We start from the raw sequence: 130,384 nt of genomic DNA, 5'->3' as shown, positions 1-130,384 counted from the left end.
GGATTGGGGGCAAAATGGGGGGGTTGGGGCAAAATGGGGGGCAGAGTAGGGGTCAAAAGGGGGGATCGGGGGCAAAATGGGGGGGTTGGGGGCAAAATGGGGGCAGAGCAGGGGTCAAAAGGGGGGATCAGGGGCAAAATGGGGGGCAGAGTAAGGGTCAAAAGGGGGGATTGGGGGCAAAATGGGGGGGGTTGGGGCAAAATGGGGGGCAGAGTAAGGGTCAAAGTGGGGATTGGGGGCAAAATGGGGGGGTTGGGGGCAAAATGGGGGGGTTGGGGGCAAAATAGGGGGCAGAGTAGGGTCAAAAGGGGGGATCGGGGGCAAAATGGGGGGGTTGGGGGCAAAACATAAGGGGGCAGAAGCAGAACAGGGGGCAAAATGGCACTGGACACTGTCAGCCCCCCCCAAATCCCCCACCACCCCCCCCACCCCACTGGACACTGTCAGGACTCCCCCAAACCCCCCCCTTCCCAAAATAATCCCCACTAAACCCCCCCCACTATCAGCTCCCTCACTATCAGCCCCCCCCTCCATCACCCCCCCCTCACAGGACCCTGTCAGCCCCCCCCAAATCCCCCTCTCCTTCCCCAAAGCACCCCCACTACCCCCCCACCCAGGACCCTATCAGCCCCCCCCAAAATCCCCCTCCCCTTCCCAAAACACCCCCCACTAACCCCCCCACCTCACTATCAGCCCCCCCCCATCACCTCCCCCTCACAGGACCCTGTCAGCCCCCTCTCAAACCCCCCTCCCCTTCCCAAATCACCCCCCCCCACTACCAACCCCCCCCATCACCCCCCCCTCACAGGACCCTGTCAGCCCCCTCAAACCCCCCTCCCCTTCCAAAATCACCCCCCACTACCCCCCCACCCCTCAGTATCAGCCCCCCCCATCACCCCCCCATCACAGGACCCTGTCAGCCCCCCTCGAACCCCCCTCCCCTTCCCAAAATCACCCCCCCTCACAGGACCCTGTCAGCCCCCTCAAACCCCCCTCCCCTTCCCAAAATCACCCCCCACTACCCCCCCACCCCTCAGTATCAGCCCCCCCCATCACCCCCCCCTCACAGGACCCTGTCAGCCCCCCACAAACCCCCCTCCCCTTCCCAGAATCACCCTCCACTACCCCCCCACCCCTCACTATCAGCCCCTCCCATCACCCCCCCCTCACAGGACCCTGTCAGCCCCCCTCAAACCCCCCTCCCCCCTTCCCAAAATCACCCCCCCCACCCCCCCCCTCACTATCAGGCCCCCCCCATCACCCCCCTCTCACAGGACCCTGTCAGCCCCCTCAAACCCCCCTCCCCTTCCAAAATCACCCCCCCCAACCACACCCCCCTCACTATCAGGCCCCCCCCATCACAGGACCCTGTCAGCCCTCCTCAAACCCCCCTCCCCTTCCCAAAATCAACCCCCCCCTCACTATCAGCCCCCCCCCCATCACCCCCCCTCACAGGACCCTGTCAGCACCCCCAAACTCCCTTCCCCTTCCCAAAATCACCCCACCCCCCCTCACTATCAGCCCCCCCCATCACCCCCCCATCACAGGACCCTGTCAGCCCCCCCCAAACCCCCCTCCCCTTCCCCAAATCACCCCTCACTACCCCCTCCTCCCTCAAGGCCCCCCCAGTACCCCCCCCCCTCCCCCTTAAGGCCCCCCCCTCACCATGGCGGCGCTCTCCCTCCCCTCTCGACGCTCCCGACCAGCAACCCACCCCCCACCACCACTCCCCCTCCCGCCACCGCGGGGCACGCCGGGACTCGTAGTTCCACCCCCCCACACACACAACCCCCACAACCCCACCCCCGGACTACATTTCCCAGCGTGCTTTGCGCCCGGGACGCGCAGCGATTGGCTCCCCCGCGCCTTGCGCATGCGCGCTTCGGCCCCCCCACCCTCCCTCCTTCGCGCCCTTCCCGCCCTCCGCGCATGCGCAGCGCGGGCTCCGCGCGCAGGGGCGGGGGAGGAGGAGGAGGAGGAGGAGGAGGAGTGGGGGGGGGAGGAGGAGGAGGAGGAGGAGGAAGGCGCCGCCGCCGCCGCCATTACAGGCCCTGCCCGCCCCGGCGGCCCCCGCCGACCCCTCCCCGCCGATCTCCTCCCCCCGAGCCGGCCATGACCCCTCCGCCCGCCCGCCCCCCCCAGCCAGGGCCGCCATCACGGTAAGGGGAACGCGCCTCGACCTCCCCCCCCAACCCCCCCCACCAGAGACAATGGGGCCGCCCCGCCCCCCCCCCCCCCCCTTCTTTCCCTGAGGGGGACTGAGGGGGAAGAGAGGACCCCCCCCCAAATATAATGGCTGGCGAGAGAGAAGGACACCCCCCCCAACATATAAGGGGGGGGGGTGTGGGGAGACTCCCCCCTCAGGTATAATGGGGCGAGGAAGGGGGGAATGAGGAGGGGTCGCCCCCCCCCGCCCCCAAAACCTCAAAGTTGGGGGGGAGACACCCCCTCTTTTAAGGAAGGGGTCTTGGTGTGGTAGAAGCCCCCCCCCCCTCTTTAAAATGGGGCCCAATAGGGGAGAATCCCCCCCACCCCCAACTTTAAGGGAGGGGAGGACACCCCCCCCCAAGGAAGGGGGGACCCACCCACCTTAGGAGGGGGGTGCCAGCGAGGGGACCCCCCCTCCAGCCTTAAAGAGGGGGGGGTCCAAGAAGGGAGGTTTGGATCCCTTCTTTTTAAGGGGAGGGGTCCTACGAGGGGAAACACCCTCCCTCTTAAGGGGAGGGGTCCAATATGGGGGCTCTTCCCCCCCCACCCCAAACTTAAAGGGGGGTTCCAGAGAGAGGAGACACCCCCCCCTCCCCAAACTCAAGGCGGGGGGGGTGGGCTTGTGAGGGGTCCCCTATCTCCCTGTTTGGCGGGGGGGGGGGGGGTCAGACCCCCCCCAGCCTCCCTATTTTGAAGTGGGGGGGCGACCCCCTTGTCCCCGTTCTTCTTGGGGGGGTGGGGGGGCGCAGTCATTGCTCCCCCCTTTTCCCCTCCCTGCGCAGGAGCCGAGCTCCACGTTCAGTGAGGGGTTCAGGGAGGGTTTTGGGGTGTCCCCCCTGCGGATTTGATGCGGGGGGGTTCTCCTTTTTGCCTCCACCTCCTCCCCAATGATTTTTCTGGCTGGTTTTGAGCTCTCCCCTCTCTGGCTTCGCCGTCGGTGAGGAAAAAGCTCCTTTTTCCTTCCCTCCTTGGCACCGGGCTCGCTGCGGGAACCCTCGTGGTTGCCATTTAACGGAAGCCGGAGCTCCGATTTCCCGGTGGCCACTTGGCTGGTTCCGTTTTCTTTCCTCCAGGAGCTGCTGGAATCCGGCGCTGGAATTCGGTGCTGGGTTCCGTGGGGCCGGAATCGCTCACCACGGCCGCGAGTCCTCGATTATTTTTTTTTATCCATATAGGAAACCCGCTTTTCAATCCAGCCCCAAAAAGGCGACGATTCCGGCGACGATTCCGGCTCCGGCGCTGGGAATCTCGCTCCTTCCCGCTTTGTTGGGAAGCCGGTGCCGACGCCGCTGAGGAAAACCCGTTCCCATTTCTAATCGCTTGCTCGGCGAGCTCCGCTTTTGCCGCTTGGCGATTCCGAGCCGCCCGGCGCGTGCGGTTTTGGGTTCCTCTCGCTCCGGAGACGCATCCCAAGAGGTCGATTCCCTCCTAGCTGCGGCTCCGGGTGGGTTTTCCCCTCTGTCCTCGCGGTGCCAGTGAGTTTCGGAGAGGTTTGGTGCTTCTCGGTGCTCCGGGTGCCGGTTGGGATGCTCATCCGCGCCGGGGCGGCGCGTTCCGAGCGGAAATGCTTCCCACCGAGCTTCACCTGGAGAATCCGGTGCCGTCTCCGAGAGCGCGGCGGCTTTTCCCGGTGCTGGGGGGAGAGGAGCCGCTCCCCTGGGAGCCAACACCCCTGTTCCTTGCATCTCCCAGTCTCCAAACTCCAGGGAAACTGGGAATTCTGGGGTAGGTGTCCGTGACCTCCTCGTTTGGGGCGACGGCTTTGATTGGGGCGGCTCGTTTCCCCTCCAAGGAAAGCGGATTGGTGGGAATTCCGATGGTTTTGGCGACTCGTGGAAGGCGGTTTGCGTTCGAGGCCTAATTCGTCGTTATCTCCGGGGCTGATTTAATTGGGGAGGCAGCGGCCTGGCCTTGCTCCGTTGCCGAGGGATCCGATCGGCTCCATCCTTTGGCCCCGGCCGCGTTGACTCATTTGGACGTTGCCCCGGTTTGTTTTCCTCGGGAACGCGGTTGGAGTTCAGGTGGTTGAGCCAGAGGGCAGGATAGGAGGCCCTGGCTCTGCTCCGGGGACAATTCCCGGTGGATCCGGTGCCTCTGGGGCTGGTGGGACACCAGGAACTCTCGGCTCTGCTCCGGGGACAATTCCTGGTGGATCCGGTGCCTCTGGGGCTGGTGGGACACCGGGAACGGCTCTGGCTGCTCCATAAATCATAGAACTCTGGGGTTGGGGTTGGAAGGGACCTCCAAGTCCATCCAGTTGCACCCCCTCCCACTGGATCAGGAGCTCCAAGCCCCATCCAGCCTGGCTCGAACATCTCCAGGGATGGGTCAACCACGGCTTCTCTTGGCTGTAGATGTTCTCCAGCTTCATCAAGCTTGAGAACCGTGGTTTGGGTTGGAAGGGACCTCCAAGTCCATCCAGTTCCACCCCCTCCCACTGGATCAGGAGCTCCAAGCCCCATCCAGCCTGGCTTGAACATCTCCAGGGATGAGTCAACCACGGCTTCTCTTGGCTGTAGATGTTCTCCAGCTTCATCAAGCTTGAGAACCGTGGTTTGGGTTGGAAGGGACCTCAAAATCCAACCAGTTGCACCCCCTCCCGCTGGATCAGGGGTTCCAAGCCCCATCCAACGTGGCCTTGAGCCCCTCCAGGGATGGAGCAGCCACAGCTTCCCTGGACAACCTCGACCAGGGCCTCCCCACCCTCAGGGTGAAGAATTTCATCCCAATGTCCACTCTAAATCTTCCCCCTCCCAATCTGGAGCCGTTCCCCCTCGTCCTGTCTCTCCAGGCCCTCGGAAAAAGTACCTCCTCGGCTTTCCTGGAGCCCCTTCAGGTTCTGGAAGCTGCTCTAAGGTCTCCTTGGAGCCTTCTCCAGGCCGGATGGATGGAGAGCAGCTCTGTGGAGAAGGACTTGGGGGTGGATGGAGGGATGGATGGATGGATGGATTCATGGATTCATGGATGGAGAGCAGCTCTGTGGAGAAGGACTTGGGGAAGGAGGGATGGATGGACAGACGGATGGACAAATGGATGGATGGAGAGCAGCTCTGTGGAGAAGGACTTGGGGAGGGAGGGAGGGAGGGATGGATGGACAAACAGACGGATGGAGAGCAGCTCTGTGGAGAAGGACTTGGGATGGACAGGAGGACAGATGGATAGAGGGAAGGAGAACAGCTCTGTGGAGAAGGACTTGGGGATGGATGGATGGATGGACAAACAGACGGATGGATGGAGAGCAGCTCTGTGGAGAAGGACTTGGGGATGGATGGATGGATGGATGGACAAACAGACGGATGGATGGAGAGCAGCTCTGTGGAGAAGGACTTGGGGGTGGATGGAGGGATGGATGGATTCATGGATTCATGGATGGATGGAGAGCAGCTCTGTGGAGAAGGATTTGGGGGTGGATGGAGGGATGGATGGATTCATGGATGGATGGAGAGCAGCTCTGTGGAGAAGGACTTGAGGAGGGAAGGATGGATGGTTGGAGGGATGGATGGACAAACAGACAGATGGATGGATGGATGGAGAGCAGCTCTGTGGAGAAGGACTTGGGGATGGGTGGATGGATGAACAGACGGACGGACGAACAGACAAATGGATGGATGGAGAGCAGCTCTGTGGAGAAGGACTTGAGGATGGATGGACAGATGGGTAGAGGGAGGGAGGGCAGCCCCTTGGGGAAGGACTCGCGGACAGACAGAGGGACAGACAAAGAGGGCACCACCTCGCGGAGAATGACTTGGGGATGGGAGGAGGGAAGGATGGATGGACAGACTGATGGACAAAGGGCGAGCCGCCCTGCGGAGAAGGACGTGGGGATGGACGCGGGATGGAGAGCCAGCACCTCAACGCAAAGCTACGTTCAAAGCTGGTTCCCTCCCTTCTCCAGCCGGGAACGCCGGTGGTGGAGCTGCCCTCGGCCAGGGAAGACGGTTCGTTAGGAGAAGCTCAGAGCTTTGCAGAGATGTTCTTCATTCCAAGGGCATCTTGGCTTGGAGCAGCCGCCAGGGAGGTTCTTCTCCCTCGGCCTCTGGGGAGACCCAACCTCGAATCCTGGGGGCAGCTCTGGGCCCCGAGGAGAACCTGGAGGGCCTGGAGCCTCCGGAGAAGAGCCCGGAGCTGGGGAAGGGGCTGGAGAAGAAGAGGAGCGGCTGAGGGAGCTGGAGAAGAGGAGGCCGAGGGGAGAGCTCGTTGCTCTCTCCAACTCCCTGCGAGGAGGTTGTGGAGAGGAGGGAGCTGGGCTCTTCTCCCAAGGGGACAGGACGAGGGGGAACGGCCTCCAGCTCCACCCGGGGAGCCTCAGATGGGACATCAAGAGAACATTCTTCATGGAAAGGGTCATTGATCACTGGAAGAGGGAGGGGGTTGAGTCCCCATCCCTGGAGGGTTTAAGGGGCGGGTGGATGAGGTGCTGAGGGACACGGGTCAGTGATTGATGGGGACGGTTGGACTCGATGATCCGTTGGGTCTCTTCCAACCTGGTGCTTCTCTGATTCATTAGGAGAAGCTCAGAGCGTTGGAGGCTCCAAGCCTGGCTGCTCTTCAAGGCTCCCTTCCACCCAAACCCTTCCCTGACGGCCCACAGGGAAACGTTCTTCGTTAGGAGAAGCTCAGAGCTTTGGAGGCTCCAAGCCTCTCCTCGTACGGGAGCTGCTCCAGCCCCTGGGTCATCCTTGTGGCGTCCTCTGGACCCCAACAGCTCCATCTTCTTCTTCCGGTGAGGATTCCAGAGCTGGAATCCACATCACAGGCCTCCAGGTGAGGTCCCACCAGCGAGGAGCCGAGGGGCAGGTGAGGTTCTCCTCAACCACCACCCCGAGTCCTTCTCCTCGGGGCTTCTTCCCAGCCTGGATTGAACCCGAGGGTTGCCCCGACCCAGGGGCAGGACCTCGGCCTCGTTGAACCTCCTGAGGTTCTCCCAGCTTCTCCCAGGGTCCCATCGCTAACGAGGTTTGGGAAGGGGCTGGATCGATCATCATGAGGTTCTCGTGACCCACATGTTCTCTGCGAGGAACGCCGCGATTAGAGCCGGGATGGCGTTTCCATCGTCGCCGGGGCCACCTTCGTGCTCGGATTTCGGGTTCTTGAGGTGGAAAATCCATTTTTTTCCCCTTCCCCGTGGCTCCTCCGATGGTTTCCGAAGAGGAGACGAGGGGTGGGTTCCTCCTGCTTTAGTGGGAACCAGCAGAGCGCGGCCTCTCTTCTTCCTGCTCCTCCCGGGTGGACTTTGTGCCCTCAGCGAGTCCCTCCTGACTCAGGGATTTAGGAGAGAAAGCGAAAGCGAGAGGGAACGGCTCCCGGGAATCACCGACGGTGCGCAGGGCTTGTTGGAATTCGGGAATTCTCATGATTTTTGGGGTGGAAACGCCACGTGTGCCGAGATGCCGTGGCCTCGGTTTGAGGCTGCGGTTCGTGTTCAGTTGGAGGATGTGGTTGACTCTCGATCGGAGGCCGCAGTCGACTCGACTCTCGGTTTGAGGCCGCGGTTCGTGTTCGGTTGGAGGATGTGGTTGACTCTCAATCAGAGGCCGTAGTCGACTCTCGGTTTGAGGCCGCGGTTCGTGTTCGGTTGGAGGATGTGGTTGACTCTTGATCGGAGGCCACGGTCGACTCTCGGTTTGAGGCCGCGGTTCATGTTTGGTTGGAGGATGTGGTTGACTCTCGATCAGAGGCCGTAGTCAACTCGACTCTCAATTTGAGGCTGCGGTTTGTGTTCGGTTGGAGGATGTGGTTGACTCTTGATCGGAGGCCACGGTCGACTCTTGGTTTGAGGCTGCGGTTCGTGTTCGGTTGGAGGATGTGGTTGACTCTGGGTCGGAGGCCACGGTCGACTCTTGGTTTGAGGCTGCGGTTCGTGTTCGGTTGGAGGATGTGGTTGACTCTAGATCAGAGGCCGCGGTTGACTCTCGGTTTGAGGCTGCGGTTCGTGTTTGGTTGGAGGATGTGGTTGACTCTCGATCGGAGGCCGTGGTCAACTCAACTCTCGATTTGAGGCTGCGGTTCGTGTTCGTTTGGAGGATGTGGTTGACTCTCGATCGGAGGCCGTAGTCAACTCGACTCTCGGTTTGAGGCCGCGGTTCGTGTTCGGTTGGAGGATGTGGTTGACTCTTGATCGGAGGCTGCAGTTGACTCAACTCTCGGATTGAGGCCGCGGTTTGTGTTCGGTTGGAGGATGTGGTTGACTCTGGGTCAGAGGCCACGGTCGACTCTCGGTTTGAGGCTGCGGTTCGTGTTCGGTTGGAGGATGTGGTTGACTCTGGGTCAGAGGCCACGGTCGACTCTCGGTTTGAGGCCGCGGTTCGTGTTCGGTTGGAGGATGTGGTTGACTCTTGATCGGAGGCCACAATCGACTTGACTCTTGGTTTGAGGCTGCGGTTTGTGTTCGGTTGGAGGATGTGGTTGACTCTCGATCGGAGGCCGTGGTCAACTCGACTCTCGATTTGAGGCCGCGGTTCGTGTTCGGTTGGAGGATGTGGTTGACTCTTGATCAGAGGCCGTGGTCAACTCAACTCTCGATTTGAGGCTGCGGTTCGTGTTCGTTTGGGGGATGTGGTTGACTCTCGATCGGAGGCCGTGGTCAACTCAACTCTCGGTTTGAGGCTGCAGTTCGTGTTCGGTTGGAGGATGTGGTTGACTCTCAATCAGAGGCCGTAGTCGACTCTCGGTTTGAGGCCGCGGTTCGTGTTTGGTTGGAGGATGTGGTTGACTCAGGGTCGGAGGACGCGGTCGCTGCTCGATCAGACGCCGTGATCGGCTCCATCTTTGCCGTCGTCTCGTTGTGGAGTTGGCGCCGCAGGTGGAGCGGGAGGCGTGTGAAACCAGCCGGGTGGGACTCGTGCCGGCTGGGCCTCCACTCGGGAACACGGATGGTTGTTTCAGCAACCCCGGGCAGCCCCCGGCGAGGAGGAGAGCGGCTGGAAAGGGCCCTGGAGGAGAAGGACCTGGGGGGGTCGGTGGGACACGAGCCAGCAGGGGCCCAGGGGGCCAAGAAGGCCAAGGGCATCTTGGCTTGGAGCAGCCCCCAGGGAGGTTCTTCTCCCTCGGCCTCTGGGGAGACCCGACCTCGAATCCTGGGGGCAGCTCTGGGCCCCGAGGAGAACCTGGAGGGCCTGGAGCCTCCGGAGAAGAGCCCGGAGCTGGGGAAGGGGCTGGAGAAGAAGAGGAGCGGCTGAGGGAGCTGGAGAAGAGGAGGCCGAGGGGAGAGCTCGTTGCTCTCTGCAACTCCCTGCGAGGAGGTTGTGGAGAGGAGGGAGCTGGGCTCTTCTCCCGAGGGGACAGGACGAGGGGGAACGGCCTCCAGCTCCACCCGGGGAGCCTCAGATGGGACATCAAGAGAAGGTTCTTCATGGAAAGGGGCCCTGGGCCCTGGAACAGGGAGGGGGTTGAGTCCCCAACCCTGGAGGGTTTGAGGGGCGGGTGGACGAGGCGCTGAGGGCCACGGGTCGGTGGTCGCTGGGGACGGTTGGACTCGATGGTCCTGGGGGTCTCTTCCAACGTGGTGATTGTGTGATTCTTGTCGCAGGGGGAAGCGTTGGCCGCCCGGTGGCGGCGCCCGGCGAGCTCTGAAGCCGCCCTTCGCGCAGGATGGGCCCGGCCGGCGTGTCCCCCCCGGCGCCCCGCTGGGCGTGAGCCGCCTCCTCCCGCCTGGGGATCGTCTCGGAAGCGCTTGGTTGGGGACAGGATGTGCGGACGATGATGATGGCGAGGAAGCAAGATGTTCGCGTTCCCACCTACAACGTCAGCGTGGTGGGTTTATCCGGCACGGAGAAGGAGAAGGGGCAGTGCGGCGTCGGCAAATCCTGCCTCTGCAACCGCTTCGTGCGGCCCAGCGCCGATGAGTTCCACTTGGATCACACGTCGGTCCTCAGCACCAGTGACTTTGGAGGGCGGGTGGTCAACAACGACCACTTCCTCTACTGGGGAGAGGTTCTCCGCTCCCTGGAGGACTGCGTGGAGTGCAAGCTGCATGTGGTGGAGCAGACGGAGTTCATCGACGACCAGACCTTCCAGCCGCACCGCAGCACGGCCCTGCAGCCCTACATCAAGAGGGCGGCCGCCACCAAGCTGGCCTCGGCCGAGAAGCTCATGTATTTTTGCACCGACCAGCTGGGGCTGGAGCAGGACTTTGAGCAGAAGCAGATGCCGGACGGGAAGCTGCTGGTGGACGGGTTCCTCCTGTGCGTCGACGTCAGCCGGGGGATGAACAGGAACTTCGACGAGCAGCTCAAGTTCGTTTCCAACCTTTACAATCAATTAGCGAAGACCAAGAAGCCCGCGGTGGTGGTGCTGACCAAGTGCGACGAGGGCGTGGAGCGCTACATCCGCGACGCCCACGCCTTCGCCTTGAGCAAGAAGAACCTGCAGGTGGTGGAGACGTCGGCTCGCTCCAACGTCAACGTCGACTTGGCCTTCGGCACCTTGGTGCAGCTGCTGGATAAAAGCCGGGGCAAGACCAAGATCATCCCCTACTTCGAGGCCTTGAAGCAGCAGAGCCAGCAGATCGCCGCCGCCAAGGACAAGTACGAGTGGCTGGTGGGCCGCATCGTCAAGAACCACAACGAGACGTGGGCCAACGTGAGCCGCAAGATGCAGTCCTCGCCCGAGTACCAGGATTACGTCTACCTGGAAGGCACCCAGAAAGCCAAAAAGCTCTTCCTGCAGCACGTCCACCGCCTCAAGCAGGAGCACATCGAGCGGCGGCGGAAGGTGTATCTCGCCATGCTCCCTCAGGCCTTGGAGGCCCTCATCCCGGACCTGGATGAGATCGACCACCTGAGCTACGGCAGGATGGAGAAGCTCTTGGAGACCAAGGCGGATTTTCTGAAATGGTTCGTGGTCCTGGAGGAGACGCCCTGGGACGCCACGAGCCACATCGACAACGTGGAGAACGAGCGCATTCCCTTCGACCTGCTGGAGACGCAGCCCGCCGAGCAGCTCTACGAAGCCCACCTGGAGAAGCTGAGGAACGAGAGGAAAAGGGCGGAGATGAGAAGAGCCTTCAAGGAAAACCTGGAGACTTCGCCCTTCATCACGCCCGGGAAGCCCTGGGAGGAGGCGCGCAGCTTCATCATGAACGAGGAGTTCTACGTGTGGTTGGAGGAGTCCGTTTACATGGACATCTACGGCAAGCACCAAAAACAGATCATCGAGAAGGCCAAGGAGGAGTTCCAGGAGCTGCTCTTGGAGTACTCGGAGCTGTTTTACGAGCTGGAGCTCGACGCCAAGCCCAGCAAGGAGAAGATGGGCGTCATCCAGGACGTCCTGGGCGAAGAGCAGAGGTTCAAAGCTCTCCAGAAGCTGCAGGCCGAGCGCGACGCCCTCATTTTGAAGCACATCCACTTCGTCTACCACCCGACGAAGGAGACGTGTCCCAGCTGCCCGAGCTGCGCGGACTCCAAGATCGAGCAGCTGCTCGCCTCGCGCTTCATCAGGCCCTCCGAGCGCAACCAGAAGAACTCGCTGGCGGACCCCAACGTCGACAGGATCAACCTGGTCATCCTGGGCAAGGACGGCTTGGCGCGCGAGCTGGCCAACGAGATCCGCGCCCTCTGCACGAACGACGATAAGTACGTCATCGAAGGCAAGATGTACGAGCTCTCGCTGCGGCCCATCGAGGGCAACGTCCGGCTCCCCGTCAACTCCTTCCAGACTCCCACCTTCCAGCCCCACGGCTGCCTCTGCCTCTACAACTCCAAGGAGTCGCTGTCCTACGTGGTGGAGAGCATCGAGAAGAGCCGCGAGTCGAGCGTCGGCCGCAGGGAGAACCACCTGCTCCACCTCCCGTTGACCCTGGTCCTCGTCAACAAGCGCGGCGACGCCGGCGGGGAGACGCTGCAGAGCTTGATCCAGCAGGGCCAGCAGATCGCCAGCAAGCTGCAGTGCGTCTTCCTCGACCCGGCCTCGGCCGGCATCGCCTACGGCCGCAACATCAACGAGAAGCAGATCGGCCAGGTCCTCAAGGGGCTGCTGGACTCGAAACGCAACCTCAACCTCGTCAGCTCCACCTCCGCCCTCAAAGACCTGGCGGACGTCGACCTGCGCGTCGTCATGTGCTTGATGTGCGGAGATCCCTTCGAGGCCGACGACGTCCTCCTCCCCATCCTGCAGTCGCAGAGCTGCAAACCTTCACCGGGAGGAGGAGGAGGTGGTGGCGGCGCCGTCCTCCTCGAGTTGGCCGTGGGGCCCCACAAGAGGCGCGTGGAGCTCTCCCTCCTTTCCTACCACTCGGCCTTCAGCGTGAGGAAGAGCTGCCTGGTCCACGGCTACGTCGTCTTCTACTCGGCCAAGCGCAAGGCCTCGCTGGCCATGCTGCGGGCCTTCCTCTGCGAGGTGCAGGACATCGTCCCCATCCAGGTGGTGGCGTTGACCGACGGCTCCGCCGCCATCCTCGACAACGACCTGAGCCGCGAGCAGCTGAGCGAGGGCGAGGAGATCGCCCAGGAGATCGACGGCAAGTTCGCCGCCGTCCCTTGCGGCCGCGCCCAGCCCAAGCTGGACGTCTTCCACTCCTTCTTCAAGGAGGTGGTGGAGAAGAAAACCATCATCGAAGCCGCCCACATGTACGACAACGCCGCCGAGGCCTGCAGCACCGCCGAGGAGGTGTTCAACTCGCCGCGGGCCGGCTCCCCGCTCTGCAACTCCAACCTGCAGGACTCGGAGGAGGACGTCGAGCCTCCCACCTACAGCCCCTTCCGAGAAGATCCCTGCCTGCCCGCCCTGCCCAAGGACCACTCGAAGCTTTCCATGGAGCTGGAGGGCAACGACGCCTTGTCCTTCATCTCCGTCATGAGCACTTTCGAAAACAAGCTCAACAACAAAGTGCCTCCTCCGGTCAAGCCCAAGCCCCCCGTGCATTTCGACCTGGCCAAGAGCGACCTGGCCTACCTGGAGCAAGGTCACCGCGAGGGCCAGAGGAAATCGGTGTCTTCGAGCGGCTGGTTACCCCCCGACTGCTTCGACCCTTCCGACTACGCCGAGCCCATGGACGCCGTGGTGAAGCCTCGCCACGAGGAGGAGAACATCTACTCGGTGCCCCACGACAGCACCCAGGGCAAGATCATCACCATCCGCAACATCAACAAGGCTCAAGCCAACGGCGGCGGCAACGGCTCCGACAGCGAGATGGACACCAGCTCCCTGGAGCGAGGCCGCAAGGTGTCGGCCCTCGGCAAGCCCGGCCTCTACCGCGCCCGCTGCGCCCGCCTGGGGAGGTTCGCCAGCTACCGCACCAGCTTCGGCGTGGGCAGCGACGATGAGTTGGGGCCCGTCCGCAAGAAGGAAGAAGACCAGACGGCGCAGGGCTACAAGGGCGACGGCGCCGTCATCCCCTACGAGTCGGCCGACGGCGAGGACCCCAGGAGGAGGAACATCCTGCGCAGCCTGAGGAGGACGACCAAGGTAGGTTCGGTGCTTCCGGGCCTTCGGGAAGCCCGGAAGGGGGGAGGCAGGAGCTGCTGCCCTCGTGGTTTCCACGTCTTTGTCTCGGGGTTGGCCTGCACCGATTCGCCTCCCTTGTTGCCATCGTTCGGCTTCATCCTCCATCCTCCTGCGGAAGCTCCTTCCGTGTTGGGTCTCAAGGTAGGAGCGACCGAAGGGTTGGGATGGACTGTGGGCTCCATCCACCTTGGAAGCTCCTTCCGTGTTGGGTCTCAAGGTAGGATCGACCGAAGGGTTGGGATGGATTGTGGGCTCCATCCACCTTGGAAGCTCCTTCCGTGGTGGGTCTCAAGGTAGGATCGACCGAAGGGTTGGGATGGATTGTGGGCTCCATCCACCTTGGAAGCTCCTTCCGTGGTGGGTCTCAAGGTAGGATCGACCGAAGGGTCCACCTGGTCCAAGGAGGCCTTTTTGGGGTCAGAGGTGGCTTTTTTGGGGTCAGAGGTGCCCTTTTTGGGTTTAGAGCCACCTTGGTTTGGTTCAGGATCATCCTTTTTGGCTTTAGAACCAGCTTTTTGGGGTCAGAGGTGGCCTTTTTGGCTGTAGAACTGGCCTTTTGGGGTTTAGAGCCACCGTGGTTTGGTTCAGAATCATCCTTTTTGGCTTTAGAACCAGGTTTTTGGGGTCAGAGGTGGCCTTTTTGGGGTCAGAGGTGGCCTTTTTGGCTGTAGAACTGGCCTTTTGGGGTTTAGAGCCACCGTGGTTTGGTTCAGAATCATCCTTTTTGGCTTTAGAACCAGCTTTTTGGGGTCAGAGGTGCCCTTTTTGGGGTCAGAGGTGGCCTTTTTGGGTTCAAAGCCACCCTGGTTTGGTTCAGAATTATCCTTTTTGGCTTTAGAACCAGCTTTTTGGGGTCAGAGGTGCCCTTTTTGGGGTCAGAGGTGCCCTGTTTGGGGTTTAGAGCCACCGTGGTTTGGTTCAGAATCATCCTTTTTGGCTTTAGAACCAGCTTTTTGGGGTCAGAGGTGGCCTTTTTGGGGTCAGAGGTGGCCTTTTTGGGGTCAGATGGATCTGCTTGGGCCGGTCCTGCGAGAATCTTGGATTTCGGCTGCCGAGACCCTTTGCCGGGTGAAGGTTTTGAGAGCCACCTCCACCTCCTCGCCGGTGGGGTTGGGGTGACAGGCGGCTTTGAGCTTCTCCTCCCGGAATCATCGGGACGGTTCCTCCTTCTCCTCTTCCTCTGGCAGAAACCAAAGCCCAAGCCTCGGCCGTCCCTCACCAAGACGACGTGGGAGAGCAACTATTTTGGGGTGCCTCTGGCCAGCGTGGTGACTCTGGAGAGACCCATCCCCATCTTCATCGAGCGATGCATCGAGTACATCGAAGCCACAGGTGAGCGAGGGAGAGTCGCTTCCGAGATCACCTCCAGGTTTTCGTGGAGTCCTGGGATGGTTTTTCTTGGAAAGGACCTCAAAACACATCCAGTCCCACCACGGGTGGAGGCACCTTCTCCTGGAGCAGGGGCTCCAGGGCCTCCCCACCCTCAGCGTGAAGAACTTCTTCCCGATGTCCAATATAAACCTTCCCCTTCCAATTTCAAGCCGGTTCCTCCTCGTCCCGTCACTCCAGGCCCCTCTCCAGCTTTCCTGGAGCCCCTTCAGGTTCTGGAAGCTGCTCTAAGGTCTTCTTGGAGCCTTCTCCAGGCTGAACAACCCCAACTCTCTCAGCCTGTCCTTGCACAGGAGCTTCTCCAGCCCTCGGGTCATCCTCGTGGCCTCCTCTGGACCTTTTCCAAGAGCTCCATCTCCTTCTCATATTGGAGATTCCAGAAGGGGACACGGGGCTCCAAGTAAAATCTCAGGAGGGTGGAGCAGGGACCTTGGCCTGGTTGAACCTCGCGAGGTTCCCTCTTGAGATCCGGGCTGAGAAATTCCAGGCGGGTTGGTTTGAGCGTTAGTTGTTGGAACTCATGGAATTGACCTCTTGGTGGCTCGCTGGGCTCCAAGGTGACCACGGGGCGAGCGTCTCCGCTTCGGGAGGAGCGGCTTTTCTTGAAGGCCTTGGATTTTGGAGGATCTCAAGCCTTCCCCCGTTGAATCCTGCTCTTTTTCCTCCCCAGGCCTGAGCACGGAGGGCATCTACCGCGTGAGCGGCAACAAGTCCGAGATGGAGAGCCTGCAGCGCCAGTTCGACCAGGGTAACCTCCCACCCCCAAATTCCTCCTTTCCCACCCCAAAACCACGACGGACGCCCGTGCCCAGCGCCCGAGGTGCCACCACCGCTGCCTCTGGACCCGTTTTCAGCTCGTCAACGCGGTTGGATGCGCGGAAACCTGCTTGGTTTTAGAACCTGGAGGAGGTTCCGCGCTCCCCGCGCTTTTTAGGGTCTTTGATCCATTTTGGAGCCCTCCTCGGGTGTTGGGGTTTGGAGGTCCAGGTCCTCTCCTGGGGGTTGGTTTCTCCTGGGGGCAACACGGAGCCGCTTCGGGGTGTAACCTTGAGGTTCTGGGCCCCCCGCAGATCACGCGTTGGACCTGGCCGAGAAGGATTTCACCGTCAACACCGTGGCCGGCGCCATGAAGAGCTTCTTCTCCGAGCTGCCCGAGCCCCTGGTTCCCTACTCCATGCAGGTGGAGCTGGTGGAAGCTCACAGTGAGTAGGACCGAGGGCCCGGCCTCCTCCGGCCCCAGCCCCCAGCAGCTCCTACCTCCTCGTTTGCACACGGTCTCGTTAACTCATCCCTTAAAATCCCTTCTTGGGGCTCCTTTCCTCATTAATTCACACCCTCCCTCCTCGTTTGCACACAGTCTCGTTAATTCATCCCCTAAAATCCCTTTTTGGGGCTCCTTTCCTCATTAATTCACACCCTACCTCCTTGTTTGCACACAGTCTCGTTAACTCATCCCTTAAAACCCCATTTATGGGCTCCTCTCCCCATTAATTCACACCCTACCTCCTCGTTTGCACACAGTCTCGTTAACTCATCTCCTAAAATCCCTTCTTGGGGCTCCTTTCCTTATTAATTCACACCCTACCTCCTCGTTTGCACACAGTCTCGTTAATTCATCCCCTAAAATCCCTTTTTGGGGCTTCTTTCCTCATTAATTCACACCCTAACAGCTTGTTTGCACACAGTCTCGTTAACTCATCCCTTAAAACCCCATTTATGGGCTCCTCTCCCTATTAATTCACACCCTACCTCCTCGTTTGCACACGGTCTCGTTAACTCATCCCCTAAAATCGCATTTTTGGGCTCCTCTCCCTATTAATTCACACCCTAACACCTCGTTTGCGCCCTGACTCGTTAACTCATCCCATAAAAACCCGTTTATGGGCTCCTCTCCTTAAGAATTCACACCCTAAAAGCTCATTTGTGTGCTGTCTAATTAACTCATCCCCTAAAATCCCTTTTTTGGGCTCCTCTCCCTATTAATTCACACCCTACCTCCTCGTTTGCGCCCTGTCTCGTTATCTCATCCCTTAAAACCCCATTTATGGGCTCCTCTCCCTATTAATTCACACCCTACCTCCTCGTTTGCGCCCTGTCTCGTTATCTCATCCCTTAAAATCCCATTTATGGGCTCCTCTCCTTATGAATTCACACCCTAAAAGCTCATTTCCGTGCTGTCTAATTAACTCATCCCCTAAAATCCCTTTTTGGGCTCCTCTTCTTATTAATTCACACCCTAACGGGCCGTTTGCACCCTGTCTCGTTAACTCATCCCCTAAAATCCCTTCTTGGGGCTCCTTTCCTCATTAATTCACACCCTACCTCCTCCTTTGCACACAGTCTCGTTAACTCATCCCTTAAAACCCCATTTATGGGCTCCTCTCCCTATTAATTCACACCCTACCTCCTCATTTGCGCCCTGTCTCGTTAACTCATCCCCTAAAATCGCATTTGTGGGCTCCTTTCCTCATTAATTCACACCCTAACTCCTCGTTTGCACACGGTCTCGTTAACTCATCCCTTAAAACCCCATTTATGGGCTCCTCTCCCTATTAATTCACACCCTCCCTCCTCGTTTGCACACGGTCTCGTTAACTCATCTCCTAAAATCCCTTTTTGGGGCTCCTTTCCTTATTAATTCACACCCTACCTCCTCGTTTGTGCCCTGACTCGTTAACTCATCCCATAAAATCCCTTTTTTGGGCTCCTCTTCTTATTAATTCACATCCTAAAAGCTCATTTGCGTGCTGTCTAATTAACTCATCCCCTAAAATCCCTTTTTTGGGCTCCTCTCCCTATTAATTCACACCCTACCTCCTCGTTTGCGCCCTGACTCGTTAACTCATCCCCTGAAATCCCATTTATGGGCTCCTCTCCTTATGAATTCACGCCCTAAAAGCTCATTTGCGTGCTGTCTAATTAACTCAGCCCCTAAAATCCCTTTTTTGGGCTCCTCTTCTTATTAATTCACACTCTGGCAGCTCGTTTGCACCCTGTCTCGTTATCTCATCCCATTAAAACCCTTTTCTGGGCTCCTCTTCTTATTAATTCACACCCTTGCAGCTCGTTTATGCACTGCCTCGTTAACTCATCCCCTAAAATCCCTTTTTGGGGCTCCTCTTCTTATTAATTCACACCCTTGCAGCTCGTTTATGTGCTGCCTCGTTATCTCATCCCATAAAATCCCTTTTTTGGGCTCCTTTCCTCATTAATTCACACCCTACCTCTTCGTTTGCACCCTGTCTCATTAACTCATCCTTTAAAAGCCTGTTTATGGGCTTCTCTCCTTATGAATTCACGCCCTAAAAGCTCATTTCCATGCTGTCTAATTAACTCATCCCCTAAAATCCCTTTTTGGGGCTCCTCTTCTTATTAATTCACACCCTAATGGGCCGTTTGCACCCTGTCTCGTTAACTCGTCCCCTAAAATCCCTTCTTGGGGCTCCTTTCCTCATTAATTCACACCCTACCTCCTCGTTTGCACACGGTCTCGTTAACTCATCCCCTAAAATCCCTTTTTTGGGCTCCTCTCCCTGTTAATTCACACCCTACCTCCTCGTTTGCACACGGTCTCGTTAACTCATCCCTTAAAATCCCATTTATGGGCTCCTCTCCTTATGAATTCACACCCTAAAAGCTCATTTCCGTGCTGTCTAATTAACTCATCCCCTAAAATCCCTTTTTGGGGCTCCTCTTCTTATTAATTCACACCCTAACGGGCCGTTTGCACCCAGTCTCGTTAACTCATCCCCTAAAATCCCTTTTTTGGGCTCCTTTCCTCATTAATTCACACCCTACCTCCTCGTTTGCACACGGTCTCGTTAACTCATCCCTTAAAACCCCATTTATGGGCTCCTCTCCTTATGAATTCACCCCCTAAAAGCTCATTTGTGTGCTGTCTAATTAACTCATCCCCTAAAATCCCATTTATGGGCTCCTCTCCTTAAGAATTCACACCCTAAAAGCTCATTTGCGTGCTGTCTAATTAACTCATCCCCTAAAATCCCATTTTTGGGCTCCTCTCCCTATTAATTCACACCCTAACTCCTCGTTTGCGCCCTGACTCGTTATCTCATCCCATAAAAACCCGTTTATGGGCTCCTCTCCTTAAGAATTCACACCCTAAAAGCTCATTTGCGTGCTGTCTAATTAACTCATCCCCTAAAATCCCTTTTTGGGGCTCCTCTTCTTATTAATTCACACCCTAACGGGCCGTTTGCACCCTGTCTCGTTAACTCGTCCCCTAAAATCCCTTCTTGGGGCTCCTTTCCTCATTAATTCACACCCTACCTCCTCGTTTGCACACGATCTCGTTAACTCATCGCATAAAACCCCGTTTATGGGCTCCTCTCCCTATTAATTCACACCCTACCTCCTCGTTTGCACACAGTCTCGTTAACTCATCCCCTAAAGTCCCTTTTTGGGGCTCCTTTCCTTATTAATTCACACCCTAACAGCTCGTTTGCACACAGTCTCGTTAACTCATCCCTTAAAACCCCATTTATGGGCTCCTCTCCCTATTAATTCACACCCTACCTCCTCGTTTGCACACGGTCTCGTTAACTCATCTCCTAAAATCCCTTTTTGGGGCTCCTTTCCTTATTAATTCACACCCTACCTCCTCGTTTGCGCCCTGACTCGTTAACTCATCCCATAAAAACCCGTTTATGGGCTCCTCTCCTTAAGAATTCACACCCTAAAAGCTCATTTGCGTGCTCTCTAATTAACTCATCCTCTAAAATCCCTTTTTTGGGCTCCTCTTCTTATTAATTCACACCCTTGCAGCTCGTTTATGCGCTGCCTCGTTATCTCATCCCATAAAAACCCATTTTTGGGCTCCTTTCCCTATTCATTCCCACCCTCCCAGCTCGTTTGCCTGCGATCTCGTTATCTCATCCCCTAAGACCTCGGAAACGACGTCCGATGACCCTTCCCGATTCCTCTTTCCTTCCCGCCAGAGATCAACGACCGGGACCAGAAGCTCCACGCGCTCAAGGACGTTCTGCGCAAGTTCCCCAAGGAGAACTACGAGGTCTTCAAATACGTCATCGGCCACTTGAACAAGTAGGTCTTGGGGCTTCCTGGGATCTCGGGGGGCTTCGGAGACCCCCCAGAACCCACCTTTTGGACCAGCTCCTCCAGTCCATCAACCCAACCCTTGCATGGGGACCAAATCCTCTTCCCAAAATCCACGGCTGAACGTTGGTTGAAGGCCTCCAGGGATGGAGGCTCCACCCCAGCCCTGGGCAGCTTCTGCCTGGCCTTCACCCTCTTCCCATGATGGAATTTTTCCGATTTGAACCTCTCCTGGTGCAACTCGAGGATTTCTCACCTACTGGGAGAAGATCCCTGCGCCCACCTCCCCGCAAGCTCCTTTCGAGGAGCTGCAGAGCACGATGAGGGTTCTCCTCAGTCAGGTCCTTCAGCTCCTCTCAGAACCCAGGTTCTCCAGACCCTTCCCCACCTTCATTCCCTTCTCCAGAAGCACCTCAGGACCTTGAGGGCTTTCAAGGGGCCTGAAACTGAACCGAGATTTGAGACCAAGGCCGAACGCCGGGTCCTGCCCTCGGGTACAACAACCCCGGGCAGCTCCTGCGAGGAGGAGAGCGTCTGGAAAGGGCCCTGGAGGAGAAGGACCTGGGGGGGTCGGTGGGACACAAGCCAGCAGGGGCCCAGGGGGCCAAGAAGGCCAAGGGCATCTTGGCTTGGAGCAGCCCCCAGGGAGGTTCTTCTCCCTCGGCCTCTGGGGAGACCCGACCTCGAATCCTGGGGGCAGCTCTGGGCCCCGAGGAGAACCTGGAGGGCCTGGAGCCTCCGGAGAAGAGCCCGGAGCTGGGGAAGGGGCTGGAGAAGAAGAGGAGCGGCTGAGGGAGCTGGAGAAGAGGAGGCCGAGGGGAGAGCTCGTTGCTCTCTCCAACTCCCTGCGAGGAGGTTGTGGAGAGGAGGGAGCTGGGCTCTTCTCCCGAGGGGACAGGACGAGGGGGAACGGCCTCCAGCTCCACCCGGGGAGCCTCAGATGGGACATCAAGAGAAGATTCTTCATGGAAAGGGTCATCGGGCCCTGGAACAGGGAGGGGGTTGAGTCCCCAACCCTGGAGGGTTTAAGGGGCGGGTGGACGAGGTGCTGAGGGACACGGGTCAGTGATTGATGGGGACGGTTGGACTCGATGACCCGTTGGGTCTCTTCCAACCTGGTGCTTCTCTGATTCTAAGGCTGCTGGTGGCCTTCTTGGCCTACGGCTCATCCTCTCCTCCGTCCTCTCCCGCAGGGTGAGCCACAACCACCGGGTGAACCTGATGACCAGCGAGAACCTCTCCATCTGCTTCTGGCCCACCTTGATGCGCCCCGACTTCAGCACGATGGACGCCCTGACGGCCACGCGCACCTACCAGACAATCATCGAACTCTTCATCCAGCAGTGCCCCTTCTTTTTCTACAACCGCCCCATCCTCGAGCCGCCCAACGCCGCTCCGGCCTCGCCCTCGGCCGCTCTTCCCGCCGCCCCCTTCCTTCCCGCCGCCGTGCCGCCTCCGCCGCCGCCACCGCCGCCGCCGTCTCCTCCTCGGACCCCTCCGCCCTCCTCGCCGCACTCGCCCGTCCAGCCGCTCGTCCCGGCGCCGCTCCCCGCCGAGCAGCACCCGCTGTGAGCCGCCGGCCGCGGCCCAACCGGAAGCAGATCTCGGGCTCGCCGGCTCCCATGCCGACGCCGACGCCGCCGGACACGGGGGGCTCCTCCGCGAGGACCTTTTTGGGCTTGGAGAGAAGGAGCGGAGCCGGTGGGGCCCTGGGAGGCCGGACGCCTCTCCGGCCGCCCCCCAAGACTTCACGGCTTGGCCTCGGTGCCGCCGAAACCCCCTTCCTCTTCGCATCCCACGGGCCGCGGCGGCGGCTGAAGTTCAGCTGAGGGGGCTCGAGGTTGGGGTGGGCCACCGGGGCCTGGTCCTCGTGCCAAGAGGGGTGTGAGGGGCCACCCAAGGCTCATCCAGGGGCCTGAGGTTCATCCCGTGTGGTCAAGCGTGGCTTGAGGTTCGTCCAGCGTGGCCTCAGGTTCATCCCCCACCCCCTGGAGCGTCCCAGGACTCAGCCGAGATGACCCGAGGAAGAAGAGGAGGCCGAGGGGAGAGCTCGTTGCTCTCTCCAACTCCCTGCGAGGAGGTTGTGGAGAGGAGGGAGCTGGGCTCTTCTCCCAAGGGGACAGGACGAGGGGGAACGGCCTCCAGCTCCACCCGGGGAGCCTCAGATGGGACATCAAGAGAAGATTCTTCACGGAAAGGGTCATCGGGCACTGGAACAGGGAGGGGGTTGAGTCACGTTCCCTGGAGGGTTGAAGGGACGGGTGGACGAGGTGCTGAGGGACGCGGGTCAGTGATTGATGGGGACGGTTGGACTCGATTTGGTGGGTCTCTTCCAACCTGGTGATTCTATGATTCATCCACCACCATCTGGAGCACCTCAAGCCTCATCTGAGATGGTCCGAGGCTCATCCAGCACCACCTGGAGCACCTCAAGCTTCATCCGAGATGGTCCGAGGCTCCTCCAGCACCACCTGGAGCACCTCAAGCTTCATCTGAGATGGTCCGAGGCTCCTCCAGCACCACCTGGAGCACCTCAAGACTCATCTGAGATGGTCTGAGGCTCATCCAGCACCACCTGGAGCTCCTCAAGCTTCATCCGAGATGGTCTGAGGCTCCTCCAGCACCACCTGGAGCACCTCAAGCTTCATCTGAGATGGTCCAAGGCTCCTCCAGCACCACCTGGAGCACCTCAAGACTCATCTGAGATGGTCTGAGGCTCATCCAGCACCACCTGGAGCTCCTCAAGCTTCATCCGAGATGGTCTGAGGCTCCTCCAGCACCACCTGGAGCACCTCAAGACTCATCTGAGATGGTCTGAGGCTCATCCGAGATGGTCCAAGGCTCCTCCAGCACCACCTGGAGCACCTCAAGCTTCATCCGAGATGGTCCGAGGCTCATCCAGCACCACCTGGAGCACCTCAAGCTTCATCTGAGATGGTCCGAGGCTCCTCCAGCACCACCTGGAGCACCTCAAGCCTCCTCCCCGCTGCCTCCTGGCCGGACTCGGTGGCTCCAGCCCTCTCCGCAGCTCCTGGCGTGAAGCACTTGGGGGCTTTGGATCTTCTGCCCCCTCCCCGCTTTGGCCTTTCTCTCCGGCAAAGCCGGCGCTGATTTTTGGGGTAAGAAAACCAGAATTTGGCTGCAGCGAGGACGCCTGGAGCCCCCGGGAAAGGGGGTTTTGGGGGGGGGGGGGGGGTGCTCAGCCCTGGGTTCCCCCCCCCAGTGCTCCCAGTAGCCGGGTGGCTTGGAACTGGTTTCTCACGGTACCAACTGGGAGGCTCCTCCCAGGTCTCTTCGCACTTTAAGACGCCCCAAAACTAGGGCCCTGGTATCAAAAAGAGCTCAAAGCCCCCCAAAAAATCACCTCCCCCCCCCCAAAAAACCATCCGAAAGGGCTCGTTTCACCCCAATTCCTCCAGGTTTGGGTTTTAGAAGGGAACGGGGGGGGCTGGGTTTGAAGAAAAATGGGTTAAAAAAAAAATTCAAAAAGAAGAAAAAAGGAAAAAAAATGGGAAAGAAAAAAAAATCAAAAAGAAGAAAATGGGAAAGAAAAAAAATTAAAAGGAAGAAAATGGAAAAGGAAAAAAATTCAAGAAGAAAATGGAAAAGAAGAAAAAAATTTAAAAAAAGAAGAAAAGTCCAAAAGAAGGAAGAAAAATAGAAGGGGAAGAACAGGAAAGGAGGAAAAAAAAGAAAGAGGAGGAAGAAATGCGGAAAAGGAGGGGAAAAAAATCAAAAGGAGCAAGAAAAACAGAAGAGGAGGAGAGAAACTGAGAAAAGGAGGGGGAAAAAATGAAAAAGGAGGAAAAAAATGTGGTAAAGGAGGAAAAAAAAGGATAAAAAGCAGAAAAGGAGGGGAAAAAAGCAGAAAATGAAGAAAAAAAACAGAAAAAGAAGGAAAAAAACAGAAAAGGAAGAAAAAAAAACAGAAAAGGAGGAAAAAACCCAGAAAAGGAAGGAAAAAAAACAGAAAAGGAGGAAAAAACCCAGAAAAGGAAGAAAAAAACCCAGAAAAGGAAGAAAAAAGCCCAGAGAAAGAGCAAATAAACCCAGAAAAGGAGGAAAAAAACCCAAGAAAGGAAGAAAAATCCTGTTCTCCCCCCCCGATTGTTGCTGCGGAAGGTTTTTTGCCGTGAAAAACAGGGATTTTGGAGCTTTTTGGTGCGGCCGGAGGAGCCTGGGCTGGGGGGAAGGTTGTTTCTTCAGTGCTGGCCGAGGCTTTGGGGCCAAAAAAAGCAGAATTGGGTGGGAATCGAGCCCCAAAGGGGGCGAAAAGCCCCGTTTCCCACCCCCCCCCCGGCGATTTTGGGTCCAAACGGCCGGTTTTGGGGATTTTCTTGCCCCGGGGGTTTGGGATTTTTCGCCGTTGGGTGGCGCGGGGCGAGGGCAGGACCTAAGTTATTGTTTCGAGAGGAAAAAAATGTGACTTTTTTGGCCCCCCCCGACCCCTCCCTGTACATTAAACCCTCAACCGACCACAAGAAACTCAACTGAGCGCGGTGAGTGGGGAAAAGGGAACTGGGATTCGTCCCTGGGACAAGCGAGACCCGGGGAGGGGGGTTAGTGGGTGGTTTGACCCCCTTAGGTGGCAAAATGGGATGGAAAGGTCGCAAAATGGGGTGAAAAGGTCACAAAATGGGATGGAAAGGTCACAAAATGGGATGAAAAGGTCACAAAATGGGAGGAAAAGGTCACAAAATGGGATGAAAAGGTCGCAAAATGGGATGAAAAGGTCGCAAAATGGGATGAAAAGGTCACAAAATAGGAGGAAAAGGTCACAAAATGGGAGGAAAAGGTCGAAAATGGGATGAAAAGGTCACAAAATGGGATGAAATGGTCACAAAATGGGGTGAAAAGGTCCAAAATGGGATGAAAAGGTACAAAATGGGATGAAATGGTCACAAAATGGGGTGAAATGGTCACAAAATGGGGTGAAAAGGTCACAAAATGGGGTGAAATGGTCACAAAATGGGGTGAAAAGGTCACAAAATGGGGTGAAATGGTCACAAAATGGGGTGAAATGGTCACAAAATGGGGTGAAAAGGTCCAAAATGGGATGGAAAGGTCACAAAAAGGGATGGAAATGTCACAAAATGGGGTGAAATGGCCCCAAAATGGGATGAAACGGTCCAAAACGGGATGAAAAGGTCAGAAAATAGCATGAAAAGGTCCAAAATGGGACCCCTACTAGACCACCCAGGGAACCCTTTATGGCCTTCTAGGACCCCAGGGAACCCTCTAGAGCCCCCAGGGACCCGTTTAGGACCTTCTAGGACCCCCAAGAACCCTCTAGACCCCCTTAAACCTCTTTAGGGCCTTCTAGGACCCTTCTAGGACCCCCAAGAACCCTCTAGACCCCCTTAAACCTCTTTAGGGCCTTCTAGGACCCCCAAGAACCCTCTAGACCCCTGCTAAAGCCCCTTTAGGGCCTTCTAGGACCCTTCTCAAAGCCCCAGGAACCCTCTAGACGCCCCTTAAACCCCTTTAGGGCCTTCTAGGACCCTTCTTGGACCCCCAAGGACCCTCTAGACCCCCCTGGATCCCCTTTAGGGCCTTCTAGGACCCTTCTAGGACCCCCAGGAACCCTCTAGACCCCCCTTAAACCCCTTTAGGGCCTTCTAGGACCCTTCTCGGACCCCCAAGAACCCTCTAGAGCCCCCCTTAAACCTCTTTAGGGCCTTCTAGGACCCTTCTCTGACCCTCACGAACCCTCTAGACCCCCCCTTAAACCCCTTTAGGGCCTTCTAGGACCCCCAAGAACCCTCTAGACCCCCCCCTTAAACCCCTTTAGGGCCTTCTAGGACCCCCAAGAACCCTCTAGACCCCCTTAAACCTCTTTAGGGCCTTCTAGGAACCTTCTAGGACCCCCAAGAACCTTCTAGACCCCCCTTAAACCCCTTTAGGGCCTTCTAGGAACCTTCCCGGACCCCCAAGAACCCTCTAGACCCCCCCTTAAACCTCTTTAGGGCCTTCTAGGACCCCCAAGAACCCTCTAGACCCCCCTTAAACCTCTTTAGGGCCTTCTAGGAACCTTCTAGAACCCCCAGGAACCATCTAGACCCCCCCTTAAACCCCTTTAGGGCCTTCTAGGACCCCCAAGAACCTTCTAGACCCCCCTGGAACCCCTTTAGGGCCTTCTAGGAACCTTCTAGGACCCCCACAAACCCTCTAGACCCCCCTTAAACCTCTTTAGGGCCTTCTAGGACCCTTCTCGGACCCCCAAGAACCTTCTAGACCCCCCTTAAACCTCTTTAGGGCCCTTCTAGGACCCCCACGAACCATCCAGACCCCCCTTAAACCTCTTTAGGGCCTTCTAGGACCCTTCTAGGACCCCCAAGAACACTCTAGACCCCCCTGGAACCCCTTTAGGGCCTTCTAGGAACCTTCCCGGACCCCCAAGAACCCTCTAGACCCCCCCTTAAACCTCTTTAGGGCCTTCTAGGACCCCCAAGAACCCTCTAGACCCCCCTTAAACCCCTTTAGGGCCTTCTAGGACCCTTCCCAGACCCCCAAGAACCCTCTAGACCCCCCCTTAAACCTCTTTAGGGCCTTCTAGGACCCCCAAGAACCTTCTAGACCCCCCTTAAACCTCTTTAGGGCCTTCTAGGACCCTTCTAGGACCCCCACAAACCCTCTAGACCGCCCCTTAAACCTCTTTAGGGCCTTCTAGGAACCTTCTAGGACCCCCAAGAACCTTCTAGACCCCCCTTAAACCCCTTTAGGGCCTTCTAGGACCCCCAAGAACCCTCTAGAGCCCCCCTTAAACCTCTTTAGGGTCTTCTAGGACCCCCAAGAACCTTCTAGACACCCCTTAAACCTCTTTAGGGCCTTCTAGGACCCTTCTAGGACCCCCAGGAACCCTCTAGACCCCCCTTAAACCTCTTTAGGGCCTTCTAGGAACCTTCTAGGACCCCCAAGAACCTTCTAGACCCCCCTTAAACTCCTTTAGGGCCTTCTAGGACCCTTCTAGGACCCCCAAGAACCCTCTAGAGCCCCCCTTAAACCTCTTTAGGGCCTTCTAGGACCCTTCTAGGACCCCCAAGAACCCTCTAGAGCCCCCCTTAAACCCCTTTAGGGTCTTCTAGGACCCCCAAGAACCTTCTAGACACCCCTTAAACCTCTTTAGGGCCTTCTAGGACCCTTCTCGGACCCCCAGGAACCCTCTAGACCCCCTGGAACCCCTTTAGGGCCTTCTAGGACCCTTCTCGGACCCCCAAGAACCCTCTAGAGCCCCCCTCAAACCCCTTTAGGGCCTTCTAGGACCCCCAAAAACCCTCTAGACCCCCCTGGAACCCCTTTAGGGCCTTCTAGGAACCTTCTAGGACCCCCAAGAACCTTCTAGACCCCCCTTAAACCCCTTTAGGGCCTTCTCGGACCCCCCAGTGAGGGGGATGGGATTGGGGGGGGGCGATAGGATTAGGGGGTCAGCGCCCTCCAAGCTTCAAAAAAACCCCCAAACCACCTCTTTTTGTCCCCAAAATGGCACTTTATGGGGGGGGGGGGGTGTCACCAACAGCAAATTGAGGCTCTGCTCACCCTCAGTTCCCCCCCCCCAGCAAGGTGTGTGACCCCCCCCCTCCCCCCCAGGTGTGTCCCCCCCCTCCAGGTGTGTCCCCCACCTCCAGGTGTGTGTCCCCCCCCCCTCAGAGCTCGTCCTCCAGGCCGTCCCCCCCCTCCTCGTCGTCGTCCCCCCCCCCCCTCGAGCTCCCAGTCCCCCCGCAGGACGCAGTGGGGGCGCACGAAGACGCCGTAGCCGGGGGGGCACTCGAAGTAGCGGCGGCCGCCGACGCTGCGGGGGGGGGGGAAACAATAAAAAAAAAATAATTAGAGGGGGCTCAAAGGAGAACGGGCCCCCCAAAACTGAGAAAGAGCCCCCCCAAATGAGGGAAAGAGCCCCCACAAAACAGAGAAAGAGGCCCCCCCAAAAGAGGGAATGAGCCCCCCCCCAAAACATGGAAAGAGCCCCCCCCAAGAGGAAAGAGCCCCCCCAAAGAGGGAAAGAGCCCCCCCCCAAAAAGAGGGAAAGGGCCCCCCGCAAAGAGAGGGAAAGAGCCCCCCCCAAAAAGAGGGAAAGCCCCCCCCAAACAAGGAAAGAGCCCCCCCAAAGAGAGAAAGAGCCCCCCCTCAAACGAGGGAAAGAGCCCCCCCCCAAAAAGAGGGAATGAGCCCCCCCCAAAACATGGAAAGAGCCCCCCCCCAAAGAGGGAAAGGGCCCCCCCCAAAACATGGAAAGAGCCCCCCCCCCCCAAAAAGAGGGAAAGAGCCCCCCCCAAGGAGGAAAGGGCCCCCCCCCAAGGAGGAAAGGGCCCCCCCCCCAAAAAAAGAGGGAATGAGCCCCCCCAAAACATGGAAAGAGCCCCCCCCAAGGAGGAAAGGGCCCCCCCCCCCAGGAGGAAAGGGGCCCCCCCAAAGAGGGAAAGAGCCCCCCCCAAAGAGGGAAAGGCCCCCCCCCCAAAAAGAGGGAATGAGCCCCCCCCAAAACATGGAAAGAGCCCCCCCAAAGAGGGAAAGAGCCCCCCCCCCAAGGAGGAAAGGCCCCCCCCCCCCCGAGGAGGAAAGGGCCCCCCCCAAAGAGGGAAAGAGCCCCCCCCAAAGAGGAAAGGGCCCCCCCCCCCCAAGAGGGAAAGGCCCCCCCCCCCCCCAAGAGGGAAAGGGCCCCCCCCAAAGAGGGAAAGGGCCCCCCCCAAAGAGGAAAGAGCCCCCCCCAAAAAGAGGGAATGAGCCTCCCCCAAAGAGGGAAAGGGGCCCCCCCAAAAAGAGGGAATGAGCCTCCCCCCCCAAAACATGGAAAGAGCCCCCCCCCAAGGAGGAAAGGGGCCCCCCCAAAGAGGAAAGAGCCCCCCCCAAAAAGAGGGAATGAGCCTCCCCCAAAGAGGGAAAGGGGCCCCCCCAAAAAGAGGGAATGAGCCTCCCCCCCCAAAACATGGAAAGAGCCCCCCCCCAAGGAGGAAAGGGGCCCCCCCAAAGAGGAAAGAGCCCCCCCCAAAAAGAGGGAATGAGCCTCCCCCAAAGAGGGAAAGGGGCCCCCCCAAAAAGAGGGAATGAGCCTCCCCCCCCAAAACATGGAAAGAGCCCCCCCCCAAGGAGGAAAGGGGCCCCCCCAAAGAGGAAAGGGGCCCCCCCAAAGAGGGAAAGAGCCCCCCCCCCAAGGAGGAAAGGGGCCCCCCCAAAGAGGGAAAGGGGCCCCCCCCCAAAGAGGGAAAGGGCCCCCCCCAAAGAGGAAAGGGGCCCCCCCACCTTCCATCGTGTCGCCCCACGGGGTCGTCGCAGCGCAGGCCGACCCAGAGCCCCGGCTTGAAGGACGTTTCACCTGGGGGGGGACAGTTGGGGACACGGGGGGACAAAGGGGGGGGTTGGGGACCCTTGGGGACACCGGGGGGTGAGGGGCAGGGGGTGACAGGGGACAAAGGGGGGGTTGGGGACACTTGGGGACACTGGGGGGTGAGGGGCAGGGGGTGAGAGGGGACAAAGGGGGGGTTGGGGACACTGGGGGCCAAGGGGTCGGGGACAAAGGGGGGGTTGGGGACACTGGGGCCAAGGGGTTGGGGACAAAGAGGGGGTTGGGACACTTGGGGACACTGGGGGCTGAGGGGTCGGGGACAAAGGGGGTGTTGGGGACACTCGGGGACACTGGGGGCCGAGGGGCAGGGGGTGAGAGGGGACAAAGGGGGGTTGGGGACACTTGGGGACACTGGGGGCCGAGGGGCAGGGGGTGAGAGGGGACAAAGGGGGGGTTGGGGACACTGGGGGCCAAGGGGCAGGGGGCGAGGGGGGACAAAGGGGGGGTTGGGGACAAAGGGGGGGTTGGGGACACTTGGGGACACTGGGGGCCGAGGGGCAGGGTGTGAGAGGGGACAAAGGGGGGTCTGGGGCCACTGGGGGCTGAGGGGTTGGGGACAAAGGGGGGGTTGGGGACACTTGGGGCTGAGGGGCAGGGGGTGAGGGGGGACAAAGAGGGGGGTTGGGGACCCTTGGGGACACTGGGGGGTGAGGGCTTGGGGACAAAGCGGGGGTTGGGGCCACTGGGGGCCGAGAGGTCGAGGCCAAGGGGGCACCAAGCGGGGCTGGGGGACCCTCGAGGGCCACTCACCCACGTAGGCGACGGTGGCGCGGTGACAAGGCCGTCCCTCGAGCCGGACCCAGCAGCGGCCGCCGGGCACGATGGCGGCTGCTCGGGCCTCGTCCTGCGCCCGGAGCTGCTGCTGCTGCTCCCGCTGCTGCGGCCGCCGCGACACGTCGAAGCGGCCCAGGCGGCGCTGGCGCAGGAAGGAGCGAAGGGACTCTGGGGACAAGGGACCGCGCGGTGGCACCTGCGTGGAGGCATCGAGGCTGCTGGCACCTCCGCGGAACCCAGGGGGAGGGAGCTGGGGGGGGCGCTGAGGGGACAGGAGGCACCGTGGTGGCACCTAGGGGGGTCTGAGGAGACAGGAGGCACCGTGGTGGCTCCTAGGTGGGGTCTGAGGGGACAGGAGGCACCGTGGTGGCACCTAGGGGGGGTCTGAGGGGACAGGAGGCACCGTGGTGGCTCCTAGGTGGGGTCTGAGGGGACAGGAGGCACCGTGGTGGCACCTAGGGGGGGTCTGAGGGGACAGGAGGCACCGTGGTGGCACCTAGGGGGGGTCTGAGGGGACAACAGGCACCGTGGTGGCAACTGGGGGGGGTCTGAGGGGACAACAGGCACCGTGGTGGCACCTAGAGGGGGTCTGAGGGGACAGGAGGCACCGTGGTGGCTCCTAGGGGGGTGTCTGAGGGGACAGGAGGCACCGTGGTGGCTCCTAGGAGGGGTCTGAGGGGACAACAGGCACCGTGGTGGCACCTAGAGGGGGTCCGAGGGGTCAGGACGCACCGTGGTGGCACCTAGGGGGGGTCTGAGGGGACAACAGGCACCGTGGTGGCACCGTGGTGGCACCTAGGGGGGGTCTGAGGGGACAACAGGCACCGTGGTGGCACCTAGAGGGGGTCTGAGGGGACAGGAGGCACCGTGGTGGCACCTAGAGGGGGTCTGAGGGGACAGGAGGCACCGTGGTGGCACCTAGCGGGGGTCTAAGGGGACAGGAGGCACCGTGGTGGCACCTGGGGGGGGTCTGAGGGGACAGAAGGCACCGTGGTGGCACCTAGAGGGGGTCTGAGGGGACAGGAGGCACCGTGGTGGCACCGTGGTGGCACCTAGGGGGGGTCTGAGGGGACAGGAGGCACCGTGGTGGCACCTAGGGGGGGTCTGAGGGGACAGGAGGCACCGTGGTGGCACCTAGAGGGGGTCTGAGGGGACAGGAGGCACCGTGGTGGCACCTAGGGGGGGTCTGAGGGGACAGGAGGCACCGTGGTGGCACCTAGGGGGGCGTCTGAGAGGACAGGAGGCACCGTGGTGGCACCGTGGTGGCACCTAGGGGGGGTCTGAGGGGACAGGAGGCACCGTGGTGGCACCTAGGGGGGGTCTGAGGGGACAGGAGGCACCGTGGTGGCACCTAGGTGGGGTCTGAGGGGACAGGAGGCACCGTGGTGGCACCTAGCAGGGGGCTGAGGGGACAGGTGGCACCGTGGTGGCACCTAGAGGGGGTCTGAGGGGACAGGAGGCACCGTGGTGGCACCGTGGTGGCACCTAGGGGGGGTCTGAGGGGACAGGAGGCACCGTGGTGGCACCTAGGGGGGCTCTGAGGGGACAGGAGGCACCGTGGTGGCACCTAGGGGGGCTCTGAGGGGACAACAGGCACCGTGGTGGCACCTAGAGGGGGTCTGAGGGGACAGGAGGCACCGTGGTGGCACCTAGAGGGGGTCTGAGGGGACAGGAGGCACCGTGGTGGCACCTAGGGGGGGTCTGAGGGGACAGGAGGCACCGTGGTGGCACCTGGGGGGGGTCTGAGGGGACAGGAGGCACCGTGGTGGCACCTAGGGGGGATCTGAGGGGACAGGAGGCACCGTGGTGGCACCTAGGGGGGATCTGAGGGGACAGGAGGCACCGTGGTGGCTCCTAGGGGGGTGTCTGAGGGGACAGGAGGCACCGTGGTGGCACCTAGGGGGGGTCTGAGGGGACAGGAGGCACCGTCATGGCTCCTAGGAGGGGTCTGAGGGGACAACAGGCACCGTGGTGGCACCTAGAGGGGGTCCGAGGGGACAGGACGCACCGTGGTGGCACCTAGGGGGGGTCTGAGGGGACAACAGGCACCGTGGTGGCACCGTGGTGGCACCTAGGGGGGGTCTGATGGGACAGGAGGCACCGTGGTGGCACCTAGAGGGGGGCTGAGGGGACAGGAGGCACCATGGTGGCACCTAGGGGGGGTCTGAGGGGACAGGAGGCACCGTGGTGGCACCTAGAGCGGGTCTGAGGGGACAGGAGGCACCGTGGTGGCACCTAGGGGGGGTCTGAGGGGACAGGAGGCACCGTGGTGGCACCGAGGGGGGGTCTGAGGGGACAGGAGGCACCGTGGTGGCACCTGGGGGGGGTCTGAGGGGACAGGAGGCACCGTGGTGGCAGCTAGGGGGTGGCTGAGGGGACAGGAGGCACCGTGGTGGCACCTAGGGGGTGGCTGAGGGGACAGGAGGCACCGTGGTGGCACCTAGGGGGTGGCTGAGGGGACAGGAGGCACCGTGGTGGCACCTAGGGGGTGGCTGAGGGGACAGGAGGCACCGTGGTGGCACCTAGAGCGGGTCTGAGGGGACAGGAGGCACCATGGTGGCACCTAGGGGGGGTCTGAGGGGACAGGAGGCACCGTGGTGGCACCTAGGGGGGGTCTGAGGGGACAACAGGCACCGTGGTGGCACCTGGGGGGGGTCTGAGGGGACAGGAGGCACCGTGGTGGCAGCTAGGGGGTGGCTGAGGGGACAGGAGGCACCGTGGTGGCACCTAGGGGGTGGCTGAGGGGACAGGAGGCACCGTGGTGGCACCTAGGGGGTGGCTGAGGGGACAGGAGGCACCGTGGTGGCACCTAGGGGGTGGCTGAGGGGACAGGAGGCACCGTGGTGGCACCTAGAGCGGGTCTGAGGGGACAGGAGGCACCATGGTGGCACCTAGGGGGGGTCTGAGGGGACAGGAGGCACCGTGGTGGCACCTAGGGGGGGTCTGAGGGGACAGGAGGCACCGTGGTGGCACCTAGGGGGGGTCTGAGGGGACAGGAGGCACCGTGGTGGCACCTAGGGGGTGTCTGAGGGGACAGGAGGCACCGTGGTGGCACCTGGGGGGGGTCTGAGGGGACAGGAGGAACCGTGGTGGTTCCTAGGGGGGGTCCGAGGGGACAGGAGGCACCGTGGTGGCACCTGGGGGGGGTCTGAGGGGACAGGAGGCACCGTGGTGGCACCTGGGGGGGCCTGAGGGGACAGGGAGGGGACGGTGGCCTCACCGGAGCGCTGGTCGTAGTCGCTGTCGGGCATCTCGTATTTTTCCACCTTCGAGAGGTCCTCGAAGAGCCCGGCGGGTGCCCCGCTCCGGTCGATCACCTGGGGGTGAGGGGGGGGAAACGGGGGTCACCGGGGCCCCCCAGATCGATTTTGGGGTGAAAACCAGGGAAAACGGGACAAGGAGGGGGGGGAAAGAGCGAGTTCTGGGGGGAAAAGAAGGGAATTTGGGGTCTGGAGGGGTCCAGGGTCTGATCTGGGGGGGCAAGGAGGGGGACTCACAAGTTTTGGGGTGAGAAACAGGGAATTAGGGTGTCTGAAGGGGTCCAGGGTCTGATTTTGGGGGGCAAGGAGGGGGACTCATGAGTTTTGGGGTGAGAAACAGGGAATTGGGGTGTCTGGAGGGCTCCAGAGTCTCATTTTGGGGTGCAGGGAGGGGGATCCCTAAGTTTTGGGGTGAGAAACAGGGAACTGGGGGGTCTGGAAGGGTCCGGAGTCTGATTTTGGGGTGCAGGGAGGGGGATTCATGAGTTTTGGAGTGAGAAACAGGGAACTGGGGGTCTGGAGGGGTCCAGGGTCTGATTTTGGGGGGCAAGGAAGGGGGATCCCTAAGTTTTGGGGTGAGAAAGAGCGAAGTGGGGTGCAGCAGGGTCCGATTTTGGAGCGGAGGCCGGGGTGGGGGGATCCCGAGCCCCATTTTGGGGTGCACGGGGGGTTTTGGGGGGCAGGGGGGGAGACCCACGTGCAGGCGGCAGCCGTCGGTGACGGGGTAGGAGGCGAGCGAGGCGGCGTCGCTGTCGAGGCGGGCGAGGAGCTGCTCCTCGGGGCTGTAGAGCTCCAGGTCCATCGCGGCCGCCGGGCTGCCCACCACCAGCTCCAGCTTGCCCTGCGCCACGGGGAGCCGGCCTTGGGATCCGGGGATCCAGCCCGGGGATCCAGCCCGCGGATCCAGGGATCCGGGACGCGGGGAGCCAGCCCTGGGAGCCAGCCCCGAGCACTGGGATCCAGTCCTGAGAGCCAGCCCTGAGCTCCAGATCCAGCCCTAGGATCCAGCCCTGAGCTCCAGGGATCTGGTACTGGGGGATCCAGCCCCGAGCACCAGGATCCAGCACTAGGATCCAGCCCTGAGCCCCAGGGATCCGGGACGGGGGGATCCAGCCCTGGGAGCCAGCCCCGAGCACCAGGATCCAGCACCAGGATCCAGCCCTGAGCTCCAGATCCAGCCCTAGGAGCCAGCCCTGAGCTCCAGGGATCCACGACTGGGGGATCCAGCCCTGGGATCCAGCCCCAAGCACCAGGATCCAGCCCTGAGCTCCAGGGATCTGGTACTGGGGGATCCAGCCCTGGGAGCCAGCCCTGAGCCCCAGGGATCCGGGACGGGGGGATCCAGCCCTGGGAGCCAGCCCCGAGCACCAGGATCCAGCCCTGAGCACCAGGATCCAGCCCCGAGCACCAGGATCCAGCACTAGGATCCAGCCCTGAGCCCCAGGGATCCGGGACGGGGGGATCCAGCCCTGGGAGCCAGCCCCGAGCACCAGGAGCCAGCCCTGAGCACCAGGATCCAGCCCCGAGCACCAGGATCCAGCCCTAGGATCCAGCCCTGAGCTCCAGGGATCTGGTACTGGGGGATCCAGCCCTGGGATCCAGCCCCGAGCACCAGGATCCAGCACTAGGATCCAGCCCTGAGCCCCAGGGATCCGGGATGGGGGGATCCAGCCCTGGGAGCCAGCCCCGAGCACCAGGATCCAGCCCTGGGAGCCAGCCCTGAGCTCCAGGGATCCAGGACTGGGGGATCCAGCCCTGGGATCCAGCCCCGAGCACCAGGATCCAGCACCAGGATCCAGCCCTGAGCTCCAGATCCAGCCCTAGGAGCCAGCCCTGAGCTCCAGGGATCCGGCCCTGGGATTCAGCCCCGGGATCCAGCCCTGAGCACCAGACCCAGCCCTGGGATCCTGCCCTGAGCTCCAGGGATCCAGGACTGGGGGATCCAGCTCTGAGCTCCAGGATCCAGCACCGGGATCCAGCCCTGAGCTCCAGGGATCTGGCACTGGGGGATCCAGCCCAGGGGACAAGGGAAGCTTTGAAGAGGCTAGGGATGGGGAAGCTCCGAAGAGCCTAGGGTCACCTCTGTGCCTGGGAAGATCCTGGAACAGATCCTCCTGGAAGCTCGGGTCCTCCTAGAAGCTCCCTAGAAGCTCGGGTCCTCCTAGAGGCTCCCTAGAAGCTCGGGTCCTCCTAGAGGCTCCCTAGAAGCTCGGGTCCTCCTAGAGGCTCCCTAGAAGCTCGGGTCCTCCTAGAAGCTGCCTAGAAGCTCGGGTCCTCCTAGAAGCTGCCTAGAAGCTCGGGTCCTCCTAGAAGCTCCCTAGAAGCTCAGATGCTCCTAGAAGCTCGGGTCCTCCTAGAGGCTCGGGTCCTCCTAGAGGCTCGGGTCCTCCTAGAGGCTCGGGTCCTCCTAGAGGCTCCCTAGAAGCTCAGGTCCTCCTAGCAGCTCGGGTCCTCCTAGAAGCTCAGATGCTCCTAGAAGCTCGGGTCCTCCTAGCGGCTCGGGTCCTCCTAGAGGCTCCCTAGAAGCTCGGGTCCTCCTAGAAGCTCAGACGCTCCTAGAAGCTCCCTAGAAGCTCGGGTCCTCCTAGAGGCTCGGGTCCTCCTAGAGGCTCCCTGGAAGCTCGGGTCCTCCTAGAGGCTCCCTAGAAGCTTGGGTCCTCCTAGCAGCTCCCTAGAAGCTCGGGTCCTCCTAGCAGCTCGGGTCCTCCTAGCAGCTCCCTAGAAGCTCAGATGCTCCTAGAAGCTCGGGTCCTCCTAGCGGCTTGGGTCCTCCTAGAGGCTCCCTAGAAGCTCGGGTCCTCCTAGAAGCTCCCTAGAAGCTCGGGTCCTCCTAGAAGCTCAGATGCTCCTAGAAGCTCGGGTCCTCCTAGAGGCTCAGGTCCTCCTAGAGGCTCCCTAGAAGCTCGGGTCCTCCTAGAGGCTCCCTAGAAGCTCGGGTCCTCCTAGAAGCTCAGATGCTCCTAGAAGCTGCCTAGAAGCTCAGATGCTCCTAGAAGCTCGGGTCCTCCTAGAGGCTCGGGTCCTCCTAGAGGCTCCCTAGAAGCTCGGGTCCTCCTAGAAGCTCCCTAGAAGCTCGGGTCCTCCTAGAAGCTCCCTAGAAGCTCGGGTCCTCCTAGAAGCTCCCTAGAAGCTCGGGTCCTCCTAGAAGCTCCCTAGAAGCTCGGGTCCTCCTAGAACCTCCCTAGAAGCTCGGGTCCTCCTAGAACCTCCCTAGAAGCTCGGGTCCTCCTAGAAGCTCGGGTCCTCCTAGCAGCTCTGCTAAACCCCGTGGAGGTGAAGCCACCACGGGGGCAAGTCCTGTAGGACCAACCTCCTGACTTTCTCGGACGGGGTAACCGCAGCGGTGGACACGGGAAAACCAAGAGGTGGAATCAATGTGGAATTCTGCGAAGCCCTGGACGTGGTTCCTCCACAATATCCTTCTCTCTAGAGCGAGGAGAGATGGGTTGGAACTGTTCAGTGGATAAGAAATCCAGCTAGATGGTCGCATTCCAAGAGGAGACCTCAGAGAAGCTTCCAGAGCCTGAAGGGGCTCCAGGAAAGCTGGGGAGGGGCTGTTCCTCAAGGCTTGAAGAGCCAGGACAGGGGAACAGGGACAAAGCGGAGAGGAGAAGGCTCTGAGGAGACCTCAGAGAAGCTTCCAGAGCCTGAAGGGGCTCCAGGAAAGCCGGAGAGGGGCTGTTCCTCAAGGCTTGAAGAGCCAGGACAGGGGAACGGGGACGAACTGGAGAGGAGAAAGCTCTGAGGAGACATCAGAGAAGCTTCCAGAGCCTGAAGCGGCTCCAGGAAAGCCGGAGAGGGGCCGTTCCTCAAGGCTTGAAGCGCCAGGACAGGGGAACGGGGACGAACTAGAGAGGAGAAGGCTCTGAGGAGACCTCAGAGAAGCTTCCAGAGCCTGAAAGGGCTCCAGGAAAGCTGGAGCCTGGAAACAAGGAGGGATTTCTACCCCCCGGCCCCAGAGGGGCTCGAGGCCGCCTCGGAGGCGCCTTGCAGGCCCCGCTCCAGCGGGAGGCGCCCTGGAAGGTCCCCCCCGGGTCCCGACCCCGCTGCTACCTTGAGCTCGGCGATGCTGAGGTCGCAGTTGAAGCGTCGGAGGGCGCGGAGGCTGCTCAGGGAGCTGGTGACGGAGAGAGACACGGAGCCGGAGCCCGCGCCCAGCACCGCGCCCGCCGCCATGGCGGCCGCCGCTCCCGCCCTCAGGCGCGGGGCTCCGCCCATCACGTGACCAGCGGGGCGGGGCCTCCGCCCCAGCAGCCAATGAGAACGCGGCTCCTCCTACATAGCAACCAATGGGGAGGCGGCTCCTCCTACATCGCAACCAATGGGGAAGCGGCTCCTCCTACATAGCAACCAATGGGGAGGCGGCTCCTCCTACATAGCAACCAATAGGGAGGCGGCTCCTCCTACATAGCAACCAATAGAAAGGCGGCTCCTCCTACATAGCAACCAATAGGGAAGCGGCTCCTCCTCCGTATCAACCAATGGGGCGTGGCCTCCTCCCTAGCAACCGATGGGGCGGGGCCTCCTCCCTAGCAACCAATAGAGAAGAGGCTCCACCTCCCTAGCAACCAAGGGGGCGGGGTCTCCCCCCTAGCAACCAAGGGGGCGGGGCCTCCTCCCTAGCAACCAATAGAGAAGAGGCTCCACCTCCCTAGCAACCAAGGGGGCGGGGCCTCCTCCCTAGCAACCAATAGAGAAGAGGCTCCACCTCCCTAGCAACCAAGGGGGCGGGGTCTCCCCCCTAGCAACCAAGGGGGCGGGGCCTCCTCCCTAGCAACCAATAGAGAAGAGGCTCCACCTCCCTAGCAACCAAGGGGGCGTGGCCTCCTCCCTAGCAACCAAGGGGGCGGGGCCTCCTCCCTAGCAACCAATGGGGAGGCGGCTCCTCCTGTCCCCCAGTTCTCCTCCTTTCCCTCCCAGTTCTCCCAGTTGACCCCCCCAAAGCCCTATCCCAGTGCCCTCAACTGCCTCCCAGTTTGCATTCCCAGTGTTCCCAGTTGCCCCACAGGGTGGCTCTGGTGCCCCCAGTTGCCCTTTCACATCCCCATTTGCCCTGATCCTCCTCCTCCCCCATCCCAGTTCTCTCAGTTGACCCTTCTAGGACCCTTCTAGGACCCCCAAGAATCCTCTAGAGCCCCCTGGGACCTTTCTAGCACCTTCTAGGACCCCAAAGAACCCTCTAGATCCCCCTGAGACCCCCTTAAGACCTTCTAGGACGCCCAGGAACCCTCTAGAACCCCCCTGGGACCCCTCTAGGACCTTCTCGGACCCTTCTCAGACCCCCAGGAACCCTCTAGACGCCCCCTGAGACCCCTTTAGGGTCTTCTAGGACCCCCAGGAACCTTCTAGAGCCCTCAGAGAACCCTTTAGGACCTTCTAGGACCCTTCTCGGACCCCCAGGAACCCTCGAGAGCCCCCTGGGACCCCTTTAGGACCTTATGTCCCCTTCATCCCCGATGTCCCCTTCATCCCCAATGTCCCCCACGTCCCTTCATCCCCGATGTCCCCCACGTCCCTTCATCCCCAATGTCCCCCATATCCCCTTCATCCCCGATGTCCCCCATGTCCCTTCATCCCCGATGTCCCCAGGTCCCTTCATCCCCCATGTCCCCTTCATCCCCTTCATCCCCAATGTCCCCTTCATCCCCAATGTCCCCCACGTCCCTTCATCCCCGATGTCCCCCACGTCCCCTTCATCCCCAATGTCCCCCACGTCCCTTCATCCCCGATGTCCCCCACGTCCCCTTCATCCCCGATGTCCCCCACGTCCCCTTCATCCCCGATGTCCCCTTCATCCCCAATGTCCCCCACGTCCCTTCATCCCCCATGTCCCCTTCATCCCTGATGTCCCCCACGTCCCTTCATCCCTGATGTCCCCAATGTCCCTTCATCCCTGATGTCCCCAATGTCCCCTTCATCCCTGATGTCCCCCATGTCCCTTCATCCCCGATGTCCCCCATGTCCCCTTCATCCCCAATGTCCCCTTCATCCCCAATGTCCCCTTCATCCCCAATGTCCCCCACGTCCCCTTCACCCCAATGTCCCCCACGTCCCCTTCATCCCCAATGTCCCCCACGTCCCTTCATCCCCAATGTCCCCCACGTCCCCTTCATCCCCAATGTCCCCTTCATCCCCAATGTCCCCCACGTCCCCTTCATCCCCCATGTCCCCTTCATCCCCAATGTCCCCCACGTCCCTTCATCCCCAATGTCCCCTTCATCCCCAATGTCCCCCACGTCCCTTCATCCCCGATGTCCCCCACGTCCCCTCATCCCCAATGTCCCCCACGTCCCTTCATCCCCAATGTCCCCTTCATCCCCGATGTCCCCCATGTCCCCTTCATCCCCAATGTCCCCCACGTCCCTTCATCCCCAATGTCCCCTTCATCCCCAATGTCCCCCATGTCCCTTCATCCCCGATGTCCCCCACGTCCCCTTCATCCCCAATGTCCCCACATCCCCTTCATCCCCAATGTCCCCCACGTCCCCTTCATCCCCAATGTCCCCCACGTCCCTTCATCCCCAATGTCCCCCACGTCCCCTTCATCCCCAATGTCCCCCACGTCCCTTCATCCCCAATGTCCCCTTCATCCCCGATGTCCCCCATGTCCCCTTCATCCCCAATGTCCCCCACGTCCCTTCATCCCCAATGTCCCCTTCATCCCCAATGTCCCCCATGTCCCTTCATCCCCGATGTCCCCCACGTCCCCTTCATCCCCAATGTCCCCACATCCCCTTCATCCCCAATGTCCCCCACGTCCCCTTCATCCCCAATGTCCCCCACGTCCCTTCATCCCCAATGTCCCCCACGTCCCCTTCATCCCCAATGTCCCCCACGTCCCTTCATCCCCAATGTCCCCTTCATCCCCGATGTCCCCCATGTCCCTTCATCCCCGATGTCCCCCACGTCCCCTTCATCCCCAATGTCCCCACATCCCCTTCATCCCCAATGTCCCCCACGTCCCCTTCATCCCCGATGTCCCCCACGTCCCCTTCATCCCCAATGTCCCCACATCCCCTTCATCCCCAATGTCCCCCACGTCCCCTTCATCCCCAATGTCCCCCACGTCCCCTTCATCCCCAATGTCCCCCACGTCCCTTCATCCCCAATGTCCCCTTCATCCCCAATGTCCCCCACGTCCCCTTCATCCCCAATGTCCCCTTCATCCCCAATGTCCCCCGTGTCCCCTTCATCCCCAATGTCCCCTTCATCCCCAATGTCCCCCACGTCCCCTTCATCCCCAATGTCCCCTTCATCCCCGATGTCCCCCACGTCCCCTTCATCCCCAATGTCCCCTTCATCCCCAATGTCCCCCACGTCCCCTTCATCCCCCATGTCCCCTTCATCCCCGAAGTCCCCCTTGTCCCCTTCATCCCCGATGTCCCCTTCATCCCCGATGTCCCCCACGTCCCCTGGGCTCCCCCGTGTCCCCACATCCCCTTCATCCCCAATGTCCCCAATGCCCCCTTCATCCCCAATGTCCCCTTCATCCCCGATGTCCCCCGTGTCCCCGGTGTCCCCCGTCCCCTGCCCTCGCTGCCTCCTCCGCGGGCCCTGGACGCGAGGAGCGTTTCTGGGCCCTGACTCAGTGGAAGGTCCCTCCGGCGCAGCCGGATTTTCTGCCTCCTCGGCACTAATTGTTTCCTCCCCGCTGGGGCCGCGGGCTGGGCCGGATCCTGCTCCCCCATAAATGCGGCTGCGGACCCGCAGCCCGAGCCGTGGGGCCAAGGCGGCCGCGATGGAGCCCGCGGCAGCGCCCGCGGTAGGACACGGCGGGGCCCTGGGGGGGACGGGGAGGGGGGGATGGAGGGGACCCCTGGCACCAGTGTCCCCAGTACAGGCTGGGACAGGGGCACCAGTGTCCCCAGTACAGGCTGGGACACGGTCACCAGTGTCCCCTCTATTGGTTGGCCCATGGTCACCAGTGTCCCCAGTCCAGGCTGGGGGAGGGTCACTGGTGTCCCCAGTCCAGGCTGGGCGAGGGTCACTGGTGTCCCCAGTCCAGGCTGGGCGAGGGTCACTGGGGTCCCCAGTCCAGGCTGGGCGAGGGGCACTGGGGTCCCCAGTCCAGCTGGGGGGGGGTCACTGGTGTCCCCAGTCCAGGCTGGTCAAGGGTCACTGGTGTCCCCAGTCCAGGCTGGTCAAGGGTCAATGGGGTCCCCAGTCCAGGCTGGCCGAGGGTCACTGGTGTCCCCAGTCCAGCTGGGTGAGGGTCACTGGTGTCCCCAGTCCATGCTGGGACAGGGTCACTGGGGTCCCCAGTACAGGCTGGGTGAGGGTCACTGAGGTCCCCAGTCCAGGCTGGGCGAGGGGCACTGGGGTCCCCTCTACTGGCTGTCCTCTCATCACCAGTATCCCCAGTCCAGGCTGGGCGAGGGTCACTGGGGTCCCCAGTCCAGGCTGGGTGAGGGTCACTGGGGTCCCCAGTCCAGGCTGGGCGAGGGGCACTGGGGTCCCCAGTCCAGGCTGGGCGAGGGGCACTGGGGTCCCCAGTCCAGGCTGGGCGAGGGTCACTGGGGTCCCCAGTCCAGGCTGGGCGAGGGTCACTGGGGTCCCCAGTCCAGGCTGGGTGACGGTCACTGGGGCCCCCAGTCCAGGCTGGGCGAGGGTCACTGGGGTCCCCAGTCCAGGCTGGGTGAGGGTCACTGGTGTCCCCAGTCCAGGCTGGGGGAGGGTCACTGGGGTCCCCAGTCCAGCTGGGGGAGGGTCACTGGGGTCCCCAGTACAGGCTGGGCGAGGGTCACTGGGGTCCCCAGTCCAGGCTGGGGGAGGGTCACTGGGGTCCCCAGTACAGGCTGGGCGAGGGTCACTGGTGTCCCCAGTCCAGGCTGGGGGAGGGTCACTGGTGTCCCCAGTCCAGCTGGGGGAGGGTCACTGGGGTCCCCAGTACAGGCTGGGCGAGGGTCACTGGGGTCCCCAGTCCAGCTGGGGGAGGGTCACTGGGGTCCCCAGTCCAGCTGGGCGAGGGTCACTGGTGTCCCCAGTCCAGGCTGGGCGAGGGTCACTGGTGTCCCCAGTCCAGCTGGGGGAGGGTCACTGGTGTCCCCAGTCCAGGCTGGGTGAGGGTCACTGGGGTCCCCAGTCCAGGCTGGGGGAGGGTCACTGGGGTCCCCAGTCCAGCTGGGCGAGGGTCACTGGGGTCCCCAGTCCTGGCTGGGCGAGGGGCATTGGGGTCCCCAGTCCAGGCTGGGGCAGGGTCACTGGTGTCCCCAGTCCAGGCTGGGCGAGGGGCACTGGGGTCCCCAGTCCAGCTGGGCGAGGGGCATTGGGGTCCCCAGTCCAGCTGTCCTCTCAGCCCCGGTGTCCCCGCAGGGTCCCTGCTCTCCGGCGCGGGGGACGTCCCCAGCGAGTCCCTGCGGCTGCTGCGAGGAGACTCTGGCCTGCCTGGGCCCCCCCTGCGCCCCTCAGCACGGAGCCTCCGCCCAGGGGGAGCACCGGGAGCACCGAGGTACGGCCGGGAAGTCCCACCCCATCCCACCCCATCCCATCCCATCCCATCAATCCCATCCCATCCCATCCCATCCCCATGTCCATCCCAATCTCCATCCCCATCTCCATGTCCATCTCCATCCCCATCCTCATCTCCATCCCCATCCCCATCTCCACCTCCATCCCCATCTCCATCTCCATCCCCATCTCCATCTCCATCCCCATCTCCATCTCCATCTCCATCCCCATCCCCATCTCCATCTCCATCCCCATCTCCATCTCCATCTCCATCTCCATCTCCATCTCCACCTCCACCTCCACCGCCACCACCACCTCCTGCTGCATTTCCACCTCCATCTCCACCTCCATCATCCCCATCTCCATCTCCATCCCCATCCCCATCCTCATCCCCATCCCCATCCCCATCTCCATCCCCATCTCCACCTCCATCCCCATCATTTCCACCTCCACCTCCATCTCCATCATCTCCACCTCCATCCCCATCTCATCCCATCCCATCCCGTCCTTCTCCAGAAGCCCTGACGGAGGACGACATCTACTGCCGCTGCCTCTCCAAGACTCTGTGCCACACGGCCACCCCCGTCACCGTTGGCTTCTACGCGCCCTGCGGCCACCGCCTCTTCGCCCTGCTGGACAAGGTCACCGGTGGGTGCAGGGGTCCCCCCAGGTTGTCCCCACCAGCTGGGTGCTGGGGTCCCTACGGCACCGCCATCCACCCAGGGTCCATCCCTGGCTTTGGAGTCCTGGGGGGTTGTCCCACCAGGCTGGTTTCTTCTGATGGTTTGGAGTTCCCCATTGCACCATCCCATCCCCTCCCCATCCCATCTCCATTATCTCCATCCCATCCCATCTCCATTATCTCCATCTCCATCCCATCCCATCTCATCCATCCCCATCTCCATCCCCATCTCCATCTCCTTCTCCATCTCCACCCCATCTCCACCCCATCCCATCTCCATAATCTCCATCATCTCCATCTCCATCCCCATCTCCATTATCTCCATCTCCATCCCGTCTCCATCTTCTCCATTTCCATCTCCATCCCCATCTCATCTCCATCATGTCCATCTCCACCCCACCCCATCCCATCCCATCCCATCCCATCCCATCCCATCCCATCCCATCCCATCCCATCCCATCCCATCCCATCTCCACTACCTCCATCTCCATCTCCATCTCCATCTCCATCTCCATCTCCATCCCATCCCATCTCCATCATCTCCATCCCATCCCATCCCCATCCCCATCCCCATCCCCATCTCCATCTCCATCTCCATCTCCATCTCCATCTCCATCTCCATCTCCATCCCATCCCCATCCCCATCTCCATCTCCATCCCATCCCATCTCCATCATCTCCATCCCATCCCATCTCCATCCCCATCCCATCTCCATCATCTCCATCCCATCCCATCCCCATCCCCATCCCCATCCCCATCCCCATCTCCATCTCCATCCCCATCTCCATCCCCATCTCCATCCCCATCCCCATCCCCATCCCCATCTCCATCTCCATCTCCATCTCCATCCCATCTCCATCCCATCCCATCTCCACTATCTCCATCTCCATTATCTCCATCCCATCCCATCCCATCTCCACTATCTCCCTTATCTCCGTTATCTCCCTCATCTCCCTTATCTCCACCCCCCCTCCAGCTTTCATGCGGGAGGAGATGGAGCGCCGGGAGGCCCTGGAGCTCCGCCGCGGCCACCCGAAGCCGCGCAGCGCCGAGGGCTGGGGGCTGCTGCCGCTCCTCTGGTACCTGGCCTTCTACAAACCCCTCATCACCGAGAGCCACCTCAGGAGGAAGAACATCAAGTTCCTCTTCATCCGCTTCAGCGCCTGGCAGTACGCCGGCTGCGACAAGCTCTGGGCCGGCTTGGTCACCACCCTCTGCGACAGCGTCCGCCACCACTTCGGGGCCCTCCCCCTCAGCGTCTACCACGTCATGGGCACCCGGCCCCGCTTCGCCTCGGGCTTCAGCCACCGCGAGTGGCTCCTCAAGAGGGGCACCTGCCTCAAGCTCTGGGGGCTCCTCTTCGTCCTGGCCGCGGGCCTCACCATCCTGCTGGTGGCCCTGCTGGTGCCCGGCGTCAAGGACCACCGCGTCCTCAAGGTGGTGGGCAGCGCCGTCACCTCGCTCTCGGGCTCCGGTTTGGTGCTGGGAGCGTTCTCCATCCTCAAGAACCTGCTGATCAGCGAGAAGCAGAAGATCGAGCGCTTGACCGACAGCGAGAAGTTCACCACCCAGTTGGGTTTCATGAGCAAAGTGCGCCGCGAGGTGGAGGTGCTGGTCGACTTCTTGACCTTCATGGAGATCTTCGAGCGCCGGCGGCTCCGCGTGGTGCTGGAAATCACCAGCCTGGACATCTGCTACCCGGAGAAGGTGGCCGGCGTCCTCAACGCCATGAACACCTTGCTCTCCGACGCCAACGTCCCCTTCATCTTCATCCTGGCCGTGGACCCCAGCGTCATCGTCCCCTGCCTGGAGCAGACGGGCTGCATGAAGGGCTTGGCCGACAACGGCTACCTCTACCTCAACCGCACGGTCACCTTGCCCTTCTCCATCCCCGAGATGGGCTCCAGGTCCCGCTTGAGATGCCTGGAAGCCGCCATCCAGACGCGGGAGGACCTCATGTACCGCATCCTCGCGGGCCGCGTGGAACGGCGCCGCGCCAAGTGCCGGCAGGCGCCGGCGCTCGCCAGCCTGGAGGAGGCGGACGCCGAAGCCGTCGCCTACATCCACCAAGCCTTCCGCTGCCTCCACGACGGCGACGACCCCCTCGCTCGCTACCTCCCCACCAACGGCGCCCACCTCCGGCGCATCGTCAACACCATCCCCATCACCCTCCGGCTCCTCCTGCACCGCGACGGGCCCCGCTCGCCCCGCGCCGCCGCCGCCTGGGTGGTCCTCGCCGACCAGTGGCCGTGCCGCCTCAGCTGGGCTCTCCAGTGCCTGGAGGACGCGCGGCAGAGCCACCCGGCGCCGGCTTTGGGCGCTCGAGCCTTGTGGAGCATCTTCCAGGAGAACCTAGGAGAGCTGAGCGCCCTGCAGCAGCCCCTGCGCAACGTCCTCAGCTTGGACGGGGACCCCGAGCTCTTCCAGAGCTTCCTGGCCCACGACTTCCCCTTCAGCGCCCGCGAGGCCCACGAGTTCCTCGGCGTCACCGTCAACCTGGACCACTCCATCCGGCACAAGATGGGGCTCCTGCGGGCCTTGGATCGCCTCAAGAAAGCCGCCGCCGCCGTCCCCGTGTCGCGTGGGGTCCAGTGTCCCCACCCCGAGTGACGGTGACGAGGGAGATGGAGGAACCAAGCCTGGAGGAACCAAGCCTGGAGGAACCAAACACAAGGAACCAACCTTGGAGGAACCAAACCTGGAGGAACCAACCCCGGAGCAACCAAACACGAGGAACCAACCCTAGAGGAACCAACCATGGGGAAACCAAACCTGGAGGAACCAACCATGGGGGAACCAACCCTGGAGGAATCAACCCTGGAGGAACCAAACATGAGGAACCAACCCTGGAGCAACCAAACACGAGGAACCAACCCTAGAGGAACCAACCATGGGGGAACCAACCATGGAGAAACCAACCATGGGGGAAGCAAACCTGGAGGAACCAACCCTGGGGGAACCAAACACAAGGAACCAACCTTGGAGGAACCAACCATGGAGCAACCAACCCTGGAGCAACCAAACATGAGGAATCAACCATGAAGGAACCAGCCATGGAGGAACCTTGGAGGAACCAACCCTGGAGCAACCAAACACAAGGAACCAATCCTAGAGGAACCAACCCTGGAGGAACCAAACATGAGGAATCAACCATGGAGGAACCAGCCATGGAGGAACCAACCATGGAGCAACCAACCATGGAGGAATCAACCATAGAGGAACCAGCCATGGAGGAACCAACCATGGGGGAACCAAACACGAGGAACCAACCCTGGAGCAACCAAACACAAGGAACCAACCTTGGAGGAACCAACCATGGAGCAACCAAACATGAGGAATCAACCATGGAGGAACCAACCCTGGAGGAACCAACCCTGGAGGAACCAACCATGGAGCAACCAACCATGGAAGAATCAACCATGGAGGAACCAGCCATGGAGGAACCAGCCATGGAGGAACCAACCCTGGAGCAACCAACCCTGGAGCAACCAAACATGAGGAATCAACCATGAAGGAACCAGCCATGGAGGAACCATGGAGGAACCAACCCTGGAGCAACCAAACACAAGGAACCAATCCTAGAGGAACCAACCCTGGAGGAACCAAACATGAGGAATCAACCATGGAGGAACCAGCCATGGAGGAACCAACCCTGGAGGAACCAACCCTGGAGCAACCAAACACGAGGAACCAACCCTGGAGGAACCAACCATGGAGGAACCAACCCTGAGGAACCAACCCTGAGGAACCAACCCTGGAGCAACCAAGCACGAGGAACCAAGCCTGGTTCTCCGGAACCTCCAAAAATCAGCTTGGACGTTGGTGGCACTGGGCGTCCCCGTGGTTGGTGACCGTTGTTCTCCCCTGGGACCTGCTGGCTGATAGGGGTGGGGACGGGGACACCGATGGGGTGGGGACAAGTCCTGTGCCCCCCCACCCCTTGTTCCCAAGAAGAGACTCTGTAGGGAGGTGGAGGAGGGGGGGATCCCACCAAGGGATGGAGCTGGAGGGACTGGGAGAGACTGGAGGGGAGCAGGGGACACCTGGACACCCCACCAAGCCCCAGAGCAGCATCGGGACAGGGCGTCCCCGGAGCAGGGATGTCCCCAAGCCGCCTTCCCAAGGAGCTCCTGGAGAATCCCTCCCAGGACTAACGGGGTCATCCCATAATAAACCAGTTAAACCACCTCCGCGTCTCGGCTTCGATAGGTCCCGCGTCCTCCCTCTCCAGTTTAGTGAGAAAGACGTGAAGGACTCTGATCCAAGTCCTTGGAGAAGCCCAGATTGGTGACTCTGGTCACATCCAACCATCCAACCAACCAATTCCCACTCATCCCTCTCCAATGTAGCGAGAAAGATGTGATCCGAGTCCTTCGAGAAGCCCAGATTGGTGACCTCGGTCGCATCCAACCATCCAATCAACCAATTCCCACTCTTCCCTCTCCAATTTATTGAGAAAGACGTGAAGGACTCTGATCCAAGTCCTTGGAGAAGCCCAGATTGGTGACTTCGGTCGCATCCAACCATCCAACCAACCAATTCCCACTCCTCCCTCTCCAATTTAGCAAGAAAGACGTGAAGGACTCTGATCCAAGTCCTTGGAGAAGCCCAGATTGGTGACTTCGGTCGCATCCAACCATCCAATCAACAAATTCCCACTCCTCCCTCTCCAATTTAGTGAGAAAGACGTGAAGGACTCTGATCCAAGTCCTTTGAGAAGCCCAGATTGGTGACTTCGGTCGCATCCAATCATCCGATCAACCAATTCCCGCTCATCCCTCTCTAATTTATTGAGAAAGACATGAAGGACTCTGATCCAAGTCCTTCCAGCAGCCCAGATTGGTGACTCCGGTCACATCCAACCATCCAATCAACCAATTCCCACTCCTCCCTCTCCAATTTAGCAAGAAAGACGTGAAGGACTCTGATCCAAGTCCTTGGAGAAGCCCAGATTGGTGACTTTGGTTGGATCCAACCATCCAATCAACCAATTCCCACTCCTCCCCCTCCAATGTAGCGAGAAAGACGTGAAGGACTCTGATCCAAGTCCTTCCAGAAGCCCAGATTGGTGACTTCGGTCGCATCCAACCATCCAATCACCAATTCCCACTCCTCCCTCTCCAATTTATCGAGAAAGATGTGAAGGACTCTGATCCAAGTCCTTGGAGAAGCCCAGATTGGTGACTCCAGTTGGATCCAACCATCCAACCAACCAATTCCCACTCCTCCCCCTCCAATTTATTGAGAAAGATGTGAAGGACTCTGATCCGAGTCCTTCGAGAAGCCCAGATTGGTGACTCCGGTTGCATCCAACCATCCAACCAACCAATTCCCGCTCCTCCCTCTCCAATTTAGTGAGAAAGACGTGAAGGACTCTGATCCAAGTCCTTGGAAAAGCCCAGATTGGTGACTTCGGTCGCATCCAACCATCCAATCAACCAATTCCCACTCCTCCCCCTCCAATTTATTGAGAAAGACGTGAAGGACTCTGATCCAAGTCCTTGGAGAAGCCCAGATTGGTGGCTTCGGTCGCATCCAACCATCCGATCAACCAATTCCCACTCCTCCCTCTCCAATTTAGCGAGAAAGACATGAAGGACTCTGATCCAAGTCCTTGGAGAAGCCCAGATTGGTGACTTCGGTCGCATCCAACCATCCAATCAACCAATTCCCACTCCTCCCTCTCCAATTTATTGAGAAAGACGTGAAGGACTCTGATCCAAGTCCTTCCAGAAGCCCAGATTGGTGACCTCGGTCGCATCCAACCATCCGATCAACCAATTCCTGCGTCCTCCCTCTCCAATTTAGCGAGAAAGACGTGAAGGGCTCTGATCCAAGTCCTTCCAGAAGCCCAGATTGGTGACTCCGGTCGCATCCAACCATCCAATCAACCAATTCCCACTCCTCCCTCTCCAATTTATTGAGAAAGACGTGAAGGACTCTGATCCAAGTCCTTCCAGAAGCCCAGATTGGTGACCTCGGTCGCATCCAACCATCCGATCAACCAATTCCTGCGTCCTCCCTCTCCAATTTAGCGAGAAAGACGTGAAGGACTCTGATCCAAGTCCTTGGAGAAGCCCAGATTGGTGACTCCGGTTGGATCCAACCATCCAATCAACCAATTCCCACTCATCCCTCTCTAATTTATTGAGAAAGACGTGAAGGACTCTGATCCAAGTCCTTGGAGAAGCCCAGATTGGTGACTCCGTTCGCATCCAACCATCCAACCAACCAATTCCCACTCCTCCCTCTCCAATGTAGCGAGAAAGACGTGATCCGAGTCCTTTGAGAAGCCCAGATTGGTGACTTTGGTCGCATCCAACCATCCGATCAACCAATTCCCTCTCCATCCATCAAATCTTTCTCCGATTTAGAGAGAAGGACGTTGAGGGGACCGAGCTAAAACCCACATCGATGACATCCATGAGGTTCTATCTCTTCCCCTTCCACAAAGACCCAACCCAAGGTGGTTTTTTGGGGCGGGGACAGGACGGGGCGACCCGAAAGAGTCGCCGGGGACTCTTGTGACGAATGCAGAACTCGTTTAATAGAAAACAGCGTTAACAAAAAAACCACAACGGAAAGGAAGGACCAACGCCAGCCCCCTCGGCCCCGCGCCCGCAGCTCCCTGATAGATTTATTGCACTTGAAGAAAGAAAAGCCACGCGTCCTCCTCTCCTTCCCCCAGCAGGACCCCAAACCCTCCCTGAGAAACCCGGCCCCGAGGAGCTGGAACGCGGCCCCGAGGAGCTCGAGCGCGGCCCCGAGCCGCTTGGTTCTCCCCGAGGGACGTCCCGGTTGGGAAGACGGAGTGGACGGCGAAGAGCAAAAGCCTCTCCTCAGCCTCTCCTCCTCTCGGATCTCCATCCTCAAGGGCTTCCCCCACCTCGCCGGGAAGACCGGGAGGTCCAAGCAGCCTCGAGGCTCCTTCTCTCCCATCCCCACGGATTTTATTTTTTCTCCACCGACGCCGCTTTTTGTGGTTGGGGTGGGGTGGGGTTTTTTTTTTTTTCCTTCCCGGAGCAAGAGTTGAGTTAGAGGAGAGCCCAGAAGGAATTCCTTAGTTCTACCCCACCATCCTCTAAATCCCCACCCAGGAACTTGGCGAGCGATGAGAAAGACGGAAAAAAAAAACCCCAAAAACCCAAACAAAGAAACAAAAAATAACAAAACAAAACCAGGAATTGGAAAATAAATAACCATAACCCAGAGGGTCCTGGGATCCTCAGCGAGAGCCGCTCCTGGGGATCCTTAGCGAGAGCGGCTCCCGTCGCGCGCGGAGCAGCGTTCCTGTCGTCTCCTGGGATGCGCCACCAGCCTCCATCCCTGTAGTGTTGGAGTTTCCCCTCCTGCGAGCCCGATGCCGCCGTGCCGGGGGCTCCGCTTCGGAGAGGGATGAGGAAAAGGGGAGGCCGAGGTGTCCCGTAGCGTCTGGAGAAGCCGGGACAGCCCCGTCGGGGTCGGTTTGCTCCGTTCCCCTTCCCGCGGGACACGTCGGGGTCTCTCGGGAGAGGCCGGGGGCAGGAAACGGGATGGGGAAAGGAATCTTAAAATATCTCTTTGTCCTGAAGCCGGGAATCGGTTCCTTAAGCCTTGCGAGGAGCGGGAAGAGAAGCCTCCCCTCGATGCCGAGCAGCCCCGGGGGCCTGCGGGAGAGAGGAGACCAAGGGACGATGGGATCCTCGCCCCTCCAGACCCTCCGTCCATCCCCTTCCCCTCTGGATGCTCCGTCCATCCCCTTCCCCTCTGGATGCTCCATCCATCCCCTTCCCTTCTGGATGCTCCATCCATCCCCTTCCCCTCTGGATGCTCCATCCATCCCCAGCTGCTCCAGATGCTCCGTCCATCCCCAGCTCCTCTGGATTCTGTCCATCCCCATCCCCCCTGGATGCTCCATCCAGCTCCAGCCCCTCCATCCATCCCCTTCCTCTCCAGATACTCCATCCATCCCCTTCCCCTCCAGATACTTGATCTATCCCCTTCCCCCTGGACACTCCAGGCCATTCCCAGCCCCTCCGGATTCTCCATCCATCCCCAGCTCCTCCAGCTCCTCTCTATCTCCAGCTCCTCTGGAAGCTCCATCCATCCCCTTTCCCTCGGGATGCTCCATCCATCCCCAGCTCCTCCAGCTCCTGTCCATCTCCAGCTCCTCTGGAGGCTCTATCCACCCCCTTTCCCTTGGGATGCTCCATCCATCCCCTTCCCCCTGGACCCTCCAGGCCGTTCCCAGCCCCTCCGGATTCTCCATCCATCCCCAGCTCCTCCAGCTCCTCTCTATCTCCAGCTCCTCTGGAAGCTCCATCCATCCCCTTTCCCTCCGGATGCTCCATCCATCCCCAGCTCCTCCAGCTCCTCTCTATCTCCAGCTCCTCTGGAAGCTCCATCCATCCCCTTTCCCCTGGACCCTCCAGGCCATTCCCAGCCCCTCCGGATTCTCCATCCATCCCTTTCCCTCTGGAAGCTCCATCCATCCCCTTTCCCTCGGGATGCTCCATCCATTCCCTTCCCCCTGGACCCTCCAGGCCGTTCCCAGCCCCTCCGGATGCTCCATCCATCCCCAGCTCCTCCAGCTCCTGTCCATCTCCAGCTCCTCTGGAAGCTCCATCCATCCCCAGCTCCTCCAGCTCCTGTCCATCTCCAGCTCCTCTGGAAGCTCCATCCATCCCCTTTCCCTCAGGATGCTCCATCCATCCCCTTGCCCCCTGGACCCTCCAGGCTGTTCCCAGCCCCTCCAGATGCTCCATCCATCCCCAGCTCCTCCAGCTCCTGTCCATCTCCAGCCCCTCCGGATGCTCCATCCATCCCCAGCTCCTCCAGCTCCTGTCCATCTCCAGCTCCTCTGGAAGCTCCATCCATCCCCTTTCCCTCAGGATGCTCCATCCATCCCCTTGCCCCCTGGACCCTCCAGGCTGTTCCCAGCCCCTCCAGATGCTCCATCCATCCCCAGCTCCTCCAGCTCCTGTCCATCTGCAGCTCCTCTGGAAGCTCCATCCATCCCCTTTCCCTCGGGATGCTCCATCCATCTCCTTCCCCCTGGACCCTCCAGGCCGTTCCCAGCCCCTCCAGATGCTCCATCCATCCCCAGCTCCTCCAGCTCCTGTCCATCTCCAGCCCCTCGGGATGCTCCATCCATCCCCAGCTCCTCCAGCTCCTGTCCATCTCCAGCTCCCCTGGAAGCTCCATCCATCCCCTTTCCCTCGGGATGCTCCATCCATCCCCAGCTCCTCCAGCTCCTGTCCATCTCCAGCCCCTCCGGATGCTCCATCCATCCCCAGCTCCTCCAGCTCCTCTCTATCTCCAGCTCCTCTGGAAGCTCCATCCATGCCCTTCCCCCTGGACCCTCCAGGCCATTCCCAGCCCCTCCGGATGCTCCATCCATCCCCAGCTCCTCCAGCTCCTCTCTATCTCCAGCTCCTCTGGAAGCTCCATCCATGCCCTTCCCCCTGGACCCTCCAGGCCGTTCCCAGCCCCTCCGGATTCTCCATCCATCCCCAGCTCCTCCAGCTCCTGTCCATCTCCAGCTCCTCTGGAAGCTCCAACCATCCCCTTCCCCCTGGACCCTCCAGGCCATTCCCAGCCCCTCCGGATTCTCCATCCATCCCCAGCTCCTCCAGCTCCTGTCCATCTCCAGCTCCTCTGGAAGCTCCATCCATCCCCTTCCCCCTGGACCCTCCAGGCCGTTCCCAGCCCCTCCGGATTCTCCATCCATCCCCAGCTCCTCCAGCTCCTGTCCATGTCCAGCTCCTCTGGAAGCTCCATCCATCCCCTTCCCCCTGGACCCTCCAGGCCGTTCCCAGCCCCTCTGGATTCTCCATCCATCCCCAGCTCCTCCAGCTCCTGTCCATCTCCAGCTCCTCTGGAAGCTCCATCCATCCCCTTTCCCTCGGGATTCTCCATCCATCCCCTTCCCCCTGGGACCCTCCAGGCCGTTCCCAGCCCCTCCGGATTATCCGTCCATCCCCATCCCGGCTCACCGGAGGTCACAGCGGCTCCGGCCCTGTGTCGCGGCTGGCGTCCCGCAGCAGCTCCTCCAGCTCCCGCTCGTTCTTGGTGCAGCTCAACTCTGAAAGCAAAACAACCCCCGGCCCTTCACCTCCTGCCTTCCCAGTTCCCCCCTTCACCGAACGCACTGGGAGCACTGGGAGTCAGCCTGGCTAAAGAAGAGGCTAAACGAGCTTCCCGCCGGGGCTCGTTAATTGCGGCTCATTCAGGAGACTAATTAAGGAGCGCTTGAAAGAACGAAGCTCTTGGGTGCAGGAGATTCACTCGGGGTTAAAGCGGATGGATGGAGGGGGCTCGGGATCCTGGGGGCTCGGATTCCTTGGGGACTGGGGGCTCAAATTCCTTGAGGACAAGGGGCTTGGGATCCCTGGGGACTGGGGGCTCAGGATCCTTGAGGATTGGGGGATCAGGATCCTTGGGGACTGGGGGCTCAGGATCCTGGGGACTGGGGGCTCAAATTCCTTGAGGACAAGGGGCTTGGGATCCCTGGGGACTGGGGGCTCGGGATCCTCGGGGACTGGGGGCTCAGGATCCTTGAGGATTGGGGGATCAGGATCCTTGGGGACTGGGGGGTCGGGATCCTGGGGACTGGGGGCTCGGGATCCTGGGGACTCAGGATTCTGGGGACTGGGGGCTTGGGATCCCTAGGGACTGGGGGCTCAGGATCCTTGGGGACTGGGGACTTGGGATCCTGGGGACTGGGGGCTCAGGATCCTGGGGACTGGGGGCTTGGGATCCTTGGGGACTGGGGGCTCGGGATCCTGGGGAATGTGGGTGTGGGATCCTGGGGATTGGGGGCTCGGGATCCTGGGGACTGGGGGCTCGGGATGCTTGGGGACTGGGGGCTCAGGATCCTGGGGACTGGGGGCTCAGGATCCTTGGGGACTTGGGGCTCGGGATCCTGGGGAATGTGGGTGCGGGATCCTGGGGACTGGGGGCTCGAATTCCTTGGGGATTGGGGGCTCGGGATCCTGGGGACTGGGGGCTCGGGATGCTTGGGGACTGGGGGCTCAGGATCCTGGGGACTGGGGGCTCAGGATCCTTGGGGACTGGGGGATCAGGATCCTGGGGACTGGGGGCTCAGGATCCTTGGGGACTGGGGGCTCAGGATCTTGGGGACTGGGGGCTCAGGATCCTTGGGGACTGGGGGCTCAGGACCCTTGGTGACCAGGGACTCAGGATCCTTGGGGATTGTGGCTTCAGGACTCTTAGGGACCGGGGCTTGGGACCTCTGGGATTTGGGGGCTCAGGACCCTTGGGATTTAGGGCTCAGGACCCTCGGGATTTAGGGCTCAGGACCCTCAGTAACCGGAGGCTTGGGATCCTCAGGGGTTGGAGCTCGGCACCTCCAGGATTTGGGGGCTCGGGGCCCTCAGGGACCTGGGGCTCAGGTCCCGAGGAAGCGGGGGCTCGGGTCCGGAGCGCTTACCGTGCTCAGCGGCCCAGTTTCCCATTTTCCCGTCGCCGTCCGACGCCACCTCCGGCAGCGCTCGTGCAAAATCCACCTTGAGCCCGTTGGGGAGCGGAGCGTCGTGGGAAACGCTCTCGCAGGCCCCGGGATCACCCTGCTCGGGCTCCGAGGCGCCGCTTGGCGTTGCCGGCGGCGTCTCCGAGCTCCCGGGGGCTTCCGGAACGGCTCCGTTCGCCCGCGGCACCACCAGTTCAAGTTTTGCGGCCAGAGACGAGCCGTGGGGCTCGGCGGCTCGCTCCGGCAGGCTCTCCACGCGCGTCACCACGAAGATTTTACGGCCTCGCCCGGGGCTGGAAACGGAAATCCTCCTCTCGTTTGCCGGCGAGGGCGCCGAGGCCGGAGGGGCAGCCGGATTCCCGGGGTCGCGCGGCGATTTCTCGGCGACGGGCAGGGCGGCCGGTTGGTCCCTCGGAATCTCCGGGGACGGCGGCGAGCGGGACGCGGCAGCGGGGCAGCTGGGGCGTTCGCTCAAGTCCTTCGTCTCCAAACCGGCCTCCACCTCCTCGTCCGTGTCCGAATCGGAGTCCGTCGCGTCACCTCCGGCCTCGGCGCCTCCGGCCTCGTCATCGTCCTCCGCCTGCTCCGCGGCCCCGTTCTCCGCGGCCGCCGGGGGCTCCTTGGCTTCTTCCTCCTCCTCTTCCGTAGCAGAGGTGGCACCGCCGCCATCCTGGATGTCCCCGGCCTCCTCCAGAGGCTCCGTGGCCGAGATCTCTGGCATGGAAGCCGATTGCTGCAGCTTCTGCTCCTTCTCCTCCTTCTCCTTGGCCAGGATGAAGTTGCGCTTGCAGCCGTTCTGGATCTCGGCCAGGAGAGCCTTCTGGGTTTCGATGAAGCTTTTCACCTGCGAGGGAAGAGAATCCCTTTCGGAATATTCAGAACTCACCGATCTGGGAACAAGCGGCTCCCGTCCCGCGGGAATTTTCCCCCAAGAAACAATGAAACCGCTCAAGAAGAAGAAGAAGTTCCCCAAGAAGTCTTCCTCAAGAAGAAGTTCCCCAAGAACTCTTCCTCAAGAAGTTCCCCAAGGACTCTTCCTCAAGAAGAGTTCCCCAAGGACTCTTCCTCAAGAAGAGTTCCCCAAGAACTCTTCCTCAAGAAGAAGTTCCCCAAGGACTCTTCCTCAAGAAGAAGTTCCCCAAGGACTCTTCCTCAAGAAGAAGTTCCCCAAGAACTCTTCCTCAAGAAGTTCCCCAAGGACTCTTCCTCAAGAAGAAGTTCCCCAAGGACTCTTCCTCAAGAAGAGTTCCCCAAGAACTCTTCCTCAAGAAGAAGTTCCCCAAGGACTCTTCCTCAAGAAGAAGTTCCCCAAGAACTCTTCCTCAAGAAGAAGTTCCCCAAGGACTCTTCCTCAAGAAGAAGTTCCCCAAGGACTCTTCCTCAAGAAGAAGTTCCCCAAGAAGTCTTCCTCAAGAAGAAGTTCCCCAAGGACTCTTCCTCAAGAAGAAGTTCCCCAAGGACTCTTCCTCAAGAAGTTCCCCAAGAACTCTTCCTCAAGAAGTTCCCCAAGGACTCTTCCTCAAGAAGAAGTTCCCCAAGGACTCTTCCTCAAGAAGTTCCCCAAGGACTCTTCCTCAAGAAGAAGTTCCCCAAGGACTCTTCCTCAAGAAGTTCCCCAAGAACTCTTCCTCAAGAAGAAGTTCCCCAAGGACTCTTCCTCAAGAAGTTCCCCAAGGACTCTTCCTCAAGAAGAAGTTCCCCAAGAACTCTTCCTCAAGAAGAAGTTCCCCAAGAACTCTTCCTCAAGAAGAAGTTCCCCAAGAACTCTTCCTCAAGAAGAAGTTCCCCAAGGACTCTTCCTCAAGAAGAAGTTCCCCAAGGACTCTTCCTCAAGAAGAGTTCCCCAAGAACTTCTCCAAGCAAAACCCCATGGATGCGGGTTGGGTAGGAAGGAATCTCAACTGAAACATGGGAAAGGGATGGAGCTGAGCAGAATCCTGGAGGCATCGCCCTCGGGGGCGGGATTTTCTCCCCAAGGAGAGCCCCCCCGGAAAGGGTAGGAGAGCGAGGAGTTCCCTACCGACTCCTTCTTGGGTTCCCGGTCGAGGTCGAGCCGCAGCAGCGAGTGGTTGACCTTGAGAGCCAAGGAGAGGGCCATGAGCCCGCCCGTCTTGATCTCGTTCTCCCGCAGGTCGAGGCGAAGCAGCCGCGGGCTCTCGGCGATGAATTCGGCCACGGCCACGGCACCTGCGAGGGGGCGGCAGCGCCGACGGTGACGCCGGGGAACCGGCCACCACGCCCCAGGGACCCCGGAGCCGCCCCCTTGGGCTGGGACCTCGCGGAGAGCGGGGTTTGGGGAGGGATGGGAGATGTAGGTGGGAGTTAGGTGGGAGCTTCTGGGCTCCCTGCGTGTCCAGCAGAAGTTTCTGCAGGAGCAGAAGATGCCAGAGGCACCAAAACCCATGAGATGAAGGGGCTTTGGACGTAGGTGGGAGCTTCTGGGTTCCCTGCGTGTCCAGCAACAGTTTCTGCAGGTGCAGAAGAAGCCAGAGGCACCAAACCCATGAGTTGAAGGGGTTTTGGAGAGGGATGGGGGACATAGGTGGGAGCTTCTGGGTTCCCTGCATGTCCAGCAACAGTTTCTGCAGGAGCAGAAGATGCCAGAGGCACCAAACCCATGAGATGAAGGGGCTTTGGATGTAGGTGGGACTTAGGTGGGAGCTTCTGGGTTCCCTGTGTGTCCACCAGAAGTTTCTGTGGGCACAGAAGATGCCAGAGGCACCAAAACCAAGAGGAGAAAGGGATTCGGAGAGGGATGGGGGATGTAGGTGGGAGTTGGATGCGAGCTTCTGGGTTCCCTGCGTGTCCAGCAACAGTTTCTGCAGGAGCAGAAGATGCCAGAGGCACCAAAACCCACGAGATGAAGGGGCTTCGGATGTAGGTGGGAGTTAGGTGGGAGCTTCTGGGTTCCCTGCGTGTCCAGCAAAGGTTTCTGTGGGAGCAGAAGATACCAGAGGCACCAAAACCCACGAGATGAAGGGGCTCTGGACGTAGGTGGGAGTTAGGTGGGAGCTTCTGGGTTCCCTGCTTGTCCAGCAGAAGTTTCTGCAGGAGCAGAAGACGCCAGAGGCACCAAAACCATGAGTTGAAGGGGTTTTGGAGAGGGATGGGGGACATAAGTGGGAGCTTCTGGGTTCCCTGCGTGTCCAGCAGAAGTTTCTGCAGGAGCAGAAGACGCCAGAGGCACCAAAACCCACGAGATGAAGGGGCTTTGGACGTAGGTGGGAGTTAGGTGGGAGCTTCTGGGTTCCCTGCGTGTCCAGCAGAAGTTTCTGCAGGAGCAGAAGATGCCAGAGGCACCAAAACCCACGAGATGAAGGGGCTCTGGACATAGGTGGGAGTTAGGTGGGAGCTTCTGGGTTCCCTGCGTGTCCAGCAAAGGTTTCTGTGGGAGCAGAAGATGCCAGAGGCACCAAAACCCACGAGATGAAGGGGCTCTGGACGTAGGTGGGAGTTAGGTGGGAGCTTCTGGGTTCCCTGCTTGTCCAGCAGAAGTTTCTGCAGGAGCAGAAGACGCCAGAGGCACCAAAACCATGAGTTGAAGGGGTTTTGGAGAGGGATGGGGGACATAGGTGGGAGCTTCTGGGTTCCCTGCGTGTCCAGCAACGGTTTCTGCAGGAGCAGAAGATGCCAGAGGCACCAAAACCCACGAGATGAAGGGGCTTTGGACGTAGGTGGGACTTAGGTGGGAGCTTCTGGGTTCCCTGCGTGTCCAGCAGAAGTTTCTGCAGGAGCAGAAGATGCCAGAGGGACCAAAACCCACGAGATGAAGGGGCTTTGGACGTAGGTGGGAGTTAGGTGGGAGCTTCTGGGTTCCCTGCGTGTCCAGCAGAAGTTTCTGTGGGCACAGAAGATGCCAGAGGCACCAAACCCACGAGATGAAGGGGCTCTGGATGTAGGTGGGAGTTAGGTGGGAGCTTCTGGGTTCCCTGCATGAGCAGCAGAAGTTTCTGTGGGAGCAGAAGACGCCAGAGGCACCAAACCCATGAGATGAAGGGGCTTTGGACAGCTATGCCAGGGTTTCAGGGGGAGGTCCCCACCTTCCCAAGGGCCAGAGGGGACACCACGAGCAGCTGAGGAGCACGGGGAGCTCTGCGAGGGTCCAGAGCTCTCGGCACGCGCGTTACGGCTGCGATGGGCGCAGCCGCCGTGTGTCCATCCACACTCACCTTCGCAGGTCAGCTTGGTGGAGGCCAAGCCCAGGCGAAGGATGGAGCGGTTCCCGATGAGCCCAGTCTTCAGGTTGCGGACGCCTTCGTTCCCGATGGGGTTGTGGCCCAGGTTGAGGGTCTCCAGGCTCTGCGTGTGCGGCTGCAGGAACCCAGGGGAGAAAGAACTTGAGGTGGACGGGACAGCGGGTTGAATTCACGGCCGCTCCGAGCTCAGGGAAACCCAAGTAGCAGCAGAGGAGGACGAGGAACACGTTCTCCAGGGAGGCAGCACCAGGAGAACATCAGCAGAACCCTCCTAGATGGAGAATCACCTCTCCAGGAGCAAAACCGAGCACCCAACGGTGGAGACACCAACCCTGGAGGGGTTTCAAGGATGAGTGGACAAGGCGCTGAGGGACACGGGTCAGTGATTGATGGGAATGGTTGGAGTCGATGAGCCGGTGGGTCCTTTCCAACCTGGGGATTCTACGATTCTATGAAAGGAGGTGCCGAGATCCACTCACCAGCGTCATCCCCAGGTAGGCCATGCCGGTGTGGGTCAGTTGGTTGTTCCACAGGACCAGAGTGACCAAGCCTTTCCGCTGCTCCTTCAACCCTTCGCAGATGTAAGCCAAGCCTGGAAAAGAGCCGGGATCAGCCCTCGCCTGATGGCTCCACGGCACCTTCCGTGCTTCCTCAGCTCCTTCCCTCCGCTCAGGGGCAGGACACGGGGCTGGAGAAGGGAACGGAGCTCGGGAAGGGTCTGGAGCACAAGTTCTGGGAGCAGCTGAGGGATCTGGGGCTGCTTCGCCTGGAGAAGAAGAGGCTGAAGGAGATCTCAACGCTCTCCATGGCTCAGGAAAGGAGACTGGAGTGAGCTCTGCTCCCAAGGAAGAAACAACGGGATGAGAGGAATCAGCCTCAAGCAGCACCAGGGGAGGGTGAGGTTGGATATCAGGAAAAAATTCTTCATGGAAAGGGTGAGGAAGCCCTGGGAGAGACCGTCCAGGGCGGTGGGGGAGTCACCAACACTGGAGGGGTTCAAACAACGTGTAGCTGTAGCACCTGGGGACAGGGTTTGGTGGCTGGAGATGCTGGAAGTGGTCTCTCCAACCTCAACGATTCCATGATTCGATGAGGGTGAAAAGCCACAGCACAGCCACAGCGATGGCATCACCTCCAGACACTGACCTCTTCCTCCAAAACCTTTCCCCCAGCTTCTCGATGTCACCTGAGCTGCGGGCGAAGCAGCTCCTGGGTGTGATCAACCATTAGCAAGTTTGGAGATGACGCTAAGCTGGGTGGAAGTGTCAATCTGCTGAGGTTCTCCAAAGGGATCTCACCGGGCTGGATCCATGGGCTGAGGTTCAACCAGGCCAAACGCCGGGTCCTGCCCTCGGGGCACAACAACCCCGGGCAGCTCCAGCAAGAGAAGAGCGGCTGGAAAGGGCCCTGGAGGAGAAGGACCTGGGGGGGTCGGTGGGACACGAGCCAGCAGGGGCCCAGGGGGCCAAGAAGGCCAAGGGCATCTTGGCTTGGAGCAGCCCCCAGGGAGGTTCTTCTCCCTCGGCCTCTGGGGAGACCCGACCTCGAATCCTGGGGGCAGCTCTGGGCCCCGAGGAGAACCTGGAGGGCCTGGAGCCTCCGGAGAAGAGCCCGGAGCTGGGGAAGGGGCTGGAGAAGAAGAGGAGCGGCTGAGGGAGCTGGAGAAGAGGAGGCCGAGGGGAGAGCTCGTTGCTCTCTCCAACTCCCTGCGAGGAGGTTGTGGAGAGGAGGGAGCTGGGCTCTTCTCCCGAGGGGACAGGACGAGGGGGAACGGCCTCCAGCTCCACCCGGGGAGCCTCAGATGGGACATCAAGAGAAGATTCTTCATGGAAAGGGGCCCTGGAACAGGGAGGGGGTTGAGTCCCCAACCCTGGAGGGTTTGAGGGGCGGGTGGACGAGGCGCTGAGGGACACGGGTCAGTGATTGATGGGGACGGTTGGACTCGATGACCCGGTGGGTCCTTTCCAAGCTGGTGCTTCTCCGATTCCCGTCTATAACCTCAAGCAGGGCTGGGCTGGAATCTCTGGAGCAGGACCCGGGGCTGCCGTTCGGCTCTTCCCTCGGGCTCCGTCCCCAACCACCTTTTTACGGGCTGCAAACCCCGTGATCGGAGAAGCACCAAGCAGCCCAGCGAGGGACGTGGCCGCTGACCTGGAAGGTGGCCAATTAAGATTTGCACCTCAGGGTGGGACCCATCCGGGAGCAGGGGCGGCCACGCCAGCCCCGGTGACATCCGCTGCCGTCACGCTCGGCTCCCCAGCGGAGCCACACACGCGGCTCCTCGGCTGCCGGCCAAGCGATCGGCATCGCTGACCACGAGCCACCCAGGCTCGGGTTGTTTCGTAATCCCGTGAGCCGATCGCAAGATTTCTCTCCACGTTTGGCTCCGGGGAGGAGAAAAACCGGATGAAAAGAAGCCGGAGGGCGCTGAAAGACGCGCCTCTCCCCACCTTCAGGAAGCAAGAGAAGCTTCGCCCAGGAATTCGGGGGCTGCGCCCGGAGGAACCGCGAGGAACTCACCGGAGTCCAGGATGTGGTTGTTCCTCAGGTCGAGGATCTGAATGTAGCAGTTGAACTTGAGCAGGTTGCCGAGCTGCGCCGAGTCCTGCAGCCCGTTCAGCTTGTTGTCAGCCAGGTAGAGCTCCCGCAGGTTCATGTTCACCTTGAGGGCCGCGGCTGGAAGGTGGAAAAGCAGCTTTAACTGCATCCCATCCCATCCCATCTCATCTATCCCATCCCATCCCATCCATCTCATCCATCTCATCCCATCCCATCCATCTCCTCTATCCCATCCCATCCATCTCATCCCATCCATCTCATCCATCTCATCTATCCCTTCACATCCCATCCCCATCTCATCCATCTCATCCATCCCATCCATGTCATCCATCCCATCCCATTCCATCCCATCCATCCCATCCCATCCCCATCCCATCCATCTCATCCATCCCATCCCTTCCCCATCTATCTCATCCATCCCATCCCATCCATCTCATCCATCGCAACCCATTCCATCTCATCCATCTCATCCATCCCATTCCATCCCATCCATCTCATCTATCCCATCCCATCCATCCATCCCATCCATCTCATCTATCCCATCCCACCCCATCCCATCCATCCATCCCATCCCTTCTCCATCCCATCCATCTCATCCATCCCAATCCATCCCATCCCATCCATCTCAACCATCCCATCCCATTCCATCCCACCCATCCCATCCCATTCCATCCCATCCATCTCATCCCATCCCTTCCCCATCCATCTCATCCATCCCATCCATCCCATCCCATCCCATCCCATCCCATCCATCTCATCCCATTCCATCCCATCCATCTCATCCATGCCATCTCATCCCATTCCATCCCATCTATCTCATCTCATCCATCCCATCCCATTCCATCCATCCCATCTATCTCATCCATCCCATCCCATCCCATCCCATCCATCCCATCCCCCCACATCCCATTCCATCTCAACCGTCCCCATCTCCATCTCCATCCCCACCCCCACCTCCATCCCCACCCCCATCCCATCGGAATTCTGGCTCCACGTGGGGCACGTGCCCTTCTCAGGACTTCGACCTTTTCCAGCCGGGCCAAGTTAACGACCAATTAAAGCCTAAACGCCGTCTTAGAAGCTCAGCTCCCATCACCACCGTGACCTCCAGCCCGGCTGGGATTTATTGCTTATTCCTTGCTAATTCATCAGCTAACGAGGGGGCCGGGCTGGCACAGAAACACCCGGCTCTGCAACCCCCTCAAGACCTCGCTGGGAACCACCAGGACGGCGAAAGCCTTTGAGACGGTTTCTCCCAGCGTTCTGCTTGGGAAACTGCCACCCTGGGGCCGGGAGAGGGAAACGAGCTCCTGGCTGGAAAAGTGGTTGGATGGAGGGCCCAGAGAGGGGTGGGAAACGGAGTTAACTCCAGCTGGAGGCCAGGGACACGTGGAGCCCCAGGGCTCGGTGGTGGCTCCAGTCCTGCTCAAGGTCTTTATCCATGACCTGGATGAAGGTGTCGAGTGAACCCTGAGTGAGTTTGGAGATGACACTGAGCTGGGTGGAATCATGGAGCTGCTGGAGGGGTTTGAGGTTCTCCAGAGGGATCTGAGCTGCTTGGATCCATGGGTTGAGAGCAACGGGATGAGGGTCAACCAGGAACTCGGGGCACAACAGCCCCGGGCAGCTCCCGGCGAGGAGAAGAGCGGCTGGAAAGGGCCCTGGAGGAGAAGGACCTGGGGGGGTCGGTGGGACACGAGCCAGCAGGGGCCCAGGGGGCCAAGAAGGCCAAGGGCATCTTGGCTTGGAGCAGCCCCCAGGGAGGTTCTTCTCCCTCGGCCTCTGGGGAGACCCGACCTCGAATCCTGGGGGCAGCTCTGGGCCCCGAGGAGAACCTGGAGGGCCTGGAGCCTCCGGAGAAGAGCCCGGAGCTGGGGAAGGGGCTGGAGAAGAAGAGGAGCGGCTGAGGGAGCTGGAGAAGAGGAGGCCGAGGGGAGAGCTCGTTGCTCTCTCCAACTCCCTGCGAGGAGGTTGTGGAGAGGAGGGAGCTGGGCTCTTCTCCCGAGGGGACAGGACGAGGGGGAACGGCCTCCAGCTCCACCCGGGGAGCCTCAGATGGGACATCAAGAGAAGATTCTTCATGGAAAGGGTCACTGGAACAGGGAGGGGGTTGAGTCCCCAGCCCTGGAGGGTTTAAGGTGGACGAGGCGCTGAGGGACACGGGTCAGTGGTCAATGGGGATGGTTGGACTCCATGATCCGCTGGGTCCTTTCCAACCTGGTGATTCCGTGACTCTGAGGTTCTACCCCATGGTGGTTTGGACCCTGCGGACGCAGCGGTCGGCCCCCCCCGCGAGGGACTCACCCAGCAGCATGAGCGGGCGCCCCGAGAGGCTGGCGTTCTCCAGGTGCAGGACCACCAGGCTGCTGCTGATGCGCAGGGCGCGAGCCACGAAGGGGGCCGAGTGGTCCAGCAGGGGCGTGTTCCGCGCGTCCAGGTACTGCAGGCAGTTCGTCTGCGAGGGAAGACACAGAGGGATCAGCCCCGTCGCTCTTCTAGATGTTTCTCCACGTCTCCGTGAAGGTCGAGCCCCATCCCAGCCACCGATGTCGGGATAAGAGCTGCTGGGATGATCCGCATCCACCTGAAACGTCGCTTTGCTCCCACCAAGGGTTTGGGACAAGAGGGAAAGAGCCAGAAGGAACCGTTCAGACAATCTCGTGCACCAGAAGAGCTCACAGCGAGCTCCACGCTCCGACCACGCCATTCCAAACACCTTCTATCCCACGGAATCACCTCCGCACGGAGCCGACTGTCGCCCTCCTACGCTAAGATAGAAGCACGGAATGGGTTGGGTTGGAAGGAACCTCAAAGATCATCCAGTTCTAACGCCCCTGCCACGGGCAGGGACACCTCCCACCGGATCAGGTTGCTCCAAGCTCCATCCAAGCAGACCCTGAACACCTTCCAGGGATGGGGAAGCTACAACTTCCCTAGAAACCTTGGCCACGGCTTCCCCATCGTCATCAGGAAAAACTTCCTCATGCCTAGTCTAAATCATCCCCCTCCAATTCCAAGTCATTCTTCCTCGTCCTATCGCTCCAGGCCCTTGGAAAAAGCCCCTCTCCAGCTTTCCTGGAGCCCCTTCAGGTTCTGGAAGCTGCTCTAAGGTCTTCTCCAGGCTGGACATCCCCAACCCTCTCGGCCTGTCCTAACAGCAGAGGTTCTCCAGCCCTCAGATCAACGAAAAGAGGAGCGGGAGACTCTTTGGAGAGGGGGAGAGGACCCCGTTTGCCAACCCAACCCGCTCTCCAGAGACGGACGCTGCTCACTGAGGGGACATCACGTCCTGGATGGCCCCAACCGGCTCTCCCTGCGGTTGTTTTATAGAATCGATCGGTTGGAAAAGACCTTGGAGATGTCTGCAGCCTCCCCTTCACCCGTTTCCAACACTTCCAGCTCCTCCTCACGATGGGGGATTCCAGAAACTGGACGCGGGGCTCCAGGTGGGGTCGGAGAGGGGCAAGAAACCTCTCCTGATGACCACACAGCCCTCTCCAACCTCCAGATTCTCCTTCTTAGAAACGAGGAGCCCCAGCCCGGAGCTCAAGCTCCTTCCCTGCACCCACGTCGCTGGTTTTAGAGCATCGATCCGGGCTCGGCCAGCGGGACTCGGCGAGGTCTCAACCTCCCCAAGGGTCCTCCGGCTCCCCACCGGCTCCAGCCGGAGTTACGCAAGGTCCCCCGGCTCCGAGCGCAACGTCTCGTCAGCGCCGCGACCCAACCAAACGAGGCGAGAGGTTAATTGCGGTCGCTTTGGAGCCGCGCCCCGAGCAGGGAGCACGAGGCGCCGCCGCCGCCGCCTCCCCCGCGCTGAACTAATCGGGGTTAATTAGCCCCCGCGAAGCCAAACACCGGGGCGCGCTCGTCACTCGCCCGCGAGATAATGAGCACCCAACCCGTTGGCAACGCCACTAATCACAACCTCCTCCTTTTCCTGCTGGGAGCCGCATCCCAATTTTCTCCGCTCCGGGGGCTCGGCAGCCTCGCCGGGGGTGGGAAGGGTGGTTTTTCTCCTCGTCTCCAAGCCTGGGTTGACCACATCTCTTGGAAGGGGGTGGTTGGTTGGACGAGGAGGCCCAAGTCAACCTTAGCGTGTCGGGAATGACGCGAGAAGCTCAACCGAGGCCACCGGGAGGCAGCCCGGGTGCCAAAAAAAAAAAAAAAAGCATCGCGAAGCGATGACGAACCTTCCTCATCATGTGGGCGGCCGCCTGCCAGCCCCGCGTGCCGATGTGTTTGTTGAAGGAGATGTTGAGGTGCGTGGCCGACTCGTAGTACTCGATCATGTCAAACAACGCCGAGGCGCCCTGCGAGACAGAAGATGAGACGTTACGGAGAAGAACAAGGGGTTGCGGCGCTCCAGAAGGGCCAAGAAGAGGGTTTAGCCGGGCTGGAGAAGCGCGGGAAGGACGTGGAGCTGGTGGAGCACGTCTAGAGGAGGCCACGAGGATGAGCCGAGGGCTGGAGAACCTCCTGTAGAGTTGGGGTTGCTCAACCTGGAGAAGAGAAGGCTGCGGGGAGGCTTTAGAGCAGCTTCAAGGACTGGAAGGGGCTCCAGGAAAGCTGGGGAGGCAGAGAGGGAAGGGGTAGGATGAGGGGAGCAGTTTCGAGCTGAAAGAGGGGAGATTGGGATGAGATCTTGGGAAGAAATCTTCTCCTGGGAGGGTGGAGAGGCCCAGGTTACCCAGAGAAGCGGTCGCCCCATCCCTGGAGGGGTTCAAGGCCAGGTCGGATGGGGCTTGGAGCCCCCGATCCAGCGGGAAGCGTCCCTGCCCGGAGCACAGGGGACGAACCGGATGGGTTTTGAGGTCCCTTCCAACTCAAACCACCCCAGGATTCTAGGACACAAGCAGCTCGGGCACAAGCCTCTTGCACGGTGTCCCCGGTCCCTCCAGCCTCAGCAGCTTGGCTGCCCTCGGATGCTCGAGGAGGACAAGAGAAGGTGTTTCACCACGTTCCCACCATCCAGGGAGCATCACCAGGGCACACGAAGACCCAGCAAGGCCTGGAATAGGCTGAAGGTCCCAGGCAATAGGCTGAAGGATCTAGGGAACAGGCTGAAGGTTCCAGAGAAACCGTTCTGAGCCACCTCCGGGTCAAAGATCCCAACAAGGGAGCCCAGGGCAGCACCTCCACCCGGCCCCTCTCGGTGTTGGAGAGAAAACAAATCCAGACGGAGCAGGGCACGGTCCAGGGATGCACGAGCCCTCGGAAAACGCTTCCAAGGACACAGAGAAATGACTTTTTTGCTGGATATTCCACCTGGGTTGAGGCCTCGGCACCGATTCGCTCCCCGTGGGGTCACGCAGAAAGGAATCGCACCAAGAATCTCTGAAAAAACCAGGCGTGAACACCAAGATTTGAAGCAGGATGAGGAGCGAAAGGCTCAGCCGAGCAGGATTCGCGCCCGAAACATCGGCAGCTGCAGCGGAACAATTTGCTTAATGATATAATGAGGCTCTTGGAGACAATTAGCTGAAAGCTCGGGAGCGGAGCCGCAAAAGCGCTGCGAGGCTTCTAGAAAAAAAAAAAAGGATGTGGAGAGACCTGGAGGACTGGAAAACACCTTGGCGAAGGGAAATGAGAGAACAGGACTCCAGGGAACAAGAGGACTTTCTGCTGGGAACGGGCTCTCCCGCAGGAAAGGGGGAGGAGAAACTGGGCGATTGGAGTCCCCAGGAAGGAGGCGACGGCTGGAAACGACTGGAACGGGAGAAAATGGGAGAAGAATAGAATTGGAACGGGATAGGAAGGAGATCAGAACTGGAGAAGAACGGGATAAGAAGGGGAATTGAATGGGAGAAGAATGGGACAGGAACGAGACCAGAACTGGAGAAGAATGGGAATGGAATGGGAATGGAATGGGAGAAGAATGGAACTGGAATGGGACAGGAACGAGACCAGAACTGGAGAAGAATGGGATAAGAAGGGGAATGGAATGGGAGAAGAATGGAACTGGAACGGGACAGGAATGAGACCAGAACTGGAGAAGAATGGGAATGGAATGGGAGAAGAATGGGACAGGAACGGGATAGGAACGAGACCAGAACTGGAGAAGAACGGGATAAGAAGTGGAATGGAATGGGAGAAGAGTGGAACTGGAACGAGATCAGAACTGGAGAAGAATGGGAATGGAATGGGAATGGAATGGGAATGGAATGGGAGAAGAATGGAACAGGAACGAGACCAGAACTGGAGAAGAACGGGATAAGAAGGGGAATGGAATGGGAGAAGAATGGAACTGGAACGGGATAGGAAGGAGACCAGAACTGGAGAAGAATGGGAATGGAATGGGAGAAGACTAGAACTGGAACAGGACAGGAACGAGACCAGAACTGGAGAAGAACAGGAATGGAATGGGAATGGAATGGGAGAAGAATAGAACTGGAACGGGACAGGAACGAGACCAGAACTGGAGAAGAATGGGATAAGAAGGGGAATGGAATGGGAGAAGAATGGAACTGGAACAGGAGCAGAACTGGATAGGAATGGGACAAGAAGAGGATGGGAATGGGACTGGACTGGGACAGGAATGGAGCAGGATCAGGACCAGAACGGGACAGGAACAGGACCAGAACGGGACAGGAATGGAGCAGGACTGGGATGGGACCGGAATGGGACAGGATCAGGACCTGAACGGGACAGGGACAGGACCAGAACGGGACAGGAATGGAGCAGGACTGGGATGGGACCGGAATGAGGCAGGCTCAGGACCAGAACGGGACAGGAACAGGACCAGAACGGGACAGGAATGGAGCAGGACTGGGATGGGACCGGAATGGGGCAGGCTCAGGACCAGAACGGGATAAGACGGGGATGGGAACGGGGCTGGCGCTCTCCGTTTCCCCTGCGAGCAGACCCCGGGACACATCAGACCCCTCGTGCTCTCGCTCTAACGCGACTGGAAGAGGAGAACACGAAGCGCCGAGCTCTGCGATCTCCGCTCGGCTCGGAAGGCGCGGGCTCCGTTTTAATTATTAACGTGTCGTTCTTCCCCGGGAGAAGGAGCCGAGCGAAGCACGGGATCGTTTTACAACCAGAGGCGTCACGAGTTCGGCAGGGGCCTCATCCAGCCCCACGAAATCGCGGTCCCGGCACCCAAAGCCGAGCAGGATCCAAGCCCCGATCAGCGAGAAGCCTCCGTGGCTCCGAGCCAGCCTCATCACGGGGTCGGAGCAGGAGCCACCGGCCGAGTCGCGTTATTTCCTCACTTTATATCGGATGTGGGAGCTCAGGGCCGCGGAGCCTTCCCAACGTGAGCTCCAACAGGAGCCTGGAAGGCACGAGGATCGAAAGGGGATGCTCCGGGCAAGGGGAACTCGCGATCGGAGCTAAAATAATCTCTAACTGCTTCCTCAATTTTCCAGCTCCCCCGGCCGGGAGCTGAGCTCGCGGCCCCAGGCGCTGGGAGGGAGGAGGGAGGCGCGTGGGGATGGGACGGGGCATGTAGAAAGGAGCCTAAACTTCCCCTTCAGCCCAAAAAAAAGAGGTACCCACAGTCCCCTCGGCTTCCAAAGCAGCTTTTCAATCTGGATTTCAAATCCCCTGGAGCTTCGTGGCTTCAGGGTCAACCTCTACAGAGCCAGACGGATAGGGAAGGAACGGGAAGAGGGCCACGGGACGGTCCCAAAACACAAGCAGGTGCCCGCGAGGAGGTGAAGACCGAGCACGACACCTGCACGGTGAGAACTGAGACCTCGGAAGAGGCCACGGCCACTTACGTCTTCATCCAAGCTCGTTTGCTCCAAATCCACCACCTTGAACTGGACTCGCTTGAAAATCTCCTCCAGCGCCTCGCAGGCTTTGTAATCCAACTTCTCCCCTGGGAAAAAAGAGCAGAGAAAGGTGAATCGGGAGCCTCGGGATGCGCCACGCGAGGGGCTGTGTGACCGCGAGCTCGAGAGCCTCGTGTCACGGGACAAAAAACACGTGGAAAAGCCGTTTTCTCCCATTTAGGGGCAGCTCAGCTTCTCAGAAACTCGCTGGCTGAGGAATCCAACCCCGGGCTGCAGCGTTCCCGCTGGTTTATCCGCCCCAGCAGCAAAAAAGGAGGATTATTCCTTGTTAAAAACCATCGCGGGGAGCCCCGAAAGCTCCTCCAGGCTCGCCGGCAGCACCCCAAGCCGGGCGAGGTTTCCACAGGGAGACCTCGACCAGGGTTTGAGCTCGGAAGGGGGTTGGAAATCCATCGGAAAAGCAAGGCTGCTGCCACCTAAAATCTCCTGGAACCCGCAATCTCTGCTTCCCCACCAAGCAGAAAAAAGGTTTCCAGCCTCTCCCCAGCTCCAGTCCCTCTGGAATCGCGCGAGGAGCATCTCGGCTGCTCGTCGCTCGCTACAGAAAAGCATCACCGAGTCGAGGAACCCCTGGAAATGCACCCGCTGGGCTCCTGCCTCCAATTCTTTCTGATTTTTTTGCTGCCGCGGGTTACTCTGAGGACCCTTCTCAAGCTTTTGGGCTTTGGATTTACTCATTTCGTTGCTGTTCCCTCCACTCATTTAAGGGCAAGGGCAGCATCGGAGGCAACGGGGCCCCTGAAAGGTTTATTTTGAGAGCGTTTGGTCCGGCTGCTTGTGTCCAGCAGCATCTCCATCCTCCTCCAGAGGAATCTGCGCCGGACAGACATCCCGGCTCCCCACGTTTCCTCGCTCCGAGCGCTTCCCCAGCCTCCAGGCTCCTCTCCAACACCCTACGAGCAGCACCGGCCCCCAAATACTGTGGATTTAACCCCAGAAGAGGCGGCTTCGGCCTCAAAGCCGAAGAAACTTCATCCACCCCCATCTCCGTCGAGCTCCGCGGGAAAGCAGGAGGGTCCGAGACCTCAGGAGGCAAAGCGGCTCCGGCTCAGCCCGAACTCGCAGCCCGCCGGAGCCGTTTGGATGCTCGGAGGCTGCGGGGGCAGCATCCCAGCTCCTCCTCCTGCTCCTCCGCTGCTTCCCGACCCCAACGGGGAAGATTCCTCGCACGCAAAACCCACCCTGGTCCTGCTCTGCCGGGCTCCAGGCTCGATCCTGCGGGGACTACGGGTCCGCGGCACCGCAACGAGACACCAGGAGCCTCCAGGAGAGAAATGCCATCCCCCCGGAGGCACGAGAAGGACTTACCTTTCAGATCCAAGCAATCTATCCGGGGAGCCAGATCCTTGAATTCCTACAAATGGAAAGAAAAGCAGCGTTTCACCTTCAGGGAATTAATGAGCTGGGAGAACGAGGCGAGGCGATAAAACGAAGCAAGCCTGCCCCAAACGAAGAAAAGATGGGAACTCCCAGCCTGAGGTTCGCTCCAAACCCCCGGGGAGAGCAGGGAACCCTCCGTGGAACAAAAACTGATGGAGAGGAGGGTCTGTCCCGACCATCGGAGGCTCCAGAGCCACCTGGGAAGAGCACGGGGGGCTGAAACTTGAGCAGAACCATCCCCACACCCTCTATCCTGATTCTCCAGCTCGAGGAAGCTGGAGAACACCTTCTAGAAGCCAGAGAAATCGCGGCTGCTCCAGCCCTGGAGGCGTTCAAAGGCCACGTCGGATGCGACTTGGAGCAACGTGCGCCAGCGGGAGGTGTCCCTGCTGGGTTTTGAGGTCCTGGATGGGTTTTGAGGTGCCTTCTGCCCCCAGATCCACGACTCGGCCATCCCTCGGGGTGGAAACAGCTCCAGCTCTACCTGGATCTGCTTCAGGAGTTTGGGAATCTGCTTGCAGTTCAGCTTCTGGCAGGCTTGCTTGTAGGCAGCCAGGATCTCCTCGACCGTCACGTTCTGGGCTGGAAAAGCAGAAGGAAACGAGAGACGTGAGGGTCGGATTCGCAGCAATCGACACAGCCGCGTTTCCCCATCGGACGCCGCGAGCCGCCGGGGATTTACACCCAGCGGAGGAGCCTGCGAGGAGATTACGAGGATTAAGGATGTTCCAACGCAGCAGGACGAGGCAAATCCTGAGCTGGGCTCGCTGGAACAAGGCCCCAGCCCCGTCACGCTCGGGGCACAGAGGGGCCGCGGACACAGAGTTGGGGCCTCTTCCCCAGCTCCTTCCCCAGCATCGGTGGTGGGAAATGGAGTTAACTCCAGCCGGAGGCCAGGGACAAGTGGTGGCCCCAGGGCTAAGTGGTGGCTCCAGCCCTGCTCGATGTCTTTATCCATGACCTGGATGAAGGTGTCGATGCACCCTGAGTGAGTTTGTTGATGACACTGAGCTGGGTGGAAGCTGGAGCTGCTGGAGGGGGTTGAGGTTCTCCAAAGGGATCTGAGCAGCTTGGATCCATGGGTTGAGAGCAACGGGATGAGGGTCAACCAGGAACTTGGGGAACAACAGCCCCGGGCAGCTCCAGCGAGGAGAAGAGCGGCTGGAAAGGGCCCTGGAGGAGAAGGACCTGGGGGGGTCGGTGGGACACGAGCCAGCAGGGGCCCAGGGGGCCAAGAAGGCCAAGGGCATCTTGGCTTGGAGCAGCCCCCAGGGAGGTTCTTCTCCCTCGGCCTCTGGGGAGACCCGACCTCGAATCCTGGGGGCAGCTCTGGGCCCCGAGGAGAACCTGGAGGGCCTGGAGCCTCCGGAGAAGAGCCCGGAGCTGGGGAAGGGGCTGGAGAAGAAGAGGAGCGGCTGAGGGAGCTGGAGAAGAGGAGGCCGAGGGGAGAGCTCGTTGCTCTCTCCAACTCCCTGCGAGGAGGTTGTGGAGAGGAGGGAGCTGGGCTCTTCTCCCAAGGGGACAGAACGAGGGGGAACGGCCTCCAGCTCCACCCGGGGAGCCTCAGATGGGACATCAAGAGAAGATTCTTCACGGAAAGGGTCACTGGGCCCTGGAACAGGGAGGGGGTTGAGTCCCCAACCCTGGAGGGTTTAAGCTGGACGAGGCGCTGAGGGACACGGGTCAGTGATTGATGGGGACGGTTGGACTCGATGACCCGTTGGGTCTCTTCCAACCTGGTGCTTCTCTGATTCTACGACAAGGCCGCTGTGGGGGAACCAAGAGCGCTCTCCAGCGCTTCCCTCTGGCTTTGAGCTCCACCTGAGTGGAGCTCCGTGCAATTGTTTTGCCCTCGCGAGGCGGGCGCGGAGCCTGCCAGGGCGCATCCACCCCCGGCTTCTCCCTAATCGGCTTCCGGAGCCGCGCGGGGAGCGGGGGGTCAGCCCCAGGCACCGAGCCAGCGCCTCGCAGCTCCCAGAGCTCCGGTAAACACGTCCTCGGAATCCGGTTCCTCGCTCGGGAGGGGCCTCGGCTGCCGTCAGTTTACTCACCGCTCCTGCCCGCCCTGAATCACGGGCAACGCGGCCGCTCCGCGTGCCGGGGCTGGCGACGCGGGAGCTGCCGCGGGATCATTAGCCACGTGAGGCCAGGCCCGACGCCGCTCAGAACCAGAGAATCAGCACCAGCTTGGGAAGGAGCCACCGGATCATGGAGTCCAACCGTCCCCATCGACCACTGACCCGTGTCCCTCAGCGCCGCATGCACCCGCCCCTTAAACCCTCCAGGGTTGGGGACTCGACCCCCTCCCTGTTCCAGTGACCCTTTCCATGAAGAATCTTCTCTTGATGTCCCATCTGAGGCTCCCCGGGTGGAGCTGGAGGCCGTTCCCCCTCGTCCTGTCCCCTCGGGAGAAGAGCCCAGCTCCCTCCTCTCCACAACCTCCTCGCAGGGAGTTGGAGAGAGCAACGAGCTCTCCCCTCGGCCTCCTCTTCTCCAGCTCCCTCAGCCGCTCCTCTTCTTCTCCAGCCCCTTCCCCAGCTCCGGGCTCTTCTCCGGAGGCTCCAGGCCCTCCAGGTTCTCCTCGGGGCCCAGAGCTGCCCCCAGGATTCGAGGTCGGGTCTCCCCAGAGGCCGAGGGAGAAGAACCTCCCTGGGGGCTGCTCCAAGCCAAGATGCCCTTGGCCTTCTTGGCCCCCTGGGCCCCTGCTGGCTCGTGTCCCACCGACCCCCCCAGGTCCTTCTCCTCCAGGGCCCTTTCCAGCCGCTCTTCTCCTCGCTGGGAGCTGCCCGGGGTTGTTGTTCCCCAAATTCCTCGTTGACCTTCACCCCGTGGCTCTCAGCCCGTGGATCCAAGCTCTTCAGATCCCTCTGGAGAACCTCAACCCCCTCCAGCAGCTCCAGCTGCCCCCCCCAGCTCAGCGTCACCCCCAAACTCACTCAGGGTGCGTCGACGCCGTCACTCAGGTCGTGGATGAAGCCCTCGAGCCGGGCTGGACTCGGGGCACAAACCCCCGCGAGCCGCAGCCCACGGGGAGCCCCCGGGACGCCCTCCGGATCCTGCGCTTTGGTGCCCCCCACGCTGGAGGAACCCAACCACCTTCAAGCCCCCCCAGACCCTCCCCCAGACCCCCCTGTGTCCCCTGGAGCCTCCTTGCTCCCCCCCCCCCATAGTCCTGTTCCCCTCGGGCACCCTCAGAGCCCCCCTGGAGCCTCTCCAGTGCCCCCCCCCGAGCCCCCCGGTGCCCCCCAGCCCCTAGTCTGGTGTCCCCCCAGCCTCCCCGGTGCCCCCCCCAGCCCGGAGCCCCCCGTGTCCCCCCTGGACCCCCCTAAACCCAGAGCCCGGAGCCCCTCGTGTCCCCCAGACCCCCCCCCGGAGCCCCCAGACCCCCCTGTGTCCCCTGGAGCCTCCTTGCATCCCCCCCCATAGTGCTCTTCCCCTCGGATGCCCTCAGAGCCCCCCTGGACCCCCCTGGAGCCTCTCCAGTGCCCCCCCCGAGCCCCCCAGTGCCCCCCAGCCCCTAGTCTGGTGTCCTCCCAGCCTCCCCGGTGCCCCCCCAGCCCCTCAGCCCCCCCGTGTCCCCCCTGGACCCCCCCTCAGCCCCCAGCCCGGAGCCCCCCATGTCCCCCCCCGGCGCCCCCCCCCAGCCCGGAGCCCCCCGTGTCCCCCCTGGACCCCCCTCAGTCCCAAGCCCAGAGCCCCCCATGTCCCCCCTTGGTGCCCCCCCCAGCCCAGAGCCCCCCGTGTCCCCCCTGGACCCCCCTCAGCCCCCAGCCCGGAGCCCCCCATGTCCCCCCCCAAGCCCCTCAGCCCCCCCGGGAGCCCCCCCCCCCCCTTTTTACCGTGTCTCCAGGGGTCCTTGGGCTCCACGGCCCCGGACACGATGTCCTCGTCGCACGGGAAGGTGACGCGCTTGGCGCCGGCCCGGAGCCGGCCCTCCCCGGGGCCTCGGGGCTCCTCGGGGCCCCGGGACTCGCTGCGGGGCTCCGGGGGCGGGGCGGCGGCGGCGGGAGCGGCGGGAGCGGCGGGGAGGCCGCACCCGGGCCCCGCGGGCTCCATGGCCGAGCTCAGCCGCCTCCTCCACCTCCTCCTCCTCCTCCTCCTCCCCCTCACGGCCGCCCCGGGGGCATCGCGGCTCCGGGAGGGACGGAGGGAACCGGGGGGGGGAAGCGGGAGGGAAGCGGGGAGGCTGCGCTCAGCCCCGTGGCGAATCTGCGGAACCGAACCCGGAGGGGAGGCGGCGGCGGAGGTAGCGGCGGGTTCGCAATGGCAGATTCGTCACGGGAAGGAGGAGAAGCGGAGAGGAGCGGAGAGACTCGGGGGAACAGCGGGAAACGGCAGAAAGAAAGGGATGAAACGGGATAACGGGGCCGGGTCGCGCCGCTCAGAGCCGCGCTGGGGCCTGTGGCGAATCTGCGGAAGCGAACGCGCGCGGGGAGGAGGCGGCGGCGGAGGTAGCGGCGGGTTCGCGGTGGCAGATTCGTCACGGAGAGGAGGGGGAGCGGAGCGGAGAGACTCGGGGGAAGAGCGGGGAACGGCAAGAAGAAGGAGGAGAAACGGGATAACGGGGCCTGTGGCGGGTCGCTGCGCTCAGCGCCGCGCCGGGAGCTGTGGCGAATCTGCGGAAGCGAACCCGGTGGGGAGGGAGCAGCGGCAGTAGCGGCGGGTTCGCGGCGGCAGATTCGTCACGGAGGAAAGAAGAAGCGGAGGGAGCGGCGGAGCAAAGGGAAAAAATAGAGGGGAACGATAGGAACGACGGGGACGAAACGGGATAACAGGGCTGGGTCGCTGCGCTCAGCGCCGCGCGGGGAGCTGTGGCGAATCTGCGGCACCTAACCCGGCGGGGAGGGAGCAGCGGCGGTAGCGACGGGTTCGCGGCGGCAGATTCGTCACGGAGAGGAGAAGAAACGGAGGGAGCGGCGGAGCGAAGGGGAAAAATGGAGGGGAATGATAGGAATGAAGGGGACGAAACGGGATAACGGGGCTGGGTCGCTGCGCTCAGCGCCGCGCGGGGAGCTGCGGCGAATCTGCGGCACCGAACGCGCGCGAGGAGGCGGCGGCGGCAGCAGCGACCGGTTCGCGGCGGCAGATTCGCCACGGGGAGGGTGCGGAGCCGGGAGAACCGGGAGAACCGGGGGACGTGGCGGGATAAGGCGCCTTGAGATCCATCCCTCCGGGAGCCCCACACCGGCCCCGAGCCCCGGTGCCCCCGTTCCTCGACCTTTCGCAGCCGGTAACGAATCTGCGGCCGCTGGAAAGCGGCAGCGGGGCGGGGGGGGTGGGGCAGGGGGAATGGGGGGGTCCTTGAGGCTTTTTGGGGGGTCCTTGAGGCTTTTTGGGGCTCAGGGGAGGCGGGGGGGGGGACACGAGGGGTTGGGGGGGTCTAAGAGCGATAAGGGGGGGTCTGGGGGGGTTTGGGGGGGTCTAGGAGGCATAAAAGGGGGGGGAAGGGAGGTGGGGGGGCACAGAGAGGTTTTGGGGGGTCTACGAGCAATAAAGGGGGCACAGAGAGGTTTTTGGGGGGGCACAGAGAGATCTGGGGGGGCACAGAGAGATCGGGGGGGCACAGGTTTTGGGGGGGCACGGAGAGGTTTTGGGGGGGCACGGAGAGGTTTTTTGGGGGGACACAGAGAGGTCTGGGGGGCACAGAGAGGTTTTGGGGGGGCACAGAGAGGTTTTGGGGGCCACAGAGAGGTTTTTGGGGGGGACACAGAGAGGTTTTGGGGTGACACAGAGAGGTCTGGGGGGGACACAGATTTTTGAGGGCACACAGAGGTTTTGGGGGGCACAGAGGTTTTGGGGGCACAGAGAGGTTTGGGGGGGACACAGAGAGGTCGGGGGGGGACACAGGTTGTGGGGGGACACAGAGAGATTTTTGAGGGCACACAGAGAGGTCTGGGGGGGCACAGAGAGGTTTTTGGGGGGGCACAGAAAGGTTTTGGGGGGACACAGGTTTTTGGAGGGACACAAAGAGGTTTTGGGGGGGCACAGAGAGGTCTGGGGGGGACACAGGCTTTGGGGGGGGACACAGGTTTGGGGGGGCACAGAGAGGTTTTGGGGGACACACAGAGGTTTTGGGGGCACACAGAGGTTTTTTTGGGGGCACAGAGAGGTTTGGGGGGGCACAGAAAGGTCTGGGGGGGGGACACAGAGTTTTTGGGGGGGCACAGAGCGGTTTTGGGGGGGCACAGAGCGGTTTTGGGGGGCACAGAGAGGTCTGGGGGGCTCAGAGGGGTTTTGGGGGGGGCTCAGAGAGGTTTTGGGGGTGCACAGAGAGGTTTTCGGGGCGCACAGAGAGGTTTTGGGGGGCACAGAAAGGTCTGGGGGGGACACAGAGAGGGTTTTGGGGGCACAGAGAGGTTTTTTTGGGGGGCACAGAGAGGTTTTTTGGGGGACACAGGTTTTTGGGGGGGCACAGAGAGGTTTTTGGGGGGACACAGGTTTGGGGGGGCACAGAGAGGTTTTTGGGGGGACACACAGAGGTTTTGGGGGCACAGAGAGGTTTTTTGGGGCACAGAGAGGTCTGAGGGGGACACAGATGTTTTGGGGGGGCACAGAGAGGTTTTGGGGGGGACACAGAGAGGTCTGGGGGGACACAGGTTTGGGGGGGCACAGAGAGGTTTTTGGGGGGACACAGAGAGGTTTGGGGGGGACACAGAGACGTTTGGGGGGGACACAGGTTGTGGGGGGACACAGAGAGATTTTTGAGGGCACACAGAGAGGTCTGGGGGGGCACAGAGAGGATTTTGGGGGGGCACAGAGAGGTTTTGGGGGGGCACAGAGAGGTTTTTTGGGGGACACAGAGAGGTTTTGGGGGGGCACAGAGACGTTTGGGGGGGACACAGGTTGTGGGGGGACACAGATTTTTGAGGGCACACAGAGAGGTTTTGGGGGGCACAGAGAGGTTTTTGGGGGGACACAGAGAGGTTTTGGGGGGACACAGAGAGGTCTAGGGGGGACACAGGTTGTGGGGGGACACAGAGAGATTTTTGAGGGCACACAGGGAGGTTTTTGGGGGGGCACAGAGAGGTTTTGGGGGCCACAGAGAGGTTTTTGGGGGGGACACAGAGAGGTTTTGGGGTGACACAGAGAGGTCTGGGGGGGACACAGATTTTTGAGGGCACACAGAGGTTTTGGGGGGCACAGAGAGGTTTTTGGGGGGACACAGGTTTTGGGGGGGACACAGAGAGGTTTGGGGGGGACACAGAGAGGTCTGGGGGGGACACAGAGAGGTCTGGGGGGGACACAGGTTGTGGGGGGACACAGAAAGATTTTTGAGGGCACACAGAGAGGTTTTGGGGGGGCACAGAGAGGATTTTGGGGGGACACAGAAAGGTTTTGGGGGGACACAGAGAGGTTTTGGGGGGACACAGAGAGGTCTGGGGGGGCACAGAGACGTCTGGGGGGGACACAGGTTGTGGGGGGACACAGATTGTTGAGGGCACACAGAGAGGTCTGGGGGGGCACAGAGAGGTTTTGGGGGGCACAGAGAGGTTTTTGGGGGGACAGGTTTTGGGGGGGCACAGAGAGGTTTTTGGGGGGACACACAGAGGTTTTTGGGGGCACAGAGGTTTTTGGGGGCACAGAGAGGTCTGGGGGGCACACAGAGAGATTTTAGGGGGCCAGGAAGGGCGAGTGGGGGGGGTCGCAGCGATCCAGCTGGCGAGGGGCATGAACCCCAGAGCCAAGAGGGAAGGAAATTTTTGGGGGGGCTGTGTGTGCCCCCCCCCTATTTTCTCCATGCCCCCCTCCCCGCCCCCCCCCCCCAGGAGCCGCCATGGCGGTGCCGGTGCCGGTTCTACGCTTGCCCCGCGGCCCCGAGGGCTCCGCTCGGGGTTTCCGTTCCCCGCGCTCCGTGGAGGAGGAGGAGGAGGAGGAGGAAGGCACGAAGGCGGCTCAGGGGGCGCGGGCGGCTCTGCGGCTTCGCTTCCTTCGGGCCTTGGGGGCGGCTCGGGGCCGTCCGGCTCGTTTCCGCCTCCGCTCGGGGGTCTGCGTGGACGCCGAGTTGGGAGCGGCCGACGTGGACGCCGTCGCCTTCCAGGTGGACGCGCTCCGCACGCCCCTGGGGGTGCAGGCGGCCGCGCTGCTGCGCTGCTCCGACGTCCTCGCCTTCTCCTTCCCGCTCGCCTCGCGCCCCGGCCCCGCCACCGCTTCCGGAACGTTCCCCGGGGCCGCGGGAACAAAGGCGCCGTTCCCTGAGCCGCGAGGAAGCGAATCCGCCATTTCCTGAGCCTGGAGGAAGCGAATCCCCCTTTTCCTGAGCCGAGAGGAAGCGAATCCCCCTTTTCCTGAGCCGAGAGGAAGCGAATTCGCCTTTTTCAGAGGCGAAATGAAGCGAATCCCCCTTTTCCAGACCATAAAGGAACGGAATCCACTTTTTCCAGACAATAAAGGAACAAAATCCCCCTTTTCCAGACCCTAAAGGAAGCGAATCCCCCTTTTCCTGAGCCTAGAGGAAGCGGAATCCCCCTTTTCCTGAGCCTAGAGGAAGCGAATCCCCGTTTTCCAGACTCTAGAGGAACCGAATCCCCCTTTTCCTCAGCCGAGAAGAACCGAATCCGCCTTTTCCAGACAATAAAGGAAGCGAATCCCCCTTTTCCAGCCCCTAGAGGAAACGAATCCCCCTTTTCCAGCCCCTAGAGGAAACGAATCCCCCTTTTCCAGCCCCTAGAGGAAGCGAATCCCCCTTTTCCAGCCCCTAGAGGAAGCAAATCCACTTTTTCCTGAGCCTGGAGGAAGCGAATCCGCTTTTTCCTGAGCCAAGAGGAAGCGAATCCCCCTTTTCCCGACAATAAAGGAACTGAATACACTTTTTCCAGAACATTAAGGAACTGAATCCCCCTTTTCCAGCCCCTAGAGGAAGCGAATCCCCCTTTTCCTGAGCCTAGAGGAACCGAATCCCCCTTTTCCAGCCCCTAGAGGAACCGAATCCCCCTTTTCCAGCCCCTAGAGGAAGCGAATCCCCCTTTTCCTGACCCTAGAGGAAGCGAATCCCCCTTTTCCAGCGCCTAGAGGAAGCGAATCCCCATTTCCAGCCCCTAGAGGAACCGAATCCCCCTTTTCCAGCCCCTAGAGGAACCGAATCCCCCTTTTCCAGCCCCTAGAGGAAGCGAATCCCCCTTTTCCAGACTCTAGAGGAACCGAATCCACCTTTTCCAGCCCCTAGAGGAAGCGAATCCCCCTTTTCCAGCCCCTAGAGGAAGCGAATTCCCCCTTTTCCAGCCCCTAGAGGAAGCGAATCCCCCTTTTCCAGCCCCTAGAGGAAGCGAATCCCCCTTTTCCAGCCCCTAGAGGAAGCGAATCCCCCTTTTCCAGCCCCTAGAGGAAGCGAATCCCCCTTTTCCTGACCCTAGAGGAAGCGAATCCCCCTTTTCCAGAACATAAAGGAACCGAATCCCCCTTTTCCAGCCCCTAGAGGAACCGAATCCCCCTTTTCCAGCCCCTAGAGGAAGCGAATCCCCCTTTCCCAGCCCCTAGAGGAAGCGAATCCCCCTTTTCCAGCCCCTAGAGGAACCGAATCCCCATTTCCAGCCCCTAGAGGAAGCGAATCCCCCTTTTCCAGCCCCTAGAGGAAGCGAATCCCCCTTTTCCAACAATAAAGGAACTGAATACACTTTTTCCAGAACATAAAGGAACAGAATCCCCCTTTTCCAGCCCCTAGAGGAAGCGAATCCCCCTTTTCCAGCCCCTAGAGGAAGCGAATCCCCCTTTTCCAGCCCCTAGAGGAAGCGAATCCCCCTTTTCCAGCCCCTAGAGGAAGCGAATCCCCCTTTTCCTGAGCCTAGAGGAAGTGGAATCCCCCTTTTCCAGACACTAGAGGAAGCGAATCCCCCTTTTCCAGCCCCTAGAGGAAGCGAATCCCCCATTTCCAGCCCCTAGAGGAAGCGAATCCCCCTTTTCCAGCCCCCAGAGGAACCGAATCCCCATTTCCAGCCCCTAGAGGAAGCGAATCCCCCTTTTCCAGCCCCTAGAGGAAGCGAATCCCCCTTTTCCAGCCCCTAGAGGAAGCGAATCCCCCTTTTCCTGAGCCTAGAGGAAGTGGAATCCCCCTTTTCCAGACACTAGAGGAAGCGAATCCCCCTTTTCCAGCCCCTAGAGGAAGCGAATCCCCCTTTTCCAGCCCCCAGAGGAACCGAATCCCCATTTCCAGCCCCCAGAGGAAGCGAATCCCCCTTTTCCAGCCCCTAGAGGAAGCGAATCCCCCTTTTCCAGCCCCCAGAGGAACCGAATCCCCATTTCCAGCCCCTAGAGGAAGCGAATCCCCCTTTTCCAGCCCCTAGAGGAAGCGAGTCCCCCTTTTCCAGCCCCCAGAGGAAGCGAATCCCCCTTTTCCAGCCCCTAGAGGAAGCGAATCCCCCTTTTCCAGCCCCTAGAGGAAGCGAATCCCCCTTTTCCAGCCCCTAGAGGAAGCGAATCCCCCTTTTCCAGCCCCTAGAGGAAACGAATCCCCCTTTTCCAGCCCCTAGAGGAAGCGAATCCCCCTTTTCCAGCCCCTAGAGGAAGCGAATCCCCCTTTTCCAGCCCCTAGAGGAAACGAATCCCCCTTTTCCAGCCCCTAGAGGAAACGAATCCCCCTTTTCCAGCCCCTAGAGGAAGCGAATCCCCCTTTTCCAGCCCCTAGAGGAAGCGAATCCCCCTTTTCCAGCCCCTAGAGGAAGCGAATCCCCCTTTTCCAGACCCTAGAGGAAGCGAATCCCCCTTTTCCAGCCCCTAGAGGAAGCGAATCCCCCTTTTCCGCCGCGGTTCCCCGCGCTCCGTGGAGGCCGAGGAGGAGGAGGAGGAGGAGGGCACGAAGGCGGCTCAGGGGGCGCGGGCGGCTCTGCGGCTTCGCTTCCTTCGGGCCTTGGGGGCGGCTCGGGGCCGTCCGGCTCGTTTCCGCCTCCGCTCGGGGGTCTGCGTGGACGCCGCGTTGGGAGCCGCCGACGTGGACTCCGTCGCCTTCCAGGTGGACGCGCTCCGCACGCCCCTGGGGGTGCAGGCGGCCGCGCTGCTGCGCTGCTCCGACGTCCTCGCCTTCTCCTTCCCGCTCGCCTCGCGCCCCGGCCCCGCCACCGCTTCCGGAACGTTCCCCGGGGCCGCGGGAACAAAGGCGCCGTTCCCTGAGCTGCGAGGAAGCGAATCCGCCTTTTCCTGAGCCGCGAGGAAGCGAATCCACCGTTTCCTGAGCCGAGAGGAAGCGAATCCGCCTTTTCCTGAGCCGCGAGGAAGCGAATCCCCCTTTTCCTGAGCCGAGAGGAAGCGAATCCCCCTTTTCCTGAGCCGAGAGGAAGCGAATCCGCCTTTTCCAGAGGCGAAATAAAGCGAATCCCCCTTTTCCAGACCATAAAGGAATGGAATCCACTTTTTCCAGACAATAAAGGAACAAAATCCCCCTTTTCCAGACCCTAAAGGAAGCAAATCCCTCTTTTCCTGAGCCTAGAGGAAGCGGAATCCCCCTTTTCCAGACCCTAGAAGAACCGAATCCCCGTTTTCCAGACTCTAGAGGAACCAAATCCCCCTTTTCCTCAGCCGAGAAGAACCGAATCCGCCATTCCAGACAATAAAGGAACCGAATCCCCCTTTTCCAGCCCCTAGAGGAACCGAATCCCCATTTCCAGCCCCTAGAGGAAGCGAATCCCCCTTTTCCAGCCCCTAGAGGAAGCGAATCCCCCTTTTCCTGAGCCTAGAGGAACCGAATCCCCCTTTTCCAGCCCCTAGAGGAACCGAATCCCCCTTTTCCAGCCCCTAGAGGAAGCGAATCCCCCTTTTCCTGACCCTAGAGGAAGCGAATCCCCCTTTTCCAGCGCCTAGAGGAAGCGAATCCCCATTTCCAGCCCCTAGAGGAACCGAATCCCCCTTTTCCAGCCCCTAGAGGAACCGAATCCCCCTTTTCCAGCCCCTAGAGGAAGCGAATCCCCCTTTTCCAGACTCTAGAGGAACCGAATCCACCTTTTCCAGCCCCTAGAGGAAGCGAATCCCCCTTTTCCAGCCCCTAGAGGAAGCGAATTCCCCCTTTTCCAGCCCCTAGAGGAAGCGAATCCCCCTTTTCCAGCCCCTAGAGGAAGCGAATCCCCCTTTTCCAGCCCCTAGAGGAAGCGAATCCCCCTTTTCCAGCCCCTAGAGGAAGCGAATCCCCCTTTTCCTGACCCTAGAGGAAGCGAATCCCCCTTTTCCAGAACATAAAGGAACCGAATCCCCCTTTTCCAGCCCCTAGAGGAACCGAATCCCCCTTTTCCAGCCCCTAGAGGAAGCGAATCCCCCTTTCCCAGCCCCTAGAGGAAGCGAATCCCCCTTTTCCAGCCCCTAGAGGAACCGAATCCCCATTTCCAGCCCCTAGAGGAAGCGAATCCCCCTTTTCCAGCCCCTAGAGGAAGCGAATCCCCCTTTTCCAACAATAAAGGAACTGAATACACTTTTTCCAGAACATAAAGGAACAGAATCCCCCTTTTCCAGCCCCTAGAGGAAGCGAATCCCCCTTTTCCAGCCCCTAGAGGAAGCGAATCCCCCTTTTCCAGCCCCTAGAGGAAGCGAATCCCCCTTTTCCAGCCCCTAGAGGAAGCGAATCCCCCTTTTCCTGAGCCTAGAGGAAGTGGAATCCCCCTTTTCCAGACACTAGAGGAAGCGAATCCCCCTTTTCCAGCCCCTAGAGGAAGCGAATCCCCCATTTCCAGCCCCTAGAGGAAGCGAATCCCCCTTTTCCAGCCCCCAGAGGAACCGAATCCCCATTTCCAGCCCCTAGAGGAAGCGAATCCCCCTTTTCCAGCCCCTAGAGGAAGCGAATCCCCCTTTTCCAGCCCCTAGAGGAAGCGAATCCCCCTTTTCCTGAGCCTAGAGGAAGTGGAATCCCCCTTTTCCAGACACTAGAGGAAGCGAATCCCCCTTTTCCAGCCCCTAGAGGAAGCGAATCCCCCTTTTCCAGCCCCCAGAGGAACCGAATCCCCATTTCCAGCCCCCAGAGGAAGCGAATCCCCCTTTTCCAGCCCCTAGAGGAAGCGAATCCCCCTTTTCCAGCCCCCAGAGGAACCGAATCCCCATTTCCAGCCCCTAGAGGAAGCGAATCCCCCTTTTCCAGCCCCTAGAGGAAGCGAGTCCCCCATTTCCAGCCCCTAGAGGAAGCGAATCCCCCTTTTCCAGCCCCTAGAGGAAACGAATCCCCCTTTTCCAGCCCCTAGAGGAAACGAATCCCCCTTTTCCAGCCCCTAGAGGAAGCGAATCCCCCTTTTCCAGCCCCTAGAGGAAGCGAATCCCCCTTTTCCAGCCCCTAGAGGAAGCGAATCCCCCTTTTCCAGACCCTAGAGGAAGCGAATCCCCCTTTTCCAGCCCCTAGAGGAAGCGAATCCCCCTTTTCCGCTGCGGTTCCCCGCGCTCCGTGGAGGCCGAGGAGGAGGAGGAGGAGGAGGGCACGAAGGCGGCTCAGGGGGCGCGGGCGGCTCTGCGGCTTCGCTTCCTTCGGGCCTTGGGGGCGGCTCGGGGCCGTCCGGCTCGTTTCCGCCTCCGCTCGGGGGTCTGCGTGGACGCCGAGTTGGGAGCCGCCGACGTGGACGCCGTCGCCTTCCAGGTGGACGCGCTCCGCACGCCCCTGGGGGTGCAGGCGGCCGCGCTGCTGCGCTGCTCCGACGTCCTCGCCTTCTCCTTCCCGCTCGCCTCGCGCCCCGGCCCCGCCACCGCTTCCGGAACGTTCCCCGGGGCCGCGGGAACAAAGGCGCCGTTCCCTGAGCCGCGAGGAAGCGAATCCGCCTTTTCCTGAGCCGCGAGGAAGCGAATCCGCCTTTTCCTGAGCCGAGAGGAAGCGAATCCCCCCTTTCCTGAGCCTGGAGGAAGCGAATCCGCCTTTTCCTGAGCCACGAGGAAGCGAATCCGCCGTTTCCTGAGCAGGGAGGAAGCGAATCCGCCTTTTCATGAGCCTGGAGGAAGCGAATCCGCCTTTTCCTGAGCCGAGAGGAAGCGAATCCCCCTTTTCCCAACAATAAAGGAACCGAATCCGCCTTTTCCAGACCCTTGAGGAACCGAATCTGCCTTTTCCAGAGCCGAGAGGAAGCGAATCCGCATTTTCCAGGCAATAAAGGAACCGAATCCCTCTTTTCCTCAGGCTAGAGGAAGCGAATCCCCCTTTTCCAGCCCCTAGAGGAAGCGAATCCCCCTTTTCCAGCCCCTAGAGGAAGCGAATCCCCCTTTTCCAGCCCCTAGAGGAAGCGAATCCCCCTTTTCCAGCCCCTAGAGGAAGCGAATCCCCCTTTTCCAGCCCCTAGAGGAAGCGAATCCCCCTTTTCCAGACCCTAGAGGAAGCGAATCCCCCTTTTCCAGAACATAAAGGAACCGAATCCCCCTTTTCCAGCCCCTAGAGGAACCGAATCCCCCTTTTCCAGCCCCTAGAGGAAGCGAATCCCCCTTTCCCAGCCCCTAGAGGAAGCGAATCCCCCTTTTCCAGCCCCTAGAGGAACCGAATCCCCATTTCCAGCCCCTAGAGGAAGCGAATCCCCCTTTTCCAGCCCCTAGAGGAAGCGAATCCCCCTTTTCCAACAATAAAGGAACTGAATACACTTTTTCCAGAACATAAAGGAACAGAATCCCCCTTTTCCAGCCCCTAGAGGAAGCGAATCCCCCTTTTCCAGCCCCTAGAGGAAGCGAATCCCCCTTTTCCAGCCCCTAGAGGAAGCGAATCCCCCTTTTCCTGAGCCTAGAGGAAGTGGAATCCCCCTTTTCCAGACACTAGAGGAAGCGAATCCCCCTTTTCCAGCCCCTAGAGGAAGCGAATCCCCCTTTTCCAGCCCCTAGAGGAAGCGAATCCCCCTTTTCCAGCCCCCAGAGGAACCGAATCCCCATTTCCAGCCCCTAGAGGAAGCGAATCCCCCTTTTCCAGCCCCTAGAGGAAGCGAATCCCCCTTTTCCAGCCCCTAGAGGAACCGAATCCCCCTTTTCCAGCCCCTAGAGGAACCGAATCCCCCTTTTCCAGCCCCTAGAGGAAGCGAATCCCCCTTTTCCAGCCCCTAGAGGAAGCGAATCCCCCTTTTCCAGCCCCTAGAGGCACCGAATCCCCCTTTTCCAGCCCCTAGAGGAAGCGAATCCCCATTTCCAGCCCCTAGAGGAACCGAATCCCCCTTTTCCAGCCCCTAGAGGAAGCGAATCCCCCTTTTCCAGCCCCTAGAGGAAGCGAATCCCCCTCTTCCAGCCCCTAGAGGCACCGAATCCCCCTTTTCCAGCCCCTAGAGGAACCGAATCCCCCTTTTCCAGCCCCTAGAGGAAGCGAATCCCTCTTTTCCAGCCCCTAGAGGAACCGAATCCCCATTTCCAGCCCCTAGAGGAAGCGAATCCCCCTTTTCCAGCCCCTAGAGGAAGCGAATCCCCCTTTTCCAGCCCCTAGAGGAAGCGAATCCCCCTTTTCCAGCCCCTAGAGGAAGCGAATCCCCCTTTTCCGCCGCGGTTCCCCGCGCTCCGTGGAGGCCGAGGAGGAGGAGGAGGAGGAGGAGGAAGGCACGAAGGCGGCTCAGGGGGCGCGGGCGGCTCTGCGGCTTCGCTTCCTTCGGGCCTTGGGGGCGGCTCGGGGCCGTCCGGCTCGTTTCCGCCTCCGCTCGGGGGTCTGCGTGGACGCCGAGTTGGGAGCCGCCGACGTGGACGCCGTCGCCTTCCAGGTGGACGCGCTCCGCACGCCCCTGGGGGTGCAGGCGGCCGCGCTGCTGCGCTGCTCCGACGTCCTCGCCTTCTCCTTCCCGCTCGCCTCGCGCCCCGGCCCCGCCACCGCTTCCGGAACGTTCCCCGGGGCCGCGGGAACAAAGGCGCCGTTCCCTGAGCTGCGAGGAAGCGAATCCGCCTTTTCCTGAGCCGCGAGGAAGCGAATCCACCGTTTCCTGAGCCGAGAGGAAGCGAATCCGCCTTTCCCTGAGCCGCGAGGAAGCGAATCCGCCTTTTCCTGAGCCGCGAGGAAGCGAATCCGCCGTTTCCTGAGCAGGGAGGAAGCGAATCCGCCTTTTCATGAGCCTGGAGGAAGCGAATCCGCCTTTTCCTGAGCCGAGAGGAAGCGAATCCGCCTTTTCCTGAGCTGAGAGGAAGCGAATCCGCCTTTTCCTGAGCCGAGAGGAAGCGAATCCGCCTTTTCCTGAGTCGAGAGGAAGCGAATCCCCCTTTTCCTGAGCTGAGAGGAAGCGAATCCGCCTTTTCCTGAGCCAAGAGGAAGCGAATCCCCCTTTTCCCAACAATAAAGGAACCGAATCCGCCTTTTCCAGACCCTTGAGGAACCGAATCTGCCTTTTCCAGAGCCGAGAGGAAGCGAATCCGCATTTTCCAGGCAATAAAGGAACCGAATCCCTCTTTTCCTCAGGCTAGAGGAAGCGAATCCCCCTTTTCCAGCCCCTAGAGGAAGCAAATCCCCCTTTTCCAGCCCCTAGAGGAAGCGAATCCCCCTTTCCCAGCCCCTAGAGGAAGCGAATCCCCCTTTTCCAGCCCCTAGAGGAAGCGAATCCCCATTTCCAGCCCCTAGAGGAAGCGAATCCCCCTTTTCCAGCCCCTAGAGGAACCGAATCCCCCTTTTCCAGACCCTAGAGGAAGCGAATCCCCATTTCCAGCCCCTAGAGGAAGCGAATCTCCCTTTTCCAGCCCCTAGAGGAAGCGAATCCCCCTTTTCCAGCCCCTAGAGGAAGCGAATCCCCCTTTTCCAGCCCCTAGAGGAAGCGAATCCCCCTTTTCCAGCCCCTAGAGGAAGCGAATCCCCCTTTTCCAGCCCCTAGAGGAAGCGAATCCCCCTTTTCCAGCCCCTAGAGGAAGCGAATCCCCCTTTTCCAGCCCCTAGAGGAAGCGAATCCCCCTTTTCCAGCCCCTAGAGGAAGCGAATCCCCCTTTTCCAGCCCCTAGAGGAAGCGAATCCCCATTTCCAGCCCCTAGAGGAAGCGAATCCCCCTTTTCCAGCCCCTAGAGGAAGCGAATCCCCATTTCCAGCCCCTAGAGGAACCGAATCCCCATTTCCAGCCCCTAGAGGAAGCGAATCTCCCTTTTCCAGCCCCTAGAGGAACCGAATCCCCCTTTTCCAGACCCTAGAGGAAGCGAATCCCCATTTCCAGCCCCTAGAGGAACCGAATCCCCATTTCCAGCCCCTAGAGGAAGCGAATCCCCCTTTTCCAGCCCCTAGAGGAAGCGAATCCCCCTTTCCCAGCCCCTAGAGGAAGCGAATCCCCCTTTTCCAGCCCCTAGAGGAAGCGAATCCCCATTTCCAGCCCCTAGAGGAAGCGAATCCCCCTTTTCCAGCCCCTAGAGGAAGCGAATCCCCCTTTTCCAGACCCTAGAGGAAGCGAATCCCCATTTCCAGCCCCTAGAGGAAGCGAATCTCCCTTTTCCAGCCCCTAGAGGAAGCGAATCCCCCTTTTCCAGCCCCTAGAGGAAGCGAATCCCCCTTTTCCAGCCCCTAGAGGAAGCGAATCCCCCTTTTCCAGCCCCTAGAGGAAGCGAATCCCCCTTTTCCAGCCCCTAGAGGAAGCGAATCCCCCTTTTCCAGCCCCTAGAGGAAGCGAATCCCCCTTTTCCAGAACATAAAGGAAGCGAATCCCCCTTTTCCAGCCCCTAGAGGAAGCGAATCCCCCTTTTCCAGACCCTAGAGGAAGCGAATCCCCCTTTTCCAGCCCCTAGAGGAAGCGAATCCCCCTTTTCCAGCCCCTAGAGGAAGCGAATCCCCATTTCCAGCCCCCAGAGGAAGCGAATCCCCATTTCCAGCCCCCAGAGGAAGCGAATCCCCCTTTTCCGGCCCCTAGAGGAAGCGAATCCCCCTTTTCCGGCCCCTAGAGGAAGCGAATCCCCCTTTTCCAGCCCCTAGAGGAAGCGAATCCCCCTTTTCCAGCCCCTAGAGGAAGCGAATCCCCCTTTTCCAGAACATAAAGGAAGCGAATCCCCCTTTTCCAGCCCCTAGAGGAACCGAATCCCCATTTCCAGCCCCTAGAGGAAGCGAATCCCCCTTTTCCAGCCCCTAGAGGAAGCGAATCCCCCTTTTCCAGCCCCTAGAGGAAGCGAGTCCCCCTTTTCCAGCCCCTAGAGGAAGCGAGTCCCCCTTTTCCAGCCCCTAGAGGCACCGAATCCCCCTTTTCCAGCCCCTAGAGGCACCGAATCCCCATTTCCAGCCCCTAGAGGCACCGAATCCCCCTTTTCCAGCCCCCAGAGGAAGCGAATCCCCCTTTTCCAGCCCCTAGAGGAAGCGAATCCCCCTTTTCCAGCCCCCAGAGGAAGCGAATCCCCCTTTTCCAGCCCCTAGAGGAAGCGAATCCCCCTTTTCCAGCCCCTAGAGGAAGCGAATCCCCCTTTTCCAGCCCCTAGAGGAAGCGAATCCCCCTTTTCCAGCCCCCAGAGGAAGCGAATCCCCCTTTTCCAGCCCCCAGAGGAAGCGAATCCCCCTTTTGCAGCCCCCAGAGGAAGCGAATCCCCCTTTTCCAGCCCCTAGAGGCACCGAATCCCCCTTTTCCAGACACTAGAGGAAGCGAATCCGCCTTTTCCTGAGCCGAGAGGAAGCAAATCCGCCTTTTCCTGAGCCTGGAGGAAGCGAATCCCCCTTTTCCTGACCCTAGAGGAAGCGAATGCCCCTTTTCCAGCCCCTAGAGGAAGCGAATCCCCCTTTTCCAGCCCCCAGAGGAAGCGAATCCCCCTTTTCCAGCCCCCAGAGGAAGCGAATCCCCCTTTCCAGCCCCCAGAGGAAGCGAATCCCCATTTCCAGCCCCTAGAGGAAGCGAATCCCCCTTTTCCGGCCCCTAGAGGAAGCGAATCCCCCTTTTCCGGCCCCCAGAGGAAGCGAATCCCCCTTTTCCGGCCCCCAGAGGAAGCGAATCCCCCTTTTCCGGCCCCCAGAGGAAGCGAATCCCCCTTTTCCGGCCCCCAGAGGAAGCGAATCCCCCTTTTCCGGCCCCCAGAGGAAGCGAATCCCCCTTTTCCGGCCCCCAGAGGAAGCGAATCCCCCTTTTCCAGCCCCTAGAGGAAGCGAATCCCCCTTTTCCCGACGTTTCTACCCGCAGCGCCTGTTTTCCTGCAGGAAACGAGTCGGCCCCGGGGGCTAACGATGCTTTTCCGTGTTTATTTGCTCCCGGAGGCGCCGGCGCCGTCAGTGCCGGTAGTGAGGGCTCCGCGACCGCGAGCGGGACCGGGAGCGTCTGCGCCGGGGGGACACGAGTGAACGGGGGGTCCCTGGGGGTCCCGGGAACCCCCCCCGGAGCGGGAAGTGGGAAAGGGGGGGGGCCTACCTGCGGGAGGAGCTGTGATCCCGACCTGCAAGGGAGAGGGGACAGCGTCAGGGGCCTGGGGACACCATGGCGGGGACAGGGACACCATGGCGGGGACAGGGACACCATGGCGGGGACAGGGACACCATGGGGGGGACAGGGACACCATGGGGGACGCGATGGGGGATGTGGGGACATGTTGGGGGATGTGGGGACACGATGGGGACACGATGGGGGACGTGGGGATGTAGTGGGGACATGGGGACACAATGGGGGACATGGGGACACGATGGGGGACACAATGGGGGACACAATGGGGGACACAATGGGGGACACAATGGGGGACACAATGGGGGACATGGGGACACAATGGGGGACACGATGGGGGACACGATGGGGGATGTGGGGACACGATGGGGGACATGATGGGGGACATGGGGATGTTGTGGGGGACACAGGGACACGATGGGGGACACGGGGACACAATGGGGGACACGGGGATGTTGTGGGGGACGTGGGGACGCGATGGGGGACGTGGGGACGCGATGGGGGACGCGGGCATGTAGTGGGGGACACAGGGATGTAGTGGGGGACATGGAGACACTATAGGGGACACGATGGGGGACGTGGGGACACGATGGGGGACACGATGGGGGACACGGGGATGTTGTGGGGGACACGGGGACACGATGGGGGACACGATGGGGGACACGGGGATGTAGTGGGGGACATGGGGACACAATGGGGGACACGACGGGGGACACGGGGATGTAGTGAAGGACAGAGGGACACGATGGGGGACATGGGGATGTGGTGGGGGATGCGGGGACACGATAGGGGACATGCCGGGGGACATGGGGACACAACAGGGGGACGCGGGGACGCAATCAGGGGCTTGGGGAAGTGATGGGGGACACAAGGGGGGACACGGGGATGTAGTGGAGGACAGAGGGACACGATGAGGGACACGGGGATGTGGTGGGGGACAGAGGGACACGATGAGGGACACGGGGATGTGGTGGGGGACGTGGGGACGTGACGGGGGGTGTGGGGACACGACGGGGACACGATGGGGACACAATCAGTGGCTTGGGGAAGTGAAGGGGGACACGAGGGGGGACACGGGGATGGGGTGGGGGACGTGGGGACGCGACGGGGGGTGTGGGGACACGATCAGTGGCTTGGGGAAGCGAAGGGGGACACGAGGGGGGACACGGGGATGCGGTGGGGGACGTGGGGACGCGACGGGGGGTGTGGGGACACGACGGGGACACGATCAGTGGCTTGGGGAAGCGAAGGGGGACACGAGGGGGGACACGGGGATGCGGTGGGGGACGTGGGGACGCGCTCGGGGGACTCGGGGAACCGGGAAGGCGCGTCGGGATGAGGGAACGTGCCCCGAGGGTGCTGGCACTCGGGGCTGAGGGGACGCGGGGGGGGGACTCGAGGACGCGCTCGAGGGGCCTCAGGGGGTTTTTCCTGCGGCTACGTGCGGGGTTGGGGGTTCCCGCTGTTTCGGGGGGCTCTGCTGAACCCCTAAACCCCCCCCCCCCGCCCCCCGGAGCAGCTGAGGAGCCGCCGGCACTCACCGTATCGCGGCGACGGGGACGGCGAGCGGCTCTGGCGGCTGTACTGCCGCTCCCACTCCTCGCGTTCCTTCTCCCGGCGTTCTCGCTCCCTGCCGAGGAGGAGAAATAAAAAAAAAATATTATTAAAAAAAACTCAAAGCCAGGAGGTTCACGCCGCCCCTGGAGCCAGCGGATCCAGCGGAGGAGGTCGCGGGGATTTTACTTCATGCGGATTTTCCGGGCCATGGCGCGCAGCTCGTCCTCCCGTTCCTGCAGGGGGGAAGAGCGGCTCGTTAGGCGGCGGCGTTGACGAGGTTGGCGCGGGTGACGCTCGCCGGGGCCTTCGCCTACCTGTCGCTCGTGCTCCTGTTGCAGCATTTTCTCCTGCGCCGCCTTCTTATCGGCTTTAACTGTGGAAAAAATCGAGAGAGGAGGTTGTGGGACGCGGGGATGAGCAAGTTTGGAGATGACGCTGAGCTGGGGAGGAGCTGGAGGGGTTTGAGGTTCTCCAGAGGGATCTGAAGAGCTTGGATCCATGGGCTGAGAGCAACGGGATGAGGGTCAACCAGGAACTTGGGGAACAACAGCCCCGGGCAGCTCCCAGCGAGGAGGAGAGCGGCTGGAAAGGGCCCTGGAGGAGAAGGACCTGGGGGGGTCGGTGGGACACGAGCCAGCAGGGGCCCAGGGGGCCAAGAAGGCCAAGGGCATCTTGGCTTGGAGCAGCCCCCAGGGAGGTTCTTCTCCCTCGGCCTCTGGGGAGACCCGACCTCGAATCCTGGGGGCAGCTCTGGGCCCCGAGGAGAACCTGGAGGGCCTGGAGCCTCCGGAGAAGAGCCCGGAGCTGGGGAAGGGGCTGGAGAAGAAGAGGAGCGGCTGAGGGAGCTGGAGAAGAGGAGGCCGAGGGGAGAGCTCGTTGCTCTCTCCAACTCCCTGCGAGGAGGTTGTGGAGAGGAGGGAGCTGGGCTCTTCTCCCGAGGGGACAGGACGAGGGGGAACGGCCTCCAGCTCCACCCGGGGAGCCTCAGATGGGACATCAAGAGAAGATTCTTCATGGAAAGGGGCCCTGGGCCCTGGAACAGGGAGGGGGCTGAGTCCCCAACCCTGGAGGGTTTGAGGTGGACGAGGTGCTGAGGGACACGGGTCAGTGGTTGATGGGGACGGTTGGACTCGATGACCCGTTGGGTCTCTTCCAACCTGGTGCTTCTCTGATTTTATGGTTCTGCGGGTCGGAGCGGGCCGGGGGGCACTCACACTGCCGGTTCAGAGCCTTCTGCATGCGCAGCTTCAGCTTCTCCTGCGGCGTCAGCTTGGGCTGCAAGCGAAGCAGAGGCACCCGTCAAGCTGGGGGACGAGGATCCCCACGTTCCCCCCCTCTCAGGCCGCAGCCCATGCTGGATCCGGGTTCCGGTCCTGATCCCGGTGTCGGGAACCCCCCCCCCCCCCCCAATTCCCAACACCAGCTCCGAGGGCCGGATCCACCAGCCCCGGGGACCAGGACCCCTCGCGCCAACACCGGCTCCGCGTCCCGGCCCCCAACCTCGCCCCGGAGACAGATTTGGGGTCACCTCTGGCCTCAGTGACAGATTTGGGGGCCATGGGGACAGATTTGGGGTCCCCCCGACCATGGTGACAGATTTGGGGGCCACCTCTGGCCTCAGTGACAGATTTGGGGACCACTCCTGACCACAGGGACAGATTTGGGGGCCCCCTGTGACCACAGAGACAGATTTGGGGGCCACCCCTGGCCTCGGTGACAGATTTGGGGGCCACCCCTGGCCATGGTGACAGATTTGGGGGCCACCCCTGGCCTCGGTGACAGATTTGGGGGCCACCCCGGTCTTGGTGACAGATTTCAGGGCCACCTGTGGCCACAGGGACAGATTTTGGGGCCACTCCTCACCATGGTGACAGATTTGGAGGCCACCCCTGACCACGGGGACAGATTTGGGGGTCACCCCTGGCACCGGGGACAGATTTGGGGGCCACCCCTGGTCTTGGTGACAGATTTCAGGGCCACCTGTGGCCTCAGTGACAGATTTGGGGGCCACCCCTGGCCTCAGGGACAGATTTGGGGGCCACCCCTGACCACAGGGACAGATTCGGGGGCCACCCCTGGCCTCAGTGACAGATTTGGGGACCACTCCTGACCACAGGGACAGATTTGGAGGCCCCCCATGACCACAGAGACAGATTTGGGGGCCACCCCTGGCCTCGGTGACAGATTTGGGGGCCACCCCTGGCCTCAGTGACAGATTTCAGGGCCACCTGTGGCCACAGGGACAGATTTTGGGGCCACTCCTCATCATGGTGACAGATTTGGGGGCCACCCCTGACCACGGGGACAGATTTGGGGGCCACCCCTGACCACGGGGACAGATTTGGGGGCCACCCCTGACCACAGAGACAGATTTGGGGGCCACCCCTGACCACACTGACAGATTTGGGGGCCACCCCTGGCCTCGGGGACAGCTTCGGGGGCCACAGTGACCCCAGTGGCTCCCCGGGTGCTGCAGCCGCCACCAGCTGGGGGCGGCGGGGACACCCCCAGGGGCACCCCAGACACCCCCAGGGGCAGCGGGGACACCCCCAGGGGCAGCGGGGACACCCCCAGGGTTGGCAGGGACACCCCTAGGGGTGGTAGGGACACCCCCAGGGGCAGCGGGGACACCCCCAGGGGCGGCGGGGACACCCCCAGGGGCACCCCGGACACCCCCAGGGGCACCCCGGACACCCCTAGGGTTGGCGGGGACACCCCTAGGGTCGGCGGGGACACCCCCAGGGTCGGCGGGGACACCCCCAGGGGCACCGGGGACACCCCTAGGGTCAGCGGGGACACCCCCAGGGGCACCCCGGACACCCCCAGGGGCACCCCGGACACCCCCAGGGGCGGCGGGGACACCCCCAGGGCCAATCTGAGGAGGCCCCCGGGCTCTGAGAAGGCCCCGGGGCTCCTCGGGCCCCCACTTCACCCCCTGGGGGAGCCGGTTCTGGCTCACCGGGACCCCCCCAAAATCAGCCCCCCCAGGCTCCAAAAAATAAAACCCAAAAGGAGCAGGAGGGGCCACCAGCCCAAAGAGGTGGGGGGGGGACACAAGGGGACAGGGGGCTCCACCGGCCACCACGACCCTGAGCTGCAGCGATGCTGGTTAAAAGGGGAGGTTAAATTCTTACTGACTTTGGCAGCTCCTGTCTCTTTACCGGCAGCGCTTTCAGCCCTAACGAGGAAAAAAAATTCAAAAAAATTAAAATAAAATAGAGATGGGGGGGGGGGGGGGTGAGGGGGCGCAGAGCGAGGGGCCTCCCGGCTGCTCCCCCTTCCTCACTTTTTCAGTTTTTCCCCCACGGCAGGCGACGCCGCGGGCCGGGGCGGCTTCTCGCGAGGCGGAGACGGAGATTTGCTGCGGCTCTGGGAGTCGCTGGGGCTGCGGCTGCTGCTCCAGTGGCGGCCGCAGCGCCCGCCGCGCCGGTACCGCTCGCCGGAACGGGAACGGCTCCTGCGGAGGGGAAAAAAGTTGATGGGGGGGGCGCAGGGGGAGCCCCCCGCAAGGTCTAAGCGGGGCCCGTGGGGAGACAACGCTGAGCGGCGGGGGAGCAAAGAGCGGCTGGAGGGGTTGGAGGTTCTCCAGAGGGATCTGAGCTGCTTGGATCCATGGGTTGAGAGCAACGGGATGAGGGTCAACGAGGAACTTGGGGAACAACAGCCCCCCGGGCAGCTCCCGGCAAGGAGGAGAGCGGCTGGAAAGGGCCCTGGAGGAGAAGGACCTGGGGGGGTCGGTGGGACACGAGCCAGCAGGGGCCCAGGGGGCCAAGAAGGCCAAGGGCATCTTGGCTTGGAGCAGCCCCCAGGGAGGTTCTTCTCCCTCGGACTCTGGGGAGACCCGACCTCGAATCCTGGGGGCAGCTCTGGGCCCCGAGGAGAACCTGGAGGGCCTGGAGCCTCCGGAGAAGAGCCCGGAGCTGGGGAAGGGGCTGGAGAAGAAGAGGAGCGGCTGAGGGAGCTGGAGAAGAGGAGGCCGAGGGGAGAGCTCGTTGCTCTCTCCAACTCCCTGCGAGGAGGTTGTGGAGAGGAGGGAGCTGGGCTCTTCTCCCGAGGGGACAGGACGAGGGGGAACGGCCTCCAGCTCCACCCGGGGAGCCTCAGATGGGACATCAAGAGAAGATTCTTCATGGAAAGGGTCATCGGGCACTGGAACGGGGAGGGGGTTGAGTCCCCAACCCTGGAGGGTTTAGAAGACCCCTGAGGGACATGGGTTAGTGATCAATGGGAATGGTTGGACTTGATGACCCAGTGGGTCCTTTCCAACCTGGTGCTTTCCCATCCATCCAACAGCACTGAAAGGTTTTTTGGAGCTGGGAACCTGGGCCCCAAGAAGAACCTGGAGGGCCTGGAGCCTCCGGAGAAGAGCCCGGAGCTGGGGAAGGGGCTGGAGAAGAAGAGGAGCGGCTGAGGGAGCTGGGGGGGGTTCAAACTCACCGCGGAGGAGCCCGAGAGGGAACTGGGGAGGTGAAGGGAGCGGGAAGGAAGCTGGAGCTCACCTGGAGCGGCGTCGGGAGCCGTAGCGATAGCCCCGCTCGGGGGAGTAGGAGCGGGAGCGGCGCCGGCTGTCCCAGGAGCCGCCTGCCGAGTAGCGGCGGCTGCGGCTGCGGGAGCGCGAGTAGCGGCGGCGGCTGCGGGAGCGGCAGTAGCGGCCCGAGCGGTGGTAGCCGCCACGGTGCGAGCGGGAGCTGGAGCGGGAGCTGGACGAGGTGGAGGACGACAGGGAGGTGGAGGAGGACGACGAGCGGCGCCTGGAAGGGACAACGCGGGATGAGAAAGGAGGGGACGGGACCCTCTCGTTGCCCCCGGGTAGCGCCGTGACGCCTCCCCGCTTCCCTTCCCGTGAGCCAGAGGATGCTCCGCGTCCTCGAGAAGAGGAGGTGGCTTGGCTCCCACCCCAATTCCAGCCCCTCAACCCCGTTTCCAGGAAGATCTGGAAGTTCTCATGAAGATTTCTCAGAGCTGGGTGAACCCAGCGGGGCCGGCAACGCTTCCCCGAGCGAGAACCCACCCCCCTGCTCCCTTCCAGCCTCCAAATTCTCCCCCTTCGAGAGCTCCGGCGGCGTCGGGAGCGTCTCCACGCGGCGCCAGCCACGAGGGGAAGGGTCGGGAATGAAAAATAAAAAGAGCTGGATTGAGAGAGTTACCGACCGGGACGAGGCGCTATGACCTGAGGCGGCGCTGCCCGGCTGCCCTGGGCCGCTGCTGCGCTGTTTGCCGGGCCCGGCGGCTTTTCCGGAGGCGCCGGCGGCTTGAGCCGATGCCGCCGCGGCCGCCGCTTCTTCGTCGCTGCCGCCGAAGCTGGTGATGAAGGTGATTTTCTCCTCGTGGCCGGGAGACGGAGTGCGGGAGCGGGAGCGCGAGTCCGAGGTGGATTCCGAAGGGGAGCTGCGAGGCGGCGAGGAGAGACGGAGGGTTAGGAGCCAACAGGTTCCCCGGAGAGCGAGGGGAACGCGGGCCACGGGGGAGAAGCGGCTCGGTCCGCGGGGGGCTGCGAGCGCTCACCGTTTGTAGGGATCGTAGGTGGGGCTGTCTCGCCGGGCGTAGCTGGGAGGGAGAAGCATAAAATCAGAGAAGCACCAGGTTGGAAGAGACCCAACGGGTCATTGAGTCCAACCGTCCCCATCAACCACTGACCCGTGTCCCTCAGCGCCTCGTCCACCTTAAACCCTCCAGGGTTGGGGACTCAACCCCCTCCCTGTTCCAGGGCCCAGGGCCCCTTTCCATGAAGAATCTTCTCTTGATGTCCCATCTGAGGCTCCCCTGGTGGAGCTGGAGGCCGTTCCCCCTCGTCCTGTCCCCTCGGGAGAAGAGCCCAGCTCCCTCCTCTCCACAACCTCCTCGCAGGGAGTTGGAGAGAGCAACGAGCTCTCCCCTCGGCCTCCTCTTCTCCAGCTCCCTCAGCCGCTCCTCTTCTTCTCCAGCCCCTTCCCCAGCTCCGGGCTCTTCTCCGGAGGCTCCAGGCCCTCCAGGTTCTCCTCGGGGCCCAGAGCTGCCCCCAGGATTCGAGGTCGGGTCTCCCCAGAGGCCGAGGGAGAAGAACCTCCCTGGGGGCTGCTCCAAGCCAAGATGCCCTTGGCCTTCTTGGCCCCCTGGGCCCCTGCTGGCTCGTGTCCCACCGACCCCCCCAGGTCCTTCTCCTCCAGGGCCCTTTCCAGCCGCTCTCCTCCTCGCTGGAGCTGCCCGGGGGGTTGTTGTGCCCCAAGTTCCTGGTTGACCCTCATCCAGGGGTCAGAGCCCCCCCCGGACGCGGGATGGGAGCTCACCTGGGTGGGCTGATTTTCCTCCCCTTCAAGCGCTTCTCCCTGAATTCCCTCCTCTGGCGGCGAGAGCGACGGCCCTGGGGGAGCAGCCGGAGCTGAGAGGTGGCACCGGCCAGGAGAAGACACCCTGGCCCCAGGCGGGATCTCCAAGGCTCGAAGCTGGATGAGCTGATGGAGCCGGCGCTGCCCTTACCGAGTACATCGCCTTCTCCTCCTCCAGAGCTTTGGCGTTTTTAATCGCTTCGGCCTCCTCTTTGTCCTTCCGCAACATCCTTTACGCCCCCAAAAAAGAAACAGAAGCCCTCGAGAACCTGCTTGGGGGATATTCCAGCCCACCCGACCTCGTCGGATGGAGCCAGTGATCTCCAGAGGGCCCTTCCACCCCACCACCCCGTGATCCAACAGGAGCCGGAACCCGCTGAGGGAACCTGTGAGGAGGAATCTCCTGGTCAAGCTCCTCGGCTCCTCCTAATCGAGCTCTTCAGTTTCTCCTAACCGAGCTCCTTGGTGTCTCCTAACCGAGCTCTTCGGTTTCTCCTAACCGAGCTCCTTGGTGTCTCCTAACCGAGCTCCTTGGTGTCTCCTAACCGAGCTCCTTGGTGTCTCCTAACCGAGCTCCTTGGTGTCTCCTAACCGAGCTCCTCGGCTCCTCCTAACCGAGCTCCTCGGCTTCTCCTAACCGAGCTCCTCGGCTTCTCCTAACCGAGCTCCTTAGTGTCTCCTACCCAAGCTCCTCAGCTTCTCCTAACAAAGCTCCTCAGCTTCTCCTAACCGAGCTCCTCGGCGTCTCCCACCCAAGCTCCTTGGCGTCTCCTCCCCAAGCTCCTTGGCGTCTCCTCCCCAAGCTCCTTGGCGTCTCCCACCCAAGCTCCTTGGCGTCTCCCACCCAAGCTCCTTGGCGTCTCCCACCCAAGCTCCTCGGCGTCTCCTCCCCAAGCTCCTCGGCGTCTCCCACCCAAGCTCCTCGGCGTCTCCCACCCAAGCTCCTCGGCGTCTCCCACCCAAGCTCCTCGGCGTCTCCTTGGCGTCTCCTACCCAAGCTCCTTAGTGTCTCCTAACCAAGCTCCTCGGCGTCTCCCACCCAAGCTCCTCGGCGTCTCCCACCCAAGCTCCTTGGCGTCTCCCACCCAAGCTCCTTGGCGTCTCCCACCCAAGCTCCTCGGCGTCTCCCACCCGAGCTCCTCGGCTTCTCCTACCCAAGCTCCTTGGCGTCTCCCACCCAAGCTCCTCGGCGTCTCCCACCCAAGCTCCTCGGCTCCTCCAGGCCGTACCTGACGAAGTCGCCGTCCGCCATGCCGTAGGTGGTCGCCTGCTTGTTCAGGTCGGCCACTTGCTCCTGGTTCAGCTCGTCCACGTCCACTTCCACATCTGAGACGGGAGCACGAGGCGCTCAGCGCCGCCGCCGGGCAGGACCGGCCGCCTCGGCTCCCTCGCCGGAGGAGCCGCCCGGCTCGGAGGGCGTTACCGATATCGGGGATGACTTCGTCTTCGTCCGTGTTGCTCTCTTCCTCGGAGTCTTCCTCCTCTCCGTGCTTCTCCAGCGAGTTCTCCAGCTCCGCCACGGTGCTGTCCTCGTACGTGTAGCCGATGGAGGCCTTCTTCTCCGCCAACCTGGAGACGGGAACGCTCAGGCCCTGCCCTCCCGCCCCCTCCACGCGAAAAAACCCATCGGGGCGCGGAGATTCCTCGGGAAACCGGCCCTTCCTCTGCCTCCCTCCTCATCCTCCCCTCCTCTGCTCAACCCCAGGAGAACCTGGTGGCCACGAGGACAACCAGAAAGCATCGGAGACGGCATTAACGTCACCGAGAGCAGCTCGGAGGGATCTGGGACCAGCAGGAGGGCTCCAAGGACGCAGGGACGCGACCACCCGCCTCCTCCGCGCACGCTCACTTCTTTTTCTCGTCCTCGTTGGGCTTCTGGAGGCCCCCGTAGAGCTCGTCGATGTAGATCTGGTAGAGACACTGCTCCTCGGAGACTGCAACAAGACCGGGACGTCACCTACCTGCTCTACGCCCGCCCCAGAGCGCTGCTGATGAGCCGCGGCTCGTTAAGAGGGGCCGCGGCTCGTTAGAGCTCTCCCAGCTCTAGAACCTCGGGGCTTCACTCACTGCCAGCAAAGTCGTTCTGCACCAGCCCTCGGTACCGCTCGTAGTTACATTTCCGCTCGTCGGATTCCTGCTCCGGGGAGCTGGAAAGGAGGAGGAGGAGACACAAGAGTTTGGGGCTCCCCAGCCTCCCACGAGCTGGAGGTCCCCGTCTCCCCACGGGATTTCGAGCCCCGGAATAAAAACACGGCCCCGTCCCGCTCGGAGTAGCAAAACTCAGCTCCATCCTCTCTGCTCTTCCAGACAGAGCGGCGCTGGGGGGGTCAGAATTTCAGAGAATCAGAGAAGCACCAGGTTGGAAAAGACCCAACGGGTCATCGAGTCCAACCGTCCCCATCGACCACTGACCCGTGTCCCTCAGCACCTCGTCCACCTCAAACCCTCCAGGGTTGGGGACTCAACCCCCTCCCTCTTCCAGTGACCAATGACCCTTTCCGTGAAGAATCTTCTCTTGATGTCCCATCCTGAGGCTCCCCGGGTGGAGCTGGAGGCCGTTCCCCCTCGTCCTGTCCCCTCGGGAGAAGAGCCCAGCTCCCTCCTCTCCACAACCTCCTCACAGGGAGTTGGAGAGAGCAACGAGCTCTCCCCTCGGCCTCCTCTTCTCCAGCTCCCTCAGCCGCTCCTCTTCTTCTCCAGCCCCTTCCCCAGCTCCGGGCTCTTCTCCGGAGGCTCCAGGCCCTCCAGGTTCTCCTCGGGGCCCAGAGCTGCCCCCAGGATTCGAGGTCGGGTCTCCCCAGAGGCCGAGGGAGAAGAACCTCCCTGGGGGCTGCTCCAAGCCAAGATGCCCTTGGCCTTCTTGGCCCCCTGGGCCCCTGCTGGCTCGTGTCCCACCGACCCCCCCAGGTCCTTCTCCTCCAGGGCCCTTTCCAGCCGCTCTCCTCCTCGCCGGGAGCTGCCCGGGGCTGTTGTGCCCCAAGTTCCTGGTTGACCCTCATCCCGTTGCTCTCAACCCATGGATCCAAGCTCTTCAGATCCCTCTGGAGAACCTCAAACCCCTCGTTTGATGGCAACGCTTGGACTCGATGATCCGATGGGTCTTTCCCAACCTGGGGATTCTCCAATTCTCTGCTTAGCCGCGCGGTTGCCCTCCTCCACCCAACGCTCTCTGCTTCCCGGACCTCAAAACCAACCCCAACCCCTCCGGTCAACGGCTCCGGAGGCTCCCGAGGCCGGCGGCTCCCGCTCCCCTCGCCTTACATGGGGTTGAGCAGGGGCGGCGTGTACATGGGGATGTAATCCAGGTGGGCCCTCACGTCGAAGCGATCGATCATGTTGTTGGTGTCGCCTTGCCAGGGCATCCTACGAGGAGCGAGAAATCACCGAGATCAGGAAGAAGAAGAAAATAAACCCACAAGCGGAGCCAGATTCGCGGCCGCCGGGTAGCGCTCGGCTCTCCAGCATCGCTCAACGCCCCCAAAAAAAAATAAGAGGAGAGCAACTTCGCCTTTAAAGGAGCACGAAGAGCCTTGGTTTTCGTTTTCAAGCGTGGAAGATGCCGGTTACTCACATGTTGACGGGGCTCTCGGCAGCCAGAGCGACGGCCGAGTCCAGGTGGACCTTGCAGGCTCGGCCGTGCACCTGAAGGAACTGAGCTGGGTCCTTCTTCTAGGAGGAGGAGGAGGAGAAATTCCAGGTTAGGGAAGAAAAAATAGGGGGTGAAACCCCCCCGAGGATTGGGAAAAGGGAGAAGGGGCCACGGGGAAAAATGGAGAGCGAGAGCCACGAGAAGCAGGGAAAAGGGGGAGCCTCAAGGTTCTAGTGATGGAGAAAAGGGGGAGCCCCAAGGTTCCAGCGCTGGAGAAAAGGGGGAGCCTCAAGGTTCTAGCGCTGGAGAAAAGGGGGAGCCCCAAGGTTCCAGCGCTGGAGAAAAGGGGGAGCCCCAAGGTTCTAGTGATGGAGAAAAGGGGGAGCCCCAAGGTTCTAGTGATGGAGAAAAGGGGGAGCCCCAAGGTTCTAGTGAGGGAGAAAAGGGGGAGCCCCAAGGTTCTAGTGAGGGAGAAAAGGGGGAGCCCCAAGGTTCCAGCGCTGGAGAAAAGGGGGAGCCCCAAGGTTCTAGCGCTGGAGAAAAGGGGGAGCCCCAAGGTTCTAGCGCTGGAGAAAAGGGGGAGCCCCAAGGTTCTAGTGCTGGAGAAAAGGGGGAGCCTCAAGGTTCTAGTGAGGGAGAAAAGGGGGAGCCCCAAGGTTCTAGTGATGGAGAAAAGGGGGAGCCCCAAGGTTCTAGTGATGGAGAAAAGGGGGAGCCCCAAGGTTCTAGCGATGGAGAAAAGGGGGAGCCCCAAGGTTCTAGCGATGGAGAAAAGGGGGAGCCCCAAGGTTCTAGCGATGGAGAAAAGGGGGAGCCCCAAGGTTCTAGCGCTGGAGAAAAGGGGGAGCCCCAAGGTTCTAGCGATGGAGAAAAGGGGGAGCCCCAAGGTTCTAGTGATGGAGAAAAGGGGGAGCCCCAAGGTTCTAGTGATGAAGAAAAGGGGGAGCCCCAAGGTTCTAGTGATGGAGAAAAGGGGGAGCCTCAAGGTTCTAGCGCTGGAGAAAAGGGGGAGCCCCAAGGTTCTAGCGCTGGAGAAAAGGGGGAGCAGGAGCCCTGAGCCTCGGGGTGAAGGTTCCCCCTCTTCCCGCGGGTTCCCAGACGCAGACACTCACGATTTTCTCGTAGTACTCGCGGCGCCGCTCGGCGCGTTTCTTGTAGTCGACCATCATCCCTCGCAGTTTGCGCTCGTGCTTGCGGGCCTCGTGCCACATCGCGGCGCCGCCGCGGGGCCCCGGGGGCAGCCGGAGGAGACGGGGGGGGGGACGACACCGACGCTCCCTGAGGGACGGGGACACGGAGTTTGGGGACACGGGGACGAGGAGAAACGAGCAAGGGGGACACGGAACCACTAGGTGGGAATCAATGATAGAATCATACAATAACGAGGTTGGAAAAGACCCTTCGGATCATGGAGTCCAACTGCTCGCATAAATCACTAAACTATGTTCCTCAGGGGGCTTCTAAACCCTTAAACCCTCCAGGGTTGGGGACTCAGCCCCCTCCCCGTTCCAGGGCCCAGGGACCCTTTCCATGAAGAATTTTTCATAAAAAAAAATAGTTCAGAAGCTGAGGAGACACCAGAGGTCAACGCGACGCCCGGCAACCCCGAAACAGGAGGAGAAAACACCTCAACGCCAACCGGGGTCCAACCTGTGGACACCTAGCACCTCCCAGCAAGGCTCTGGCACCTTCTGGACCTCATAGAACCATGGAAACACCAGGTTGGAAAAGACCCATGGGATCATGGAGTCCAACCGTCCCCAGTGATCACTGACCCGTGTCCCTCAGCGCCTCGTCCACCTTAAACCCTCCAGGGTTGGGGCCTCAACCCCCTCCCTGTTCCAGGGCCCAGGGCCCCTTTCCATGAAGAATCTTCTCTTGATGTCCCATCTGAGGCTCCCCGGGTGGAGCTGGAGGCCGTTCCCCCTCGTCCTGTCCCCTCGGGAGAAGAGCCCAGCTCCCTCCTCTCCACAACCTCCTCGCAGGGAGTTGGAGAGAGCAACGAGCTCTCCCCTCGGCCTCCTCTTCTCCAGCTCCCTCAGCCGCTCCTCTTCTTCTCCAGCCCCTTCCCCAGCTCCGGGCTCTTCTCCGGAGGCTCCAGGCCCTCCAGGTTCTCCTCGGGGCCCAGAGCTGCCCCCAGGATTCGAGGTCGGGTCTCCCCAGAGGCCGAGGGAGAAGAACCTCCCTGGGGGCTGCTCCAAGCCAAGATGCCCTTGGCCTCCTTGGCCCCCTGGGCCCCTGCTGGCTCGTGTCCCACCGACCCCCCCAGGTCCTTCTCCTCCAGGGCCCTTTCCAGCCGCTCTCCTCCTCGCCGGGAGCTGCCCGGGGCTGTTGTGCCCCAAGTTCCTCGTTAACCCTCATCCCGTTGCTCTCAACCCATGGATCCAAGCTGCTCAGATCCCTTTGTAAGGGAAGGGGACACCGGGGGGGGATCACGAAGCAAGCGGGGAGGGGGTGAGGGACCCATTTTGGGGGGGGGGGGGCGCGGCCGCCATGTCTCACTCACCGCTGAGCCGCGGCCGAGGAGAACCCGGAAGCGGAAGTGAGGGGGCGGGGCCCGCGCGGCGCGGGGTGACGTCACGTGACGGGGCCTGAGGGAGGGGGCGGGGCCTGAGGCGGAGGGAGGGGAGGGGGAACCAGCGGGGGGGCTCTACTGGTCCCAGTCTGGGGGCTCTACTGGTCCCAGTTTGAGGGCTGTCCACTCCCAGTTTGGGGGCTCTACTGGTCCCAGTTTGGGGTCTGTACCGGTCCCAGTTTGGGGGCTGTCCACTCCCAGTTTGGGGGCTCTACTGGTCCCAGTTTGAGGGCTGCGCAGCTCCCAGTTTGGGGGCTCTACTGGTCCCACTTTGAGAGCTGTACTGGTCCCAGTTTGGGGGCTCTACTGTTCCCAGTTTGAGGACTCTACTGGTCCCAGTTTGAGGACTCTACTGGTCCCAGTTTGGGGGCTCAACTCGTCCCAGTTTGAGGGCTGTACTGGTCCCAGTTTGGAAGCTCTACTGGTCCCAGTTTGAGGACTCTACTGGTCCCACTTTGAGGGCTGCGCAGCTCCCAGTTTGGGGGCTCTACTGGTCCCAGTTTGAGGGCTCTACTGGTCCCACTTTGGGGGCTGCGCAGCTCCCAGTTTAGGGGCTCTACTGGTCCCAGTTTGAGGGCTGCGCAGCTCCCAGTTTGGGGGCTCTACTGGTCCCAGTTTGGGGGCTCTACTGGTCCCAGTTTGAGGACTCTACTGGTCCCAGTTTGAGGGCTGTACCGGTCCCAGTTTGGGGGCTCTACTGGTCCCAGTTTGAGGGCTGTACTGGTCCCAGTTTGAGGGCTGTCCACTCCCAGTTTGAGGGCTCTACTGGTCCCAGTTTGAGGGTTCTACTGATCCCAGTTTGGGGGCTCTACTGGTCCCAGTTTGAAGGCTTTACTGGTCCCAGTTTGAGGGCTCTACTGGTCCCAGTTTGAGGGCTGCGCAGCCCCCAGTTTGGGGGCTCTACTGGTCCCAGTTTGAGGGCTGTCCAGCTCCCAGTTTGGGGGCTCTACTGGTCCCAGTTTGAGGACTCTACTGGTCCCAGTTTGAGGGCTGCGCAGCTCCCAGTTTGGGGGCTCTACTGGTCCCAGTTTGGGGGCTCTACTGGTCCCAGTTTGAGGACTCTACTGGTCCCAGTTTGAGGGCTCTACTGGTCCCAGTTTGGGGGCTCTACTGGTCCCAGTTTGAGGGCTGTACTGGTCCCAGTTTGAGGGCTGTCCACTCCCAGTTTGAGGGCTCTACTGGTCCCAGTTTGAGGGTTCTACTGATCCCAGTTTGGGGGCTCTACTGATCCCAGTTTGGAGGCTCGACTGGTCCCAGTTTGAGGGCTCTACTGGTCCCAGTTTGAGAGCTGTCCACTCCCAGTTTGGGGGCTCTACTGGTCCCAGTTTGAGGGCTCTTCTGGTCCCAGTTTGGGGGCTCTACTGGTCCCAGTTTGAGCGCTCTACTCGTCCCACTTTGAGGGCTGTACTGGTCCCAGTTTAGGGGCTCTACTGGTCCCAGTTTGAGGGCTGTGCAGCTCCCAGTTTGGGGGCTCTACTGGTCCCAGTTTGAGGACTCTACTGGTCCCAGTTTGAGGGCTGTCCAGCTCCCAGTTTGGGGGCTCTACTGGTCCCAGTTTGGGGGCTCTACTCGTCCCAGTTTGAGGGCTGTACTCGTCCCAGTTTGAGGGCTGTCCACTCCCAGTTTGGGGGCTCTACTGGTCCCAGTTTGGGGGCTCTACTGGTCTCAGCTTGAGGGCTGTACTGGTCCCAGTTTGGGGGCTCTACTGGTCCCAGTTTGAGGGCTGTGCAGCTCCCAGTTTGGGGGCTCTACTGGTCCCAGTTTGGGGGCTCTATTGGTCCCAGTTTGGGGGCTCTACTGGTCCCAGTTTGAGGGCTGTCCAGCTCCCAGTTTGAAGGCTCTACTGGTCCCAGTTTGAGGGCTGAACTGGGACCAGTTTGGGGGCTCTACTGGTCCCAGTTTGAGAGCTGTACTGGTCCCAGTTTCGTTGCTCTACTGATCCCAGTTTGGGGGCTCTACTGGTCCCAGTTTGGGGGCTGAACTGGTCCCGGTTTGAGGGCTGTGCAGCTCCCAGTTTGAGGACTCTACTGGTCCCAGTTTGAGGGCTGTGCAGCTCCCAGTTTGGGGGCTCTATTGGTCCCAGTTTGGGGGCTCTACTGGTCCCAGTTTGGGGGCTCTACTGGTCCCAGTTTGAGGACTCTACTGGTCCCAGTTTGGGGGCCCTACTGGTCCCAGTCCCAGAGCTGCGCGGGGCCAGGCTGCTGCTGGCACTGCTCCCAGTCCCATCCCTGTACTGGTCCCAGTCCCCATACTGGGCCCCCCCCCCCCCCCAACCCTCCGGGGTTTCCCAGTGGGGTTTCCCCCTCAAACCAGTTCTCCCAGTATCCCTCCCTCCCCCATACTGGACGCTCCAGGCTCCATCCAGGACTTTATTCCCTGTCCCCCCCCCATAAATATAGTGCAAAACAGCTCGATTTGGGGGGGGGGGGGATCCTTTTTGGGGGGCTCCTGGTGCCCCGGCAGGGCCAGCCGGCTCGGGGCGGGGGGGTTTTGGGGTCCCCCCCCCACCCCAAGATGGGGGGGGGGGTGTCTTGGGGGTCCCCCAAGGCACAGGTTGGCTTCAAGGGGAGGATTTGGGGTGCCCCCCCACCCCAAGGGATGGGTTTGGGGTGCCCCCCCCACCCCAAAAGGGGGGGTGTCGGGGGTCCCCCAGGCACAGGTTGAGCTTGGGGGGTGGGGTTTGGGGGGTCTCCACCTCAAGGGATGGTTTTGGGGTGCCCCCCCTCCAAAGTGGGGGGGCTCAGGGGTCCCCCAAGGCACAGGTTGAGCTTGAAGGGGGGGGGGGATTGGGGTGCAGGATGGGATCCCCAAGTGCAGGATGACCTCGGGGTGGGGGAGTTTTGGGGTGCCCCCCACCTCAAGGGATGGTTTTGGGGTGCCCCCCTCAAAGTGGGGGGGCTCAGGGGTCCCCCCCAAGGCACAGGTTGGCTTCAAGGGGGGGTTTAGGGTGCCCCCACTTTAAGGGGGGGGGGGTTAGGGGTCTCACAAGTACAGCTCAGCCTCCTTGGGGTGGGGTGGGGGGGTGGTTTTGGGGTGCCCCCCCTCCAAAGTGGGGGGGCTCAGGGGTCCCCCAGGCACAGGTTGGCTTCGAGAGGGGGGGGTTAGGGTGCCCCCACTTTAAGGGGGGGCTCAGGGGTCCCCCAAGGCACAGGTTGGCTTCAAGAAGGGGGGGGGCTCAGGGGTCCTCCAAGCACAGCTCAGCCTCCTTGGGGTGGGGTGGGGTGGTGGTTTTGGGGTGCCCCCCCTCCAAAGTGGGGGGGCTCAGGGGTCCCCCAAGGCACAGGTTGGCTTCAAGAGGGGGGGTTAGGGTGCCCCCCCTAAAGTGGGGGGGCTCAGGGGTCCCCCAAGGCACAGGTTGGCTTCGAGAAGTGGGGGGGGCTCAGGGGTCCTCCACACAGCTCAGCCTCCTTGGGGTAGTTTTGGGGTGCCCCCCCTCCAAAGTGGGGGGGCTCAGGGGTCTCCCAGGCACAGGTTGGCTTCAAGAGGGGGGGTTTAGGGTGTCCCCACCCCAAGGGGGGGCTCAGGGGTCCCCTGAGAAGTGGGGGGGGGGGCTCAGGGGTCCTCCAAGCACAGCTCAGCCTCCTTGGGGTGGGGTGGGGGCTGGTTTTGGGGTGCCCCCCCTCCAAAGTGGGGGGGCTCAGGGGTCCCCCAGGCACAGGTTGGCTTTGAGAAGGGGGGTTTAGGGTGCCCCCACTTTAAGGGGGGGCTCAGGGGTCCCCCAAGGCACAGGTTGGCTTCGAGAAGCGGGGGGGGCTCAGGGGTCCTCCAAGCACAGCTCAGCCTAATTGGGGTGGGGGGGTGGTTTTGGGGTGCCCCCCTCTCCAAAGTGGGGGGGCTCAGGGGTCCCCAAGGAACAGATTGGCTTCAAGGGGGGGGTTTAGGGTGCCCCCACTTTAAGGGGGGGCTCAGGGGTCCCCCAAGGCACAGGTTGGCTTCAAGAAGTGGGGGGGGCTCAGGGGTCCTCCAAGCACAGCTCAGCCTCCTTGGGGTAGTTTTGGGGTGCCCCCCCTCCAAAGTGGGGGGGCTCAGGGGTCCCCCAAGGCACAGGTTGGCTTCAAGAGGGGGGGTTAGGGTGCTCCCACCCCAAGGGGGGGCTCAGGGGTCCCCTGAGAAGTGGGGGGGGGCGGCTCAGGGGTCCTCCAAGCACAGCTCAGCCTCCTTGGGGTGGGGTGGGGGGGTGGTTTTGGGGTGCCCCCCCTCCAAAGTTGGGGGGCTCAGGGGTCCCCCAGGCACAGGTTGGCTTCAAGAGGGGGGGGTTAGGGTGCCCCCACTTTAAGGGGGGGCTCAGGGGTCCCCCAAGGCACAGGTTGGCTTCGAGAAGTGGGGGGGGCTCAGGGGTCCTCCAAGCACAGCTCAGCCTAATTGGGGTGGGGGGGTGGTTTTGGGGTGCCCCCCTCTCCAAAGTGGGGGGCTCAGGGGTCCCCCAGGCACAGGTTGGCTTCGAGAGGGGGGGGTTTAGGGTGCCCTCACTTTAAGGGGGGGCTCAGGGGTCCCCCAAGGCACAGGTTGGCTTCAAGAAGTGGGGGGGGCTCAGGGGTCCTCCAAGCACAGCTCAGCCTCCTTGGGGTAGTTTTGGGGTGCCCCCCCTCCAAAGTGGGGGGGCTCAGGGGTCCCCCAAGGCACAGGTTGGCTTCAAGAGGGGGGGGTTAGGGTGCTCCCACCCCAAGGGGGGGCTCAGGGGTCCCCTGAGAAGTGGGGGGGGGCAGCTCAGGGGTCCTCCAAGCACAGCTCAGCCTCCTTGGGGTGGGGGGTGGGGGGCTGGTTTTGGGGTGCGCCCCTCTCCAAAGTGGGGGGGCTCAGGGGTCCCCCAGGCACAGGTCGGCCTCGCGGGGGTGTCCGGGGAACATGTGGGACCCCACGAGGCTGGCGGTGGGGTGGGGGTCGGGTTGGGGGGGGGCAGCTCCGAGGGGTTCGGCCAGTAATTCGGGTCCCAAAGCAGCCGGGAAGTCTAAAAGGGGGTACGGGGGGGGCAGGGTTGGGGGGGGCGGCGCTTGGAGGTTGGGGGGCACCCCCCGAGGGGTCCCCAAGGGGCCGTAGAGCTGGGTCAGCGACTCCAGAGGCTCCGTGAGGCCCGGGAAGAGGGCGAAGGCGTCGTCTGGGGGGGGAGAAAAGGGGGGTCAGGGGTCCCCAGGGGTCCCCCAAAAGGGTGGGGGGGACATCAGGGTTGGGGGGGGTCCCTAGGGGCCTCTCCCGAGGATAGGGGTGACCCCAAAAGGTCCCCAAGAGCCATGGGGGTGACATCGGGGTGGGGGGGGTCCCCAAGGGTCCCTCCCACAGATGGGGGTGACCCCAAAGGTCCCCAAGAGCTATGGGGGTGACATCGGGGTTGGGGGGGTCCCCAGGGGTCCCTCTCAAAGGTTGGGGTGATATTGAGATTGGGGGGGGTCCCCAAGAGCCATGGGGGTGACATCGGGGTGGGGGGGGTCCCCAGGGGTCCCTCCCAAGGCTGGGGGTGACATTGGGGTGGGGGGGTCCCCAAGAGCCATGGGGGTGACATCGGGGTGGGGGGGGTCCCCAGGGGTCCCTCTCAAAGGTGGGGGTGACATCGGGGTGGGGGGGTCCCCAGGGGCCTCTCCCAAGGATAGGGGTGACCCCAAAAGGTCCCCAAGAGCCATGGGGGTGACATCGGGGTGGGGGGGGTCCCCAGGGGCCTCTCCCGAGGATAGGGGTGACCCCAAAAGGTCCCCAAGAGCCATGGGGGTGACATCAGGGTCGGGGGGGTCCCCAAGGGTCCCTCTCCCAAGGCTTGGAGGTCATGGACAAGATGGGGAGAAGGTCCTGGGGTTGGGGGGCTTGGGGACTTCTCCCATCTTCAAGGGTCCCTTCCAACCCCCCATGTCACCTACAGGTGACCCCCCCGACCCCCCCAAACGTGTCCCCTCGTCCCCACCTGCCACCGGGGCGAAGTGCTCCATGTATCCTGGTGGCTTCTTCCTCCGCTTGGCTTCGATCCCGTACGGATCTGTGGGGCCAGGGAGGGTCACAGTGGGGAGAGGGGGGGGTCACCTCGATATTGGGGGTCCCCGAAAAGTCCCCTCCCCTCCCCTGGGGTCCCCGAGCACCCACCTGAGCCCGAGAGCTCCTCGAGAACGTCCGGCATCCCCCGCTTCCGCTTGACGTGAACCCCGTAGGCGTCTACCAGGATGGGGGGGGCCATGAGCACCAGGGTCACCCCCCCAGTGTCCCCATCCCAACCCCAAGGTCCCATCTCCAGCTCCGTGTCCCCATCCCGTGTCCCCATCCCAACCCCAGGGTCCCATCTCCAGCTCCGTGTTCCCATTGAACCCCAAGGTCCCATCTCCAGCTCCGTGTCCCCATCCCATGTCCCCATCCCATCTCCAGCTCCGTGTCCCCATCCCGTGTCCCCATCCCATCTCCAGCTCCATGTCCCCATCCCGTGTCCCCATCCCAACCCCAAGGTCCCCTCTCCAGCTCCGTGTCCCCATCCCGTGTCCCCATCCCATCTCCAGCTCCGTGTCCCCATCCCGTGTCCCCATCCCAACCCCAAAGGTCCCATCTCCAGCTCCGTGTCCCCATCCCGTGTCCCCACCCCATCTCCAGCTCCATGTCCCCATCCCGTGTCCCCATCCCAACCCCAAGGTCCCATCTCCAGCTCCGTGTCCTCATCCCATGTCCCCATCCCAACCCCAAGGTCCCATCTCCAGCTCTGTGTCCCCATCCCATGTCCCCATCCCAACCCCAAGGTCCCATCTCCAGCTCCGTGTCCCCATCCCGTGTCCCCATCCCAACCCCAAGGTCCCGTCTCCAGCTCCGTGTCCCCATTTCAACCCCAAAGGTCCCATCTCCAGCTCCGTGTCCCCATCCCGTGTCCCCATCCCAACCCCAAGGTCCCCTCTCCAGCTCCGTGTCCCCATCCCATGTCCCCATCCCATCTCCAGCTCCGTGTCCCCATCCCGTGTCCCCACCCCATCTCCAGCTCCATGTCCCCATCCCACGTCCCCATCCCAACCCCAGGGTCCCATCTCCAGCTCCGTGTCCCCATCCCGTGTCCCCATCCCAACCCCAGGGTCCCATCTCCAGCTCCGTGTCCCCATCCCATGTCCAAATCCCAACCCCAAGGTCCCATCTCCAGCTCCGTGTCCCCATCCCATGTCCCCATCCCAACCCCAAGGTACCACCTCCAGCTCCGTATCCCCATCCCGTGTCCCCATCCCAACCCCAAGGTCCCATCTCCAGCTCCGTGTCCCCATCCCAACCCCAAGGTCCCCTCTCCAGCTCCATGTCCCCATCCCGTGTCCCCATCCCAACCCCGAGGTCCCATCTCCAGCCCCGTGTCCCCATCCCGTGTCCCCATCCCAACCTCGAGGTCCCATCTCCAGCTCTGTGTCCCCATCCCGTGTCCCCATCCCAACCCCAAGGTCCCATCTCCAGCTCCGTGTCCCCATCCCGTGTCCCCATCCCAACCCCAAGGTCCCATCTCCAGCTCCATGTCCCCATCCCGTGTCCCCATCCCAAAGCCAAGGTCCCATCTTCAGCTCTGTGTCTCCATCCCAACGCCAAGGTCCCATCTCCAGCTCCGTGTCCCCATCCCGTGTCCCCATCCCAACCCCAAGGTCCCATCTCCAGCTCCGTGTCCCCATCCCAACCCCGAGGTCCCATCTCCAGCTCCGTGTCCCCATCCCAACCCCAGGGTCCCATCTCCAGCTCCGTGTTCCCATTGAACCCCAAGGTCCCCTCTCCAGCTCCGTGTCCCCATCCCATGTCCCCATCCCATCTCCAGCTCCGTGTCCCCATCCCATGTCCCCATCCCATCTCCAGCTCCGTGTCCCCATCCCGTGTCCCCATCCCATCTCCAGCTCCATGTCCCCATCCCGTGTCCCCATCCCAACCCCAAGGTCCCCTCTCCAGCTCCGTGTCCCCATCCCGTGTCCCCATCCCATCTCCAGCTCCGTGTCCCCATCCCGTGTCCCCATCCCAACCCCAAAGGTCCCATCTCCAGCTCCGTGTCCCCATCCCGTGTCCCCACCCCATCTCCAGCTCCATGTCCCCATCCCACGTCCCCATCCCAACCCCAGGGTCCCATCTCCAGCTCCGTGTCCCCATCCCGTGTCCCCATCCCAACCCCAAGGTCCCATCTCCAGCTCCGTGTCCCCATCCCAACCCCAAAGGTCCCATCTCCAGCTCCGTGTCCCCATCCCGTGTCCCCATCCCATCTCCAGCTCCATGTCCCCATCCCGTGTCCCCATCCCAACCCCAAGGTCCCCTCTCCAGCTCCGTGTCCCCATCCCGTGTCCCCATCCCATCTCCAGCTCCGTGTCCCCATCCCGTGTCCCCACCCCATCTCCAGCTCCATGTCCCCATCCCACGTCCCCATCCCAACCCCAGGGTCCCATCTCCAGCTCCGTGTCCCCATCCCGTGTCCCCATCCCAACCCCAGGGTCCCATCTCCAGCTCCGTGTCCCCATCCCGTGTCCCCATCCCAACCCCAGGGTCCCATCTCCAGCTCCGTGTCCCCATCCCGTGTCCCCATCCCAACCCCAGGGTCCCATCTCCAGCTCCGTGTCCCCATCCCGTGTCCCCATCCCAACCCCAAAGGTCCCATCTCCAGCTCCATGTCCCCATCCCATGTCCAAATCCCAACCCCAAGGTCCCATCTCCAGCTCCGTGTCCCCATCCCATGTCCCCATCCCAACCCCAAGGTCCCATCTCCAGCTCCGTGTCCCCATCCCAACCCCAAGGTCCCCTCTCCAGCTCCATGTCCCCATCCCGTGTCCCCATCCCAACCCCAAGGTCCCACCTCCAGCTCCGTGTCCCCATCCCGTGTCCCCATCCCAACCCCAAGGTCCCCTCTCCAGCTCCATGTCCCCATCCCGTGTCCCCATCCCAACCCCAAGGTCCCACCTCCAGCTCCGTGTCCCCATCCCGTGTCCCCATCCCAATGCCAAGGTCCCATCTCCAGCTCCATGTCCCCATTGAACCCCAAGGTCCCATCTCCAGCTCCATGTCCCCATCTCGTGTCCCCATCCCATCTCCAGCTCCGTGTCCCCATCCCAACCCCAGGGTCCCATCTCCAGCTCCATGTCCCCACCCCGTGTCCCCATCCCAACCCCAAGGTCCCCTCTCCAGCTCCGTGTCCCCATCCCAACCCCAAGGTCCCCTCTCCAGCTCCATGTCCCCATCCCGTGTCCCCATCCCAACCCCAAGGTCCCACCTCCAGCTCCGTGTCCCCATCCCGTGTCCCCATCCCAACCCCAAGGTCCCCTCTCCAGCTCCATGTCCCCATCCCGTGTCCCCATCCCAACCCCAAGGTCCCACCTCCAGCTCCGTGTCCCCATCCCGTGTCCCCATCCCAATGCCAAGGTCCCATCTCCAGCTCCATGTCCCCATTGAACCCCAAGGTCCCATCTCCAGCTCCATGTCCCCATCTCGTGTCCCCATCCCATCTCCAGCTCCGTGTCCCCATCCCAACCCCAGGGTCCCATCTCCAGCTCCATGTCCCCACCCCGTGTCCCCATCCCAACCCCAAGGTCCCATCTTCAGCTCCGTGTCCCCATTGAACCCCAAGGTCCCATCTCCAGCTCCATGTCCCCATCTCGTGTCCCCATCCCATCTCCAGCTCCGTGTCCCCATCCCAACCCCAAGGTCCCATCTCCAGCTCCGTGTCCTCATCCCATGTCCCCATCCCAACCCCAAGGTCCCATCTCCAGCTCTGTGTCCCCATCCCATGTCCCCATCCCAACCCCAAGGTCCCATCTCCAGCTCCGTGTCCCCATTTCAACCCCAAAGGTCCCATCTCCAGCTCCGTGTCCCCATCCCATGTCCCCATCCCAACCCCAAGGTCCCATCTCCAGCTCCATGTCCCCATCCCGTGTCCCCATCCCAACCCCAAGGTCCCATCTCCAGCTCCGTGTCCCCATCCCATGTCCCCATCCCAACCCCAAGGTCCCATCTCCAGCTCCATGTCCCCATCCCATGTCCCCATCCCAACCCCAAGGTCCCACCTCCAGCTCCGTATCCCCAACCCATGTCCCCATCCCATCTCCAGCGGTCCCATCTTCAGCTCCGTGTCCCCATCCCGTGTCCCCATCCCAACCCCAAGGTCCCATCTCCAGCTCTGTGTCCCCATCCCATGTCCCCATCCCAACCCCAAGGTCCCATCTCCAGCTCCGTGTCCCCATCCCATGTCCCCATCCCAACCCCAAGGTCCCCTCTCCAGCTCCGTGTCCCCATCCCATGTCCCCATCCCAACCCCAAGGTCCCACCTCCAGCTCCGTATCCCCAACCCATGTCCCCATCCCATCTCCAGCGGTCCCATCTTCAGCTCCGTGTCCCCATCCCGTGTCCCCATCCCAACCCCAAGGTCCCATCTCCAGCTCTGTGTCCCCATCCCATGTCCCCATCCCAACCCCAAGGTCTCATCTCCAGCTCCGTGTCCCCATTTCAACCCCAAAGGTCCCATCTCCAGCTCCATGTCCCCATCCCATGTCCCCATCCCAACCCCAAGGTCCCATCTCCAGCTCCATGTCCCCATCCCACGTCCCCATCCCAACCCCAAGGTCCCATCTCCAGCTCCGTGTCCCCATCCCACGTCCCCATCCCAACCCCAAGGTCCCACCTCCAGCTCCGTGTCCCCATCCCGTGTCCCCATCCCAACCCCAAAGGTCCCCTCTCCAGCTCCGTGTCCCCATCCCGTGTCCCCATCCCAACCCCAAAGGTCCCCTCTCCAGCTCCGTGTCCCCATCCCAACCCCAAGGTCCCCTCTCCAGCTCCGTGTCCCCCTCCCAGCTACCGTGGTCCTTGGGCAGGTAGGTGAAGCGGAAGGACTCGCTGCACACGCTGTCCGTCAGCCTCTGCAGGAAAACCTCGACCTCCACGGGTTCCACCAGCTCCAGGTGCTGGTAGGGCGGCGTCTTGAAGACGATGGCGACCTGGCGGTGCACGTCGGCCTGCGAGAAATCCGCTCGCGCCTCCCACGTCTCCTTCCGGAAAACCACCGCGATGTCCTCTGCGGGGACGGGGAGGCGCTCAGCGAGGAACCACGGCGGGCTCCACCAGCCTTCCAAGCCCCTACGTCACCTCTCGTGGTCCCACCTCTTCCCCCAGAGGAGCTGGGGAGGTGCAGAACCCCCTTCATCCCCATCTCCACCACCCAGAGGTCTTGAGGACCCTGGAGGAGGTGGTAGCTCTCAATCCCATGGTTTATGTTTGATGGGAACGGTTGGATTCCATCATCTGGTGGGGCTTTTCCAACCTGGTGATTCCATGATTCTAGGATTCCAGGATTAGGAGGAACCTCCAAACCTTTCCGGCCCCTCTGGAATCCCTCCCCCTCCTCCTTTCGAGCCCCGTCCTGGTGTCCAGGGCTGGAATTTGGGTCCCCGCAGACGTTCTCACCTTTCTGGACCTTGTCACACAGCAGGTAGAGCTCCTCGCCCCCCGTGCAGGGACCGCTCTCCTTGTTCATCCGGCAGATCCGGAGCTCTGAGGTGTTGGTGGACTCTGCGGAGAGCATCGCGGCTCAGGTTTTGCCGGCAAAGCCCTTTCCAAACCACTTAAAATGTGGAAACCGAGCACCAGGACCAGGATCTGACACCAGGATCTGGCACCAGGACCAGGATCTGGCACCAGGATCTGGGACCAGGATCTGGGACCAGGATCTGGCACCAGGACCAGGATCTGGAACCAGGATCTGGCACCAGGATCTGGAACCAGGATCTGGAACTAGGACCAGGATCTGGCACCAGGACCAGGATCTGGAACCAGGATCTGGAACCGGGATCTGGAACTAGGACCAGGATCTGGCACCAGGACCAGGATCTGGAACCAGGATCCGGAACCAGGAGCAGGTTCTGGCACCAGGATCTGAAACCAGGACCAGGATCTGGAACCGGGATCTGGCACCAGGAGCAGGTTCTGGCACCAGGTTCTGGAACCAGGACCAGGATCTGGATCTGGAACCAGGATCTGGCACCAGGACCAGGATCTGGAACTAGGACCAGGATCTGGCACCAGGATCTGGCACCAGGACCAGGATCTGGCACCAGGATCTGGCACCAGGACCAGGATCTGGAACCAGGATCTGGCACCAGGATCTGGAACCAGGATCTGGAACTAGGACCAGGATCTGGCACCAGCATCTGGCACCAGGACCAGGATCTGGCACCAGCAACATCTCACCCTGGCCAAACCCTGCAGCTGGTGAGGAACCGGTTGGTGCAGCCCCAACATCTTGGGGCCGGACACCCCATCTGGGAGGGTTTTGAGGACCTGGTGGCCCCGTGGGGACAGGAACCCCCCCGTCCCCCACGTACTCTTGTCGAAAATGGGTTCCGAGAGCACGGGGCTGAGGTGCCGGGTCTGCCCGGAGCTGTCCTTGTAGGAGGCCTGGAAGCAGATCCTCACCACGTTCATGTCCACCTCCTGATGGTTCTTGAGGGAACCGGCTGGAGGAGAGAACGGAGAAGGATCAGGCCCCGCAGGGTGGGCTGGAGGCGTCTCCACGGGATCTCAACGATGGGGTCTCCCCCCTCTTACCTTTGAAAGGGTCGATACCCAACTGCAGCTTCTTCTCTATCGCCGCCTCGATCTCCTTCTTCTTCACGCACTGGATGCCCAGGTTGCTAAAGCTACCGGGGAGGAGAAACGGGATGGGGAGGTGGCTCCATAAACCCTAAAACCCCAGGAGATCCACCACCCTGCGCCTCCTGATGCCCCTCCAAACCCCAAACCCCTCATCCTAGAGGCACCGCCTTCCACCTGCTTCATTGAGGTCTCGGCGAGAGGTCCCCGTACCTGTGCTTGGGGTTGGTCTGGGGCTTGAGGAGCACCTCGCAGAGCCCGTTGTTGCAGTCCTTGCCCACCAGCCCGTGGGGGTGGACGCGGTAGGGCCAGTCCTTCCACACCAGACACGCCGTCACCTTCACCTCGGGGATTGCCTGGCAGTTCAGAAGCTGAGGAGACACCAGAGGTCAACGTGACGCCCGGCAACTCCGAAACAAGGAGGAGAAAACACCTCAACGCCAACTGGGGTCCAACCTGTGGACACCTAGCACCTCCCAGCAAGGCTCTGGCACCTTCTGGACCTCATAAATCATGGAAACACCAGGTTGGAAAAGACCCATGGGATCATGGAGTCCAACCATCCCCATCGATCACTGACCCGTGTCCCTCAGCGCCTCGTCCACCCGTCCCTCAAACCCTCCAGGGTTGGGGACTCAACCCCCTCCCTGTTCCAGGGCCCGATGACCCTTTCCATGAAGAATCTTCTCTTGATGTCCCATCTGAGGCTCCCCGGGTGGAGCTGGAGGCCGTTCCCCCTCGTCCTGTCCCCTCGGGAGAAGAGCCCAGCTCCCTCCTCTCCACAACCTCCTCGCAGGGAGTTGGAGAGAGCAACGAGCTCTCCCCTCGGCCTCCTCTTCTCCAGCTCCCTCAGCCGCTCCTCTTCTTCTCCAGCCCCTTCCCCAGCTCCGGGCTCTTCTCCGGAGGCTCCAGGCCCTCCAGGTTCTCCTCGGGGCCCAGAGCTGCCCCCAGGATTCGAGGTTGGGTCTCCCCAGAGGCCGAGGGAGAAGAACCTCCCTGGGGGCTGCTCCAAGCCAAGATGCCCTTGGCCTTCTTGGCCCCCTGGGCCCCTGCTGGCTCGTGTCCCACCGACCCCCCCAGGTCCTTCTCCTCCAGGGCCCTTTCCAGCCGCTCTCCTCCTCGCCGGGGGCTGCCCGGGGCTGTTGTGCCCTGAGTTCCTCGTTGACCCTCATCCCGTTGCTCTCAACCCATGGATCCAAGCTGCTCAGATCCCTGTGGTGCCCCCACGACCTCGGCTGGTCCCCAGCTCTCCTCGCCCCGCGCTCACCTCGATGGCCGGCAGCGTCTTGCTGGCCTCGGTGCTTCTCTCTCCGAGGATGCTCCCGGCCGAGCGTCCCTCGCACTCGTAGCGGAACCTCATGCCTCGCTGCTTGGGTTGCTCGGTGATCACCAGCTTTGGTGGCTCCAGAAGCTCCTCCAGATGCTCCTTCCCGGTGGCTGGAGACCAGCGGTGGCGCCCGGTGGCACCGGCCGTGCCGCGCGGCACCAGTTTGGGGGACAGGGAGAGGGCGCTGAGGCTCTGGGTGAGCTGGGGGGACCGGGAGTCCCCCGGCAGCCCCGCGGAGCCGTAGGCGGCCACCGGGGCCACCCGGGGGGCCACCATGGGGCTGGAGCTCCGAGCCACCAGCTTGGCCTTGGGCGAGACGGGGAGGGGATCCAGCTGGAAACCGTCTTCCTTCATCACCTCCTCGATGATCTCTGGGGGATGGAGAGGAGAATGGGGGAAGGGTTGGGTTGGAAGGGATCTCCAAGATGATCCAGTTCCATGGGAATGGACACCTGCCACTGGATCAGGTTGCTCCAGAGGTTTGGGTTGGAAGGGACCTCCAAGATGATCCAGGTCCAACCCTCTGGAGACCCTCCCTGTCCTCCATCCGTGGATCCAGATCCCTCTGGAGACCCTCCCTGCCCTCCAGCCATGGATCTGATCCCTCTGGAGACCCTCCCTGCCCTCCAGCCATGGATCTGATCCCTCTGGAGACCCTCCCTGCCCTCCAGCCATGGATCCAGATCCCTCTGGAGACCCTCCCTGCTCTCCAGCCATGGATCTGATCCCTCTGGAGACCCTCCCTGCCCTCCAGCCATGGATCCAGATCCCTCTGGAGACCCTCCCAGCCCTCCATCCACGGATCCAGATCCCTCTGGAGACCCTCCCAGCTCTCCATCCATGGATCCATGGGGTCATCTCCAAACTTCCCTTCAATCCCAGGATTCCAGATCCTCCTCCAGCCAAACCCCTGTGGTAGAACTTGCCGGGGTCACTCACCTAAATCATCTGGAAAGGGGAAAACACCCTCTGAGTCCCCCCTGAGCTTCAAGATTGGGGGGGGGGTGACCCCCAACTCTGTCCCGGTGGGGGGGACGTTGGGATTTGGGGGGTTCTTACCGGCACCGGGAGCGGCGTGAGCCATGGCCAAACCGGGGTCCTGCAGGGCAGCTCCTGGGGGGGGACGGGGACACGGAATTGTCACCTCGTGGAGCGGAGTCACCTCCCCCCACCCCGTGAAGGGAACCCCAGGACCCGTGTGTCCCCCCCAGGATCAGGGGGTCCCAGGACCAGGATCAGGGGGTCCCAGGACCAGGATCTGTGCCCCCCTCAGGATCAAGGGGTCCCAGGACCAGGATTAGGGGGTCCCAGGACCAGGATCAGGGGGTCCCAGGACCAGGATCTGCCCCCGCCCCAGGATCAGGGGGTCCCAGGACCAGGACCTGTGTCCCCCCCCCAGGATCAGGGGGTCCCAGGAACAGGATTAGGGGGTCCCAGGACCAGGATAATGGGGTCCCAGGACCACGATCTGTGTCCCCCCCAGGATCAGAGGGTCCCAGGACCAGGATCTGTGCCCCCCCCAGGATCAAGGGGTCCCAGGACCAGGATCAGGGTGTCCCAGGACCAGGATCTGTGTCCCCCCATCAGGGTCAGGGGGTCCCAGGACCAGGATTAGGCGGTCTCAGGATCAAGATAATGGGGTCCCAGGACCAGGATCTGCACCCCCCCCCCAGGATCAGGGGGTCCCAGGACCAGGATTAGGGGGTCCCAGGACAAGGATAATGGGGTCCCAGGATCAGGATCTGTGTCCCACCCCCAGGATCAGGGGGTCCCAGGACCAGGATTAGGGGGTCCCAGGATCAAGATAATGGGGTCCCAGGACCAGGATCTGCACACCCCCCCCAGGATCAGGGGGTCCCAGGACCAGGATTAGGGGGTCCCAGGACCAGGATAGGGGGTCCCAGGACCAGAATCTGTGTCCCACCCCCAGGATCAGGGAGTCCCAGGACCAGGATCTGTGTCCCCCCCAGGATCAGAGGGTCCCAGGACCAGGATTAGGGGGTCCCAGGACCAGGATAATGGGGTCCCAGGATCAGGATCTGTGTCCCACCCCCAGGATCAGGAGGTCCCAGGACCAGGATTAGGGGGTCCCAGGACCAGGATGTGTGTCCCCCCCAGGACCAGGAGGTCCCAGGACCAGGATCTGTGTCCCCCCCAGGATTAGGGGCTCCCAGTACCAGGATCTGTGTACCCCCACCAGGATTAGGGGATCCCAGGATCAGGATCTGCCCTCCCCCCCCGCCAGGATCAAGGGGTCCCAGGACCAGGGATGGTGACAAGGGGGGGGGCAGAGGGGGGAACACGGGGACAAGGAGGGAGCCAAGGCGGGGGGGGGACAGGGGGACAAGGTGGGGGACGACAGGGGGACAAGGTGGGGGTGGGAACCGGGGTTCTCGGGGGTCGGGGGGGGCCCGGGGCCGGTCGCGCTCACGGGGCGGCAGCGCCATGTCCCTCCGGGGCCGCCGTAGCTGGAAATCCCCGCGCGGGCCGCGCCGCCATTGGCCGCCGCCGCGGGTGACGTCACCGCGACGGGGAGAGGGGGCGTGGTCTGCGTGAGGCCACGCCCACCCGACACACGTGACCGCGTGGCCACGCCCCCCCCCCTTTCCTCGTCGAGTCTTCCCCAGCTCCGGGCTCTTCTCCGGAGGCTCCAGGCCCTCCAGGTTCTCCTCGGGGCCCAGAGCTGCCCCCAGGATTCGAGGTCGGGTCTCCCCAGAGGCCGAGGGAGAAGAACCTCCCTGGGGGCTGCTCCAAGCCAAGATGCCCTTGGCCTTCTTGGCCCCCTGGGCCCCTGCTGGCTCGTGTCCCACCGACCCCCCCAGGTCCTTCTCCTCCAGGGCCCTTTCCAGCCGCTCTTCTCCTCGCTGGAGCTGCCCGGGGCTGTTGTTCCCCAAGTTCCTCGTTGACCTTCACCCCGTTGCTCTCAGCTCATGGATCCAAGCTGCTCAGATCCCTTTGGAGAACCTCAACCCCCTCCAGCAGCTCCAGCTTCCACCCAGCTCAGTGTCACCTTCAAGCTCACTCAGGGTGCATCGACACCTTCATCCAGGTCATGGATAAAGACCTTGAGCAGGGCTGGAGCCACCACCGAGCTCTGGGGCCACCACGTGTCCCTGGCCTCCAGCTGGAGTTAACTCCATTTCCCACCAATGAAGAACCTTGAGAACCTCGAATCCTGGGGGCAGCTCTGGGCCCCGAGGAGAACCTGGAGGGCCTGGAGCCTCCGGAGAAGAGCCCGGAGCTGGGGAAGGGGCTGGAGAAGAAGAGGAGCGGCTGAGGGAGCTGGAGAAGAGGAGGCCGAGGGGAGAGCTCGTTGCTCTCTCCAACTCCCTGCGAGGAGGTTGTGGAGAGGAGGGAGCTGGGCTCTTCTCCTGAGGGGACAGGACGAGGGGGAACGGCCTCCAGCTCCACCAGGGGAGCCTCAGATGGGACATCAAGAGAAGATTCTTCATGGAAAGGGTCACTGGGCCCTGGATCCCTCCAGAACAAACATTCTGGAGCTCCTCATGGGAGGAGAGTGTGGAGCTGTTGGAATGAGGCCACAGAGATGATCCAGGGCTTGGAGAACCTCTACGAGTATTGGGTGGAGAGCTGGTGTTGTCCAGCCTGCAGAAGATAAGGCTCCAGGGAGACCTTGGAGCATCTTCCAGTATGGAGAAGGGGCTCTGGGGAGACCTTGGAGCATCTTCCAGTATGGAGAAGGGCTCCAGGGAGACCTTGGAGCATCTTCCAGCATGGAAAAGGGGCTCCAGGGAGACCTTGAGCATCTTCCAGCATGGAAAAGGGGCTCCAGGGAGACCTTGGAGCATCTTCCAGTATGGAAAAGGGGCTCCAGGGAGACCTTGGAGCATCTTCCAGTATGGAAAAGGGTCTCCAGGGAGACCTTGGAGCATCTTCCAGTATGGAAAAGGGGCTCCAGGGAGACCTTGGAGCATCTTCCAGTATGGAAAAGGGTCTCCAGGGAGACCTTGGAGCATCTTCCAGTATGGAAAAGGGTCTCCAGGGAGACCTTGGGGCATCTTCCAGTATGGAAAAGGGGCTCCAGGGAGACCTTGGGGCATCTTCCAGTATGGAAAAGGGGCTCCAGGAAAGCTGGGAACGAAGAGGATGTGCCGGGGCCAGTTTTGGGCTGGAAGAAGGGAGGTTGAAGTGGGATCTTGGTTTCTGGGGAGGGTGGGGAAGCCCTGGCCCAGGTTGCTCAGAGCAGTCGTGGTTCCCCAATTCCTGGAGGTCCCATATCCTCCCTCCAGCCCCCATCGCACCCCAGTATCGCCTCCCAGTCCCCATATCTCTCCTCCCAGTGCCCCTCATCCCCTCGATTCCCAAAGGTGTTGAGGCTGGGACTTGGAGCAACACGCTGGTGGCACCTGGATGGGGTTCCAAGTGAACCAAAACACAATCCAACCCAACCCACGACTCCATCAACGCAATTCCAGCCGTCCAGGCTCTTATTGGAAAGCTCTACAGGGAACTTCTCCTGCCTTCTGCTCTTGCAAGCTCAACCTCAGCAGGTTCACGTTGCTCATTCCATAAAAGCCACCAAACCAAGAGTCGAAAGCCTCGCTTGGATTTCTTTGCTCCATCCGAGCCTTTCCGCGAACATTCTTTTTGATTTTATCCGTATGGAAAATAAATGTGGATCTCCTGGTGGCTTCGATGAGGTCCTTGAAGGCCAAATCCAAGTCTTTGTTCTCAGTTCTTTGCTTTTATGGGTTTTGAGGACCAACACCACGGGGTGACACCATGGGGGACAGGAGGGATGTGACACCGCGGGGCAGAGTTTGAGGGAGGGAATAGGACGGGGTCGAGAGGCACTTGTGGATCCGAGCAGCTTCGGGGGGGTCTCTGGGGCCACCTCAGGGCCCCCCGGATCTCAAGGGGGTCCCCTCAGGTCTTCTTCCGCTGTGGCCGCACCCTAGGGAAGAGCTGGGGGGGGACAGGGTTTCAGAAGGAGGGGACCCCTCCCTGCCACCAGCCCACGAGCCAGGGAGGGGTTGGGGGGGACCATGGGTGCTGAGGGGTGTCTGTGGGTCCCCCAGGACCTCTCCATGGCCAAGGGTTCCATGGTTGGTCTCCTAGAGCTTTGGGGTGGCCGTGGTCCCCCCCCCATCCCAGATCTAGGGGTGCTAAGGGGGTGTCCCCCCCTTTTTACTCACCCCAAAGTAGTTTCGGGGGACGTAGCCCTCGTGGCCATAGAGGGACCCCCAGATCTGTGGGGTGTCCGTGGGTCCCCCAGGACCCCTCCATGGCCAAGGGTCCCATGGTTGGTCTCCTAGAGCTTTGGGGTGGCCGTGGGCCCCCCCCCCATCCCAGATCTAGGGGTGCTAAGGGGGTGTCCCCCCCTTTTTACTCACCCCGAAGTAGTTTCGGGGGACGTAGCCCTCGTGGCCGTAGAGGGACCCCCAGGACCTCTCCATGGCCATGGGTCCCATGGTTGGTCTCCTAGAGCTTTGGGGTGGCCGTGGGCCCCCCCCATCCCAGATCCGGGGGTGCTAAGGGGGTGTCCCCCCCTTTTTACTCACCCCGAAGTAGTTTCGGGGGATGTAGCCCTCGTGGCCATAGAGGGACCCCCAGATCTGTGGGGTGGCTGTGGGTCCCCCAGGACCTCTCCATGGCCAAGGGTCCCATGGTTGGTCTCCTAGAGCCTTGGGGTGGCCGTGGGCCCCCCCCATCCCAGATCTAGGGGTGCTAAGGGGGTGTCCCCCCCTTTTTACTCACCCCAAAGTAGTTTTGGGGCATGTAGCCCTTGTGGCCGTAGATGGACTCCCAGGACCCCTCCATGGCCAAGGGTCCCATGGTTGGTCTCCTAGAGCTTTGGGGTGGCCGTGGGACCCCCCATCCCATATCCAGGGGTGCTAAGGGGGTGTCCCCCCTTTTTACTCACCCCAAAGTAGTTTTGGGGCACGTAGCCCTCGTGGCCATAGAGGGACCCCCAGATCTGTGGGGTGTCCATGGGTCCCCCAAGACCTCTCCATGGCCATGGGTCCCATGGTTGGTCTCCTAGAGCTTTGGGGTGGCCGTGGGCCCCCCCCATCCCAGATCCGGGGGTGCTAAGGGGGTGTCCCCCCCTTTTTACTCACCCCGAAGTAGTTTCGGGGGACGTAGCCCTCGTGGCCGTAGAGGCTCCCCCACCACCAGTCGTGCTCGTCGAGCGGCTGCCGGCGCAGGACGGTGACGGCGTCGCCCTCGCGGAACGAGAGCTCGTCCTGCAGCTCGGCGCTGAAATCCCACAGCGCGTACACCACCCCGCTGTTCAGCACCCCCATGCCCTGCTCCACCTCTGCGGGATTGGGGGGGGCTCAGCACAGCACCCCGAAACCCAAACCCCAACAGCCCAACAGCCCAGGACCCCAACATCCCAGCACCCCAAACCCCAACAGTCCAGAACCCAGAACCCAAACACACCAGAACCCCAACAGCCCAGAACCCCGAACCCCAACATCCAAGAACCCCAACAGCCCAGAACCCCGAACCCCAACATCCCAGAACCCCAACAGTCCAGAACCCTGAAACCCAACAGCCCAGAACCCCAACAGCCCAGAACCCCGAACCCCAACATCCCAGAACCCCAACAGTCCAGAACCCTGAACCCCAACAGCCCAGAACCCCAACAGCCCAGAACCCCAACATCCCAGAACCCCGAACCCCAACATCCCAGAACCCCAACAGTCCAGAACCCTGAACCCCAACAGCCCAGAACCCCAACAGCCCAGAACCCCGAACCCTAGCATCTCAGCACCCCAACAGCCCAGAACCCTGGCACCCCAACATCCCAGCACCCCAAACCCCAACAGTCCAGAACCCAGAACCCAAACACACCAGAACCCCAACAGACCAGAACCCCGAACCCCAACATCCAAGAACCCCAACAGCCCAGAACCCCGAACCCCAACATCCCAGAACCCCAACAGTCCAGAACCCTGAACCCCAACAGACCAGAACCCCAACAGACCAGAACCCCGAACCCCAACATCCCAGAACCCCAACAGTCCAGAACCCTGAACCCCAACATCCCAGAACCCCAACAGCCCAGAACCCCAACAGTCCAGAACCCTGAACCCCAACAGCCCAGAACCCCAACAGCCCAGAACCCCAAACCCCAACAGCCCAACAGCCCAGGACCCCAACATCCCAGCACCCCCAAACCCCAACAGACCAACATCCCAGCACCCCAACAGACCAACAGCCCAGAACCCCAACAGCCCAGAACCCCAACATCGCAGAACCCCAAACCCCAACAGCCCAGAACCCCAACATCCCAACAGCCCAGGACCCCAACATCCCAGAACCCCAAACCCCAACAGTCCAGAACCCCAGCACCCCAACAGCCCAGAACCCTGAACCCTAGCAGCCCAGAACCCCAACATCCCAGCATCCCAGAACCCCAACATCCCAGCATCCCAGAACCCCAAACTCCAACATACCAAAATCCCAGGACCCCAACATCCTAGAACCTCAAACCCCAATGTTCCATAACCCCAGCACCCCAACAGCCCAGAACCCCGAACCCTAGCATCCCAGAACCCCAACAGCCCAGCATCCCAGAACCCCAACAGCCCAGAACCCTGGCACCCCAACATCCCAGCACCGCAAACCCCAACAGTCCAGAACCCAGAACCCAAACACACCAGAACCCCAACAGCCCAGAACCCCAACAGCCCAGAACCCCAAACTCCAACAGACCAGAACCCCAAACCCCAACATTCCAGAACCCTGAACGCCAACAGACCAGAACCCTGAACCCCAACAGACCAGAACCCTGAACCCCAACAGCCCGGAATCCCAGCATCCCAACATCCCAGCACGCCAACAGCCCAGCACCCCAACAGCCCAGAACCCCAAACCCCAACAGCCCAGAACCCAGCACCCCAACATCCCAACATCTCAGAACCCCAACATCCCAGCACCCCGAACCCCAACAGCCCAGAACCCCAAACCCCAACATCCCAGGGCCCCAACAGTACAGGACCCCAGCACCCCAACATCCCAGCACCCCAACAGCCCAGCACCCCAACAGCCCAGAACCCCAACATCCCAGAACCCCGAACCCCAACAGCCCAGAACCCCAAACCCCAACATCCCAGGGCCCCAACAGTACAGGACCCCAGCACCCCAACATCCCAGCACCCCAACAGCCCAGCACCCCAACAGCCCAGAACCCTGAACCCCAACAGCCCAGAACCCTGAACCCCAATCCCCCAGCACTCGGACCATGGCCCCCCAGACCCACAGCACCCCAAACCCTCCCAGCACCCACCCCAGAGTCCCCTCCCAGTCCCCCACCCAGTCCCCATATCCCCCCTCCCAGTCCCCATCCCAGTCCCCATATCCCCCCTCCTAGTCCCCATCCCACCCCATTATCCCCTCCCAGTTCCCCTCCCAGTCCCCATATCCCCCCTCCCAGTCCCCATCCCACCCCATTATCCCCTCCCAGTCCCCATATCCCCCCTCCCAGTCCCCATCCCAGTCCCCATATCCCCCCTCCCAGTCCCCATCGCACCCCATTATCCCCTCCCAGTCCCCATATCCCCCTCCCAGTCCCCATCCCACCCCATTACCCCCTCCCAGTCCCCATATCCCCCCTCCCAGTCCCCCTCCCACCCCATTATCCCCTCCCAGTCCCCATATCCCCCCTCCCAGTCCCCATCGCACCCCATTATCCCCTCCCAGTCCCCATATCCCCCTCCCAGTCCCCATCCCACCCCATTACCCCCTCCCAGTCCCCATATCCCCCCTCCCAGTCCCCCTCCCACCCCATTATCCCCTCCCAGTCCCCATATCCCCCCTCCCAGTCCCCATCGCACCCCATTATCCCCTCCCAGTCCCCATATCCCCCTCCCAGTCCCCATCCCACCCCATTATCCCCTCCCAGTCCCCATATCCCCCCCCCAGTCCCCATCCCACCCCATTATCCCCTCCCAGTCCCCAAATCCCCCCTCCCAGTCCCCCTCCCAGTCCCCCTCCCACCCCATTATCCCCTCCCAGTCCCCATATCCCCTCCCTGTCCCCATATCCCCTCTCCCAGTCCCCATCCCAGTCCCCATATCCCCTCCCAGTCCCCATATCCCCCCTCCCAGTCCCCATCCCACCCCATATCCCCTCTCCCAGTCCCCATACCCCACCTCCCAGTCCCCATTTCACCCCTTTATCCCCTCCCAGTCCCCATATCCCCCCTCCCAGTCCCCATCCCACCCCACTACCCCCTCCCAGCCCCCACCCCCCCCCCAGCGCCCTTCCCTCCCACCCCTCCCACCCCTCCCAGTGCTCCCAGTGCTCCCAGTACCGCAGAGGTAGCTGTAGCACTCGCTGTAGCCCTCGCGGTAGGGGTCGCACTTCTCGGAGGCGACGCTGCCGTCGCTGCTCGTGGTGGCGAAGACGGCGGCTCCGTGTCGCACGAGGGCCACGCACACCCCGGTGTCGTTGCACGAGGCCGCGCAGTGCAGGGGGGTCCTGGGGGAGGGGAACCGGGAATCCCAGTCCATCCCAGTATCCCAGCCCAGTAGAACCAGAGCCCGTCTCCCAGTACCCTCTTCCAGCACCCAACCCACCCTAAAACCCCAATCCCAGTACCCAGATCCCGTCCCAGTACCCAGATCCCTCCTCCCAGTATCCATCCCAGACCTGTATCCCATCCCAGTATCCAGATCCCTCCTCCCAGTCCATCCCAGTATCCCGTCCCAGTAACCGTGTTCCTCCTCCTGGTCCTCAGCCCATCCCAGCATCCCAGCCCAGTAGAACCAGAGCCCGTCTCCCAGTACCCAACCCACCCTAAGACCCCAATCCCAGTACCCAGATCCCATCCCAGTATCCAGATCCCATCCCAGTATCCAGATCCCTCCTCCCAGTACCCAGATCACCCCAATATCCCATCCCAGTATCCAGATCCCTTCTCCCAGTACCCAGACCCCTTCTCCCAGTACCCAGATCACCCCAATATCCCATCCCAGTATCCAGATCCCTCCTCCCAGTACCCAGACCCCTTCTCCCAGTACCCAGATCACCCCAATATCCCATCCCAGTATCCAGATCCCTCCTCCCAGTATCCAGACCCCTTCTCCCAGTATCTAGATCACCCCAATATCCCATCCCAGTATCCAGACCCCTTCTCCCAGTATCCAGACCCCTTCTCCCAGTACCCAGATCACCCCAATATCCCATCCCAGTACCCAGACCCCTTCTCCCAGTACCCGTATCACCCCAATATCCCATCCCAGTATCCAGATCCCTCCTCCCAGTACCCAGATCACCCCAATACCCCATCCCAGTATCCAGATCCCTCCTCCCAGTACCCAGATCCCTTCTCCCAGCACCCAGATCACCCCAATATCCCATCCCAGTACCCAGATCCCTCCTCCCAGTATCCCTTCCCAGTACCCATCCCACCCCGATATCCCCAGCTGGGGCTCTGGGGTCCCCGTCCCCATCTCGGGGTGTCCCTGTCCCCGTGTCCCCCTGTCCCCAACCCACCAGCTGTGGCTGTGGGGTCACCTGTCCCCCTGCCCCTGTCCCCATGTCCCACCACCTGTGGCTCTGAGGTCCCCGTCCCCATGTCCCCATGTCCCCATATCCCCATGTCCCCATATCCCCATATCCCCATGTCCCCATGTCCCCATATCCCCATGTCCCCCTGTCCCCATATCCCCCTGTCCCCATGTCCCCATGTCCCCCTGTCCCCCTGTCCCCATGTCCCCATATCCCCATGTCCCCATGTCCCCATGTCCCCCTGTCCCCCTGTCCCCATGTCCCCATGTCCCCATATCCCCATGTCCCCATATCCCCATGTCCCCATGTCCCCATATCCCCATGTCCCCATATCCCCATATCCCCATATCCCCATGTCCCCATGTCCCCATATCCCCATATCCCCATGTCCCCATATCCCCATGTCCCCATATCCCCATATCCCCATATCCCCATATCCCCATGTCCCCATGTCCCCATATCCCCATATCCCCATATCCCCATGTCCCCATGTCCCCATATCCCCATATCCCCATGTCCCCATGTCCCCATGTCCCCATATCCCCATGTCCCCATGTCCCCATATCCCCATGTCCCCATATCCCATATCCCCATGACCCCATGTCCCCATGTCCCCATATCCCCATGTCCCATATCCCCATGTCCCATGTCCCCATATCCCCATGTCCCATGTCCCATATCCCCATGTCCCCATATCCCCATGTCCCCATGTCCCCCTGTCCCGGTGTCCCCATATCCCCATGTCCCATGTCCCCATATCCCCATGTCCCATGTCCCCATGTCCCATATCCCCATATCCCCATATCCCGATATCCCCATGTCCCATATCCCCATGTCCCATATCCCCGTGTCCCCATGTCCCCCTGTCCCCCTGTCCCGGTGTCCCCGTGTCCCCTCACCAGCCGTGGCTGTCGGGGGCGTTGACGTTGGCCCCGCAGGCGATGAGGAAATCCACCACGGGGCGGTTGGCGCCGCAGATGCCGTTGTGGAGGGCGGTGATGCCCTCGGCGTTGGGCTGGCTGGGGTCGTTCAGCTGGGGGTAGACAACCTCGCTGTCACCTCCTCCCCCCTGTCCCCTCCCCCCCATCCCCACCCAACCCCGATGTCCCCGAGCGTCACCTCGGCCACCGCCTGCTGCACCACGTCCAGCTCCCCGGTGAGGGCGGCGTCCAGGAGCAGCACCAGCGGGTTGAGGCGCACGCGGCCTCCCGGGCGCCGACGGGGACACGACGGGTCGCGAAGGGCCGAGCGGAGCTCCTAGAGGGGACAAGGGACACTGTGGGGACAGCCGGGGGGCCTCGGGGACCTCCTGGAGAAGCCACGGACCTCGAGAAGCTCGTCTTGGAGCAACCATGGAGCTTGAGAACCTCCGGGAGCAACCATGGAGCTTGAGGACCTTATCCTAGAGCACCCATGGACCTTGAAGACCCCATTGAGGAGCAACCATGGACCTTGAGAACCTCCAGGAGAACCCATAGACCTCAAGAACCTCATCCTGAAGCATCCATGGACCTCGAGAACCTCATCCTGGAGCACCCATGGCCCTTGAGAACCTCCAGGAGAACCCACAGCCCTCAAGGACCTCATTTGGAAGCCCCCCAAGACCTGGAGAACCTCATCCTGGAGCAACCATGGGACCTTGAGAACCTCCTAGAGAACCCCCAGCCCTCAAGAACCTCATCCTGGAGCCCCCCGAGACCTGGAGAACCTCATCGTGGAGCACCCATGGCCCTTGAGAACCTCATCCTGGAGCACCCATGGCCCTTGAGAACCTCCTAG

General features: G+C 61.5%; 10 protein-coding genes across 13 annotated transcripts in view; 4 read left to right on the top strand and 6 right to left on the bottom strand.

The window, feature by feature from the left end:
• AP2S1 (adaptor related protein complex 2 subunit sigma 1) overlaps positions 1–1,713 on the bottom strand; it is a 5,419-nt gene extending 3,706 nt beyond the window's left edge. Inside the window, exon 1 of the mRNA XM_069882543.1 lies at positions 1,666–1,713. Coding sequence (XP_069738644.1) covers positions 1,666–1,668 — 3 coding nt within the window. The 5' untranslated portion in view covers positions 1,669–1,713. The remainder of the gene's footprint in view (positions 1–1,665) is intronic.
• An 8,030-nt stretch (positions 1,714–9,743) lies between these two features.
• Positions 9,744–21,786, top strand: ARHGAP35 (Rho GTPase activating protein 35). Its single transcript, XM_069882542.1, has 6 exons — positions 9,744–13,611; positions 14,838–14,982; positions 15,710–15,787; positions 16,110–16,241; positions 19,998–20,103; positions 21,309–21,786. Exons 1-6 carry the CDS (start codon positions 9,907–9,909, stop codon positions 21,685–21,687), a joined length of 4,545 nt encoding a protein of 1,514 aa, XP_069738643.1. The 5' UTR covers positions 9,744–9,906; the 3' UTR covers positions 21,688–21,786.
• A 1,247-nt stretch (positions 21,787–23,033) lies between these two features.
• TBCB (tubulin folding cofactor B) lies at positions 23,034–37,658 on the bottom strand. Its single transcript, XM_069882527.1, has 7 exons — positions 37,543–37,658; positions 34,187–34,330; positions 33,450–33,546; positions 30,206–30,397; positions 29,353–29,425; positions 27,735–27,904; positions 23,034–23,269 (listed from the first exon to the last, which is right to left on the bottom strand). Exons 2-7 carry the CDS (start codon positions 34,289–34,291, stop codon positions 23,034–23,036), a joined length of 873 nt encoding a protein of 290 aa, XP_069738628.1. The 5' UTR covers positions 34,292–34,330; positions 37,543–37,658.
• A 1,993-nt stretch (positions 37,659–39,651) lies between these two features.
• On the top strand, positions 39,652–41,073 carry LOC138734728 (uncharacterized; the record flags this gene model as incomplete). The annotated part of the gene is given in 4 exon segments (XM_069882526.1): positions 39,652–39,807; positions 39,809–40,082; positions 40,085–40,342; positions 40,844–41,073. Coding segments are annotated over 4 exon segments (918 nt in total), but the record flags the coding sequence as incomplete, so codon positions are not given.
• A 2,391-nt stretch (positions 41,074–43,464) lies between these two features.
• NKPD1 (NTPase KAP family P-loop domain containing 1) lies at positions 43,465–46,305 on the top strand. The gene is made up of 2 exons (XM_069882518.1): positions 43,465–43,584; positions 44,595–46,305. Exon 2 carries the CDS (start codon positions 44,600–44,602, stop codon positions 46,226–46,228), a length of 1,629 nt encoding a protein of 542 aa, XP_069738619.1. The 5' UTR covers positions 43,465–43,584; positions 44,595–44,599; the 3' UTR covers positions 46,229–46,305.
• A 4,477-nt stretch (positions 46,306–50,782) lies between these two features.
• On the bottom strand, positions 50,783–75,093 carry PPP1R37 (protein phosphatase 1 regulatory subunit 37). Its single transcript, XM_069882511.1, has 13 exons — positions 74,862–75,093; positions 71,507–71,604; positions 70,951–70,996; positions 69,568–69,668; positions 66,034–66,153; positions 64,148–64,298; positions 61,805–61,960; positions 59,764–59,876; positions 59,258–59,399; positions 57,109–57,275; positions 55,050–55,932; positions 53,593–53,681; positions 50,783–51,264 (listed from the first exon to the last, which is right to left on the bottom strand). Exons 1-12 carry the CDS (start codon positions 75,076–75,078, stop codon positions 53,599–53,601), a joined length of 2,277 nt encoding a protein of 758 aa, XP_069738612.1. The 5' UTR covers positions 75,079–75,093; the 3' UTR covers positions 50,783–51,264; positions 53,593–53,598.
• An 823-nt stretch (positions 75,094–75,916) lies between these two features.
• On the top strand, positions 75,917–79,840 carry GEMIN7 (gem nuclear organelle associated protein 7). Its single transcript, XM_069882529.1, has 2 exons — positions 75,917–76,252; positions 78,789–79,840. Exons 1-2 carry the CDS (start codon positions 75,967–75,969, stop codon positions 79,247–79,249), a joined length of 747 nt encoding a protein of 248 aa, XP_069738630.1. The 5' UTR covers positions 75,917–75,966; the 3' UTR covers positions 79,250–79,840.
• A 10,177-nt stretch (positions 79,841–90,017) lies between these two features.
• CLASRP (CLK4 associating serine/arginine rich protein) lies at positions 90,018–104,213 on the bottom strand. 4 transcript variants are annotated; one of them, XM_069882512.1, is made up of 21 exons: positions 104,188–104,213; positions 102,794–102,959; positions 101,664–101,761; positions 101,354–101,455; positions 100,160–100,239; positions 99,942–100,026; positions 99,516–99,661; positions 99,322–99,418; positions 98,244–98,322; positions 98,054–98,127; positions 97,293–97,334; positions 96,939–97,175; positions 96,287–96,538; positions 95,074–95,244; positions 94,926–94,965; positions 93,002–93,062; positions 92,102–92,160; positions 91,974–92,020; positions 91,772–91,860; positions 90,204–90,228; positions 90,018–90,113 (listed from the first exon to the last, which is right to left on the bottom strand). In XM_069882512.1, exons 2-21 carry the CDS (start codon positions 102,890–102,892, stop codon positions 90,065–90,067), a joined length of 1,932 nt encoding a protein of 643 aa, XP_069738613.1. In that variant the 5' UTR covers positions 102,893–102,959; positions 104,188–104,213; the 3' UTR covers positions 90,018–90,064. The 4 variants fall into 4 exon arrangements, 3 of the variants coding, with proteins under 3 accessions (XP_069738613.1, XP_069738615.1, XP_069738614.1); XR_011339623.1 differs by lacking the exons at positions 90,018–90,113; positions 90,204–90,228; positions 91,772–91,860 and having other exon boundaries at positions 91,969–92,020; positions 94,922–94,965; XM_069882514.1 differs by lacking the exons at positions 90,018–90,113; positions 90,204–90,228; positions 91,772–91,860; positions 91,974–92,020; positions 92,102–92,160 and having other exon boundaries at positions 94,922–94,965; positions 96,935–97,175.
• Positions 104,214–108,986: 4,773 nt separating this feature from the next.
• RELB (RELB proto-oncogene, NF-kB subunit) lies at positions 108,987–120,643 on the bottom strand. Its single transcript, XM_069882510.1, has 11 exons — positions 120,555–120,643; positions 119,183–119,236; positions 118,064–118,494; positions 117,010–117,167; positions 116,752–116,843; positions 116,529–116,660; positions 115,612–115,716; positions 115,007–115,222; positions 110,323–110,391; positions 110,147–110,218; positions 108,987–109,351 (listed from the first exon to the last, which is right to left on the bottom strand). The coding sequence occupies exons 1-11, from the start codon at positions 120,568–120,570 to the stop codon at positions 109,053–109,055; spliced, it is 1,644 nt and encodes a 547-aa protein (XP_069738611.1). The 5' UTR covers positions 120,571–120,643; the 3' UTR covers positions 108,987–109,052.
• Positions 120,644–122,687: 2,044 nt separating this feature from the next.
• The window catches only part of PPP1R13L (protein phosphatase 1 regulatory subunit 13 like), a 14,899-nt gene continuing 7,202 nt past the window's right edge, over positions 122,688–130,384 (bottom strand). Inside the window, exons 6-10 of the mRNA XM_069882525.1 lie at positions 129,725–129,862; positions 129,505–129,638; positions 127,407–127,573; positions 124,204–124,403; positions 122,688–123,049 (exon numbers count right to left, since the gene is read on the bottom strand). Coding sequence (XP_069738626.1) covers positions 123,011–123,049; positions 124,204–124,403; positions 127,407–127,573; positions 129,505–129,638; positions 129,725–129,862 — 678 coding nt within the window. The 3' untranslated portion in view covers positions 122,688–123,010. The remainder of the gene's footprint in view (positions 123,050–124,203; positions 124,404–127,406; positions 127,574–129,504; positions 129,639–129,724; positions 129,863–130,384) is intronic.

Source organism: Phaenicophaeus curvirostris, unplaced genomic scaffold (assembly GCF_032191515.1).
Source record: "Phaenicophaeus curvirostris isolate KB17595 unplaced genomic scaffold, BPBGC_Pcur_1.0 scaffold_175, whole genome shotgun sequence".
Lineage (NCBI taxonomy): Eukaryota > Metazoa > Chordata > Aves > Cuculiformes > Cuculidae > Phaenicophaeus > Phaenicophaeus curvirostris.
This window is presented reverse-complemented; position numbering and strand designations above follow the sequence as displayed.

What these genes read in the sequence shown, in the direction of transcription:
- ARHGAP35 (XM_069882542.1), top strand. Translation starts at nt 9,907, where the DNA reads ATGATGATGGCGAGGAAGCAAGATGTTCGCGTTCCCACCTACAACGTC. An exon ending in CGAGTACATCGAAGCCACAG is followed by an intron (nt 14,983 to 15,709) that starts GTGAGCGAGGGA and finishes TTTCCTCCCCAG; the next exon opens with GCCTGAGCACGGAGGGCATC. An exon ending in GCAGCGCCAGTTCGACCAGG is followed by an intron (nt 15,788 to 16,109) that starts GTAACCTCCCAC and finishes GGCCCCCCGCAG; the next exon opens with ATCACGCGTTGGACCTGGCC.
- TBCB (XM_069882527.1), bottom strand. Translation starts at nt 34,291, where the DNA reads ATGGACCTGGAGCTCTACAGCCCCGAGGAGCAGCTCCTCGCCCGCCTC. An exon ending in CCGACGGCTGCCGCCTGCAC is followed by an intron (nt 33,547 to 34,186) that starts GTGGGTCTCCCC and finishes CCTCACCCCCAG; the next exon opens with GTGATCGACCGGAGCGGGGC. An exon ending in CGCCACCGTCGCCTACGTGG is followed by an intron (nt 29,426 to 30,205) that starts GTGAGTGGCCCT and finishes GTCCCCCCCCAG; the next exon opens with GTGAAACGTCCTTCAAGCCG.
- NKPD1 (XM_069882518.1), top strand. Translation starts at nt 44,600, where the DNA reads ATGCGGGAGGAGATGGAGCGCCGGGAGGCCCTGGAGCTCCGCCGCGGC.
- PPP1R37 (XM_069882511.1), bottom strand. Translation starts at nt 75,078, where the DNA reads ATGGAGCCCGCGGGGCCCGGGTGCGGCCTCCCCGCCGCTCCCGCCGCT. An exon ending in GCGCCCGCTCATGCTGCTGG is followed by an intron (nt 61,961 to 64,147) that starts GTGAGTCCCTCG and finishes TCCACCTTCCAG; the next exon opens with CCGCGGCCCTCAAGGTGAAC. An exon ending in CACCAAGCTGACCTGCGAAG is followed by an intron (nt 57,276 to 59,257) that starts GTGAGTGTGGAT and finishes GCCCCCTCGCAG; the next exon opens with GTGCCGTGGCCGTGGCCGAA.
- GEMIN7 (XM_069882529.1), top strand. Translation starts at nt 75,967, where the DNA reads ATGATAGGAATGAAGGGGACGAAACGGGATAACGGGGCTGGGTCGCTG. An exon ending in TCCTCGACCTTTCGCAGCCG is followed by an intron (nt 76,253 to 78,788) that starts GTAACGAATCTG and finishes CCCCCCCCCCAG; the next exon opens with GAGCCGCCATGGCGGTGCCG.
- CLASRP (XM_069882512.1), bottom strand. Translation starts at nt 102,892, where the DNA reads ATGTGGCACGAGGCCCGCAAGCACGAGCGCAAACTGCGAGGGATGATG. An exon ending in AAGAGACAGGAGCTGCCAAA is followed by an intron (nt 93,063 to 94,925) that starts GTCAGTAAGAAT and finishes CTTCGCTTGCAG; the next exon opens with CCCAAGCTGACGCCGCAGGA. An exon ending in GTCCCCGTCGCCGCGATACG is followed by an intron (nt 90,229 to 91,771) that starts GTGAGTGCCGGC and finishes TCTCCCTTGCAG; the next exon opens with GTCGGGATCACAGCTCCTCC.
- RELB (XM_069882510.1), bottom strand. An exon ending in AGACGCTGCCGGCCATCGAG is followed by an intron (nt 117,168 to 118,063) that starts GTGAGCGCGGGG and finishes GTGTCTCCTCAG; the next exon opens with CTTCTGAACTGCCAGGCAAT. An exon ending in GCACTTCGCCCCGGTGGCAG is followed by an intron (nt 109,352 to 110,146) that starts GTGGGGACGAGG and finishes CTCCCCCCCCAG; the next exon opens with ACGACGCCTTCGCCCTCTTC.